Source organism: Cupressus sempervirens, chromosome 4 (genome assembly GCF_028749045.1).
Source record: "Cupressus sempervirens isolate cs-2001-9-10 chromosome 4, ASM2874904v1, whole genome shotgun sequence".
NCBI classification, from domain to species: domain Eukaryota; kingdom Viridiplantae; phylum Streptophyta; class Pinopsida; order Cupressales; family Cupressaceae; genus Cupressus; species Cupressus sempervirens.
The window spans coordinates 168,661,900-168,806,078 of NC_143121.1; the positions used below are offsets into that span (position 1 = coordinate 168,661,900).

Genomic DNA, 144,179 nt, shown 5'->3' on the forward strand with positions numbered 1-144,179 from the left:
GATAAAAGAAAGATTAAACAAAAGTTAATTTTGAGTTAAGGGTTGTGAGCAAGGAGTTCTCTTGGGTAAACGCACAATTAGTGCTCTGATTTAAGGAGAGAATTCTTTATCACAATTGAAGGGTTCATTTTCAGGGGGGATAAATTTTGATGGGAATTTTGGAAGTGAATTTTGTAAGGGAATTTTTGGGGAAAGTTTTCAGAGATAAGGTTTTGGATAGAAGCGAATTCTCTCACAATTTTCAAGTGGTTGCACATTAGCATCAGGCTCAGGTAGGGTCTTGTGTTTTGACCACTAGATGAATTATTTAATTCAATATGTTCTATCTACTTCATGCTTGTAAGAAAATTGTGTTATCAAATCTTGTTGCATGAATCTCACCACCCTTCATGCTAAATCTTTTGCTATTCAATTTCATTTGTAAATCCAAATCGAAAAAAAAACTGTTCAGAAAACCTCGCTCTATAATTGAAAGAAATTAGAATTAAATCGAGATTTAGGTTTGAATTAAAAAGGAATTGAGAAATTTAAATTTGGAAAGGGTTTGATTTTGGAAATGAAAATCCTAGATTGAAATTCAAATAGTTAGTATTATTTTCTCTATCAAATTATAATTGTAAATGTTTATAAAATTTTTTAAAATAAATTAAAATTATTTATTTATTTAAAATATTATTATTGGAAATCTAAATAAAATAAATTACATGTTTCATGCATTTGGAAGGGGATTGGTTTTAAGGTTTTGTTTTAAAATCTTAAATAAATTATATATATATGGGGGGGCGGGGGTTTTTACTCCACCACACCCCACTTCCTTATTGGTGCCACGGCTTGCACGTGTGTAGGCATACTGTTGCATGTAGGCACTACCTGCGACAGCAATTAGCTTGCTGCACAACAGCTGTCGCTTTTAATGTGATCAGCAGGCCATAAACGCATAGGTATATGTAAATTTTTATTTTATTAAAGTTTTATTATAATTGTTAATTGTTGATTTATTAAAAATTAAATTATATTTAATATAAATTATTAAATATTAGTTTTATTAAATTTTAATTATGTTTAATTTAAATAATTAATTATTAATGTTATTAAATTTAAGTTATAATTAATTGAAATGATTAATTATTAATTTTGTTAATAAATTTTATTAATACTTATTAAATCAATGAATAATTAATGGATAATAATATAGTTTATATTTAAAATTATGAATTAATTTAATTTAATTAAGTTTATTTAATTAATGGGAGATATGTAACAAAGTTGTAAGATCTATCTAGTTCAAATTTTTTTATAAAATTATAAAATGTTTTATTTAAGATCAACAAGTTTATTTTTAAATAATTAATTCCCTTGGAGTATTTTAGAAAATGGACCTAAATCAAATGGATAATTGGACTTTACAATTGAGTATAAGAATGAGGTAAATTGTGGGGGTAAACTATGAATCTTATACACTTGAAATATAATTTGAAATGAAAACTGAAACCTCATATATAACTTAACCATGTGATTCAAAACAAACCGAAATATGTTTTGTATCTTGTTTTCTATGTACTATCTATGTTTTGGGGTGTTGGGGGTTGATTTAGTTTGACCAGTCTTAGGATGTTTACTAGAGGCTTGGGGGTTATGCGATTGTGATGTTGTGATGTCTTGTTTTCGATCTTTTAAACCCAACCATGGTAATGTGATGGTATGCTCTATGATATATTTGTATTTATTATTTGTTATTGCTTTCTAGTCTTCTTGTGTGAAGCTGAGGTGTATGTATATGAGATACTTGACTTAACCATTTTTGATTCATCGATCAGTTATATTTGATTTTCTTTTCAGTTGCTTTGAGTGGATTGAGGTGTTTTGAATGATTTGTTCTTGATGATGTCATGATGTGAGATGTTTGACTTGACCATTTTGGAATCTTCGATTAGTATTATTATTGGGATACTTTATGGTTGCTCATTGAGAACTGATGGATATTATGATTTATCATTTGATGCTTTTCAATTGCTCGTGGAGGACTATTGCGATTATTATGATTATCTTTTGGTGCTTTCCAGTTATTCATGGAGAACTGGTGTGATTATTGTGGATTATCTTTGGATGCTTTCTAGTCGCTTGTATATGACTGAGGTGATTTTTATGTGATTATTGATTTATGCATTTATGAGCCTAGGATAGGTTATCTGCTTGTAGTGTTGGGAAGTGGCTTGCAATGGGGGCCAGGGCCCTAAGTGGCTATTAGGGTAACTCATTGTAAGTTATTTTAATAAGTGAAAATATTACACTAAATGGGGATTAAAATGAACCTAATAAGATAATTGTATGTTCTCACCCATGCCTCGAGTGCTAGTACTAACTAGGATGGGAGTAGAGAGAATGCTTGTTTGCGACCTTGCATTCTGTAGTATGTCTTTTCAGTACAAGAGGATACTAGTGGCCTCATAGGGAACACTGGGGACCTTGGAGTCCTAAACAAACTGCCAAGGTAACTTCTACATGATTCATGCGATGACACTTGCTCGCTTACATAGTAGGTTTCCTACATGTCTTGTGTGCCTCTGGGAATTAGATTTCAATCTATCTTAGAACCTTTGAGTTAGAATACTTTTAGGATTTCCTAGACTTAGAGAGTACTTGTGTTATGTGATTTGATATCCTGTTTGGGACTTGAGACTATCTCCTCAGCACGGTTGGAGTAGGCCATTCAGATTCCACATGGTTAGGTGGTAGTACTTTTTCACTCTTACCATTGAGATTCATCCATAGTCACTGTGGTTGGAGCTTCTTGGGATGCTTGTTTATCATGTTTAGATGATGTTATTTACTAACAAATTCCCTTATATTGATGATTAGCATGTGACAGGTGATGTTATCTACTTTATAGGATCATCTTATGCTTATTCTAGTATGTTAGATTCCCTTATGCTTATGTTGCAGTATGTTTTGTAGTGACATCCCTATTACTATAGTACCAATGATCTGATTAGTGGCTTGGGATGTTATGCTCAGGGGATGGCTAGGACCCATGATGGTCTAATGATACTATTGATAGTTGGGAGGAACCGTGCTCTTAGTTAGTTGTGTTTTATGATGGATAGTTGTATTTCATGTTGGATGTTTATATCTTTTATGATGGATGGATGTATAATGTATGGTGGATGGTTTCATTTATTTTATTGTACTTTATATCATGGATTCAAGGAGGTTGATGTATCTTTATTTATACACATGTATATTCTTTTTAGCCTTTCATACCCTGTGACATGTACAATGGATGATTGAGCATTCCAAATTAATTTGCCAAGAGGCATTCAGAACAAATGTATATTGTGGACTTTGAAATTTTCATTATTCTTTCATATCGATGTGGTAGTTATTCGATTTAGTATTAATTAAATTTAAATGTAACTCAATGTCTTGGGATCCTTAAGGAATGTAACCTATTATGTATGCTTTTAGTTGGTTGTATGTTATTGCTTTTGCTACTGTGTGTTTGATGTGTATGTTATCTTTCTGGTTTTTAAAAAAAAATGTTTGGAAAACTTAGTAAAACTTTAGGTTAATTATTTTGGATCCCTTGGTGGGGCATTACATAGAATCTATAATAAGTGATAAAATAATGCAAGATCTACAGGAAGATAAGGAAGAAAAACAATATCAAATAGCTACAAAATGTGCGTACTAATGTAGACAATCTAGGTACTATAGCAAATATAGAAGGTATAGACCACCTAAAGTGTGGTAAAAAAACAAAAAAAATGTAGGAGGAAATCTCATGTGGAGCTCAAAGAAACCATAGGCATGGTTGGGAATCAAAAAAAGATTAATAATATTTTTCATGTAGGGACTTGGGAATTTGCTTCCCACAGAGCCATGAAATTACATCATGAAATGTTAGGAGCTTAAATAATCCTAGCAAGAAGCACTTACTAAAGTATATATTTTCATTATTTGAATAAAAAAATTATCATAATCGAGAAACAAAGATAAATAAAGAAGAGGGAGAGAAAATTAGCAAGAAAGTGGGAATTTGGAAAAAAATATGATAGAATCAGTTAGGGCCTCTAGAGGAATTTTAATCATTTGGAATTTGAGGAAGATTGATTACATGTCACTGGTAACTAATAATAAATGGATGGGGGAGAAATTAGAACTATCAAAAGTGAAATTCAAGTAAGACTTAAAACTATCTATGGACAAATACAAACAATAGAAATATATAATAATATGGATGAAATCAATATCTTTATGGAGGATAATTCAACATTTAATATCTTCATAGGAGGAGATTTCAATGTCATTTTAAACATAGAAGAAAAATATGGTGATGTTCAATACTAACATAGGTTATGATGGATTTTAGAGAATGGGTTTCAAAAGATAATCTAATTGACATCCTTGCCTCCAATAGGATATATACATGGAACAATGGAAGACTAGGTGTCTACCATATAGCAAAAAGACTAGACAAGTTTATTTATAAAAGGTGATCCAAGAAAATTCATCATATCTTTCAACACAACTATTCTCCCTAATGCAAGATCTGACCACTTCTTGGTTAGCTTAGAATTAGTAGAACAACATAAACCAGCTAGGAATCCCTCCAAATATGATAAAATTGGTTCTTAAATGATATTTTCCTGAAAAACATAGAACAATGGTAGCTGTAGGGTAAATTTGAAGGTTTTGAAATATTTTATTTTGTTGCAAAATTGAAGTTCATAAAAATAAAATAATAAAATGGAATAAAGAACATTTAACAATATTTTCAAAAAAATATTAGATAACAAAGAACTTTAAAAATTTTAATAAAGAAGTAATAAAAAATGGAATCGATAACGATAAATATAGAAGAGAAAAGAACTACTAGCAAACCAATAAAGTATATTAGCCAAAGAAGAAATATAATGGAGAAATAAATCATGTGAAACATGGTTAACAGAAATGGACAAAACATTTTTAAAAAAATCATAATTTAGAACCCTTAATAAAAGGATTATTAATATAATAGTGAAAATTAAGGACAATATTGGAAATGAAATAGATAACCCAATTCAAATAGCATATATTTTCGTTGATTGTTATACTAAAATTTTAAATAGTTATGATTCCTCTAATATAATAGCTCAAAATAATATGAAAATTGCTATTCCCAAATGACTAACCATAGAGGATAACAAATATTTAAATAAGACATTCTCCTTAGAAGAAATTAAAGAAGCATTGTTTAGTCTCAATCCAAACAAGTCTCCAAGACCAAATGGCTTCCATGCCTTTTCCTTTAAAAAATGTTGGGATATTATAGGAAATTATTTATTGGATGCCATTGAGGCAAACAAATATTTAGGAACTCACTTATCTAAAATCAATAATATATTTCTAGGATTAATATTAAAAAAAGAAGAACATGAGGAACTAGGGAATTTCAGGCCTATATCATTATGTAATACAATTTATAAAATTATTTCTAAAGCATTAATTAATAAGATGGAAATGAGCCTATCAAAATTGATCTCAGAAGAAAAAATTTGCTTCATCCCAAGTAGGTCAATCTTTGATTGTATAATAATAATCTAAGAACTAATTTGTTAGACTCAAAATAATTAGGAACATTGAATGTTAATGAAGTTAGACATTCAAAAAGCTTATGATAAGGTTGACTAGCATTTTTTATGCAATACTATGGTAGCCTTTTGTTTTTCTCATCAATGGATTAACTTGATATTCAATCGTATTTCAAATCCTAAAATATCCATTCTCATTAATAGCATGCCTAAAGGTTTCTTCAACATATCTAGAGGCATTAGACAAGGAGACCCAATCTCGCCTTTCCTATTTATCATAATGGCTAAAGCATTTGGAAAAGAAATTAAGAAGGCATGGAAAATTAAATATATAATAAAAACAGAGGAAGTTCCTAAAATAACTCATCAATAATTTGAAGATGATACAATCCTTATGGAAGAAAGAACAATGGAGGAGGATAAAAAATTCAAACAAATTATTAATACATATATGGTAGCATCAAGTCAAAAAGTAAATCTTGATAAGTCATAGATATTTTTTCTTAACACCTCTCCTAGATCAAAAAGAGATATATGTAATACAATGTGGTATAGGAAAGGAATTTTCCCTTGTAATATCTTAGTATCCAATTGGAAAAATATGTATGAGAAATTAAAACTTGGAAACTCATACTAGAAAAGATAGATTAAAAATTGGAAAGTTGGAAAGGTAAATGGCTAACTAAAGTTGGAAGAATGACTATGATTAAATTACTCTTACCACCCATCTGTACTTATCAAATGCCATGTCTACCACTCCCTAAAGGAGTAAAAAGGCACCTATGTAGAATATTAAGGCATTTCTTTGGCAAAGAATGAAAGTAAAAAAAAAGAAACAAGCCTTAATAAAATTGGATAGAATATGCTACCCTAACGAGTATGGAGGTCTTGGAATCAAGAATTGAAGTTGGAAAAATGAAGCTTTACAAGGAAAAACTAATTTGGAGAATGTTTCAAGAACACAAAAGAAAATGGGAATTTTTTTATACCATAAGTATATGAATAACACAAATCTATTATCATTATTTAGAATCAAAAACCTGCCAAAAGGATCTAGATCCTAGAACATCATGATGCAATGTTATCCCCTTATAACCAACAATCTCACTTGGGATATTGATCAAGGCCAGGAGGGCCTATTCTAGGAAAATTCATGGGATGAACTTTCATTTGATAGCTATAACCTCCTAGCTAATATTAACATAATTTAATTAACTTGTGGAGTCATCATGCAAGAGATTATAAATAAGAAATATTGACCAATATAGAGATTGAAAGTGGAAATCCATTGAAGAAACCAATTTGTCAAATTGGGATAAACAAATTTTTGAATTTTTTTCTAAAAAATAAATAATCTCTATTCAAAACAATTGATTAATTGTGTATTATCTTTGATTTTACATAAAATGTCATATCATTGCCAGTCAGTATATGCCAAGCTCACTCAGGCATTCAAAATAGTTTCTTATGTCTACCGAGCATTCCAAAGTTTTCCTAGTTCAAAGACATTGTCTACCGAGTTCACTTGGTGACAAAGGAAAGTTTATGCAAGTTTAGTGTTAACTGAGCTCACTTGATTAATGAAGGAAATGTTGGATGGAACCAGTGTTAAACAATCTCACTATATTACCAAAGGAACTTTGTAAATATGCAATTTTAACCGAGTTCACTTGTTTAACACAAGAAAATCACTCTGAGTTAGGATCTACTGAGTAGGTTCAGCTAGCAAAGGATTTTCTTGTTTCAACATATTGAGTTCAATTGAATTTTTTGCTGGTTCTAACCAATCGAGGAGATGAATATTAATTATTCCAAGTTGTATTCAAGCCAACTTGATAATGTGCAAGATATAAATATAAGGTCAATTTGAGGATTGGAAGAAGAAGCATAAGTGGAACATAATTGAAGATTTAATGATGCTTAGAGGAAGTGAACTAGAAGGATAAGCAGAATATCCTTGTTCAAATGCAAAGATACATTCAGTTAGGAAGGATCAAGTATACAAGCCAAAATTGAGATTTGTAATCAGCAATTTAGTTGCATTAGAAATCACATAATCTCATTGTTACTCTCTAACCATTGTACCAGTGATCTAAATCTCTTAATAGAGTTGGCTTAAAAGCTATTTGTAAATCCTCTAACAAGGTGGCATTTCTATTGAATTGTCTAAAGAACTCTAACAAGGCCATTCCTAATAGGGTGATTAAATCTTCTAATAGGGTCACACCTAACAATGTGTTTTGTAACCTTTAATAGGGTTGGCTCCTAACAGGGATCACTTTAGAAGAATAAAAATCAGTAGCTAGTTGCAATTGGTGGCTTTTCCCAAATTGGATTTCTATGTTAAAATCTTGGTGTTAACTATGTTCATGCTATTTCTTTTAAATGTTTTTAACTAAGTTAAATTAAGATCAATCACAAATAATATCTTAATATTTTTATGTTAAGAATTTACCAAGTTATTTCAATGATTACTGTTGGTGCTCAAAATTGTAGTCCGAATTTTGAGAACTATTGAAGTAGTTGAGCCCTATAAACGCTTTTTGATACCTATGTACCCGGCTGGTAGTCTAAGTCCCAAAAGGTGTTCAATTCTTCTAGCACCTTTCATTGAGTGCGTCTAAATGTTTCATAAAGTTCAATCGTCATTTCGAGTCATTTGCTGAAGTCCTGTTTTGAGAAGTCAAATATGCATTTTCATCTAAACTGTCAAACAACAATAGGAGGCTGTGTTTGAACTCAAATATCTTTTGCCCATAATTGTGTCATAGCTCGCCACTTTGAGAATACCTAGTATCCATATCGAAGAACCTATGTTTCAGATTTCAAGTCGTTTCAAATCCGTTTAACTAGGTTTTGAATCTGTCAAAGTTTGTCATTCACTGTTTTCATGCTTTTGCACTTTGTACAAATTCTAGGAAGCCCTGTTTGACAAGTTATAATTGTTGACCAGTTGATCAAAATGCTAAACTTCCTTTTGTGTTGCATTGTAGATGTCAGAGATTTATCATGTTTCAAGTTTCAGCTCTTGACGAATCTGTTTGATCAGTTTTCAAATGCAATTTGTAACCTTTTATTGGTATCTTAAAGTGCAGATTGATTGGAACCCCTGTTCGGGACGTCATATCTCCTGGTCTGTGACAAGTGAGATCAAATGGATTGTACCCCTATGTTGTCCTCTAAAAATAATTTAAGTGTGTAAATTTTTAGGTCTTGATGAATCCGTCTGCACACTTTTCCAAGTCAATTCCATTCACAAAAAATGATATTTTATTGATGTCCTATGTCCTGCAGATCCAGGTAGCCTACTTTGAACGTCCGCCATTTCTGCCCAGTTATTCATCATAAGCCTAAATCATAGATCTATAATGTCCTCATGATAGAGAATGAGTGTCCCAGTTTTCTTTTCCCCATGTGCTCATTTGCCTAGTTTTCCAAGTCGATTCCGGAGCCAATTTGTTGTTTTCTAACGTGTTTGCTTGCAGGTATTTCTGAGAAGGCAACTTTGACAGTCAATATCTTTTGACTGGGAATTTGTCATGAGACGAGATCCGACAAGGTAAAAGTGGGTGGAACAAAGAATCAGTAGATCAGATCTCAGAGCCCGGTCAGATGTTTTGATCAATTTTTAAGGTCGGTCAACAGACCTAGCGCAAAATTGACAAGCTGCAAATTAATGAAAAGTCTGCTTTTTTGATAAGGTGGAATCTCTATTCTTGGTTTGATGATGACAATGTGAATTTTTCCCACACCCAAGCCTTTACCACTATGCTCATTCATTAGTAATAGTGAAAATTCATCAAATGGAATCAAGAGAGGAATATTTCCAGAGTTGGCTTTCACGATAAAAAGTCACATTTTTGTGAGCCAAAATCATAGGGTTACTCCTTCAAGTGAGATTCCAAAAAGGTGTGTAATTAAAGCTCTACAAGATTCAAACAAGAAACCAGATTCTGATAGTCTTATCTCTGGAGATGCAAATGATGACTTTTTAGAGGCAAATAACGCAAATTGAAGAAAAAGAAGGGAAAACACCATCCTTTTCTGAAATCATATGAATCCATGTCCATGCCATCCAATGTTGATAATGAAACAAATGTGTCAGATTTGGAATTCTCTGACACACATGTTACTTTGGAAGAGAAAGTGAAAAACGATATAGTCCTAGACTTATCTTCAAAGGGACGCGTTAAGGATCCTAAGCATCTTTTGGTCCAAGTTCTTGATAAGTTAGAGGTAGTATGATTACATGCATTGGCCTTGGAGCAGTGGAATGTAGTGCCCCTAAAAGAATGTGACAGGTTTTATCGTATCAGTGCAACAAATCTCATACATTATGCTGCTTTGCGGTCCTATAATGCAGAACTACTTTTTGGACCATCTATTGAGGGAAGGAAGGCTCACATTATGGTTACAGTTGGGAATGAATCTGCAAATGATGAAAAAACTTATTTACACTAATGTTTGAGAAAGAGCCCCATGCAATAAGAATGTAGACTCAGCGTCTGAAAATAGAAGCTGCCATTCCAAATGCAACCCACACCAAGCTAAACAAGGGAGCTCTGCGTAGGTGTTTAAAGAAGGAAGCGCTAAAATGGAGGTGTCATTTTGAGATATAAGGTATAGTCAGTATTAGAAGGAGTCCATGCCAAAGGGGTAGTAGTTAGAGCTCGCAGTTAGGGCCAAAGCCAAATGACAAAGGCACAACAAGAACTAAGTAACTCACAATAAAAAAGACCCCAAGCTAACTCTAAATGTCAACAAAAGATATAAATAAGACCCACAACCAAGGCATGAAGGTCGCCAGTGGCTTGGAAAAGCTATACTATAGCACTCCACACAATCTACAGGCTAAGAGCAAGATTCACACCCAAACAAGAAGCTCCCACGCTTGATAAAAGGAAAGACAGCACTGCCAGAGTAGAAACAGACCCACATATCAAAAAGCATCAGGAAACTCACATAGTAAATAGGAAGGAGGGTGCTCTCATTTGAATATATGAGACTGGATCATTTAAGCTTGTAGATGGGAAGTTCTCTCCTGATGGCGCATCTATTATACTCTTAGATGAAGTAGGCCAGATATGCATCCTAGCCACAGGACAAGGAGAGTGGCAAAAAAATAAAAAATAAACTTGTAATCAATTCTTTTTGGGGATTATTGTCCTTTGATTCAAGATGTACATGGGAATGTGCTAGATCAGGAGACTCAACTTCCTCCATATTGACACAACATGCAAGATCTTCTTTGTGATATAAGTATGATTCCTTACCCTGAGCCATATCAAAGTATGTATCAGCAGCGACGATTGAGAGCTCTGAGCAGCTGGTGGGTGGATTTGAAGGCATCAATAAAAAGAGAATACACATAGCTACAGAAAGGACACACGATAGTTAGAGGCCATACCCTGTGTCTCAAGCAGATCTGCAGATGCAAAGAAGAGAAGGAAGGCACAGGAAAAAGCCATAAAGTGCCATTATCCCACATTCACCGTGGGAGACTCTTTCGATGTTTTTAAATCCAAATTTGCATAGATGAGTAGTTGTCTTAAAGATAGCGCTCTTTGGAAGGGCAGCACTCATGTGCGTGGGCCCTTGCCTCAGTGGATGCCACTTGGATGTGTGACATCAGCGGGGTCACATAACGCACAATTTTGAACCAAATTATACACATACTGATGTGGCAGCAAAATGTGAGATCCTGACACATGGACAATCCAACAATTGTCGCTATGTTGCCATGGAGAAGATGCAAGGAGGTTGCCATGGCAAGATAGCGACGCTGATGCAGCGGGCCCAATTGGAAATGATGTAGTGACAGTGAAGGAGATCGCGACACGTGTCGCGATCCTGTGGCCATCGCTACCTCACCAAGAGAAGATGCTCACGGGATAACCATAGCGAGGTAGCAATGCTAAGGTGGCAATGAGGGTGGTTATGGTGACGACATGTGGCAGGAAAGGATAGGGTCATCAACTAATCACGAAGCACCATGTGGCATGGGTCAACAGAGCTTTGACCTCGAAATTGAAGAGTTGGACAAAATAAAATAATTTTAAAATTTTGTTTTAAAATTATTTTCAAAATATGCACGTTTTCAAAAATTATTTTAAAAGAGATCCATTCTAATGTTCAAACATTAGATATTTTAAATTTTGAAATTTAAAAAATTAAATGTGCAGACATGAGTTTCTAAGCAGAGGAGTCATTTTCAAAATGACTTTCAAGAGCTTTCCGAGAGGCCAAATAAGTGATGTTATATATCGCTGAAATCAGGAGAAGACAAACTTTCTGATTCTGGAGTTGGTTTTTGCACAGGTATCAGTCAGTTTGAGCTACACAAGGTTTTCTATCAGGTACCTGAATTGCAACCATATTTAGACCAGGAAGTTCAATTTTGATTTTTGTCAAGATAATGACCTGAATATCAGTAGAAGGCAATGGAAATGTAAATAGGGTCAAATTTTTTCAGATTTACTCAGTAAAAAACTCATTTTCACTGGCATTTTCATGGGGCAATCAGATATTTTGGTGACTCAACAAGTTTTTATCATTTAGAAATAGGCATTTGCAAATCAGTTGCAAGAAATGATGAAACAGAAATCAGATCAATGGTAGAAAGAAGAAAGAGGTTACTCAGTTGCATAGGATTGAATTTCAAGTGGACACTTGTCATCTTTAGAATAGATCCGAAAATTCTTTCTCTTCTATATCTTTCTTTCTTTCTTCCATTGAAGAGGTTCCAGTCTTTGGAGAAAAAGCAGTCACCACTGAGATACCAAATTTTGGATCTAGTTTTGATATACTCCCATACTGAGAAACCATTCTTCAGCAAATTCTCTTCTGTATGAACAGAAAATTAAGTTTTATGCAGATAGTTATATTCTGTTAGGTGATCTATGAGTTATTTTCTGTACATTTCATGTATTTGATTTCAAGGAAAACAAATAAAGTGCAGCAAAGGTTTGAAGTTCAGTCTGAATCCTGTCTCCTGATTATGGCTCTGTTATTTCTTCTAATTTGTGATCAAAGAGCATGAGTTAGGTTGCATTTCATTTTGAAATGTATGTGGTTAAAATGTCTTGCTTATGGAACAAAAAACCATGTAATAATGAAGTTGCTGATCCAATATATTATCAAGAGGTGTCATATGAAGTTGATGATGAGAGTTATTACTCAAGTCAAGAAGAGGATATTGCTAGTGTGTGTCCATCTTCATGTGAATCAGATGCAGACTGGGAAGAAGAAAGTAATGATGAAAGTGAGTGCTCGTATGTTAGTAAAGGTATGAATTCTTTTCTTAAATCTGAAAGTGAGTGTCCATTTCAGAATTGTGTAAATTTGTTTGAGATTGAAAGTTATGAAGAAAATGTGTGTACACAATATGAAGACAAAGAGTTTATCCATAGAGACATATTACCTAATTGTGTAGAAGAGTGTCTTGAGGATGAGTGCAGTGATGATCAATACGTGATTGATCCTAAGATTAATGCATCAGCACCTATTGGTAAGATAAATGATGATTTGCTTGCAAGACATTGTAATCACCTATATGGAGATAATGAACGCAACTTTGATTTGTATTCTACATGCTTTGTTCACGGAGTGGATGTTGAGTCTTCATATGATTCTAATTTTTCTTCTTCATATGCTAAAAGTGCCCATGACAGTGATGTTAGAAATGGTTTTAAATTTTTCACTAATCTGCTATATGGTGAGGAGTTTGATGTTGATCAGCACATCACTTGTCCTAATGTCTACAAAGGCGCTTTGCATGGAATTATCAATCCTCTTTTTGAAGAGCACACGGGCAATTCAGATTTACTTGAAAGTGAGTTTGATGATGATACCTTGTCTTACTACTGTAAGAGATCAGAATTTTCTTCTTCCAAGTTTGACAGTGAAACTAATGATTATGTTGCATCTGAGGAGGTAAATGACAAGGTGTTTGATGAGACGGTTATTGAAAATCTACCTATACCTTGCTATGATTTTTACAATGAACTCTCTGATGTGAAGACTAATATGTTCGCTGATTGTGAAGAACCATTTGAAGGTTTTGGATTAGCTTCAGATTCTGACATTGATGATATATTTGAGTACAAGTCAGAATGTTCATTTGAATATCATCCGGTTATGCATAAGGAAACACAGTTTGAAGGTATGAGTGGTCTTTTTCCCCATGTTGAATATGATGCATTCATATTCAAAATTGATAGCATGCATGAGTCATTTGTTAGAGAAGGTTTTCAGTTTCACTTTGACATTTTTGAGCATGTTGATCAGAACTTTCATAATAAAAAAGTGGTTGAAGACGATCATAGTTTTTATTTGCATTGTGAAAGTCAAGGTTTAGATTCAGTTTTGCTAAATGAGTTGATCCAGAATGATAATCTGATTGGTGAGACTGATAGGAGCAGAATTTTTAGTTTACCTCATGAAAGTTCAGAAGAGAATCATGTTTATGATAGAGGTGAACAATTCTGTTGAAGTTCGGTGGCCCAGGGCCATCGTGTGTACATAGTCTTAATAGAAGTAGTTGTTTCCTTGCTTTCAATAAGCTGTTCGAGAGAAGTTTTGTTGTTTCAAGTTTGTGGTCTACTTCTCCCAAAGATTTGAATCCTTTCCATGCCCGCAAGGGGCATGCATCCCCAGACAGAGCCACTGTTGGAGCTCAAAATTGTAGTTCGAATTTTGAGCACTATTGAAGTAGTTGAGCCCTATAAACGCTTTTTGATACCTATGTACCCGGCTGGTAGTCTGAGTGCCAAAAGGTGTTCAATGCTTCTAGCACCTTTCATTGAGTGCATCTAAGTGTTTCATGAAGTTCAATCGTCATTTTGAGTCTTTTGCTAAAGTCTTGTTTTGAGAAGTCAAATCTGCATTTTCATCTAAACTGTCAAACAACGATAGGAGGCTGTGTTTGAACTCGAATATCTTTTTCCCAAAATTGTTTCATAGCTCGTCACTTTGAGAATACCTAATATCCATATCCAAGAACCTATGTTTTAGATTTCAAGTTGTTTCAAATCCGTTTGACTAGGTTTTGAATTTGTCAAACTTGGTCATTCACTGTTTTCATGCTTTTGAACTTTGTACAAATTCTAGGAAGCCCTGTTTGACGAGTTATAATTGTTGACCAGTTGATCAAAATGCTAAAATTCATTTTGTGTTGCATTGTAGATGTCAGATATTTTTCATGTTTCAAGTTTCAGCTCTTGACGAATCCGTTTGATCAGTTTTCAAATGCAATTTGTAACCTTTTGATGGTATCTTAAAGTGCAGATTGATTGGAACCCCTGTTCGGGACATCATATCTCTTGGTCTATGATAGGTGAGATCAAATGGATTGTACCCCTATGTTTTCCTCTAAAAATACTTTAAGTGTGTCAATTTTTAGGTCTTGATGAATCCGTCTGAACACTTTTCCAGGTCAATTCCATTCACAAAAAATGATATTTTACTAATGTCCTATGTCCTACAAATCCAGGTAGCCTACTTTGAACGTCCGCCATTTCTACCCAGTTATTCATCATAATCCTAAATCATAGATCCATAATTTCCTCATGATAGAGAATGAGTGTCCAAGTTTTCTTTTCTCCATGTGCTCATTTGCCTAGTTTTCCAAGCCGATTCCAGAGCCAATTTGTTGTTTTCTAACGTGTTTGCTTGCAGGTATTTCTGAGAAGGCAACTTTGACAGTCAATATCTTTTGACTGGGAATTTTTCATGAGACGAGATCCAACAAGGTAAAAGTGGGTGGAACAGAGAATCAGTACATCAGATCTCAGAGCTCGTCAGATGTTTTGATCAATTTTTAAGGCCGATCAACAGACCTCCTAGCGCAAAATTGACAAGTTGCAAATTAATGAAAAGTCTTCTTTTTTGATAAGGTGGAATCTCTATTCTTGGTTTGATGATGACAATGCGAATTTTTCCCACACCCAAGCCTTTACCACTATGCTCATTCATTAGTAATAGTGAAAATTCATCAAATGGAATCAAGAGAGGAATATTTCTAGAGTTGGCTTTCACGGTAAAAAGTGACATTTTTGTGAGCCAAAATCATAGGGTTGCTCCTTCAAGTGAGATTCCAAAAAAGTGCATAATTAAAGCTCTGCAAGATTCAAACAAGAAACCAGATTCTGATAGTCTTATCTCCGGAGATGCAAATGATGACTTTTTAGAGGCAAATAACGCAAAATTGAAGAAAAAGAAGGGAAAACACCGTCCTTTTCTGAAATCATATGAATCCATCTCCATGCCATCTAATGTTGATAATGAAACAAATGTGTCAGATTTGGAATTCTCTGACACACATGTTACTTTGGAAGAGAAAGCAGCAAATGATACAGTCCTAGACTTATCTTCAGAGGGATGTGTTAAGGATCCTAAGCATCTTGTGGTCCAAGTTCTTGATAAGTTAGAGGTAGTACGATTACATGCATTGGCCTTGGAGTAGTGGAATGCAGTGCACCTAAAAGAATGTGACAGGTTTTATCGTATCAATGCAACAAATCTCATACATTATGCTACTTTGCGGTCCCATAATGCAGAACTACTTTTTGGACCATCTATTGAGGGAAGGAAGGCTCGAATTATGGTTACAGTTGGAAATGAATCTGCAAATGATGAAAAAACTTATTTACACTAATGTTTGAGAAAGATCCCCACGCAATAAGAATGTAGGCTCAGTGTCTGAAAATAGAAGCTGCCATTCCAAATGCAACCCACACCAAGCTAAACAAGGGAGCTCCGCACAGGTGCTTAAAGAAGGAAGCGCTAAAATGGAGGTGCCATTTTGAGATATAAGGTATAGTCAGTATTAGAAGGAGCCCATGCCAAAGGGGTAGTAGTTAGAGCTCGCAGTCAGGGCCAAAGCCAAATGACAAAGGCACAACAAGAACTAAGTAACTCACAATAAAAAAGACCCCAAGCTAACTCTAGACGTCAACAAAAGATATAAATAAGACCCGCAGCCAAGGCATGAAGGTTGCCAATGGCTTGGAAAAGATATACTATAGCACTCCACACAATCTGCAGGCTAAGAGCAAGATTGACACCCAAACAAGAAGCTCCCACGCTTGATAAAAGGAAAGACAGTGTTGCCAGAGCAAAAACAGACCCACGTATCAAAAAGCATCAGGCAACTCACACAATAAATAGGAAGGAGGGTGCTCTCATTCTAATATATGAGACTGGATCATTTAAGCTTGTAGATGGGAAGTTCTCTCCTGATGGTGCATCTATTATACTCTTAGATGAAGTAGGCCAGATATGCATCCTAGCCACAGGACAAGGAGAGTCACAAAAAAATAAAAAATAAACTTGTAATCAGTTATTTTTAGGGATTATTGTCCTTTTATTCAAGATGTACATGGGAATGTGCTAGATCAGGAGACTCAACTTCCTCCATATTGATGCAACATGCAAGATCTTCTTTGTGATATAAGTATGATTCCTTACCCTGAGCCATATCAAAGTATGTATCAACAACAACAATTGAGAGCTCTGAGCAGCTGGCGGGCAGATTTGAAGGCATCAATAAAAAGAGAATACACATAGCTACAGAGAGGACACACAATAGTTAGAGGCCATAGCCTGTGTCTCAAGCAGATCTGTAGACTCAAAGAAGAGAAGGTAGGCACAGGAAAAAGCCATAAAGTGCCATTATCCCACATTCACCGTGGGAGGCTCTTTCAATGTTTTTAAATCCAAATTTGCACAGATGAGTAGTTGTCTTAAAGATAGAACTCTTTGGAAGGGCATCTCTCATGTGCATGGGCCCGTGCGTCAATGGATGCCACTTGGAGGTGTGACGTCAGCGGGGTCACATAATGCACAATTTTGAACCAGATTATACACATGTTGATGTGGCGGCAAAATGTGAGATCGTGACACATGGACAATCCGACGATCATCACTATATCACCATGGAGAAGATGCAAGGAGGTTACCATGGCGAGATAGCGATGCTGATGCGGTGGGCCCGACTGGAAATGATGTGTTTACAAATGAAGGAGATCGCGACACGTGTCGCAATCCTGCAGCCATCACTACCTCACCAAGAGAAGATGCTCACGGGATAACCCTAGCGAGGTAGCGATGCTAACTTGGCAACGAGGGTGGTTATGGTGATGACATGTGGCAGGAAAGGATAGGGTCATCAACTAATCACGGAGCGCCACGTGGCATGGGTCAACAGAGCTTTGACCTCGAAATTGAAGAGTTGGACAAAATAAAATAATTTTAAAATTTTGTTTTAAAATTATTTTAAAAGAGATCCATTCTAATGTTCAAACATTAGATATTTTAAATTTTGAAATTTAAAAAATTAAATGTGCAGACATGAGTTTCTAAGCAGAGGAGTCATTTTCAAAATGACTTTCAGGAGGTTTTCGAGAGGCCAAATAGGCAATGTTATATATCGTCGGAATTGGGAGAAGATGAACTTTTTGATTCTGGAGTTGGTTTTTGCACAGGTATCAATCAGTTTGAGCTACACGAGTTTTTGTATCAGGTACCTGAATTGCAACCATATTCAAACTAGGAAGTTCAATTTTGATTTTTGTCAAGATAATGACCTATATATCAGTAGAAGGCAATGGAAATGCAGTTAGGGTCAAATTTGTTCAGATTTACTCATTAAAAAACTCATTTTCATTGGCATTTTCATGGGGCAATCAGTTATTTTGGTGACTCGGCAAGTTTTCATCATTTAGAAACAGGCATTTGCAAATCAGTTGCAAGAAATGATGAAACAAAAATCAGATCAATGGTAGAAAGAAGAAAGAGGTTACTCAGTTACACAGGATTGAATTTCAAGTGGACACTTGTCGTCTTTAGAATAGATCCAAAAATTCTTTCTCTTCTATATCTTTCTTTCTTTCTTCTATTGAAGAGGTTCCAGTCTTTGGAGAAAAAGCAGTCACCACTGAGTTACCAGATTTTGGATCCAGTTTTGATATACTCCCATACTGAGAAACCATTCTTCAGCAATTCCTCTTCTGTATAAATAGAAAATTAAGTTTTATGCAGATAGTTCTATTCTATTAGGTGATCTATGAGTTATTTTCTGTACATTTCATGTATTTGATTTGAAGGAAAACAAATAAAGTGCAGCAAAGGTTTGAAGTTCAGTATGAATCCTGTCTCCTGATTATGGCTCTGTTATTTCTTTTAATTTGTGATCAAAGAGCATGAATTAGGTTGCATTTCATTTTGAAATGTATGTGGTTAAAATGTCTTGCTTATGGAACAAAAAACCATGTAATTTCTTGATATTTGTCACAGGGTTTGCAGATTTCATGATAGGATGTTCTGAGTATGAGATTCATTCTGTAGTAGATATCTATTCACAAGGTGAAAGATAGATCAGGGATCTTGGTGTAGAGATATGTCTGAGGTTTCCAGGAGATGTATGGTTATGATTCAATTAATTGCACAATAGATGAGGCACTGGTCAGAGATAGGATCATTAAGTTTTGTTGCTCATACTTGGGTCTTGCTGATATCAACATATTAAATCAATTTTCCCTTTTATGTTGAAAGGTATTCAAAGTATAACCCGCACTTAGCTTTTAGTTTCATGAGTCATTTCCTTAGCTATTTCATGCTTGTGATCTCCTGGTTAAGCATAGAAGAATTAGGGGTTTCATCTGCTTTTATAGATCCTGAATATGGTTATTGCACTGGTCACATAGTCAGATCTAAAGAGGTTCACCCGCCTAGGTTTTGTAGAGCCTGAAGAAGAAGAAGGGTCATGCCTTATAGTTGGCCTGGTGTCTGATTGGATGTGTTGATAATGTGAGTTAGTTGCCCCTAGATATTTTTTGTTCTCATCAGGGTAATTGGAAATGGGTAACATTTTCAAACACCAACAATTACCAAGTTACAAGATTTTTCTTTTAGATACATAATATTCATCATTCTAGAGTAATCATCTTATCTCCATTGTAACTCTCTATTCCAATAGGTCCACATAAGTTTGTATGTATAAGCTGTAAGACTTCTTCAGAATGACAATTCTTTCTTTTGAAACTAGTTTTTCCCATCTTACCAATTTGACAATTTTTGCATAGACTCACATCAGGTTTCCTCAAGCTAGGAATACCTCTTACTCTTCTATTTTTTCTTATCTTAATCAGATTATTAAATTTCACATGACATAATATTTTGTGCCATAACTAGCTTTCTTCTACTTGAGAAATAAAACATGAACTTTCACTAAGATCAAGATTTTAACGTGGAAATCCAATTTCAAAAAAATCACCAATAGATCCAAGAAAAGAAATATGGTATCTACATTACTCAATCTAAATATATCAAGGAGATACTAAAGAAATTTGTAATGGAAGATTCAAGAATAGTTGGTACTCCAATATCTATAGGACATAAGCTTTCCAAAAATGATGATCCCAAGGAGGTAGATCAGATCACATATAGATTAATGATTGGAAAATTGTAGTATGTAGTGCGTACAAGGCCTGATACTACATTAGCAGTTGGTATGGTGGAAAGATTCTCAGCGAATCCCAAAAAAAATCACATGATGGCAATCAAAAGAATCATGAGCTATCTGAAAGGTACTAAAGACTATGGTTTATGGTACAAGAAAGGAGGCAATTTGGATTTGAAAGCATTCATAGAAGTTGATTCGGTAGGAACTGTTCATTATAGAAAGAGCACAAATGGAGGAGCATTCTTTCTTGACAAAAGACTAGCGCCTTGGACAAGAAAGAAGCAGAATTGTATTTCTCAGTCCACAGTAGAGGCAAAATATGTGGTAACAGTAGTTAACTATTCTAATATTGTTTGGTTCAAGCAACTATTGGTAAGTATGAAGATAGAGATCAAGGATCCAATGGTTATATACTGTGATAACACCAGTGCAATTAATATATCAAAGAATCTAGTGATGCATACCAAAACAAAACACATTTCTATAAAATATCTTTCTTTAAGAGAATTGGTACAAGATAAAGAGGTAAAATTGGAATATGTGAATACTAACAAACAAATTGTAGACATATTCACTAAGCCATTACCTAAGGATGCATTTTTGTATTTAAGAGTAAGTCAAGGGTCATTCCCCTATCCGAAGCTCCCTAAATTAAGTTTAGTGATGCATCAACCGGAGCATGTTGAAGATTAGTTAGTTGATGCAGTATTAACAAGGGAATATTGCAAATGAATAAGTACATAAGGTACATTGATATTTACTGAACATTGTCTTTAGCATGAGATGTCAAAGAGGGATAATTTTATTGTCATATCTCATAGAAATTTTATAAAGATAAAGAGAAATAGATGTCAAAGAGGGATAATGAACTTGGGCTGATATCAAAGGTTGTGGTTTCTATCAGAAGAAATTGAAGGTAGAGGGAGTTCACACTAATAAAGGGAGTTGAGTTCTCATGGATAAGAATCAGAATTAAACTAAGGATATGTTTCTTATTTTATTCTTTCTCTAAAATTTCATTGCATTATGCCATGTTGTGTTGCCATCAATGCCAAAGAGAGAGATTGTTGGAAATAATTGATTAATTATGTATTGTCTTTGATGTTACACAAAATGTCATATCATTTCCAGCTAGTGTATGTTGAGCTCACTTGGGCATTGAAGACAGTTTCCTATATCTGTTGAGCATTCCAGAGTTTGCCTAGTTCATAAAATAGTGTCTACTAAGTTCACTAGGATGATAAAGGAAAGTTTGCAAAAGTTGAGTGTTAACTGAGCTCACTTAGTTAATAAAGGAAATGTTGGATGGAACCAGTGTTAATTGAACTCACTCAATTACCAAAGAAACTTTGTAAATATGGTGTTAACTAAGTTCACTTGGTTCTTTGAGTTGGTATCTACCGAGTAGAGTCAGCTAACAAAGGATTTTCTTGTTTCAACATATTGAGCTCAATTTAATTGTTTGTTGGTTCTAGCTGACTGAGGAGATGAATATTAATTATTCTAAGTTTCATTCAAGCCAACTTGATGACAGGAAAGATATAACTATAAGTTCAATTTGAGGATTAGAAATAGAAGCATAAGTGGAACATAATTGAAGATTTAATGATGCTTAGGGGAATCAAACTACAAGGATAAGCAGAATATTGTTGTTGAGATGAAAAGATACATTCAATCAGGAAGGATCAAATATACAAGCTAGAATTGAGATCTATAATTAACAATTCAATTGTATCAAAAATCAAGTCATCTCATCATTACTCTCTAACCATTGTAGTAGTGATCTAAATCTCTTAATAGAGTTAGCTTAACAACTATTTGTAAATCCTTTAACAAGGTGACATTTCTATTGAATTGTCTAAAGACCTCTGACAAGGCCACTCCTAACAAGGTGATTAAATCCTTTGACAAGGTCACACCTAACAATGTGTTTTGTAACATTTAATAGGGTTGTCTCCTAACATGGCTCACTTCAAAAGAGTGAAAATCAGTAACTAGTTACAGTTGGTGGTTTTTCCTAAATTGAGTTTCCATGTTAAAATCTTGGTGTCATATGTTTGAAACTAAGTTAAAGTAAGATCAATCACATATAATATCTTAATATTTTTATGTTAAGAATTTATTGAGTTATTTTAGTGATTACTGAGTAACAATATTTTTCTTTTAGATACATAATAGTAATCATTCTAGAATAATCATCAACCTAAAGAATGAAAAACTTATCTCCACTATAACTCTCTATTCCAATAGGTCCACATAAATATGTATGTACAAGCTCTAAGTCTACTTTAGAATGATAGTTCTTTCTTTTAAAACTATTTTTTCCCATCTTATCAATTTGACAATTTTTGCATTGACCCATATCTAGTTTTCTCAACCTAGGAATACCTGTTACTCTTCTATTTTTACTTATATTAATTAGATTATCAAAGTTCACATGACATAATCTTTTATGCCATAACCATCTTTCTTCTAATTGGGTAATAAAATGTGAACTTTCACTAAGATCAAGATTTTAACATGGAAGTCCAATTTGGGAAAAACTGCCAATAGATCCAGTAGAAGAAAGATGGTATCTACATTACTCAATCTAAATATATCAAGGAGATACTAAAGAAGTTTGGAATGGAAGATTCAAGACTATTTGTTACTCCTATGTCTACAAGACATGAGCTTTCTAAAAATGATGATTCTAAAGAGGTAGATCAAACCACATGCTTATCAATGATTGGAAAATTGCAGTATGTAGTGCATACAAGGCCTGATATTGAATTAGTAGTTGGTATGGTGGAAAGATTCTCAACAAATCCCAAAGAAAATCACATGATGGCAATCAAAAGAATCATGAGATATCTGAAAGGTACTATAGACTATGGTTTATGGTACAATAAATGAGGCAATTTGGTTTTGAAAGCATTCATAGATGTTGATTAGGCATGAAGTGTTGATGACAGAAAGAGCACTAGTGGAGGAGCATTCTTTTTTGGTAAAAGACTAGTGTCTTGGACAAGCAAGAAGTAGAATTGTATTTCTCAGTCCACAACAAAGGCAAAATATGTGGCAGTAGTAGTTAATTGTTCTAATATTGTTTGGTTCAAGCAATTGTTGGCAGGTATGAAGATAGAGATCAAGGATCTAGTGGTTATATACTATGATAACACTAGTGCAATTAATATATCAAATAATCCAGTGATGCATACCAAATCAAAACAAATTTCTATAAAATATCATTTTTTGAGAGAATTGGTACAAGATAGAGAGGTAAAATTGGAATATGTGAATACTAAAAAATAAATTGTGGACATATTCACTAAGCCATTACCTAAGGATGCATTTTTTTATCTAAGAGGCAAGTTAGGGGTCATTCTTCTATCTGAAGCTCACTAAATAAAGTTTAGTGATGCATCAACCAAAGCATGTTGAAGATTAGTCAGATGATGTCGTATTAACAAGGGCATATTGAAAATGAATTAGTACACGAGGTATATTGATATTTACTAAACATTGTCTTTGGCATGAGATGTCAAAGAGGGGGAAGTTTGTCATCATATCTCATAGAAATTTTATAAAGATAAAGAGAAAGACATGTCAAAGAGGGAGAATGATCTTGGCTTGATATAAAAGGTAGAGGTTTGCTATTAGAAGAAATTGAAGGTAGAGGGAATTTTTACTGATAGAGGGAGTTGAGTTCTCGTGGATGAGAATCAAAATGAAATTAAGGATATGTTCCTTACTTTATTCTTGCTCTAGAATTTCATTGCATTATGACATGTTGTGTTACCATCAATGCCAAAGAGGGAGATTATTGGAAAAAATTGATTAATTGTGTATTGTCTTTGACATTACACAAAATGTCATATTATTGCTAGTCAGTGTATGTCAAGCTCACTCAAGCATTAAAGATAGTTTCCTAAGTCTGACGAACATTCTAGAGTTTACCTGGTTCAAAAGATTGTGTCTACTAAGTTCACTCAGGAAACAAAAGAAAGTTTTTAGAAGTTGAGTGTTAACCAAGCTCACTCAGTTAATAAAAGAAATTTTGGATGGAACAAGTGTTAACCAAGTGCACTTGGTTATCAAAGGAACTTTGAAAATATGCAGTGTTAACCAAGTTCACTTGGTTAACATAGGAAAATCACTTTGAGTTAGTATCTACCAAGCAAGTTTGACTAACAAAGGATTTTCTTGTTTCAGCATATTGACTTCAATTGAATTGTTTGTTGGTTCTAGCCAACTAAGGAGATGAATATTAATTATTCTAAGTTGTATTCAAGCCAACTTGACAATGTGCAAGATATAAATATAAGGTAAAGTTGATGATTAGAAGATGAAGCATAAGTGGAACATAATTGAAGATTTAATGATGCTTAGAGGAAGAGAACTAGAAGGGAAAACAAAATATCCTTGTTGAGATGCAAAGATACATTCAATCAGGAAAGATCAAGCATACAAGCCAAAATTGAGATCTGTAATCAGCAATTTAGTTGTATCAAAAATTAGGTCATCTTATTGTTACTCTGTAACTATTGTAGTAATGATCTAAATTTCTTAACAGAGTTGGCTTAATAACTATTAAAAGTAAATCCTCTAACAAAATGGCATTTCTATTGAATTCTCTAAAGAGCTCTAACAAGGCCACTCCTAATAGTGTGATTAAATCCTCTAACAAGGTCACATCTAACAATGTGTTTTTTAACCCTTAATAGGGTTGGCTCCTAACAAGGCTCACTTTAGAAGAGTGAAAATTAGTAACTAGTTGCAATTGGTAGTTTTTTCCAAATTGGGTTTCCACATTAAAATCTTGTTGTCAAGTATGTTCATGCTATTTCTTTTATATGTTTGCAACTAAGTTAAAGTAAGATCAATCACAAATAATATCTTAGGATTTTCATATTAAGCATTTATTGAGTTATTTTAGTGATTACCGAGTTACTACATTTTTCTTGTGTGCTTACCAAATTACATCAAAGTTCGATTTTGATTGACATCTAAGGGATCTATGATTTATTTTTGTGGTAACTGATTTACCCCTCCCCTCTCAATTACTCCTCTTATATTTCCAAAAAATATCATCATAAAGATAGAAAGGATAAATTAATTTGAGGCACCTCAAAAAGTAGGAATTATAGTGTTAAAAGAGGTTGGAATGATTATTAACTCTCAATAATGGGAAAATATAGATATCCCTCTAAATCTTTGTTGGGATGCACATGTTTGTCGAAGGCTAGATTTTTTCTTTGGGTAGCTCTACAAGAGAGAATTCTAACATTAGACAAGTTTACCAAGATGAGCTTTAAGAATCCCTCAAGATGCTTCTTATGTGAAAGTGAATCTGAGATGATTGAACATTTTTTATTTCAATGTCCCTTTGCTAGGAAGTGTTGGAAATGGTTATGCCAAAAACTTAGTTGGTCAATTGCATTCCTAGACAATTTAAGAATTGTTTCTAAATAGTTGGCCTCAAAATAGACATTACAAGGTCTACAATAATTTATGGAAAATATTTTCATCCATACTTTTAAGGGAAATTCGAAAGGAAATAAATAGAAGAATAATTACAAATGAAAGTATAGATGTAACTTCATTTCTTAGTAAAGTAGAAGCATGCATTATAGAAGTAGAAAATAATAACTTGAGAGATTCTAATTAAGAAGAAGACTCTTTTTTTAGTGGGATGCATAACTGTGAAAAACTTGGTTTAAGCTCATTAACCCACCTATGACCTATTAAAAAAAATAAAAAAATAAAAAAAAAGTCATTGCTTTTATTTTAATTGTAATTTTTCTATATTATAATATTTCATAGATGTGTATTTCCTCTTCTAGGTTTAGATTGTGTAGGATTATTTGTGCCTCTTAGTACGAGAGATTGTTAATAGTAACTTTCCTAATAATTTAGTTTTTACTCTATCATAAAATGAATTCAAATTTCAAAAGTGGTTAAAGAATAAAGATACTTTCTCAATTTATAAGGAAAAAACTATTTACAAAAATATTTTTGATTTAGTGTGATTTTTATGATTCACTACTACCTACAAGGATCTTAGCCAAAAGAAACTATGCAAAAAAAAATCTCGTGACTTGAATTTTGAACTTTGGAACCTTGAGGACATAATGAAATAGGAAATTTAAAAAGCAATCATGCTTTAAAAAGAAGTTTCATAAGTCCAGAATACTAGTAAAATTCTAGTAATGTAAAATGGAGATAGGTCGAAGATGCAATAATGATGTGGTTTTTTCTTTCATGTAAGTGAAGGTATGTCTTCTCAAATCCCTTTGCTAAAAATTAGAGGCAATTGTATCATGAAATAGAGAGGATGTTCACATCTAGGGTGAGACTGGGGATTTTCTTCTCCATTATTTCCCCCCCAATCACTGCACTTCAAATCCAGATAAACATCAACGTAAAATTTAAATATCAGAAAAAGCCTTTTATCAATAAAATAAAAATAAAATTTGATGTGTCCAAGTTGTATTTTTAGAAACATAATCTCTTATTCTCATTAGAGTCAAACATTACAAAATTGGGGGAAAAAATTGGACATTTTTTGCAAAAAAAAATTGTCATTGATTAAATCAATTGTTTTAGTAAATTATTTGTACATTGAGGATTCAACGTTATCTATTATTAGTTTTTGATTATTCCAATGTTGGTGATGCTACTAAAAATAATCAATGCAAGATTTGTATTGAAAACTTTTAGTCTCTAAAATATATAATTAATTTAATATAGATGGTGAGGTTTTTCTCCTAGAAATAACCTCTACATAAATTGTTTTATCAACATGCAATTTTCTAAGTGCATTATTCTGTAATTGCAAAACCTTTTCCATTGGACCTTCCCTTCTATAGAACATTGAAATAAGTATTTTTTCGTCGTTTCTTTTTTTAAAATTTAATATTTTTTTATCTAGATTAAAATTAAATCAATTTCAATAGGTGATTAAACCATCATATCAAATAAATCTCCATCATAATGAATGCACAATTATCATGGTGAAAAAAAGTCATATGTCAATGATAATGATTTTTGACACAAGGTAATCTTTTTAATTTTACATATGCACATATGCTCGTGTGGTGCTTTGGAGGAGGATCCATGTAGCACCGTGCACATGATGTATTTTCTTCTTTGTGTATTAACACATCCATTTCAGACCATTCTCACTCAAGGTTCATTCTTCAACACTTTTTTTTCACCATGCTAAGGACCTAAGCTTTGCAATAAATGTTAGTTAGTTTACATAATAGAAAAAAAAATCAATTTATTGCATAGAGTTAATAATTAAAAACCCTAAAATTCACATTTCAATTTTAGTTTGGAAACATAGTTTTATTTTATTTCTTAATTTTGGAGGTAATAAGAGGGGTTTGGTTGAGTCTATGGGAGAACATTTGAGCTATTTGATTGCCTCAACTTCTACCAATTTATAACTTTAGGGATGTCCTAAAGGTTCTTTAATGAAAAATTATTTGTATGCATCATTTTTCTCACTATAATCTAGTTTGGAAGCCTTGACTTTGGCTCTAGTTACAGTTTATCTTTTGATCTTTGTAGAAATAATCTCTTTCACTTTGATATATCTGTATAACATATATATGCTTGGTTCTCCAATGGCTAGTATATTTTTGAGTAGGTGATTCTAACATTATTCAACTCATAAGTAAAACTAATGACGTGGAAACATTTTGATACTCTATAATTTTTTTTGAGCCCTTTTGAGCTATTGACATGTAAAATTTATATTATGTGCAAAAAGTATTGTGAAATAAAATTAAAAGGTTCTACTCAACAATGTTTTGAAAGATCACCATAGAAAATCTCAGTAGTGGTGAGGGTTTTATGAATTTAAGATTTGGCCATGAAAAATTGTTGAATTAGTTTTGAAAGCATGATTTTGGTAGTAAAAAGAAGAAAATATCCATTTCTTGCATATAATTTAGGCATAACTTCCTACATTATTAAAGGAATATGAAGATCTATTTTTCTTCGTGTTGTGTTATGCTTTTATTTATTTTAGGAAAGGAGAGACATTGAGTGAAAGTTTTGTTGAAATTGTAGATTTTGAAGTGTGAGTCATAGAAACATTTAAAATTCCTAAACTTTGTTGCAAAGGATAGTGGATCAAATTTTAGTTTTAATTTTCACAAGCCTTGTCACCAATTTCTAGGTCTTAAAATCAATGGCCTCAAAGCTATATCTTGCTTTGAACAAAGGGATTCATATCACTTGGGAAGAACCTAAAAATTGTCTTTTATAGGTAATTGACTAAAGTCTAGATTATTTATTATTATTGTTGAAATTAAATACTATTATGTGTTAATCTCGAGTATATTCGAACCCAAAGACCTCCCCAACAAGAGGGTCATAATTTATCAATACATTGTAGGATATTTCCTTGGAAAAACCTACGCATTATATCTTAAGGAAAATGCAAAATATGAGATAATTCTAAAGCAGGAAAGATATCAACTAGTCAATATTTGAGAATTGGCAAAAAGAGATATGGAGATAACCAATTTGAGGAATAGGATACAATCCCTTATTGTGAAAGAAAATAGACTAATGGTATAAACAATATCCCATTGGGATGTGTTTGTGAGAAGAAGAAAAACCCATTTTAGGGAACAAGAAGCCCCAAGGATAGTAGAAGAGGGACAAGAGCACTCTAACACTTGTTAAAACATATTTAAATGTAAAAAAGTGTAATTTCTTTTTTATATGCACCAAATTAAATGCTAAATATTTTTCATTCATTTATACCAAGTCAATCTTAATTGTGATTTATGTTGTTATGGTTATAATTAAAAGATTTGGAAAATTATATAATGATCTTAGTCACACATGTACAATGGCAAGACCTATTTGTCATCTACCATTCTCTAGTGAATCCCTTGGAAAAATGTTGGAGCCCCAAAATAATATTATGAAATGACCCATTAAAAATTTGGCTAGCATTGCTATATTTAATTCAATTATTTCATGAATAATGTGAATAATGTTGGAGACTTTTATTTCAAATGATGAATGTCAAAAAGTTTTATTATCTTTAATATAAGCAATTGCAGAAAACAATGCTAGAATTTAACTATGATTGTTTTCTTCGTGAGTGACATTGAGACATTGATTGATGAAAAAGATGATCCTACAAATCCTAATAGAGCATTCACAATCAATGATGTGATTCCCACTCACAATAGAGATGAAGATACCAGGAATCATTTTCTCTACTATAAATGTCATATATGAATACAACTTGTATAAGCTTTAGCTTCTTTTACTTATTATTTACATATGAGTATTGCAACACCTTTACTATTCTATGTACTTATTTTTCAGTTGTTAACTAACAAAATAATTGACGTATATATGCAAGTTGCAAACTACAAATTACATAGTGAAACCCTAACATATATTTGCACATACTTTTTCAAATTATTTATCTTCTAAAAAATTAATACAAGTTTTATAAAAGGTGAGCATAAATATTTGAATGACTAAAAACTTATTGTAAATATATAATATCCTCCAACATTGTTTAAGTTGTTTCTTTTAAGATTTGTTTACTAGGTCTATTATTTTTTATTTTAGATCAATTTCAAATAGAAAGATAAACCTTCTTCCCTTTTTCTTAATTGAACACTTTCATTTATCTTTTTAAATATTAAAAATGAAATTACCAAGCTTATAATAAATGAATTAAAAATCAATGTAATAAGTAAATAACAAAAAATTGTAAAAACAATCCGTCATCTCCTTTAAGTATTAATAGATTTCAATCAATTTTTTAAACTTTCTTCTCTAATATCTTTATCATAGGTGTCAATTTATCTTTACTTATGGTCAAAATTAAAAGATAGGTAAGATATATATCAAAAACATTTTTTCACTCTAATGATGACATTGATTTCCCACCAAATAATTTTTTCCCCTGTTTAAATTATTTTTACAAGATTGGAAATTTTAACTTTTGTTGAAATTTTTTTTTTTAAGTTTTCAATTAAAGAGTAAAACTGAATTTTAGAAGGACTCAAAACCTCATATATTCTTTACAAAAGATAGGTACAATGTTTATTGATATGTTTTGAATATGAGGATAATGTTTTAAATAAGTTTAATATAAGGAAAATATTTATTGATACATTTTGAATCTATTTATTGCATATAGCTTCAGTACAAGGTGTTCCTTCTCATTACACTTATACCACACACTTTAGTCATCAAATAACAAATAATAATTTTGCACTCAATCTCTATGAAAAATGTTTATTAATAAAGTCTATAAAAAAAGATTCTAAATATTGAATGAATTAACATTATTTAAAAGAGGATAAATAATCAAACTAAATATATATATAATCAATCCTAAGTGTTTGGAGCCTTAGCTTTCCATCAAATATTAGAGTAATTTGAACATTTTTAGATATTTTAATATAGATTTTAATTTAATCATATTATTGCTATAATGTAACAAGGTAAATATTTGACTCTACAATAACTATAACTATAGTACATTAATCAACATATTGAATAACAAAACATTAAAACATACAACCTACTTATGTCTAGTGAACTCCCCGCCCTTAGATCCCTTTGCCTTGCATAACTCAAAATTGAGTGGGAAAAATATTTGAATCCTAATAGACCATTCAATATAAATTAATGTAGTAACTTCAACATGATATAATTGATCTCTAAGAATTTTCATACATAATCATATTTTAGGTCTAATTATATATTTAGTGTTTTAAATATAAATTATTTCTACTATCTCCTAAATAATTCATTTAGCAAAATTGACAAAATAAAAATTCTCACTAATGATTTTTTATTGTAATTATAACTATTTGATTTGTATCTTAAGTTATAGGAAAATTAGCAAGAAAAAATCTTGTCTGAAGCTCAAGTTGTTTTGTAAATAGAATTGAATGTAAAGAAGAAACATGATTATGCAATCATTTTAAAGGAAATGCTTCCATGAATTCTCTTTGAGCAATACTAGTAGGGCCCTCAAATGAAAGTTGTTTTTGATCAATATTATGGACTCTCATTCATGAATAAATTGAACATATTTTAATTATTCTTCTCATTACACCTTTCACCAAATTTAGAATCGATGTTTATTGAGGCATCTAGGTATGATTGGTCATATATCACTAGGCCTTGACATTTGATTGTTGACTTTGGAGACTTAGTGTCTCAATGGAGAATATTGTATTAACCTACTAGTTCTTATGGTTTGCATAAATGCTTCTCCAAGTTTATTGTGGGAACTAGAAAACTAATTTAAATATGAGTGAATTTATTTATGGATTCAATTGTGTAAGTTTTTTTAAGTATCAATGTTTTGGATCACACTTCATGATGGATCACAAAGTGTGATCTAAAACATTGATGCTTAAAAAAACTTACACAATCGAATCCAGAAGTAAATTCACTAATTTCAAATGGATTGTGGAAATTTGATAATGATTTAAATATCTTGACAATACATATATTTGGAATCTTGTTCTTTTCCCTAACACAACACAAATATATTTCCATCCAAGAAACTTATTTTATGGCATTATTCAATGAGAGTTCATTGTAATTTTATTGCATTATTCAATGGGATTTCATTGTAATTTTATGGAAGCTATATGTAAAGTTTATATGCTTTGGGACATTTGCTAGAAAAGACATACATTGTTTTATCATCTTCTAAGTTATTTTGTTCAAATGCATGTTTAGGTTTCCTTGAATGCATTAATGTTTCCTTGAACCTTTTCTATTTCATTTTTTTGGACAAACATTAGTCTTGTACTAGATAGATAGAAGAAAATAGATCAAACATACTAAACAATTTTTTTCTCCAACTTAAATATGTTCAATCAACATAGTTCATGCAAGATGCCTTCAAAATTCCTTCATAAAAACTTAATTTCTTTTATTTATCCTTTCTAATAGAATCATATTAACTGCATATGAACTAAAGATTGATTGCTTGTTCACTAATTATTGATAACTATAATTGGAGGTTTCCTATGATCAAACGAAAATAGATTGTGGGCATGGGTTTCACATGTAAATTAGTCATTAACTAGGTTAGATCTAAATCTTAAGATAATGATTTGTCTATAGGTTTTAATAATGTTAGGTTTATAGGAATATGTGCACAATGGTTAGAACATAATATTACAACATACTCTGTTATTGATTATTTGATTACACTCAACTATGACATTTTTCCTCTCAAAATCTATCTCTAGTAGAAGCAAGAAGTTGGGTCTCAATTCCACGGAAGTTTGTGGATTAAGATCATGCTCTTTCAAAAATGTGTAGCCATTTTTTTAAAATGGGTAACTGTTTTAGGCTCGTGTGCCCAATCCAAAATTTAAAAAATGGGCACCCATTTTTAAAAAAATTGGGTCCCCATTTTTGAAAACATAAAAAATTTGGTACCCATTTCTAAAAATTCATTGTTTTTTGGGGGTGGGGTGGGGTTGTGGATTTTATGTGTCGATTTGACTTTTTCAAAATGGGTACCCGTTTTTCGAATTTCAAATAACAGCTACTTGTTTCTTACAACATGGGGCAGGATTTTTTCCTCCTACCTCAAATTTTGGTTTTAGATAGGCTTGGTGAGACCAAGCCTATGCCTTGACCTCTTAAGATTTGGCTAAGGCATTGAACTAACAAATTCACACCTTACCATAATTTTTAGAGGGTCTTCTAGATCAAATTTTTTTATGAAAAAAAAACTCATTAGAACTCTCACCATCCTAATTTCAGAAATATAAATTTTATAGTGCTATGATTTTATTTACTATTTTTACATTTATTTTTAATGAAAGGTGGTACCTAAATGTAAAATAGTGAAGTTCACAAAAACATTAATAACTTTTTTATTTTATAATTTTTCCTAAACTAATTTATATATCATTAATCTACATACAATTCTTTTGAGGTTAAAAAATAATTTTTGAAAAAAGTGAAATTTTGATCAAATTATGGTGTCCGTACATGAGAGATTTTAAAATTTACCTTTATAGCCAATTAATAATTAATGATAAAAGAATTATTCAATAAAGAATTAAGGAAAAATATTGCCATCAATCTTAGGTGTATTAGGTAACTCCCTTTAAAAGGATTTATAAAAATTCATTTATTTATGACAAATTATGGTGTTCGTACACGAGTGTGGTATGGTCTTGAAATAGGCATTTTGAAAAAGTTGTTTTTAAAGATCCATACCAAAAACAAAATCTATCATATGGATACACAAATAAAGTACATATTCAAAAAGTAGATTCCAAACAATAAAAATTTTATTTCTAAAGTTTTTTATATTCAATCTCTAAATGCATCAAATTTTGACATCAATTGACAAGAATTTTCAAAAATAGGAAAAACACTTCCACTTTTTGCTCAAAAGTGAGACCCAACTTCTTGCACTTACAAGACTCGCTTAAACACATAGGCATGGATTATAGTTGCATCTATGTAGCTCTTGTTAGTTAGTCATTTTTCCTAAAGATGGCCCCTCTATGTAAACTTATCTTACATTCACAGTGTCTTCTCTATGTCATTTTTATTTTATATTTTAATTAATATCATTTGAATTAAAGAGATCAAATTTCCACAATCCATTGCATTACATTGATTTATTTTTGGATTTGATTATGTTCAAATTTTTAACATCAACATTTTGAATCACACTATGTAATCCATCATCCTTTGAATTCTCTATCTTGTTCTACCTTCCTTAACTAAGATTTAACATAATTGATAACAAACAAACATGAAGAATATTCTCCACATCAGCAAATCAAATGGTATCAAAATAATCGCATTGCTTTTGTTAAGTTGTTTGTTGAAATATTTTCCTAGTTTATGCCATTGTGCATATGATCATGTGTAAAAAATATTTTATTTTTACATAGATACCAAATCTCATTGGTGGAGGGATTTGAGAAACTTAAGATCTGAAGAAGAATTTGATGTCAAAAAAACATTCCTTAATTTGAGTGGCATTGTTGCAAGGCCAACTTGAATAATTGAGGTCATTAAAAGCTTGATGTAGAAACTTATGAATAGATCAAAAATATAAAAATTATAATAGAGTCTTCAAAAATATTTTCATGCTAGAATCAATTCATTAAACTATGGGTACAATTGAGTACAAATCAAGAAATTTGTATTTGGTAATTGTTTGGGAGGACTCTTTAACTTGTTACATATCAATAAAAGTTAATAGGATATCTAGATTAGATCTGCTTCCTATATTGCATAATTCCAAAAAAGCATTGTAGTCTTTGGAACAAAGCCCAAATTTGAGATCTTCTACCATTAAGTAAATTGGATAAATAATTGTACTTTATAGATTAAAACTAAACTTTCACCTTATTAGTCTAGCCTATATAGGCAGAGACTTATGTTTTTGCCTCATTTTGTACTATTAGTTTGCCTCTATTGTAAATTACATTTGTAATGTTTTACATTTCTCGTATTTTTATATTTTATTTTTTAAAGGCTATTCTTTTTTTCTCATTGGTTACTCCTATTTTTGTTAGTGGTTTTTTTATTTTTCTTTTGAAAAATTCAAAAGATTTCTCTCTACTATTGATTTGCCTCCATTTTAGAAATGTTAATTACATTTGTAATGTTTCACAATTATCTTATTTTTATTTTTATTTTTTAAGATCTTTTTCTTTTTCTTAATTCATTCTTCATTTTTTTGGTTGCTATTTTTTAATATTTCTTTTTAAAAAAATCAAAATGTTTCTTATACCACCAATAAAAAATAAGAAAATGAAATATTTTTTACATTTCTTTAAAAAATTCCAAAATGAATATTTCTATAATTCTTAAAAAAGAAGTCTTATACATATTTTAGTTTTTTTACAATTAATATAACTCCATAAACCTAGAAACACTAGTACATTATTTTTATCTAAAGTCAATAAAAAATGAAAAAAAATCTTATATACTTTAATTTTTTTTACATTATATGGCTGCCCTAAAAAAACCATTGATAAACCAAGTTATATGACTATTGTATATCTATTAAACTATTGGTAAAACTTGTATACACTACATATTTTCTTAAAGTTATACCACAATTTCTCAAAGTTATAAAGCACATTTCATTTTTCTCTTTTTACATTAGGCGATTCAAGTTGTATCACAACTCTTGTTAAACTCATTGTTATCAGATTAATAACAACATTTTTATATTTCTCTTTTTAATGACCTTTTCTCACTAAGTGATGCCTAGATTAGGTCTACTACCTATATTACATAAGTCTAAAAGAACAAAGCCTAAAATTGAAATCTTGTCATTAGCTAATAGGCTATTATGGGTGGGAATTTCACTTCAAACATATCCAATGCTAAGAATACAGGTGGTAAGTTGGTTAGTGGTTTTCAGTTGCCCACAAATGTTTTACTGGTCAAAAAAATTATTGAATTAATCAAACCAAGTCCTATTTATATCAAATGCAAATAAGATTAAACCTTTAATGGACACAAACATGGCAAAATATGAAACTTTCAGCACAGAGGCACATTTCTTTTTCATGTGATTTACATAGGAGGAAATTGATGGCCATAGAGGATTTTGACCAAATTTATCATCGTGGTTGTGGGTATTTTCTACCTACACGGTGGAATATCTTTATCACTATGGAAGAGCTAGAATAATGAAATTAGCTAGGCAAAACTAAAATTTTCATGCCAAATGAGATGAAGATTGAGAACAAGAGTTGTGATAAGGAGATGGCAATTGTGGTATTGCAAAAGAAGGTTCTCGTGTTGTACCAGACTTTTCTTCACTTACAAAGGGGTACATATTCAATTTTAAGACTAGTCAAGAAAATCCTCTATGACCAAATAATTAAAAATTAGGGCATCTTCAAATATTTGCAGCTTTTAATTTAAACCCATGTCATAGTAGAAGAAATCAATCATGAATTGGGGCATCAACTTCCACAAGTCCAATAGAAGAACATAATTTGCAATCTATGATGATCTAACAACTAGTTACTACCTTCTCAATAGACTATAAAGCATTTAGCTTATTGTTGATTTTCTATCAAACTCATGTATTGGGTGCTTGGTATGCTATGAATTGCATAATTAATACTAAATATTAACATCAAGTGGTGCAATGGTTAGTTCAGAAAGGGGTAGAGCATCTATCACTTTGACAACTTTTTCCATTAAATGTCCAAAATCATTATAATCAAAATACATATTATTTATAACCAGTGAAGTTTGTTACAGTGCACTCCATACTTCTTCTTTATATATACTTATTTTATATTCTATCCTCCTCCAATGTTAGTCCTAATCTCTATTGTTTTCATTTCTACAAATTCTTCACCTTCTAAGATTTGTCTACCATTGCTAAATATGTAGAGATCTCATTGTTACTGTTGGTGATAATGGCATGGTTTATGGATGCAAATGCCTCTTTCAAGACATGGGATAGTTACCCTCTATTATTACCATGTTCTGGGGCATGATTTCAGTAGTTGTAAGCTAAGGAGGAGCGCTTTTTCCATTTCCTTATTGTTGTTTGCCCCAGGGGAAAGCTTTTTAGAGGTAGCTTTGATTAAATCATTAAAATAGTTATGAACAAGAGCTCTCTCAAGCTAAAGTCCCGCCTTATGCTTTAGATTGGAGTAAAAACAATCAAACATGATCTAGTATAAAATTTTGTGGAAAAGGTGAAAAGCCTAGCATGATCTAGTATGTAAATGCTCATTAAGATCATTTTAAAGATACATTTTTCCAATTCTTTGAGAATTAATTTTCTGCAAATGCAAGTTGTAAGATAAAGGGAATTAGATCAATGTGAGGGATTGGGCAAAAGCTCAAAGTGCCACATAGAAGCCAACTCAAATATTTCAATAATGCAATTAGTAGGAGGAGAGTATAGTGAACTTATGTTAAAGTAAATTAAGCTAATCTGAACTAAACTATTAAAAGAATTATATAGAATCAAATAATTTTAAGAAGTGTATTTTCATTTTTTTTAATAATATAAACATAATAATAAATAAAACAAGGTTTACAAAGTTAATGAAAAATAATAATTAAATTTGCTAATATAAAAATCCATAAAATATAATTTAAAATAAGTAATAATCATTTTAACTTTTTAAAATTTTAATTTTTTATTTTTTTAATTTTTTTTTGTGTTGTTGAGAGAGGTGCTTACTAAAAATGGGTTCAGGAATTACATTAAAATCTTAAATTGCTTTAGAATTGTAGATTTCCATTAAACTAAAAGACTATTCATTAGAATCGATAAAAGAAGAAAATATTATTAAAAATGTGCATATGATTTTCCAAATGTAATTTGTGTGCATATCCAATAGCTATATTTGATTCAAGTCTTTTTCCAATCAATCCATTTTCATTTAAAATATACAAACAAAGTGACATTATAGGTTTCAAAAAAAATTTGGCATCACACACATTTATTGCATTGCAAGCAATCCATGTGCTCAGTTTACACCAATATATTCCCTTCCTCTGATATTCACCAAAACAAAAAGAGGAACAAAGAAAAGCTGAAAGCAACATACACAATGTGCTATGTACAAAACATAAATCTTGTACTTGGGTTGCCTTTGTTGGAATGTGATTTTACACGTAATCATCTACATCCTAGGACACATAAATTGAGAACACTAGAAGGCAAAAAAGTGTTTCCCATGACAAAATCCATATCCAACCATTATAATCATAATGTAATTGAGCTTCAAAGTTTTAAATTGCTCAAATGCTTGCCACTACATTTTTAGATGCTCAAAATTTAAATTTCAGCCTAGAATAGTTGGTTTGCGAACAAAATATTGACCATTTAGCATTCATATTTCTAAAATATGGATTGTTCAATTTGAGAACTATATCCTAGGAGATTCCCCACTCCTACAACAAATTCATCCCAATATCAACAGACATGACTATCCTCCCTACAAACTATACAATTGGCTAATTTTCAAAAAACCAAAAACATCATGTATTTTTCCAAAAATTTCAGCATTTGATCTTCATGATTTGCATAGTTTGTAGTAAAAAAAAATTAAAAAATTGGAAAAAATTCACTACATTTTCATGAATCTAGAAAAAAAACAAGTTTGACAAGTTGTTTTGTCTTTAGTGCATTTTGTTTGAAGATTAGTCTATCCCAATATCAACCACTCTTTTAGCTTCCCCAAATCTCTCCATTAACAAATAAATATAACCCAACACCAAAGAAGGCTCCCCAATAAATGGATTAAAAACACACACTTTCAACAGAAGATATTTGGTGGATTCATCACACCTCTTCCTGCACACAACTTCCCAATATGAATCTCTATCTTTAACCTTATCCAATTCACTCAAAACAACACTACAATTGTTGAAAATAGGAGGACTAAATAGATTTGAATCTCTCAAGTCCTCTCCTAAGTCTCCCACAATTTCCTTTTTCCCTAATTCATTATCCTCTACTACCATGAAATTCTAAATGGATCTCATTTGAGAAACAAAATTCATCCACAATCTTGGTTTTCCATTCATTTTCCCCAAATCCATCCTCCCAATGTAACTATCTTATAAAGTTTCATGATAACCATAAAGCTACCCTAAGAAATCAACCATGGTTCAATTTGCAATAGGAGGAATCTATAGTTTGATGCTACCTACAAAAGATGGGAGGTTTGTAACATCCTACCTAAAATTTGAATGATTCAAAATCTTGTCATCAAAAATCAAAAAATGAAAATGGAGAATGAAAGTTTTAACAAAATACCTAAATATTTCTTTGAATAGATCAGAATTAGTTCATTTTTGGAAGGCTAAAAATCTCTATGCAAACCTAAAGTAGTGGAATTTTTAAGCCCTATGTAATTGCTATTATAATAGCACAAAGACTATTTGTATTAACATGATTATCAATGCTTTCTTGAACCATGATGGTTGTTGAATTTCACAATAATTATGGCCAGGAATGACATATGTGGAACAATGCCACTTCTTCCCTTCAACATTTTATGGGCTCTAGACTAGCATTGTTGGCCAGATCCAAATAGAAGAAACTCCACCCAAGTGCACCAAAAAAACTAGTTGATCACCACATACAATCATGTAATTCCATAATATGCATTGTGCAATGGAACAAAGCTTACAAAAAGCATGTTAATTGTGGAAGCTCCATGCAATAGGCCAAGTTTTTACATCCCTTCTTCTTGACCAAGCATGCACACAACCACCTAATCTTTCACAAAATTTATTGCAATATTGCCATATGCTAATGTTAATTTTTTTTGAATTTTTTAAGTGATAAATTGAAAAGACTACTATTAAAATTAACCATGACCAATCATAAAATAACAATAAAAGCATAAAAATGTATTTTAATTGAATCATTTGAGAAAACCATAGCTTAAATCCATATTTAATATTTTCAAAGCATAAATTAATTAGAGATGAAACAGGTAAAAACTATATAGTCTCCACCTATATAGGCAGGAATAATAATACACTAGACACCTGAGGGGTCAGGATTATATGTCAAAATTAAGTTTTGAGATTCCAGCTTAGGGTTGGTCCATCTGATCCTTGGATCGACCAATAGGATTAAAAGTTGATACAAACAACCCATGCACACGAACTTCTTGATCTAACATTAATATGAGAGTAAAAAGATAGTTTTAGTCCCTTCAACACTCATAAGCATTTTTTATCACAAATGTATCATTTAGATGAGACCAAAAGTTAATTTAATTCTTTTAATTAAGTATTGATATTTGGAATCCCCTTCAAAATTATCATCTTTTTGAAATCTATTTCAAATTTTTCCAAATAATAGTTTGGAAGTTCTCCATTATATATGGGCTTGTAAACAAAGCTACAAGTTATGTTGCCTTGGCCTACCAAGTGTTATTCTAGGATAATAGATGATTTTTCTTTTTTTTGGTTGTGCTTTCAAGATATCTGTTGTCACCTAGGTTTTCACCCTTTTCCAAAGCCTATGCATGAGGACAACCTAGTGAAACATGTAAACAATCTCCAAGCTATGGGACTTGAACTGTGAGGTTGAGTCTCTAGAGAAGGCCGACTTTCTCTTACTATCAGGATGCACCTAACTACTCTTGGAGAGGAAAAGGGAGAAGGAGAGCATGAAAGGAAATCTACCTAATCTAATCTAAAAGGTGATGCACCAAAAATAGAGTGTTCGGACCAAAATCTACCCATATATGCACTATTGAACCAAAATGAAACTAAGGATATACACCTTCAGACTTTCTTTAACCTAATAATCACATGCAGATCAAAGAACCAAGATGAAAGACACAAGGAAGGAGAGATTCACTTATATTATCATTCATGGGCATATGCACCGAGTTGTGGTGCCAAAAAGGTGACAAGGAGTTTTTTTTTTCCTATTTTAAATAGCGCGTAAGCGCTATATCACTTACGCACTATAGCCCGCATGCGCTATGGCTTGGGCAACCCAAGCCATAGCGCGTGCGTGCTATAGTGCGTATGCACTATTTAAAAAATAAAAAGCTTATATGATGGGCTGTAGACTCACAGCCCATCATTTTTATCAGTATTTTCTTCTACTCCTACAGCGAGCAGCACGTACGTGAGTTGAAGACTTAAGATTTTCACCACCATTTCCAAAATGCCTCCTTGTCGACGAAATCCAAGACCACAAGTGCATCCACAATGAAACCGTAAGTGATATAAACCTAACTTTACATTGTTTGATATATTTTTCATATTGTTTTGTAAGTTTTTTATATTCTTGTGTAGGGTTTTTACAAATTTCATTTAGATTTGTTTATTTATTTGGATTTCAATTAATTTTTTATTAGGAAATGTTCATAATCAACCAAGAAATCCACAAGAACATCAAAACCCTTAAGAACCTCAAAACCAAATTCCTCCTCAAGAAGAACAACAAATTCCACAACTCGAACCAATTGCAAGACCTCCACCAGGCACACAAGAAAATATAATAAATGAAATAGTGAGAGGCAAAATTGAATTAGAAAGACTCATTGCTCAGTTGAAAGAATCCAAACAAACCAATCCAATGAGGGCTCAATTGGCATCATCCCTCGAATCGATTAACACCCAGATAGTCTCAGTTAGTGGTCAGTTAGATATTTGGCGGGTTAAAAGGGATGAACAAAAAATATTTTATGCAAATAAATTGTCATATGAAGATGTTAAAAAAAAAAGAAATACCAAAAGTTAGTATATGTGCATTATTTAGAAAACCTAGTGAGAAAAATACTATTAGAGAGGGTACTAAACGATTCCCCATCCATTGGTGCATACACGATGCTATTAGAAATAATTTTTGGGATAGATGGTGGATGGTTTTTGATGCCCCTCCTTGCAACATTCACGAGGTCCCCATGTATTTTTTGAAGAAATTATATTGTGAGTTTGTCCTTGGGGAGATCCCTAATTATTTTGATATAGTAGACTCCCAGGGTAGAAGTCGGGGGTCATCATTTGAGAGGCTGGAAGCACGTCGTAACCCTAATGTAGTTAGGGCACTTGTGGTCAAGCCATAGTGCAAGCATGTGACTATTCCTTCAGTTGTGAAGGAAAATGTAGAGGCCAACACTCTAGGGACCATTAATGCTTTGACGCAGAACCTCATCCATTCCATGAGCCCATTAGTTAAGGGGGAGCCTTCTGTGCATCGTGGTCACATGTGCACTTCATGCAGATCCCCATGCACATTTGGCACTCATGCTAGAGATGGTGCAAATGATGGGCTTGTCACCGATCAGTTCCTAAACAAGACATTTGGCATTGACACAAAAGTAAATTACAATTATAAATTACTAATTTGATCACATTTCATATGTATAGTGAATGATTAATTAATTAGCATCTATTGACATTGTTCAAAATTCAGGGTCAAAGTGTTGTTGGGCCTAGCAGCGATCCTCCAGGCCCATTTTTTGTCCCTTCCACAAGTCCTGAGGTATGTATCGATTTAATCATTTTTATTAATACATATATTTATTATGTAATCATATTAAGGATTGACAAAAAAAAATTATGCATGTGCATCAGTTCTCCATAGGACCCTCAACCTTTACCATAGATTCAGAGCATAGACATCATACGAGCTTCACACAGGTACAATTGTTTCATGGTAATTTAATTCATTTGATTATATTTATTTTATGTTTCATGTTAGATGTAACGTGTATTGTATGACATGCAGCTCATGATGTTGGACACACCTCCTCATCTGCGACAGTCTATTGATAGTGGAGTGGCCACAGCTGTGGCTAGCTCATAGCCACTGACAGAGGTATGAAAGAATTTTCTTCATTTTAGTTGTTGTTTATAATAGTTAATCTCAAAATTTCTAATGTTAACCTTTGTTTATATATTACTATAGCTTTTATGTGTTTTTACACAAGCAATATATATGTTAGGCCTACTGATACTCTTTTAATTATGGATCGAAACCTTGTTTTTGTTTTACTAAGTGGTAAGGGGTAGTTTTTTTTAATGGTTATCTACTAATAGTAGGTTAGTTTGTTGTTAAAGGGTCAGCCCCCTAGTTTTGGCTACTTTTAATTCAAAAACTAGGAGTGAAGGTAGAAGTGGCAGTGAAAGAGTTAGATAAAGAAGAACTAGGAGCACATATTGAAGTTAGAAGTAGAGAAGAAGTAGGAAAATCAAATAAAGGTATGAGGACTAAGAGTAGGAGATAATGAAATTAAAAGTAAAGATAGGAATAGAAGATTAGTTGTATTTCAAGTTGATTACAACTAGGAGTAGGACCTACAAGATGGAAGTTATATGTTTTCTATAAATAATAGTCAAGTTTAAAGATATAAATTGTGATTAGATATACTCACCTTGGTCTAGTAGAGTCATAAGTGTAGGAGAATTTGTGTTTTAAGTTAATATTATTCATAGGCCAAAGTCAAATGTTCAACTTGATAATAGAACTAGACATATCCTTATGATTCAAAGAAACTATAGTTTTTGGAATCAACACCATTAACTCTCCTTCACTATTTCTTTGGGATGAATGGAACTAGCATAACAAAATTCTACATTCTTTCATTCATGGCCTCCTCCTCCTCTAATACAAAATAAACTTGGATAAGATAACTTACTAGACTTTTGGATTCATTGCCCTTCTCTCTTCTTTTCATACTCTTATAGCTATGCTAGTGGGATAAATCATTGAGTATTTTCTTATCTTTTATTTTTTCTCTTTCTTTTCTCAAGTGACCACTTGAGCTTTTGATATAGCTTTTACAACACGATGCTTGATATTGAGACATTTTCTTGAGTAAGGTCTCTTCAACTAGTTGACTTGGAATCTTAGTAAGCTTTAGGATTTTGTTGTTCTTTTATGTATCCTTGCAAATGAATGTAATAGTTAATATTCTTGGTTTGGGAGCTTTTCTCCTTCAGCTTGGTGATATTTAATCTCCTTGTAGTTTTCCCAAAATCTTTACCTCTTTCTCTTTTTTTCTTCTACTTTATTGTGTGCATGATGTGGACACATGCTTCCAATAAAGTGGGGACTACATGTATCATTTGAAAAAGTAAGAACACTTATTTGGTATTATTTTTAGCCCCATTTTAATATAAATTATGGGTTCCTACATTGATTTCACACTCTCCTTTAAACACTCATTGGACCTTCAAATTATTATTTAAGTCCTATATTGATTCATTTTCTTTAAAAACTCAAGGTTACCCTTATCTATAAGTGTGTTTCTCTATTTCAACTTCAATCAAATAATTCCTTTCATTTATTGGACCTTATCTTACCATTTATGACATGTATTTTCTCTCTAAACCCAAAAATAAGTTGTTAGATCAAATTTCACACGCTCTAAATATCTTGGACCCACAATCAAAAATTGGGTTGGAATTGGTGGGTATAAGATGACTTTGATGATATTTACTTGGGTACAATATTTTTGTTGGTGATATGTGTATTTATAAGTGATTATATTTATTGAATTGTTGTAGGGTCTCATCACGCCTGACCGTCCACGAGCATTTGAGGTGAACTTATAGAGTGACTATTTGTCGGCAGTAAGAAAATAATTGATTTTGTGTGTACATATATTTGATTTCAACGTATAATAAATATTGATTCATATCTACTTTCTTTGTATCAGTTGGAGCTGGAGAAGAACCTCAACAAGAGGTCGAGTGAGCATGTCAGGAGGGTCCCATCATCTCCACTATCTCCCTCCACACAATGGCAAAGGACATCGAGAGACTTGTTTCTTTCCCCTTGTGGGAAGGAAAAGATGTAGTTGATCTAGACATGTATATATATAGGCATCAGTGGACATATTCGATACACATTTGATGTATATGACATTCTATATTTATGTATGACATTTATTCGATGTATGGCATTATTCGACTTATGACATTATTGGTTAATATATGATATGTTTGTTCATATACGACATTTGATATGATATGTTTGTTCATGTATGACATTAAATTAGATATGTTCGTGTATGACATTAAATTAGATATGTTCGTGTATGACATTAAATTAGATATGTGCATACATATAAAATTAAATTCAATACCTAATCTATTCAAAAATTTGATAGAATATTGATTAACAATAAAATTTATCATTGCTTAAGCATAAGTTAAGCATTTGCAATATGTCATCATCATATGATTTATGATCTTGTTCATGTTTAAAGTTTTCCTTCTCTATCATTTGTTTATCAAGTTTAATTCAATACCTAATTAGTTTGAATTTTTGATACAATATTGATTGGCAATAGACTTTATTAGGCAATATTCATGGACCTCCTGGAAATTGGTCACCTAAATGAGAACCTTGAGATTTATTAGGAACTCCATTAAAGAAATCAGTAGTTTGAAATTACTCTATCCAACAAAATAGTGGTCTACAAATATTAGAGAGATAGACTTAATATTTACCAAGTGGCCATCCAATGCCAAGTGTTGTGGATGTATCTCCATTCAAAGTTCAATCACATGTTAAATAATAGACATTTTAGGAGTAAGAATAAGTTATCTAACCTTATTAATATTCTTTTGTATGAGTTCCAAGTAAGGTATCAAGAGTGCTTGAAATTCAAGACTTTGTCTTCTCATCTTGTCCATGTCTTTACTTAAATCAACTTGGATTAACTAAGGTACCTCAATTAACTTAAAAACAATATTCTTTAGATCCTCATCAATATTTTTCAACTTTCTTTAAAATATATTGTGTCAAATGTAGTACATCACATAACTATTGGAGTAGGTGGATTATCTCCTTAAGAATATTTTCTAACTCAGTTGTAATACCACCAACTTCAACTTGTTGAGCAGTAATGGACTCATTTAGTTTCTCCATAATCTTCTTCTCTATTCTTTTCTCTTCTAATTGTATCAAATTTTCATTAACATCAACATCAGGTGCATTTACCTATTTTACAAGTAAACTTAATTGATCAATCATTGGAGTTTTGTCATTGGCTGGTGCATCTAGAACAATTTTTAATAAGATGTCCTTCACATCTTATAGTACTTGTTTGTACTTCACTTCCTATCTTTCTCTTTTGCATCTTTCCCCTTCACAATTCTCCATAATTTATGATAGCATCAGAATCCAATTTTGTATGATCATAGATTGAAAGTTATGATAGCTTCATCTAATATTACCTTATCTCTTCTACTCTTTTTCATCTTTTTCTTGTCTTGTAATGTGATTGATCTTGTACTTGGTGATATAATTGGTTGCACTAAAGCCATCTCCTCCTTAGATTTCTTATTTTTCTCATCAATTAAAGGTTTGTCTTACTTTACCCACTTTTTGTTGTGAAAATATTAGGCTATTTAGCTAGTGTCCCTATAACAACATGTGAAACAACAATTTTGTTTAGTTTTGGCTATGTGTATACAACAGTGTTCATTATTATTTAAGGGAATAGTGATAGTTACTAATCCATGTAATCCCAATAATGTTTCCTTTTATTCATTACAGTCCTATAATAGTTGATAATTTCTATAAGGATTTAAGTAATTCTGACTTGGTTGTGCATAAGGTACCTATTAGTAAGTCATATTTTGCGAATAAGGACTCTAAGAAGAATTTTGATCCTTTGCAAAGCTATTCTCCACATCAAACTCCCATGCCTGATTCAATTCAAGTGTCTACTTGTAAGAGACAACAAAGAAAACCTAATGCTTAAAATATTAAGGAGAAAATTGACCTTGGTATTCAAGCTACTATGGAAAAAAAATTGATAGATAGAAAAAGGAAAAGGAGTGCAAAAGGCACTCCTTAGAAGAATGAGGGACCTTTCATGAAGTGTCAGACAAAAGATGTGCTCTCTAATATAACTTGATGCGGGTGGTGCTGATGTAATTTTGCTTCAAAAAAAAAATTGTCTCAATAATCATATTCTTCTATAATTGCAAAGTTGATTAAGTGGAACTAATTTCATGTTCATGTTGCAGGTGCTTCGGGTGGTTCATGTATTCTTTGGAACCATAAATCTTGCACTGCTATATATTCAGTCTTTTCCTAACTAGTGGCAAGTAGTTGTTCTAATTTTGGTATGTCATTCATAGTGCTCAATATATATGTCCCTACTTCTACATGTGATGATAAGACAGAACTTTTGGATTCCTATTCTTAGGCTATTTCCAACATTCAAGATGAGAAATTTATTGTGCCTGGGGATTTCAATGGCATTCTATCTTGGGATGAGAAAATTGAAGGTACATTCCCCCTCTTCATAAAATGATAAATTTTTTGATTTTTTGAATAATAACACCCTCTTTGATATCCCTCCTTCTAAAGGGGCATTTACATGGACCAATAAGGAACAAGAATTTCACCAAATTACTAGAGACTTGATAGGTTTCTTATTTCTCATGATTGATTCCTTTCAAATATTAATATTAATTCAAAAATCCTCACGTTGGTTGCTTCAAATCATTTTTCCATTTCTCTATGTATTGAATCTAAGGGGAGTCTCAGTGGTAGTAAACCATTTTTTAAGTTTAAGCATATGTGGTTTAGGCACTTGGATTTCTTGTCAGTACTCAACCAATGTTGTTTGCTCCTTTTGTCAAGGAATCTAGAATGTCTCAGCTTTACATAAAGCTTAGATAGGGTTTACCCAGCTACTTGGAGCTAACGGAGTAGATAGTTTGATCCCATGACAAAAGGTGAGAGAGATTTGGTAGTTGGCAACTTTGTACTAGCCAACATTGCAAGTTTTAGCATCACCCAAGATGGCATTGTAAAATGAAAATGGAACATGTGATCTCCAAAAAGTGAGATAGGTTATTGTAGGTCTCTACAACATGGTCCCACAGGAACTGGAATTGCATCCATACCTTGCACGAGCTCCGAGATATGCCCTGTCAAAGATCACAACCCTATAGGATTTAGTGACCCTTGGGGACATTTTGGTTCAGCGTGCATGAGAATGTTCAAGCACTGAAGGGGATAGGATGAGGTTGAGGATAGCATTTACCTAGCCACCTAGAGCTAACAAAGTAGACATTTCGATCCCACAATGAAAGGTGATAGAGATTTGGCAGTTGGCAACTTTGTACTAGCCAACACTGCAAGTTTCAGCATCACCCGAAATGGTGTTGTAAAATGAAAAGAGAATATGATATCCAAACAGAGAGAGAGGTTATTGTAGGTCTCTACAACACGGTCCTATAGGAATTAGAATTGCATCCATACCTCACACGAGCTTTGAGATATGCCCCGTCAAAGATCGCAACCCTATAAGATTTAGTGACCCTTGGGGACATTTTGGTTTGGCGTGCTCGAGAATGTTTGAGCACTGAAGGGGATAGGATGAGGTTGAGGCTAGGGTTTACCCAGCCACCCAAAGCTAACAAGGTAGACAGTTCGATCCCATGATGAAAGGTGATAGAGATTTGGCAATTGGCAACTTTGTACTAGCCAACACTACAAGTTTTAGCATCACCCGAGATGGCGTTGTAAAATGAAAACAAAATGTGATCTCCAAAAAGTGAGAGAGGTTATTGTAGGTCTCTAAAACACAGTCCTATAGGAACTAGAATTGCATCCATACCTTGCATGAGCTCTGAGATATGCCCTATCAAAGATCACAGCCCTATGGGATTTAGTGACCCTTGGGGACATTTTGGTTTGATGTGCCCAAGAATGTTCGAGTGCTAAAGGGGATAGGACGAGGTTGAGGCTAGGATTTACCTGACCACCTGGAGCTAACAGAGTAGATAGTTCAATCCCACAACGAAAGGTGATAGAGATTTGGCAGTTGGCAACTTTGTACTAGCCAACACTGCAAGTTTCAGCATCATCTGAGATGGCGTTGTAAAATGAAAATGAAATGTGATCTCCAAAAAGTGGGAGAGGTTATTGTAAGTCTATACAACATGGTCCTATAGGAACTAGAATTGTATCCATACCTCACACGAGCTTCAAGATATGCCCTATCAAAGATCATAGCCCTATGGGATTTAGCGACCCTTGGGGAGATTTTGGTTCGGCATGCCCGAGAATGTTCGAGCGCTGAAGGGGATAGGACAAGGTTGAGGCTAGGGTTTACCCAGCCACTTAGAGCTAATGGAGCAAACAATTCAATCCCACAACAAAAGGTGAGAGAGATTTGGCAGTTAGCAACTTTGTACTAGCCAACACTGCAAGTTTCAGTATCACTCGAGATGGCATTGTAAAATGAAAATAGAATGTGATCTCCAAAAAGTGAGAGAGGCTATTGTAGGTATCTACAACATGGTCCTGTAGGAACTAGAATTGAATCCATACCTCACACGACCTCCAAGATATGCCCCGTCAAAGATCGCAGCCCTCTAGCATTTAATGACCCTTGGGGACATTCCGGTTTGGCGTGCCCGAGAACATTCAAGCGCTGAAGTGGATATGATGAGGTTGAGGATAGGGTTTACCTAGCCACCTAGAGCTAACAAAGCAAACAGTTCAATCCCATGACCTTTTTTCCACTAAGTTGCAAATTTGAGCAACTTTTACAACTTTCAACAATGCAACTTTGCACAAAAAGTGCAATTTTTACATTTTTCACTTGATTCCAACTCTATGACTTAAAAAAGGTTCAGCAACAGTAAAATCTCAAAGGAATATAGGAATATAGATAGTTTTATGGTTATTTCCTAAAAGTTGCTAAATTGTTGCAAAAGTTGCTAATGCAACTTTGCAATTTTTGCATTGACAACATTTGGGTGAATTATGCATTTTGGCTTGGAGGGTATGAAAACTGAAAGGTGTTTATGGGAACATGCTAGATAGGGTAGAAAAAACTTATTAAAGCCTAAAAACATCTTAGAGTTGACTGTTTGTAGGATTTGCCCATCAGGAACTAGAAGGGTCACTTGGCACATTGTTACAAATTTGCTCATTTTGGGTTGTTACTTGGGTCCATCACCCTATCCTCTACATCAAGATTGATCCTAGGTTAGGGGTGGATAGAAAAGACCTATAAAGGTATTAAATAATGTAATAAGGCTATCGAAGCCTCTAAAAGATGTAAAAGGTACTAAAAGTGCAATATTTTGTAAAATTGCCAACATTGGCAATATAAGCCAAAATGGGCTTAATCAAGTCATGTAAAGGATCCAAAGGGAGGTTTCATCTGGTTTTGAGAGTCTAAATGAGTTTAAAACCTCATTCCCACATGTGGGAGACAAGTTTGGGTAGTCGAAATTGATTGCTCCAAAGGTGGATTTAGTGTTTTCTCTAAACAAGAGTTTCATTTTACACAGGAAGTCATCTAATATAACCAAAGTGAAGGTGTTTGAACCATTTTGGGATTCTATAAATGTTGCAAAGTAAGATTTATAGAAAGCCCTAGGGTAAAGGAGCTAGAAAGGAGGGTATGCAAACTCGCCTAGGGTTAGATTTATATGCTCCTTTCCAACACTTATTTGCTAATTTCATTGCCTAGCTGGCTATGCAAACTCGCCTAGGGCCTCTTGGGAAAAAGAAAAAAAAATTGAAAAACAAGACCAAAATACATATTTACATTTTGTTTACAATCTATTACTTTATTCCAAAAGGCCATCATTGTTCCATCATTGGAATTCAAGTTATAGAGGTTTCTTTGCTGATTGCTTTGTACAGACCAGCGAACTGGCAACTTTAAAAAGATTTTTCAAACTAGTAAAGAAACTGATCAAAAAAACTCCTAATCTTTACCAAAGCATCTACATTCCATACACTATCAAACCACATGAAAACAGAAACCCTATCAATCCATTAAAGGTGTGGATGAAGGGTGAAATCATAAAATTGTCATCAAAATGCTTAGTTTGCTCTTCATTCCAATGCCAAAATTCGTACAAAAGCATGTGCCAACCCTCAAACTGACTTGGATTGGTCTTAAATACCTCTTACCCACATGAATCAACAGATCTCATAGGTTTCCAACTTATTCTTGAAGCCCTTATAAAGTTTTAGCACTTTTTGTTAATGTTGTCAAGCAACTTTGCAAACTTGCAAAGTTGCCAAGTGCAACTTTTGCACTATTGTGCATTTAATGGCTCCATGACCTCAAAAATGGTTAAATGAACCTATTTCCATGTAATTACAACTTTTAAAAATTTTTCCATCTTTCCCATCCTCCTGGGGTCTTGGTCAATGTTTGACCATTCTAGGCTCTAACAAACAATTTAAGCAATTTCGCCAACATAGAAGCAACTTGGGAACTCAAACACAAAAAAAACCTATTTACAAACACAACTCACACACTTGGGGCTTTATCACATAGCCCTTATTCATGTGGTCTGGCCAAGCCCACTACAAGCCAAAAATGATTTAGGAAACTTGGCATATTTCCTAGGTGCTCCTGCACCAACAAAGCTCAAAGCCAATGGGTAGAAGTCAATAGTAGGAAGAAGAATTTGTTGACTACTAGCCCCTTTTTTAACATGGTTACTAAGAGAAAGTACAAACCTAATGTGGAAGGTAAGAATTATTGTTTGGGTAGGAAGAATAATAAAGAAATAAGATAATTGGCAAGTAAAGTTGATATAGTAAATGGGAGACAATTCACCATCTAGGAGAGTTGTAACAAAAGTTATAAAAGAATATCATATCATAGAATATTAGAGGATTGAATGCTCCTCATAAGAAGGATATTTTGTGGAATGTGGTTTGGTAACCCAATTTGAACATTCGGAGGGACCCTTGTGGAGAAGGGTAGGTATTTAGTTTAATGGTTTGAATCTATTCTTGAAACAAGTCATTTGTTGAATGTTTATTACTTCTTGGGGATCTAGTTTGACTCCTGAAATCATTGGTATCAAATCTAGTAGATCTATTGAGGGGTGCAAAATTAGTTACTTGTGTTGTAGATTGTTATATTGAGAAGATGCCTCCAAAAAATATATATAGAAGGAGATACAAGAGCTGATATAAGCTACTAAAATAATGGATAGAGAGTTCAGGAAACAAAGAGACTAAGATGCAATAAGGTAAAGAGAAGTGAGACAAGTAAGCAAGTAAAATGCAACCATCTCGGAAATCTTGGAAGCTTTGGAAAGGATTCCTACAAGGGATGTGCATGAAGAGCAAGAAAGTAATGCTTAAGCACTTGAGAATCCTCATGGAGAGGATGGAGGGGACTTAGATCTTGAAGAAAGAAGGATGATAAGGTTGTTGAAGATATTTAAATGTGGTAGAAGAAAGACAATAACTAATTTCCATATCTATCATGGCAAGATAGATAGTGAAGAGGTTTTGCGGTTGATAGATTCCCAAGAGAACTATTATAATTATGGAGATATAAGTGAAGTAAAATAAGGTAAAGCTATACAAAACATAGCTAAGAGGGAAAACATTGACATGGTGGAGTAGTGTAATGGAAAAGAGGTTTTGTAAGGGTGGAACAAACATGACCAAATGGTGAAGGATGTGCCTCTTCCATCAAATAATACAATCCAAAAATAGAGGATAAGGAATAACTTGAAAGAAAAGGATATGGGTTTGATGACCTACATAGAGGAATTTCACAAGTTGAGCATAAGAGGTGGATTAGAGGATAAAGATGAAAATGTTGCAAGGTATCTTAATGGGCTCATATAAAACTTGCAAAATGGTATTACCTCAATTTTTCCTAAGACGCTTACAGATAGTTTCCAATTGGCTATAAGTGCATAAGATATGGTCAATAGGAAGAAAGAGAGACAAGAAGGCAGTAGAGGAAATGCAAATAGAGGAAGGGGAAGAAAAACCAATAATATGGGAAGAAATGATAGTTTAGTTTCATATGAAATGGTGAACAATTTATATTTTGAATGGTCACCACACAATAGGCCGTATAGAGCATCACATGTAAGTAGTGATGATTTTCTTAAAAGATAGATGACTATGAGCATCACATGTATAGAGCATCTCCATTAAAATATGTTTGTTGGTGTAAACCTGTGAGGAATAGTTGGTCCCAATTCAGTTGTGTGTCAATATTAGGAATGTGACCAATTAATGCGACAACCTCATCATATGTCACCATAGTCGAAGTATTGACAGCTCATAGGAACTCAACCTTTAAACATCCCATCTGTAAATGACCTCATAAAGAAATTCCAATAAACCCACATGAAACAGTGAAACAAAAGTTGCATACTTGTGAAGATGATCAGACTATAGGTGATCAATATGTCTCAAATCTATATTCAGTTCTTTTACTATACATATAAATGGTTTGTTATATAAAAGACTTATATCGACCAAATAAATAATCATTTTCTTACTATGCTATCCTTATCCTTGGCTGATCTCTGGTAGACCATTTCTTAACCATCCTCCTTCGATCTATAGGTCACTATATTAATCTAGTTCATCTTGTCTCTACTCGAATTAATAAGAATTGGCAATCTCAGGGATTGCCAAAAGAGGAATGGTTCCAAGTGGAAGATAAGATTTAGAAGTGAGTTTAATTAAAACATAATAAATAGTGTATTACAAAAAGGAGAATGGTATTTTCTTCGCAATCTACTCCCTTATACATTCTATCAATGTTCCACATTGAACCTGATAGAGAACATCACAACACATAACTAGCAACATAGAACATACCTCCTAGCCACCTCAAGAACATAAAATTTCAAAAACCAAAGTGCACAAGTTTAAATTCAAAGCCTCAAAGGTCAAGAGCACAACAAATAAAAATAAATAAATAAATATGAACAAAACCCACATTTGATGGAATCACAGAAAATCTGGTGGCTAGATAGTTACAAGCTGATTCAAGCTAATCATTCATCACCATTAAGGTTGAAAATAACATACCCAATTGAAAACCAATTTACATATACAAAGTGACTAACATTACTCACAAAGAGGGAGTAGAAGCTACACACTACCTTGTGTCCAAGGTGCGCTAAAGAACATAACCAAACTCTTGGAGATCATATAATCCTAAGTTTACATAATCTGGTAGTAACACATTTCATTAACTTATGAAACATTTACCAAGTTTCATGATTTGTCTTTCCAAAAATGACATGTTAGATACGCTTTCCAACAATATAATTAAGATCCTTCCATCACACAATGCAAGTTTTAGCATCACGCTAATGGAGCAGATAGTTTGATCCCACGATGAAAGATGAGAGAGATTTGGCAGTTGGCAACTTTGTACTGGCCAACAATGCAAGTTTCAACATCACCCGAGATGGTGTCGTAAAATGAAAATAGTGTGTGATCTCCAAAAAGTGAGAGAGGTTATTGTAGGTCTCTGCAACAGAGTTCTATAGGAGCTAGAATCGCATCCATACTTTGCACGAGCTCCAAGATATGCCCCATCAAAGATTGCAGCCCTATGGCATTTAGTGACCCTTAGGGACATTCTGGTTTGGCGTGTCAAATAACATTCGAGCATTGAAGGGGATAGGACGAGGTTGGGGATAGGGTTTACCCAGCCACCCAAAGCTAATGGAGTAGACAATTTGATCCCACAACAAAAGATGAGAGAGATTTGGTAGTTGGCAACTTTGTACTGGCCAACACTGCAAGTTTCAGCATCACCTGAGATGGCATTGTAAAATGAAAACGGAATGTGATCTCCAAAAAGCAAGCGAGGTTATTGTAGGTCTCTGCAACATGGTCTTGTAGGAACTAGAACCTCATCCATATCTTGCACAAGCTCCAAGATATGCCCTGTCAAAGATATTTGAATTCATAGTGTTTAATGAGAATATAGTTGAGGCTTTCTTATTTTCTATGTTAAGTTTGGCTTTCAATTTTGGAGGAATGAATCAACCTTGATGGTAGAGGTAAATGCTGAATAATATTTATTTAATCACATTGTTTGAAAAAACTTTAATGACCTTTAAATACAATTGAAAAAAATGGAATTGATCTCCCTTACTCATGTAGATGAATAAAATTGGAATTTAAAAAAGAGAGGGACACCCACCATAAAACCATGCAATCATTCACTTCTTGATGGGAGTATCATAAGTTCATTGTTAGATGGATATGCCAAATGTGGAAGAATTAAAAGGAAAATATGTTGATTGATTGAATATAAAACCAAACATGTGGAATATTTAAAAATATATCATGGGGCTATTAATAAAATCAAACTAATAGAATCAAACTCTACAAACATGGGTATTCAAACTATGAACAAAAAAAACATCATTATTGAGGTTTTAGCATGTTGGGCAAGATAGGGTCTTATTGAAGCTAACAAGAAGCATCATTGTATATAGTGTTTTATAGGCATAAAATTAAAGTGGCATAAAACCATTCACATGCAAAAACATCTAGAACATGTGATAAAATCACACGTTTAAACCATTCATGTAGCCATAGTCACAAATTTCAACAAAGAATTCAACCAACATAAAGGTGCTAAACTTTGTAAGCTATGGATAAAATATTTTCTTTTGTCTCCATATCAAATAAAATATTTTGGTACCTCTATGAATGTAGTATGACATCCTTCATTTTATAGTGTTGATCCCAAAGCTACAACACTTATTATTTATTACACATGTTTGTAAATCTATTAAGCATCAAATTCAACACCTTTGTGTGCAAAATAATGTACTATATGTTAGAGTAATAAATTCATTTTCTTATTAATTAAATTATATTGATATAATTACTAAGTTACTTATTATATTGATATAGTTTACTTATAATTCCTTTCGATTTACAACTAATTGAAATGATTTCCCTAAATTTCCATCTAGTCACTAGGAAATTGGATTTGTTGTCTCTTTCTCTTAAAGAACCGGATCTACTAGTTCCTTTGGTCTAGAAGCCTTCCATTGAGATTGGGGTTTTGAAAGGTTCAAGGGTTGAGGAAATTTTTATAGAATATCTTGAAGAAGGAGAGGTCATGTATAATGGTTTTGAGGAAGGCTAGAGTTCCATCCAGATGGTGTTGCAAAATGGCCAAGCAGAGGAGGAGGTAGAAGAATAAATAGAATAAATGCATGAGAAGGAGGGTCATGAGGGCAATGGAAAATTTGGGGAGGGAAGAAATTAGGAGAATGGGTCAAATATTCTTCTCAACTAGAAGGAGAGTATTGCATTGGACACTAATACTAGTCCCCCTCGTAGCAAGATCACCAATATTGGTGATGACCTTGTTAAGGAGATTACTACCAATCAGAATTTTACCTATAAGCCTACAAGACTTCATCCCTTGGTAGTGGTAATGGTGGTAATTATGGTTGAATGTGTTTGAAATAGAAAAAGAAATGAAGGGTGTTTTGTATGACACTATTTACTCATCATAGGTTGTATGGATTCAAACCCACAACCAAGCTTTTATAACATTATACAAATTACAAATTATAAGACTATGCCTTTCATGATAGTCACATTTTCATATTGGCAAATGAAGAATGACTTTTGGAACAAACATAATAAATACTTCCAAATACAAATGAAGCCAATGTATTGTATTATAAGCTCGAATGGTAAAGACCAAGCCCAAACATTTATTAAGGTGTAGCATTTATAATTGTCAGGTTCATGTGAAGAAGTCATCGTTCATATTCTCATTGTTGTGTAATTTGATGATAAGAAGAATACAATGATATAGAGGTTGATAGTGACTTAAAACTTTACAAAATGAAATCAATGAGAATTTTACATTGAGGGGGGAGTAATAATCAATGTTTCATTCTCATTGTTTGACAAACTCTTATATAAAGAGGGAGTAGACAGATGATATGGTTTAGTCTTCTTTCGAGAATCTTAGTCATATTGGTTCAGAATGATTCATGATACAACTACTATACTTAGCGTGACCAATTGATCCTAAAAGCCTTAGTATTGATGCTACAAACCTTAGTATTGACATAATTCAACCTCTACAATTCTAGGCATAAGATGATTAGCATACAGGGGTACTTGAACAAAGAACACTAATAACTATTGAGGATGTGAATTGATAATACCATTTCGCAGATGATTCTGGCATCTCACCCTTTATCACTTGTGCGTCAACTTTCTCTTCTTTGGTGACCTACAAATGAAGAATTAGCACTGTAAAAAATCTAAGATAAGATTAAAAAAATGGGTCCTATTAAAGAATCTAATGTAAATTCAAATAATGTATCTAGATTCTAAACAAATCAAAACTAAATCTCATCACTTACACATCATAACAATACGGTCCACCTTAGTCATGTGATAGTCTTGGGGAAGAGGTTGTAATATTGTATTTGGATCCAACTGATCACTTTTTCTCTCTCTCCCAATTCAATCTAATGAACCAACTGGATCTGCTCAACATTTTAATGTCTCAAGTATTGCCTCATTGTCTGACTCGCGAATTTTCCAAAGAATCTTATTATGTGGTTTTCCACCATATTTTATCAAGTGGACATTTGATGCGACAACAAGGTTTGAATAATGAAGAATCTTCCTCTCTGTTTGCCAATCCTCGAATAACCACAAGTTAGGATTCTTCATAGGATATCGTCTAAGCCATGTGCCTGTTACAACCACCGCACCAACGTGGTACTCTAAACCTTCACCATCTATAACCGAGTGATCCAATTTTTGTTTGGCTTCAACACAATGACACAAATAATAATCTATCCCTTCTTCATTGTCTTTAGGTGCAATAACAGCAAAAACATGGCCTACAGTGACAAATGTACAAAATGCGGTCATTAATTCAGAAAATACTTGGGTAAAAGTTATAAAGTTACATATTGAAATTACAAAGATATATAAATATATATATATATATATATATATATATATATATATATATATATATATATATATATATATATATATATATATATATATATATATATATATATATATATATATATATATATATATATATATATATATTACTAGGTTGCACTAGATCTGACAAGCGGTCAAAGTCAATAGATGAATTCATCTCTACCATTTCTAGTGCTTGTGGGGGACAATAGGTGTCAATTGGGTCCAAAACCTGTATATCCCATTTGTCCACCCATTTAGTTGACTCACAGTCATCCCAATTTTCCTCTGCACATGATGGACAATAGCATGCCATTTTTTTTGTGTGGATACTCCATGAACCTGCATTAGAGCTTCTAAAAGAGTGTAACTCACTAGATCCTATTAGTGTGCAACAATCTTGATATGGTGCAATGTTAATATTATCTATCAACCAAAAAAATCTACGAACTGTAAACTCACCTTCCTTACCTGGACCCATTGTAGTGTTACACCATTGGATGATGGATTTTGCATCTATCAATATTGCTCCATCTTTGTACTTTAGTTATTCACAAGCCAAGGCTCTTTTAATGCATGTGCTTGCACCATCGTGCTCTCCCTTACCATGACCAGCCTCTGTGAAATTCCACATATATTAAATTCTACACAACTTGTGCATCCTGCTCAACCAATAGAACATCCGCGCATTCTTGAATTGAGATGCACAATTGTCTAACCAAATAATGTGTTGACGATATGATATGCCCCTGTTAGCCAAATCTCCATAAAATAGTTGAAAACAATCATGTACAAACTCCGTAGAATATGATCGATGATTGCTGATGTAAAAATGGTACTTCCTCAAAATCTTCATGTCATCCTCTGTACTTGTAGGTGAATGCATGAATGTTATGTGAACAAAAATGGAAACCTGTTGAGATGTATAATACTTTGCTTGCACCTCATTTTGTGGTTGTAGTGTGTAGTTCTCTACAAAATCTACAACTGAAACAATGGTATCCAATGAAAATGTATCCTTGCACAACTTGAATTGCAAATCCAACCATCGAGCTCTATGGGTATGCCTTGTATACTCATAAATAATCTTTTCACGAAAAATCTTCATGAACTCATACACTGGAATCTTTTCAATAACTAGATCACATCTTTTACCATGTTTCCCATCTTTTAGAGCATATGTCACTATCTTGAATTTTCCATAATCTACTATTTCATTTCCAATTGCATGTGTACTATCCATATGTTGACAAGTTGATAAAAGTTACAAAGAACTACAAAATAAGCACGTACCATCCAAGCATGATGTCTTGTAAAATTGTTGGCCATCCCCTATTTCATATAAAATGTTGGATATGAATTCCCTTGAAGATCTTGGTGGCTCTTTTATGTCACAATCCTACAAAACAAACTGAGAATGCAAAACTACACATATGTGCCTAAAAACATCAAAATGGTTAAAAAATTTAATATTTATCCTACAACAACAAGTTGTGCATGTGTGATTTATTTTCACATAAAAAGGTTTGCCCATCTCAAAAAATCTTTGACTTATTCGAATTTGAGGATACATACCAATAAATTTTGCAAAAACTGTGTCTGAGTTGAGTCCAAAAAATGTTTCGCATGTGGCTCGCAATTTTGGCTACAAATCCTTCTTCTTACAACATCTCTTTGATTAGGAGAAACACGTGTGTTATTTTTTCAAAAATATTCTATCAATGATTTCAAGGCTTCACTAATTTCTTTATCCTTTCGTGGTAGTCTGCCACTAAATGTCCATAACTCATTTTTTGTTGGATCTTCTAATCTCTCACGCCTTAGCATGGCTCTCCTTAAGGTACCTCTACCAATTTTAAATTTTTTTTTGTCTTTCTCATGAGTCAAGATTTCTTCATTTGGCTACTTACTATTGTCGATGTGAGTACTCGTCTTGTGATATTACTATCTTTGGTGCGTGATTTAGAACCCACTTTGTCATAAGCACTCATTAGATTCTTTACAATATTTCTTTCGTTTGAATCATCAATCGTTCTTAGCCCAAGAATCTTCATGATAGGCCCAAATTTCAAATTCCTCATCATTTCAACAAATAATTGGCATTGACCTGTAATATTTAATTCTTCAAAAAATAATCTCCACATATGATTAACTTTTCTTTGACAAGTACGCTTGCTAATCTTGTCAGGCATTGATTTCAAAATGTTAGTATCAATATCAATCAAATATTTTGGTTTTTTAAAACGAATTCTAGAAGGTGTTCTAATCTCTTCAATTCTCTCAACATTTTGAACATTAATATAAAGTTGATTGTATTGCGTACCTTGAACCGAAGATGATGTGCCTTGGCAATAAGATGTAAAAGATGGAATATCACCTACTTGATGTGTTGATGTTGTGCTTTCAACATGACATGATGGAGTGTGTATATCGTTGAATCTATAAATCAGTGTCTCTTCAACATGAGAGGATGATATGACTTCAACATTGGAAAATGGTGTAGCGGAAGATATGACTCCAACATTCGAAGATGGTGTAGCGGACGATATGACTTCAACATTGGAGGATGGTTTAGCTTCACAATTCAATTGTCTTTTTGAGCGTAACAATCTCATTCGTTCTCTTTGTCTTTCTAATTCTTCCTCCTTGTTTCTTTGTACTAGTGGTTCTTGATCCTCTTCAAAAGTCGATTCTTCATCATTTCTTTGCAATTTTCTTTGTTCACATAGTAATTTCATTTTATTTCTTTTAATTGTCAAATATCTCTCCCTATTTGCATTTGTTTGAATCTTTGGTTTCTTCCTTGGCATGATGATGATTTCTACATGTCAAATTATTCAAACATCTGAATTACTTAAAATGTGTAAATTTCAAATTATTCAATTACACTTAAAAATTATAATTATTTGAACGAATACACAATATATATCAAATGACTTGTCAAATTTCTAACCATTTCGAAATAACATTTCATTCAAACATACAATTTTCAATGAATTCACTATATATTACATAACATATCAAATTATAATCAAATTTGTATCTATATATCGACAAAAAATATTTAAAATGGATTGCACTAACCTTTTCTATTAAAGGAATATTCAAAAATTCTTCAAATCACGTATCCAATGATTGAATTTGGTGCTTGCTAGCTTCCAAAAGTGTTGAAATAGTGTTTGCTATGTTGAAACCCGTGTTTTCTGTCGGAATAACAGAGAGCATAACAGACCAAAAGTTAAAAATGGATGAAATGGGCCCCAAGGTTGGGTTTTGACCATTCTTTGGTGATTTGAGATAGTGTGTATGCACTATAGCACGTACGCACTATAAAGCGCATACGAACTATAGTGCATACGCACTATCTCAAAACACGTCACTCCCCATCCTCCCTACTCTCTATCCTCCCTACTCTCTCTCCCATCTCCTCCCTCTCTCTCTTCCTACTCTCTCCCATCCTTTACTCTCTCTCACTCTCCCTCTCCCACCACCTACTCTCTCTACCTCTCTCACCCCCTCTCCTCTCCCATCCCTGGCTCTTTAGATCTCTCACACACACTCTTATCCCCCCTATCTCTCTCCCTCTCCCTCTCCTACCACCTAATTTCTCTCCCCCATCCCCTACTCTCTCTCTTCTCTCCCATCCCCTACTTTGTCTCTCTTACACACATTCCCATCCCCCCTCTCTCTCCCTCTCCCACCGCCTACTTTCTCTCCCCCATCGTTGTACTCTCTCTACCACCCCCTACTCTCTTGCATACTCACACTACTACTACCTACTATCTCTCGCTCTCAAGTTCTCTCTCTCTCTCTCTACTCTCTCTCTCTCCCATCTTGTACAAGCTCTCTCTGCCTCTCCCATTGCCTACTTTCTCTCCCCCATCCCCTGCTCTCTCTCTCTCATCTCCCATCCCCTACTCTCTCACACTCTCACACTCTCCCCCATCCCCTACTCTCTCTCTCCTCTCCCATCCCCTACTCTCTCACACTCTCACTCTCTCCCATCCCCTACTTTATCTCTCTTACACATACACCCCCATCCCCCCTCTCTCTTTCCCTCTCCCACCGCCTACTTTCTCTCCCCCATCGTCATACTCTCTCTCTCTCTGCCACCCCCTACTCTCACACTCTCACACTCTCTCCCATCCCCTACTCTGTCTCTCTTACACACACAATCCCATCCCCCCTCTCTCTTTTCCTCTCCCACTGCCTACTTTCTCTCCCCCATCGTTGTACTCTCTCTTTGCCACCCCCTACTTTCACACTTTCACACTCTCTCCCATCCCCTAGTCTCTAACTTTCATAGATACACACACTCTTATCCCCCCACTCTTCTTCTTCTCTCGCATCCCCTACTCTCTACATCTGTCACACACACTCCCATCCCCCCTATTTCTTTCCCTCTCCCTCTCCCTCTCCCTCTCCCACTTCCTCTCCTACCACCTACTATCTATCTCTCTCAAGTTCTCTTTCTTCCTCTCTACTCTCTCTCTCTCTCTCTCCCCCATCCCTTACTCTCACTCTCTCTCCCATCCCCTACTACTTTCTCTCAAACTCTCACACTCTCTCCCATCCTTTACTTTATCTCTCTTATAAATAAATACACATTCCCATTCCCCCCCTCTCTCTCTCTCTCGCAGTCCTTGTCCCACTGCCTACTCTCTCCCATCCCCTACTCTATCTCTCTTAAATGCTTCCATTCCACCTCTCTCTCCCTCCCACTCCCTTTCCCACCGCCTACTCTCTCTCTCTCTCTCTCTCTCTCTCTCTCTCTCTCTCTCTCTCTCCCCATCCCTCTACCATTTCCTACTCTCTCTATCTCTCTCTCCCCTCTCTCATTCTTGACTCTCTCTCTTTCACACACACACACCCATCCCCCCTCTCTCCTCTTCCATCCCCTACTTTTTCTCTCACTTGCTCTCCCTCTCCCACTGCCTACTCTCTCTCTCACTCTCACTCTCTCCCTCTCCACTCTCTCTCTCTCTCTCTCTCTGCTACCCTCTAGTCTCTTAAATTTTCACACTCTCTCCTATCCCCTACTCTCTCTCTCTCTCTCTCTCTCTCTCTCTCTCTCTCTCTCTCTCTCTCTCTCTCTCTCTCTTCTCTCTCTCTTCTCTCTCTCTCTCTCTCTCTCTCTCTCTCTCTCACACACACACACACACACACATTTCTATTCCCCCCTCTCTCCCCCTCTCCCACTCCCTCTTCCATTGCCTACTCTCTCTTCCATCCCCTACTCTCTCTTGAGCTACTTTGTCTTCCCCCTCTCCATTCCATACTCTCTCTCTTTCACACACATGCACTCCCATCCTCCTCTCTCTCAAGTTCTTTCTCTCCCATCACCTACTCTCTCTCTCCCCCATCCCCTACTCTTAATCTCTCTCTCCCAACCTATACTCTCTCTCACACTTCCTTTCAAAACACATCACTCCCAATCCTCCTTACTCTCTATCCTCCCTACTCTCTCTCCCATCCCCTCTCTCTCTTCCTACTCTCTCCCATCATTTACTCTCTCTCACTCTCCCTCTCCCACCACCTACTCTCTCTACCTCTCTCACCCCCTCTCCTCTCCCATCCCCGACTCTTTAGATCTCTCACACACACTCTTATCCCCCCTATCTCTCTCCCTCTCCCTCTCCCTCTCCTACCACCTAATTTCTCTCCCCCATCCCCTACTCTCTCTCTTCTCTCCCATCCCCTACTTTGTCTCTCTTACACACATTCCCATTCCCCCTCTCTCTCCCTCTCCCACCACCTACTTTCTCTCCCCCATCGCCGTACTCTCTCTACCACCCCCTACTCTCTCTCACACTCACACTACTACTACCTACTATCTCTCTCTCTCAAGTTCTCTCTCTCCCTCCCATCTTGTACAAGCTCTCTCTGCCTCTCCCACTCTCTCTCCCACCGCCTACTTTCTCTCCCCCATCCCTTGCTCTCTATCTCATCTCCCATCCCCTACTCTCTCACACTCTCACACTCTCCCCCATCCCCTACTCTCTCTCTCTCTCCTCCCCCATCCCCTACTCTCTCACACTCTCACTCTCTCCCATCCCCTACTCTATCTCTCTTACACATACACTCCCATCCCCCCTCTCTCTTTCCCTCTCCCACTACCTACTTTCTCTCCCCCATCGTCGTACTCTCTCTCTCTGCCACCCCTTACTCTCACACTCTCTCCCATCCCCTGCTCTATCTCTCTTACACACACACTCCCATCCCCCCTCTCTATTTTCCTCTCCCACTGCCTACTTTCTCGCCCCCATCGTTGTACTCTCTCTCTCTGCCACCCCTACTTTCACACTTTCACACTCTCTCCCATCCCCTACTCTCTCACTTTCATAGATAGACACACTCTTATCCCCCCCACTCTTCTTCTTCTCTCCCATCCCCTACTCTCTACATCTATCACACACACTCCCATCCCCCCTATTTCTCTCCCTCTCCCACTCCCTCTCCTACTACCTACTATCTATCTCTCTCAAGTTCTCTTTCTTCCTCTCTACTCTCTCTCTCTCTCTCTCTCTCTCTCTCTCTCTCTCTCTCTCTCCCTCCCATCCCTTACTCTCACTCTCTCTCCCATCCCCTACTACTTTCTCTCAAACTCTCACACTCTCTCCCATCCTTTACTCTATCTCTCTTATAAATAAATACACATTTCCATTCCCCCCTCTCTCTCTCTCACAGTCCTTGTCCCACTGCCTACTCTCTCCCATCCCCTACTCTATCTCTCTTAAATGCTTCCATTCCACCTCTCTCTCCCACCACCTACTCTCTCTCTCTCTCTCTCTCTCTCTCTCTCTCTCTCTCTCTCTCTCTCTCTCTCTCTCCCTCCCTCTCCCTCTCTCCCATCCCTCTACCATTGCCTACTCTCTCTATCTCTCTCTCCCCTCTCTCATTCTCGACTCTCTCTCTTTCACACACACACACCCATCCCCCCTCTCTCCTCATCCATCCCCTACTTTTTTCTCTCACTTGCTCTCCCTCTCCCACTGCCTACTCTCTCTCTCACTCTCACTCTCTCCCTCTCCACTCTCTCTCTCTCTGCTACCCGCTAGTCTCTCTTAAATTTTCACACTCTCTGCTATCCCCTACTCTCTCTCTCTCTCTCTCTCTCTCTCTCTCTCTCTCTCACACACACACACACACACACACACACACACACACACACACACACACACACACATGTCTATTCCCCCCTCTCCCCCTCTCCCACTCCCTCTCCCATCGCCTACTCTCTCTTCCATCCCCTACTCTCTCTTGAGCTACTTTGTCTTCCCCCTCTCCCATTCCATACTCTCTCTCTTTCACACACATGCACTCCCATCCTCCTCTCTCTCAAGTTCTTCCTCTCCCATCGCCTACTCTCTATCTCCCCGATCCCCTACTCTTAATCTCTCTCTCCCAACCTATACTCTCTCTCACACTTCCTTTCAAAACACATCACTCCCCATCCTCCCTACTCTCTCTCCCATCCCCTCCCTCTCTCTCTTCCTACTCTCTCCCATCCTTTACTCTCTCTCACTCTCCCTCTCACACCACCTACTCTCTCTACCTCTCTCAGCCCCTCTCCTCTCCCATCCCCGACTCTTTAGATCTCTCACACACTCTCTTATCCCCCTATCTCTCTCCCTCTCCCTCTCCTACCACCTAATTTCTCTCCCCCATCCCCTACTCTCTCTCTTCTCTCCCATTCCCTCCTTTGTCTCTCTTACACACATTCCCATTCCCCCTCTCTCTCCCTCTCCCATTGCCTACTTTCTCTCCCCCATCATCATACTCTCTCTACCACCCCCTACTCTCTCTTAGACTCACACTACTACTACCTACTATCTCTCTCTCTCTCTCTACTCTCTCTCTCTCCCATCTTGTACAAGCTCTCTCTGCCTCTCCCACTGCCTACTTTCTCTCCCCCATCCCCTTCTCTCTCTCATCTCCCATCCCCTACTCTCTCACACTCTCACACTCTCCCCCATCCCCTACTCTCTCTCTCTCCTCCCCCATCCCCTACTCTCTCACACTCTCACTCTCTCCCATCCCCTACTCTATCTCTCTTACACATACACCCCCATCCCCCCTCTCTCTTTCCCTCTCCCATCACTTACTTTCTCTTCCCCATCATCGTACTCTCTCTCTCTGCCACCCCCTACTCTCACACTCTCTCCCATCCCCTGCTCTGTCTCTCTTACACACACACTCCCATCCCCCCTCTCTCGTTTCCTCTCCCACTGCCTACTTTCTCTCCCCCATCGTTGTACTCTCTCTCTGCCACCTCCTACTTTCACACTTTCACACTCTCTCCCATCCCCTACTCTCTCACTTTCATAGATACACACACTCTTATCCCCCCCACTCTTCTTCTTCTCTCCCATCCCCTACTCTCTACATCTGTCACACACACTCCCATCCCCCCTATTTCTCTCCCTCTCCCTCTCCCTCTCCCACTCCCTCTCCTACTGCCTATTATCTATCTCTCTCAAGTTCTCTTTCTTCCTCTCTACTCTCTCTCTGTCTCTCTCTGCCATCCCTTACTCTCACTCTCTCTCCCATCCCCTACTACTTTCTCTCAAACTCTCACACTCTCTCCCATCCTTTACTCTATCTCTCTTATAAATAAATACACATTTCCATTCCCCCCTCTCTCTCTAGCAGTCCTTGTCCCACTGCCTACTCTCTCCCATCCCCTACTCTATCTCTCTTAAATGCTTCCATTCCACTTCTCTCTCCCACCGCCTACTCTCTCTCTCTCTCTCTCTCTCTCTCTCTCTCTCTCTCTCTCTCTCTCTCTCTCTCCCATCCCTCTACCATTACCTACTCTCTCTATCTCTCTCTCCCCTCTCTCATTCTTGACTCTCTCTCTTTCACACACACACACACACCCATCCCCCCTCTCTCCTCTTCCATCCCCTACTTTTTCTCTCACTTTCTCTCCCTGCCTACTCTCTCTCTCACTCTCACTTTTTCCCTCTCCACTCTCTCTTTGCTACCCTCTAGTCTCTCTTAAATTTTCACACTCTCTGCTATCCCCTACTCTCTCTCTCTCTCTCTCTCTCTCTCTCTCTCTCTCACACACACACACACACACACACACACACACACACACACACACACACACATTTCTATTCTCCCCTCTCTCCCCGTCTCCCACTCCCTCTCCCATTTCCTACTCTCTCTTCCATGCCCTACTCTCTCTTGAGCTACTTTGTCTTCCCCCTCTCCCATTCCATACTCTCTCTCTTTCACACACATGTACTCCCATCCTCCTCTCTCTCAAGTTCTTCCTCTCCCACTCCATCTCCCATCACCTACTCTCTCTCCCCCCCATCCCCTACTCTTAATCTCTCTCTCCCATCCCCTAATTTAAATCTCTTTCCCCCATCCTGCACTCTCTCTTTTCCACCCCTACTCTCTCTCACACTTCCTCTCTTTGCCACCCCTCCTCTCTCTCTCTCTCATCCTTTACTCTCTTTGCCACCCCTACTCTTTCTCACTTTCTCTCTCCCATCCTGTACTCTCTCCCTTCTCCTATCCCCTACTTTCTCTCTATCTCTTTCATGCACATACATAGTCATTCCCCTACCCCCCCCCCCCCCCCCCCCCCACCCCACGTAGTTCTCTTTTGCAACTTAGATCTTAATAGTGCATGTGCACTATAGTGCGTGCGCCCTATAGCGCACATGCACTATTTAGAACTGAGGTTTAAATAGGGTGCATGTGCTATTTAAACCTTAATCAAACCCAAGCCTACGGCTTGGTTTTGCCTTGGAGATCCAACCCAAAGGTTTGGATTTGATGAACAGGCCCGAGATGTGTTTTCCAACAAACATACAAAAAATGATTATTTTTTCTTCTGTGCTCCCCTTCAAGATTTTTCATGGTTGGGTATCGATAAGATCAGGTTGCATAGCATTATAGGTCTCTGTGTTAGCTATCTAACCATATAATTTATTTTTAATTTGAACTATTTCAATCCTTTCATCTATAATTTCTTTTGAATGTATGTTCATTTTTTGTCAAAAACCACCACGTACTAATTAGGTTATAGATTTTAGCTCGTTCATCGAATTTTGTAATAACTTAATTTTTTAGAAACTAGACTCCATTCTACACACTTTGAAAAAAAAAAGTTTTGATTTTTGATTAGTTTTCAATTATTTCTAGAGGGAGCACACAGATATTTCATGTTTTTGGGATGTGTCTAGTTAAAAAATTCATATAAAAAAATACACATTATAAAATTACCCGAAAAATCTAGGATAAACTACATAGTGTTAAGTAACTTTTGACCAGAGCGATTAAAGAATTTCAAAAAAAAAATTAAAATTTTAGGGGGGCCACACTTTGTATTGTGTTATGTTTTTTTGGAATAAACAGTACCACTTTTTGTGGCCCCCTTTTTTGAGGACCTAAAACTAAACCATTTTGAAAAAAAATTAGTAGTTTAGAAACTAGATTCAAAGGACTACGACTTTTGTTTTTGTCATATTTGAAAATTTTGAGCGTAACTATCTTCAAATTCTTGTTGAAGTTCAAAATTTGTAGATTTTAAGAAAAAGGTGTCCACTTATAACCCCCTTTTGGCACCACAACTTTGTGCACTTACCCTCATAGGCCATAAAAGATTCAGTCATGTAGATCATAGATCTTTACAAAACACTAGTAAGAGGCAAAGAGTTCTTGTACTTTTATACCAATGGCTGAAAGAGATAAGACAAAAAATCATGTAGTTCTAAGGCACAAGGGGGATTTACACTGAGAATTTGCAGAGCAGTCACAGAGAAAACAGAGAAAGAGGTCCGACCTTTATAAAATTCACAAAAAATGCCTTTATAGTTTAGGCATAACTGAGATGTCCTCTTCCTGCAATTACTTCGCAACTACTGCATTGAAGTCCTTTAGAGAATAATCATGGGGATCCAGAAGAAAATTCAATCTGAATATAGCTTTTTTGGTACCATGAAATCTAATTTTTTAACTAAAATAGGGCCTTCAAAAGATAGAAACGATGCCATTGATTATCCTGATTAGGTAGATGGATCAACTGGGGGGCGGTGGAGTGCTCATCTTCATTTCATATTTACTCCAGGGTGGTTGGAATTGATCATAAGATCGGATTCGTATAAAAATTCTTGACTCTTTTCATTCCTGAGCACCTGAATCAGCAAGGTCAGCAAGTCAACTAAACTCTAGCATCGGAATGAGCCACGTGGACCAATACTTTATCTCCTTTCTGTCACCTCGCAAGGAGTCTTACATGGTTGACCACCTCTTTTCATTACTAACTGTGCCAATTTGTAACCCTGACCACGACAGTCATATTAACTGCCAGCCGCTAACAGTTACTGCTTCCATCGAACCCACTGGGACACATGTCACTGGGGCGCTATGTCACTATGCATAATTTTTGGGCAACTTCCCATAGTGAGATAGACGATCGCAAAGACTTGCCATCTTATTGCGTCATCTCCATATAACTTCTAGGCCCACAAAACACTTGGCAACCACCTGTCACAACTTGGCATCACCTGGCATCATCTGGCCTCGCTGATCCATGTGACGAAAGGGCACTATGTCACTATGGGTAACATCCGGGCAACTTCCCATAGTGAGATAACACCTACCATCGATATAGACTGATCTGACGACGAGCAATAAATTTGTACAATTGCACACTGAGTTGGCTAAATGGACCAATGAAAAACTTCCATTGTACTGTGACCCATCTGACAACTGCCATCGAGGACAAGCCATATTACTGCTTTGGAGATAGGCAGGCCCATTACTTCGTCTGTGCCACGCGTCACCAAGGCGCTATGTCGCTATGGGTAACATCCTCGTAGCTTCCCATAGCGAGATAATGCCCACTGTTGATCTCCACGAGATTTGATGGTGATCAATGACATTCTGTCCTACCAGTATATCAACCAATGAGAACTGGGCACGTGCCAACCTGTTTGGTAAATCCTCGTTAGCGGCCTGCCAAGTGAAATAGGACCCATACTTCACGTGTCATACTTTGGCCAATGAAAAGATGTCCAACTACCAACGTGTCTGACTTATTTCACATTGATCTCTGACGGGGCATGCCTGGGACCCACCGTCCACTAATGTCGTCGCAGTATCATTTTTTGTCTGGGTGCTATGTCACTATCAGCGAGGAACATAGATTTTTTGATAGCGCCATAGCGCCCACTGTGGATCTACCAAAACCCGGTGCTGGCAAAAACAACAAAGAATAGGAGGACCCAGTGGCCACGTGGCCAAAAGGCGCTATGTCGCTATGGCAAAACATCATGCAACTTTCAATAGCGACATAGCGCCAACCATTGATTGATCTTGATCCAACGATGGGAACTTGCGGGCCCGCCAAGTGACATTAAAATGCATAGGGAAGAATATAGTAAGGTTATCATCATTTAATTTTTTTGATATTTTTGGGATGTTTAAAATAACGGGAAGTGACCGTTAGCGGGAGGATATTTAAAATTCAAATATTTGGCAAGGCACAACATGCAACAATATCTTTAGGAGTTATAGTTTTTGTTACATAAGTCATGAACAATCAATCCTAGTGTCACACAAGTCAAAATTATTTGAGAAAGCAAAGTAGTATGTAATTTAACACTCAGTTTGGAAGCATTTTTTTGGTGGCAAAAGGAATTGAAGTAGTTTCCATATTTATCTTAAATGCTTACTTAAAATCAAACTGCCAAATGTTTATGTTTTGTCTATAGTACCAATTAGGAAGTGTGAAGTCATTATCTTAAATATTTCTATCAATCATTACTTGTTCTATTGACCATGGAAGGGAATCTTGTTTGTCATGAGAAAAAGCTAATTGTAATTGTAATCTTTTGAATACAAACAACTGGCATTTGGAAGCTATGATGGTATCTCATTGAAGTACATAAAATGGTGAAACATGACAAGCATTTATAAAAATTGACAATTGTTGCCCGAGTTGTTATGTGGCAAAAAAGAAGACTAGGCATGGCATTGGACCATAGGCGTCATAAAAATCATAATAGTTGCATTGATTTGGATAACTACTAGCTTTGTAGTGCAATCTATTGTGGATGTGGGAGTGTCTCCTTTCCTCATTACATAAATTTGCAACTCCCTTTTTATCATTTATATTCCAATTGTTGAAATTGACCATTGCTTGAGATCAATTATATGCAAGTTTTGGTCCAACTATGCTGAAGAACAGAGAAAGGCCATTCAATTGAAGACAAGAGCTTCAGAACATATGAACCTTTTTTCGGATGGTGTTTTGAATAAAGGGGAGAATACTTGTTCCCCTAAATCTCGTTAAACAAAACCAACTATAATTGCATCTGAGGGTACCCCTAAATCGGAAGATGAGCTAGTTGAACAGAGTGGTTAATAAGATGTACATCTACATCCTCAAATGAAAACATAAATATGGATCCTTCTAATCCAAACATTCAAAGACACTCAACTAGGATAAAGACAACTAAAATTAGCTTATTAATTTGTCCATTTTGGTTTTTGGACCAATTGACATTCAATTGATCTCTCAAGTATATTACTGTTACAGTAAGTGTTATTTCAATCTTCACGTACATGCTTTCTACATACTTTACTAGATGAAATGTGTTAGCTATGTGGAGTGATGTTTTTTTTTGGTCTATGAAAAATCTTAATTAAATCAATGTAAGATATGCTTAAGAATATTAATAATTGGAAAGACTATTAAAAACATATTTTTCTCATTTAATTTGATAGTCAAACACAATATTAAGTACCACTTCTAGTCTTTTCACCTTCTTGGTGTCTTTGGTAATCTTCGATGAGAAATTTACACGGGTAAAGTTGTCAAGTGTGCTTTTGTGCGTGGCAAGAATAGGAGAAAGCAAAATTGCTAAATGACCACTTTTGGGTGATTTTCTCTATCTTGTCTCAGCTATCTTTTATGCATTTTATACTATTTTGATAGTAAGAAGATTCCAAATGATGAGAAGGGAGAAGGACATGTTAGCACTGCACATTTTCATGGATTCCTTGGTTTATTCAATGCTATCATATTTCTTCCCCCTGCACTTATTTTACATTTCAAAAAGGTGGAGCCTTTTCACAAACTATCTTTATTGTAGGTTGGCCTAATTATTGTAAAAAGGTTATTGGAATGATCTTATCCTATATGCCATTGTTCTGTCATTGTCTCCAAATTATTATTTTGTTAAACAAAACAAAAAATTTGGTTCTATTGGATATATGCAAAGAATTTTTTATTTTGTGTACATCTTTTATGTATAGAATTTGTCAAGAAAGTAAAAATTTCACAAAAAATAAATTGTAATAAAAGTTACACATGTTAGCCTTCCCTTAACATATATGTTTAATTAGGTTGTAATTAGTTTTAGATCCCCTTTGGTAAGAATGGTGAGATAAGGTTGACTGTAAAGACCCTTGTCAGGGTTTGGCCCAACTTTTTGCACCAACACAATATTTTAATTGACTAGACGATTTATTAAAGAAATTGCTATTCCTTTTTCAAAGTGTTTGCTAATTGGAAGTGGTTTTCTCATAAAATCAAATAGAGGTCACAATTCAGCACAAGATCCACCCTATGCCTGCCATACTTTATGCCAACCCTTGAAATGATATATGCCTAGAATTATGAGGAAATGTAGGATGATCAGATCTTTCCTAACCATCCTTTGACTAAGAGTAGGTCCCTGTGTGGTTACTAGGCTTATTTTGGCTAGCATGCTCCATAATTTAAACAAAAAATTATGAAGCTGGTGGCCTCATGGAAGCAATATTCTACTTATATTTAAGAAACTTCTTTTAAATGAAAATTTCAAATTAATATTTGTTGCAAATTAAGTTAAGGAGAGAAAACTTAAGCACATAAAAGAAGAAGAAAAACTATTATGAAGACATTTGTCATTTTTCTAATAAACAAATGCTTAATTTTAGCCCCTTCTTTTTTATAAGTTCTATTTTATGGAGTGGAAGGTCCCATGAAGTAAAAAAAAAAAGTGCTACAAGATTAATCAGAATCTTCTCCTAATAAATAGAAACTCCTACATTTTAGGGAACAAATTTGAGTGGGTGGAAAAGGTGGGGGGCTAGAATTTTCCCCACCAACTTGGACTTTTTGTCTTCCACATATCAATCATATATATTTTTTAATTCTTACAGTATTAATTTTTAATTATTTAGTCATGCAAATTGACAATACTCAATAAAATAATTCATGAGACCATCAACTTCTATAAATTATGGAGGTCAAACTTTTAAGCATAAACTCCACTTCAAAATTCATGGGATGTCCCACTTTAAAACAATCATAAAAAGTTTGAGTAACACCCACTGAATATTTTTAGGGAAGCCCCTCCATGTGACTGTACCCTTAACAACTGCTACTCCACCATAATAGAAAAATATTCTAAACTATCATTTCCTCTTAACTTAAAAATTACATGGGAACACAATGACTCCTTGAATTTTATGCAAAAATTGAAATTGTCAGATAAGTTAATATAAACTACTGGGGGACTTGCTTTCATCATGGAAACATTTTAGGGATAGTGATACAAAAATAAAATGTCCCCTCTTATTTTGTAAAATAGTAGGAAACTATAGGAAGTTCATCCTTTAACATTTGGGAATGTTGATCCATCCTTGAATAAAAAACTCCCCAAAATATTTTGTTCATGTTGTAGCTTTAGTAGGATTGAACTGATCCAGAGACAATCCCTTTACGGTTATTAATTAGAGATTATTACATTTAATTAATCATATATTATTAAGCTCTTACTAGAAATAGGTCTTTTTTTATGTACCATAGATATTTTTATTCTTGAATTGCTATCCTGAGATACCATTATTTTTCCAAAACCTTATAGTGAACAGTACAAATGCTTGACAATGTAATCATGGAGTTAAAGTTGTTATGTAGCTCCTCTTTGGCAAAAATGACCTTCTTCATTTTCCATAGTCTCCTACTGTGTTTTTAATCAGTTTAGTATTCATCTTATTAGCTTTGAGGATGATGGTATTTTAATTTGTTGAAACATGAGAATTTTCAAACTTTATAAAAGTGCAAACTTGGCTTGCTGAAAATTGTTCCACAGTTGAAATTGAAGAGACTTTAAAGACAAAATGTAAATTTGATAAATGGTTTAAGATCATTTAATATATATGAATTTGTGCTTTCTCTAACATTATCTCTACAAACTTTCAAATCTCTTAGAACGAGAACCAACAATAAACTTGAACCAAGCTAGCACATATCAACAAAATTTCATCTTACCTTCTTCCGTTCTAGTGCATGATTCCTACAAAGATCAAATATGGAAATTTGGACCTCTCATGTGAGCCTTCCTTCTACTCCTAACTTTAACATAAGCTAGAGATTTGTTCTTCATCCACCCTTCTGTTCACTTGTAGATTTATTAGAAACCTTCCCTTTGATAGAGATAATTGGTATTTAAAGGTTTCTAACTTGCCTTTAAATCTAATTTGGTTCTGATTGGATAAATTAATGTCATCTACTTAAAAAATGCAATAATGGGTATTCCTCACACAATTTTTGTGTTTTTGGTTGTCTAGAACTAATGTTCCATTGACTGGCTAAGAAATTTCTTTTGCATTCGTAAAGAGATATAAATACATATATGTAGTTTGCATCAACAAGGCAATCACTGGCCATGTGCATAATTTCATCAAGAGGGGTGAAAGAAAATTGATCCAATTCATGTTCTTTTGAAAAATAGTTGTAATGCTAATGTTTAGCTAGGACAATTTCAGCTCAATGGCCATTTCATCCAAACTTCTACCGCATGAAATCAAGCATTGGTCGCTCTTCTGATTTTGTGATTTTGCTTAAAAAATCACACCTTTTTTTTGTAGCTACATGCTATTGAAATCAATTTCTTCTTGTTCCAAAAGTAAACTACTTAATGCTTTGTAATACATATATTACACTAAACTTACAAATAAAAATACATGTAAATGATTCTATTATTTTACTTCTACAATATCTAATTGTGGGAAAAATACATACCAATTTACCTAGATCTTTATTTTTTATTTTCCTCTTCTACATTTCATTCTGTTTATTACTAAATTATTTTGAATTTAGGAAAAAACTATGTATGTAACTCAACCACTAATTATTTAACTATATATGTAGATAATCATCTTATATAGCCTTGCACCTTTTGTCATTATTGACATACCATTGCTTCTTTGGGTGCAAATGCTAGTTTACAAAAAAAAATTAAAACTGAAATTCCACTTTATTGAGTAAATTATTAGTCCCTGCCTTATAGGCAGGAGACTATAGTTTTTGCCCTGTTTATACTATTATTACTATTTTCAAAAATCTGAAAACATTACCAAATGTTAAATGTCTCTTAATATTATTATTAAAATACACATTTTGCACACTTAAATGCTATTTTTTAATTGGTTATTACTATTTTTGCTAGTGGTTTAAACATTTTTAAAAATCCATTCAAATTCTTTTATTGCTATGTGAAAGGAAAGTGGCTTAAATAAAGGACCTGCATTTAATTTGGCCTTAGTGGTTGCATTATATTCATTAAACTTCCACCATATATGCATTTTATTGAGCAACCATATATGCATTTTATTGTGCATCATGTCTAACTCGTGATTAAAACTTATTATTTTTACGAATTTTAATTTAGCATTTTCAAATTTAATTATAAAATGCATATAGTTAGATGCAAGTTTTTTAACTATATAATTTCTATTAAATATTTTTTGATGATTTGATTGGGTGAATCATTTTGAGTCTTATATACACAGGATTGAAGTTAAATATTTTCATTTATGAGTAATTTAGTTTAGATGTTTATATTTTCAATATTCTATTTTTAAGAATTAATTTTTTTCATTCAACTAAAATATTTAAAAAAATATTATCTACACTTATATTAAATAATATTTTAAGAAACACTATTATATATTATTATTAAAATATTTTTTATTTTTATATTATAATTTATTTATAATAGCATATATGTATATATGAATAGAATTTAACTATATAAGATTTGTGTTGATTAAAATATTTTATATACTATGATAAATTTATTATTTTATCATTACATTTATACTAAAAACTATTAAAACTAAGGCAAGTATTAAGCCATTATATTGCACTTGTTTTATATTTCATACTTGCTTTCTAGAATACTCACAAAGCTTTTGTGTTTTTTTGGGTTGGGTTGGAGATAAGTAAAACTAGTGTAGTTGTCTTTCTCCATTTTATCCATTATATTCTATGGCTCATTCTACCTTATAACTTTCTTGTCTTTTATATTATTTGGGTTTTTTTTTGTTCATATCACATCAATATTGGGTATGTATTGGATTGCAATAGCCTTGTATATTTTTATAAAGGGTTTGTATTTATTGTAGGGAGTTATGCAGAGTTCATATTCTTTAAGTAATGAAAACCCCAAGTTAGAGTGGTGTGTTATGTACTCGTTGGATAAAAATGGTGTTCAACATTATACTTTAGAGAGCATGTCTACTCTCATTATGAAATTAATAGTACATAGTTTTTGTCATTGTATGGAAGACTCCAGACATCTTCATTCTTCTTCTTTCCGTAATTTTCTACGTTCTAGGCATTTTTTATATTTGTAGTTACTAACTTTCAGTTTGTGCTACCATTCAATGTGAAGCTCTTCCTTGGCCATGCATTTATCCTCCTCCTTAGCCAAGTACATATTCTTTGACATCTCTTTTTTAATGGAAATATTTTTTAAAGATAGGGCTTTGTTTTCATGGTGAATATTCTAGTGTTTGGCCCATCTTGTAGTAATTTTCATAATTTCTTTTTGCTATTTGATTAATCTTTTTCTTGCCTTCAAATTTTTAGACTAATTGTTACATGTGATATTTTGAGGGACAAATTAGTGTATTCATATATCTTTTTTGTAAAACATCAACTATGAATGTATATTGAAATAAGTATATACAATTATTTTATTATTGTCTATCTTAAAATAAATTTATTTACAATAACTAATATTAATTTTGTTGTCATAAAATTGTTTGTAAGAAATGCATTGGATCTTTATCCATACTATATATTTGTACATCATGTTCTAATTACATACTCATAGATTAATATTTTAAAATATATATGATTAATACAAAATTTGACAAATCAATCACTAAAAAATCATCTATTTTTTCACCAAAAGACATAGACTCCAACTCTTGCAAACCCTTGTTACAAGATAAAAACGTTGTTTTTAATGTCTCTTTAGTTGACTTGTTTTTTCACTACCTCACCATTAGAAGGATGACCTATTTCGAGAGAACGATTTTTTTTAGTAGCTTATTTTTAAGAGAATGGCTATTTTACAAAAAAAATATGTTACCATTGGATGAAAAAGCACTAGCAATAAAGAGAGGGCTTTTATCAGCTTCGTCATGGCGGTGGCAATCGAGCCCGATTGCATGTTGTTATTGGAGTGAATGTGTTGCTTTTTCTCACCTGGGAGGAATGGCTATTTTTTCCCTCTATATTTAGAGAATGACTATTTTGTTCCAAAGAATGTTACCGTTAGATGAAATCGCAACTTTCACTTATTTATTTATTAGTTCCTACCGTGCTGGAAACTATTGCATCTGTTTGATGCCAATTAAATGTAATCTTTAAAAAAACTAACCAATGAAATTTAAGAATTATTCTGAACTATTTGTCTCTTGTAAAGTTGTTAAAATTTGAGCAATTTAAAAATCTAAAATAACAATATTTCCTTGCAATATTCTGAACTATTTGTCTCTTGTAAAGTTGTTAAAATTTGAGCAATTTAAAAATCTAAAATAATAATATTTCCTTGCAATATGATTGGCTCCTACTATTTTCGGTAAGGAGAAAAATAATTTTTCCCAACAGTTAAATTGCTTAAAAAATATAAGAAGTCTCCAGATACATCGGTGAAGCCTCCAGATTTTCGTGCAGGCTAGTGTAATGAACATTTATGAGTTTTGGCAAACTGTACACACATAAGGGTACTATGGTCGGTGAGCGGCAAATGCAAAACAGGCGCAATTGATGAAACAAAGCAATTGACTAAACAAAGGGAGGCATTTCCATGTTTTCTATTTTGCAGAAGACTCACATATCGATCTGAAGCGGAACCATTTTAGTTTGATATAAGATATTGCCATCCTATTCTCTGTGCGAAGTAGCAGAGAAATCATATCGGCATAAAAAAAAACAATGTAAGTCATTTTCTAACCTTAATATTCCTAATTCTCATGAATACTTTGATGGGTTTTGATGGGTAATCTTATTGGAATCAATATTTTATGGAAATAAAATTTGCTACGTATTATAATATTCTAAGCCTGAAGCTCAAAATTGTGAAGTTCAGAACTGCTAAAAATAGAATCGTTTCTTCAAAGCCTTTCTTACAATAAATACAAAACTTTCTTAACAAAATTCACAGAGATCGCAAAGACCCCAAATGGTGAGATTAGGTAAATGTTTCATATGTTGTATAGTACCATTTACTGTTAAGTGGAAACATTTGAGCTATAATGTTTTGTTTTATGTATTTCCAGAGCTTGGACATTACATCAATATTTAATCTTCTTCCTCTCCACAGAACAGTCCTGGTCGAGCTCCAAAAATCTAACTTTTACTGCTAGTCCTGAGCATGATGCCCACTAAAGCAGAATCAGCGTCGAATGTTTAACCCATTATAAACGTACTTTATAAATGGACTTTCATACAATGAATTTTAACTTTACAAATTCAAACATTGAATAAACCATCTGAAGAAATATAATTAATTCATAGCTATGAAAAATCTGAGCTAACACATGTTGAGATTGCCTTGCCCAAGGATTGGTATGAAAATCAACAAAATTTCTTTTTTTCCACCTTAAAGCGGATCTGAAAAGTTCCTTCCAGTCAGAATTAAACAAGTGCTTTGGATGCCGCCGGGGAGCCCGGGCAAGCTATGATATCTTCTCTGCCGCTGAAATTAGCTTTAGAGGGACGTACCTTTTTTCAATCGTTTTACCAACATAAAAAGAAAATCACATTTTTTTGGGCGGTCGACCTGTAACCTGACCTACTTTGAGCAGTGTTAGGTCGTCATTGTTTTTAATAACTATAACAAAGCCTGCAAGCAAGAGCAGTCATCAATATCATAGGAATAAAGAAAAAGAACATAAAATCGAGATTTTAAAGAAACAAGGCAGAAGAAAAGAAGGCTTCGAACTCCTTGGCTGAACAATGCAAGTAACAATAATAGAAGAGAGATGCCCAACTAAGAAGGAACAATGACGAAATAGGGTATCATGTAGAAACACAAAACTTCATTGCCCACATAACCTACAACTACTAAACTCGGCCTAAATATGCTTCATACTTGGTCTTAAAAAAACCCACATTAGCCATGTCGTTGCCAACATCTTTTCTTCCCTTTCACAAAATTCAACTTGTACCAGTCTTGCTTTAACACAGGAAACAATAATAGATAATAGATGGCATGATGTATTGGTTAATGCATCACATGCATGCCATGTGGTGAATAGGCTTCTGAGGCATGCTAGCTGTAAGTAAAAATAAAGGGCACAACTAGCGAAGTTATGCAAAAATTTCCAATGCCTGAAAATTACGACTGAAAATATTGAATTAGGCAAGAAAGGAATCCGGAGACACACCCACAATAAGGTTCAAGAATTGAAAAATTAAAATAGAGAGCTTAATATAATTGCAAAATAATAAAATATCTATATATCAAGTTAATAAACTTCAAATTATTTCTTTTTAATTATATTACAATTTAATAAATTTTAATATAAGATAACACTATAATGTCTCTAATATTATATTTTTAACTATTACTTAAATTATATATTTATTAAATTAAATAAATTGATTTCAATTTAAAAATTAATAAAAAATATACAATTAAATTTAATCTTTATATCTTAATTATAAGAAATAAATTTTAAAATGGGATAGATATATTTTCTTACACCTAATTCAAAATAATAAAAAATTAAAATTATTAATAATTTTACTTTTAGTTTTATTATTATTATATATCATACTATCTAAAATTATGAATAATCCACTTTGTGGTCATTTCGAACCACTTGTAGAAAGTAACATGAAGACTGGTACATTATAGAAAAAATGACCCTTCACAATTTTATTAACAATAACAGTTTAATAGACCTTTTAAAATTTCAAAACTGAATTCATGTTTTCCAGAATGATCTTTTTGTACTTGCTGTGAATGGGACTCTCAATGTTATGAGAATTTGAGTAGGAGCTAAATCTGTGAGACATGTAATTTTGACTTCATCAATTACAGCTTCTGCAATGAACGGAAGGGGCAATTTGTCCAAACATGTATTGCCGAAAAACCCCAAATTAGAGGTCTTTTCTGCAGCTCAAAGTAGGCTAGATTGGCGAATAACATTCGGCAAGGATGACTTCCTTTGCTCTGCCTGAAACCTAACCTGCTTTGAGCAGTAAAAGCCTTCAAGTATAAGACTTCAAAGACCAATACATGACAGCAACAGAGGCACGTGAAGCTGAGAATTCAACAATGTACTTCTTCAATTTCAGTTTCTGCTCGGTGACTACAATGTGCCCTCAATGTCTCCCACATAGGCACCAGGGCAAGCGAACTTGAAATGGTCTGTAAGAACTACCATAGGTCGACTCCCAAACCACACATAGGTGAGCGTAACATGCATTCCATGTGTACAACTTCTAAGGCATGCATGCCATGTGCAGAGTAAAGCTTTCCAGGCATGCTACGAGTAAGCAAAATCCGAGGACAAGACGATCAAAGTAAGGGAGATTGCCAGCTGTTCAACATTTTTATTAGTCAGTTTTATAAATTAATAAATTAAATAAATATTCTATTCTTCTGACTATCTATTTCAACAATAGTCTGAGAATTCTATTTCTTAAATCAAACTTAGTTCAATTTGGTTTAAGCTATCACAGAAAATGACACTTCATTCTCAATTTTCAATTGTACAAGAAAGTTCCTATTCAGGGAATTCCACTCCAGTAATATGGCAGCACAATTACTATAATGAAACTAGAGATTCAAACCTGTGAAACATTTTATGCATGGTAATGTAGTTGTCAAAGTTCCTTGCTAGCTTCATTTGCAAAAACTATTTTTCTTTTGTTTTTAATGATCAATTGCAAAAGTCAAGTTTCCTCAACAAAACATTGCTGCCAACAAAAACTGTTATCAAATGAAAGCTTCTCTCCTCCAAAGAAGACTCTTACAACAACATCATAGCTGTAAGAGGCAATAAACAACAACTAGGACAATTAAATTTAAATCCCACTCATTTTATGAGGACTGATGTAATGAAAGAGATAGCCTCCTCAATTGTAATCAATACTATATCAAAATAAAATAAAATCAATAGTTACAAAATCAATATTTAACTCTCATTTCTGTACTTGCCAAATTACACCTTACATAATGATAAAAGTATTTCTCCTAAATTCAATAACGAAATTTTTTACATGAAAAGACCCCTTAACAAAATTACACAATTTTTTCATATTAAAAGTCATCATCCACAAAATGCTTCTCAACCATCTACAATCAAATTCTGTTCAAAAACCAATGGCAGGAACTACGACTTTGCGTCCTTGTTTGAAGTATCTTACCGTTGGACAATCTACAAAAATGGCAGGAACTACGACTTTGCGTCCTTGTTTAAAGTATCTTACCGTTGGACAATCTACAAAAATGCCAGGGAACTGTTACCAAGAATGTTAAAATTGGAAGAGAACTTCATGGATGCAGGAAAGACCAACATGCCAAAAATAAATTGAAGTACCTGAAGCCGTGAAGCATAAAACCCATTTGTTATAATGGAAATATAATTCGCATTGGCGTGCGGGTTTCACATAACATGAACTCGAGAGGGCAGGCCGAACAAATTAGCAGGCAGATAAGCATTCAGAATGATCGCAACAAAATGTAGCAGAATGGAAGACACAGGCCAGGCGTTCGACATGCTTAGAACTATACTCAAGGAAATCAGTCGAGATGTGTGCCTTAATTCCAAACTGACCTTGTAATATGCAAGGTGTACGCCAAGTGTTTGTGAAAATGCTTAAATTGAAATACGCAACGTTGGACTACATGAGTAGTGGGTATGTGAAGCATGGGCAGGCGAAGGTATGTCTTGATCTTTATTTGGAAATTCGAAGGGCTGCCATCGACCCGGACAATTTTACTTTTCCTTGTGTGCTTATGGTGAGCAGGGGCCGAAGAAGAGGAGAACCCGACATCGAGTTCTTTGTAGCCATTGTTGCTGCAAATTTTGCTTGAGCGGTAAGGGTTTATGGTTATGGCAGTGGGTTGTTTTGCCTGTTTGCCTGTTACGTTTTAATATTTGAGGTTCATCCTGCCTAATACTGTTATTGTTTCTTCAAATCTAGTGGATCAATTTGATCGACGTGTTAACATTGGCTAGATATCAAAAAGGGCTTTCATCAGCTCGGTCATGGCGGCAGTGTTGAGCCCGATTGCTGTTGTGGGGGCGAATGCTCAACATGTTCAGAGCCTGCGCCTGTCCCTACCAGTGATTGTAATATAACCCAAATATGCCTACTCTGCTTTCTGATACTGTTGTGGTTAAACACTGTTAGAATAGTTAACTTTGGATTTTCCTGTGGTTTCAGCAAATACCCATCTCTATTTAAATGCACAATCATATGTTATGTGTTAAGATTATTTCTGAAATCAATCCTATATATTGAATCAATGATCACCTGCTATTAGTACACTGTTATATTAGTTCTCAGTGGATTTGTAGGATTACTTCTGTCGTAAATTTTGAATCAATTTGTTCGACGTGTTAGCTTTGGCTAGATATCAAAAAGGGCTTTCGTCAGCTCGGTCATGGCGGCAGTGTTGAGCACGATTGCTGTTGTGGGGGCGAATGCTCAACATGTTCAGAGCCTGCGCCTGCCCCTACCAGTGATTGTAATATAACCCAAATGCGCCTTCTCTACTTTCTGATATTGTTGTGGTTAAACACGGTTAGAATAGTTAACTTAGGATTTTCCTGTGGTTTCAGCAAATACCCATCTCTATTTAAATGCACAATCATATGTTATGTGTTAAGATTATTTCTGAAATCAATCCTATATATTGAATCAATGATCACCTGCTATTAGCACACTGTTATATTAGTTCTCAGTGGATTTCTAGGATTACTTCTGTGGTAAATTTTTCTTGTGGGGTAAAGTCAGGGTTATGGTAGAGGGTTGTTTCGCCGTGCTTGTTACGTTTTAAATTTTGTAGTTTATTCTGCCCGACCACTATTATTGTTCCTTCGTTGGCTAGGGATAGACTTATTTCAAACCCCGGACGTTGTTCCTTTTCTGTTTGGACTTGTGCTTCTTTGGCTGCTTGAGTGGGCAAGTGCCCGTACCGAGGTTTTTTTCAATTAAGGTTTCAACGACTTTTCTGTTGGAATTCAGGTCTGAACTTGTGGCTTATATTGGCTGTTCTGAACCTTGAGCCCTGTTCATTACAACACCAATAAGTCACAGTCTAGTTCCATGTTCTTTTTTACTGTGGCGGATTATAAACTGATTTTTTTGGCGTTCAGTCTATAATTCTTGAACTCAAGAAGTTTCTGTTAAAATTGTGTATAGTGATTCTAAAATCAAGGAGTACCGTGCTAGCGCTAATTTTATTTGGACACACCAATGTGCATTTTTATGGTCATCAGGGATTTGGAGCAGTCCGTTATTCTTATGAGGATTAAGAGGGATACTTGAAGGGTGATTCATCATGGAGGACAGAGGGAGGTGATAAAAGGCAAGAAGAGACTCTAAAAGCTATCGAGATCTTTGGGAAAGATGTCAATGCCTGCCACAGTATTTCAGAAGTTATGTACACCCTTTTCTCCCCGCCTAAATCAGTATTTAATTTAGAATTATACATTCAGGAGCTCTTGCATTTACATATCTTTGAGGTTTTTATCAAACAGTTTAGCTTTTCTACACATACCTTTATTTTTCATAAAGATATTTTGTCAAGCAATCCCGTTTCCGAGGATGATATGTATTTGGGTTAGCTTTAATTGCTTGAAATGTTAGCTTATTCTCTTTTTCTTTATGTATTCTTTTTGGCCCTATGAGATTTTGTGTGAGAATAATATTTGTCTTAGTTTAATTGCTCACTGCCCTCTTTCCTCTCCTAAATTAGTGTTTAATTCAGAATTATACATTCATGAGTGCTTGCTTTTACATTTCTTTGAGGTTTTTGTCAAACAGTCAAGCTTTCCTACACACCTCTATTTTTCATTAAGATGTTTTGTCAATAATCACTTTTCCTTTGGTATAATGTATTTGGGTTAGCTTTTATTGCTTGAATTGTTAGATTATTCTCTTTTAAGTTACGCTGATTCTTTTTGACCTTATGAGATTTTGTGTGGGAATAATATTTGTCTCAATTTAATTATCCACTACAGCTCAACTTTAATTTCTTTATGTTGGGAAAATCTTGATTATACTCACATAGAGTGGTTGACTGCAGTTGCAGCCAATGCTGGATTTGAGCACATTGAAGAATTTATCTGCCTTCTCTTCTTTTAAGAAAATGTGATATTGATTGTAGACTTTTACTTACTACAGAAAAGATCTTATGTATTCCAGTTTGTCACCAGATTCCTCTTTCTTTTTCTATACATTTTCTGAAACTCATTCTTTTCTAATTCATTCTTCTTCTTTTTCCTTGATTTCCATAATGACCTCTTTTTCTTTATTGCTTTGCTTTTCTGCTTCTCATGGCCTCTTTCTTTTCTAAAACCCAACATTCAAACATAGGTGTCAGTCTTGGGCACCTCTTCTTGCTTTTATTTTTTGTTGATGTTTCCTCGAACTTAAGATTCTGAAGCCATTCTTTAATCTCTTTGTGCTTAGCCAACATTCGTAATAGTTGATTGTGAAATGAGAATATTCTTAATCTGCACTATCATAGACTAGTGTGTACTGAAATCCTCTGTTATGAACAAATATTCATCTTCCATGCATCATCTGTACATATTATGATTTTGACACGCACCACACATCCATAATTTTCTTTACAACCAAAATTTGGGGCTAATTTATTACATGTTTTTGACAATAATGCCTTTTTCATGGATTAGCTTGTTTGTGCAAGTGGCCCATTGACAGAATTCGATAAACTAAGACTGTCCAGATTTATAGTTCTAGCATTGGTCAGTCCTATTCCACCATTCACAAAGATCAATTATATATATGTCTTATGTATTTTCCCACTTTCATAGTACTTGTCTTGAAGCTTGAAATTGCAAGATATTTAAGAAGCTTGCGCATTTGATAGTTGTGAAGTTGTAGATAGTTTTTTCCAAGTTCCCAATGACCAACATCTGTAACAAACTCATCCATAAGTCCAAGGTGGTATGCTCCTTGATTTATTATTGAATATACACATGATTCCACTAGTGAAGTTTCTTGTTATAGAGAGGAGGGCATTTGGAAACTGTGATAAATGGTTTTTTACACAAACTATAATTCCTTCAATTTTTAATATTCTCTTCTTGCTTCTACATTCTTATCATCTATTTGTGAGTATTAAGCGCTTCTGTTTGGCATTTCATTGTCAAATTGTTCCAGTTGAGCATTTGTGGGCCAAAGATACCAAAATTCAATTTGGGTTTACCATCCTGGTTATATTTATGGAAATATCCTGTAAAAGGGTATCCCACTATTAAAGTATCTAATTTGCTTCCTTCAATTCATTCATGGGAATCCTTCAATTCATTCTTACAGATTTAAGATATGTATTTTGCGTAAAATTATGGTATTTTGATTGATTTCTCTAACCCATTTGAGCAGCCCATGCCACTTCTGGTGGAGGTTTATCATCATTACTTTTGTGCTCCAAGCTTCATCTAAATCTTATAGATGCTTAATGCCCTTTTCCCTAATCTTATCCATAATTTTTTTCATTTTAGTTTTTAGTCCTTTAATGGATGAAATATCAACTATCTGTCTCTATGTTGTATTATTTCTGGGCTGATTGTGTGATAATTTTTGCATCAACGTTTTGGATCACACTCTGTGATCCATCATCAGAATGAAAGAGCTCAAGGAAAAATGTGGTAAGATTGCAGATCCATGGTGGATAAAAAGGGTGGGGGGGGTTGTTGAGGTGCACGGCATTCGAAGTTTGGCAGCAAGTTGAATCAAGGAAGGATCACAGGTATAGGGAGAAAAATAAAAATAAAAACAAAACAAGAGAAGGAACTAAGCAAGAGAAAGGAAACCAACTCATGAAAATATCAACTATCCATTTGTCTAGAAAACTAATCCTAGTTCATCAACATATGTGTGGAGCTGTGATGTTTGCTCCTTAAGTTGCAAATTTTGTACTGCTTTCAGATCTGATTAGTTGTCTTGAAAAGTGATTGTGTTTTTGTTGATCCAAACCAGGGGTTGGGATGTTTCACATGTTCCATTACATTCTATTTGCACAGGATAGCACAGATCAGGTCCAAGCTTTGGTAGTGTTCATAAATATTTAACTGCGAGACAATATTGACCTATTAGATGGTTATTTGCTTCTTAGTTGCTTATTGATGCATCTGGAAGAAGTTGGGGACTGTTTAATCTTATTGTGTAATGTTAAAATTTGATTGAAGACAACGATTAGGATAAATTTTGTCGTTAAACATTTTTTCAAATCCCATATTTCTTGCCATCTTCGATTGGATCATCTTCCATTATCATAACTATTGGCATTTTCTAACTATGAATTCCTTGATTTGACAACAAATCCTCTCTACCTAGAACCTTCATACAAGTGTATTCCACTTCTTCCCTCTGCAGGAATTCTAGGTATGCACGATGCTCCATATTCTTTTTGATATCTATATTATGTTCCCCTCTAGGTTCTGGATCTATTTCTGTATGCTGATCTGTCAAACCGCAAACCTCTTTTAAGTAGAATTTAACTGAGTTGCACGGTTCTGAATTAGGTGGACCTATAATTTAGTCATTTTTTTTTTCTCTCAAAGGAGAGTGTGTGGAGCCTAACAGTTTGTAATATACTACCCTAGTTTGTGTATTTTGATCTGATTTATATTAATGAGCAAATTGTTTTATTTTTGGGCTTTTAATTTTGGAATTTTACCATTTTTCTGGTTTTTGCCAGGATGATTGCAATGAAAGCAAACATAAAATATAATGGAACCAAATCAGTAAATATATGCAAATATTTCCAATGAACAATATTCTCTTTTTTTTTTAAATGATGAAAGCTGGAATATCAATTACATGCTAACCATACCAGGTTATTTTCTTTAGTTTAGTTAGTTTGTCTAGATTGGTACAAGCCAATCGCCCAACATTTTGCTGTTGCAGTCTGCCTGGTACTGATTTTTGGAGTTTCTTTTCCCCCTGTTTTAACACAAAATAATATTTTATTATTAATTTTAATCCCCTCCTAGACAACTTCATCAGGGAGAGGGGTCATTATTCATTAGATCCTTGGCCCCATTTTAAGTTATAACTTTAATGCCTAAGTACTTGGGTGACCTTTATAAAATTTGATTATATAATAAGTGTTATATCACTTTATTATTATATTATTTATCCTCAAAACATAATAATTATTAAATTATTCTGCAAAAATCTGTATCTCAGAATTCTGACCTCCATTTGAGTTTTAGATAAATAAGGTTGTCTGTTGATGCACTCTTGTGCTTGTGAGTTAAATGGATGTTTAACCCTAAAATAAGGAAATGTGCAAGAAACATTGAGGGTGATTTTGGAGACCTTCTAGTTTATCTTTGCTGACTCACATTTTATTGCTTAAAAATAGAATTTTTCCTAAAATCTTGGAGATTGTAAAAAATTAACCAAATTGGCTCCTCAAGCCCAAAAATGTCACTATAGTCCCTTGAGAGCGTTCCCCATCACATTGGCCTATAAGACCTTGTAATAGGCCAATCCTGTTAGCTCTTGTTGATATTAAAAGGGGTATAAAGATAGGAACCTTGCATTTCGTTAAATTAAAGGATGTAGCAATTCATAACTTGAGATTATTGTACCCTTTTCAAGTTATTGAACAATTTGATCATCTTGTACCCATACGTATATCTACCTTGTTAAGAATTTTGTCGGATGAATCTTATTAAGCTGAGAATAAAACTAAGAATAAAATTATAGATTACTACTTCCCCAAGTTGACGAGTCAATGATTCATAGGGATTTGACAGAACTTCGTCAAAAAGTGTTTTCCTTACTTCCCTAGATTGATGGCTCTTATACATGCAATCACTAAGGTTTGGGCTTTAAATGCCAAGTTAAACTTAGCAAACTTGTGAAACATGGGACTACTCGTAGTTTTTGGGTGACCAATGGTGAGAGAGACTTCCAAAGAGGGTTGGTCCTAAGCTACCGACTCTTGATAGGAAAAGGGACAAAGATTGCATGAAATGAAAAGACCACTAGCTTAGGAGGTAATTCATTGAGAGTTGAAATCTAATAATAGTAACCCGACTCACAATTTGATTTAGTTAAAAGGCTATGATCTTTGCAACTCAACAAGAAGTATCTAGCACATAAGTACTTCACATGGAGGTGTTGGTTTTAATGATTTCTATGAAGGCATGTATATTTCACAACCCCAAAACACTAATGTACTTGTCATACACAACATGCAACTTGTTCTATGTGTACATTTCCTTGCCATACATTGCTTAAAATGAGGTAACAAGGGATTGAAGAAGATCACAATAACTTGCATAAATTCACTCAAACATTATTACATTTCCTTGCCATACATTGCTTAAAATGAGCTAACAAGGGATTGAAGAAGATCACAATAACTTGCATAAATTCACTCAAACATAATAATGAACTAAGAAAATGATAAGGGTAACCCGCCACTTTTCATTAAAATAAAAAAGGAGAGACTATAAAACTCCATATGAGTTACAATGCAATTCCACCTTTGCATGGAAAAGTTAGAACAAAGAACTAAACTATTATAGAACCTCTTCTGTCCTTTTATGCAGAAAAGATAAAAAGCCAAGTTCGAGATTGTCTCCACCCAAAGATCTTGTCCTTTTCCTTGATTTTGGGGTAGGTAGGTATAGTTGGTCTTGAAACTTTGCTCTTGAACTGTGGAAAATTTGACTGAAGCATACTCTGTCCCCTAGAAATATGGGCAAATACATGCAAATTTCTTGAAATTCAAATTTATGCACTAACATATCTTCAAAATCTTCATACAATATCCCTTGCTTTGGTTTACAATGACCATGAATTAGACTAGAAAAGAGATGGGATTCATAATTTAAAGTTCAGAATCTATGGCAATCATGTCAACATGTGCTTTCAAGATTTGATAATCCTCTCTGCTATACTAACATAGGGCTATTGACCATTCATGGTATTGTCCTCATGATAGTTCTTTGTAATTCCATCTTCATGAAACTATTAATTTCCCCATGACCAAAGGCTCCTACTTTCTACATTTACTACATGACAAGATCTCTGTTCTAATGAGTGAAGACCCTATGTGTACAGTGTAATTCATAAGAGCATGAAAACTCATTGAAATCTGTTAAATCCTTTGATAGAGCATTCTTTACCACTAGTGATTCAACAAATAGGCTTGTTAAATCCTCTCTGTGCTAAGACCTTTGAATGTCACTTTAAAACAATCATTTTCTCATTGATTTAAAAGTGGATTTTCAAAACTAGTCAAAGTGCCTTCACAATGTTAGCGTATCTCTGCTCCAAGTAGGGGAGGATCACCCTATGGTGAACATAGATTCCAATCTTCCAACACATTTTTACTATATATTGTAATTAATTGATCTATTTGTAAATATAAAAAAAATCTAAATGTTGATAAAAAAATACACCAATTTTGGAACACATAAAAACTTATAAATGTTATAGAAAAAATAAATAAATGAATTCATTAATAAGTGAAATAACTTTTTATCTCAAACAAAATATCATAGCTATCTAATATATGTATGTCAGTCAAAACATAATATGCTCACTTAAATAAGCATCGATATCTTAGTGTACACATACTATTCTTATGTGTACCACTATTGGGGTAGCAATGTATATGCATACAGTAAAGCATATCAATAATATGTATCATCACAAATATAAAAGTTGAATACCAATAAATGCTTTGTATTTTCTCATGAAATGTGTGAGATTGTCAAAAAAAAAATTAGTGTCCAACTAATGGTCCCTATGTGTTGGATATAGGTTGTATTTTATATAACAATGTGTTATTTTTATAACAACAAATAATCTTTTTATGAAGTATTTGTCCTTTTGTGTTATATATAAAAGTTATATATAACAAATATTTATGATTAATAATAACTATTTGGTCCATTTCAGTTGCATATATGTTACATTTCATATGGATATACAATACTTTATTAACAACAAATGATAATTTTAAATTCAATTAGTAGAGATTTTTAAATTAACCTTGGTCGAATGTTCAAAAAATCATTTTTTAGACACACTTCACTAGGTGCACTATTTTAATGAGTTGCGTGATGAGTCACACCTTCAAACCTTAGTTGTAGGTAGGTCAATGTTCATTTTACATTTCAAAAAAAAAATGAAGGTCTTACGACATACCATGTAGCAGCTACATGTTGATGAAGTTAGCCCTCACCACTACAAGGTCCTCTCCCCTATGGGCATTCTCCTACTATTCACATGAGTCCAACTATATCTTAACTTTTAGTCTTTGTATATGGTTAGGATCATATGACTATCTCAAATTTCTTGTCTACTTGACTCTGTGTAATGCTGAGGACACGCCACGTAATGAGGATGCTGCCTTCATTACAGTCTTGAACTATTCTTAACATGTTATTCCTTTAAAAAGACTATTGCTAATGACCACTGTTGTTGATGTTACTCATCAATGCTATTGAGCGTCTTTAAAATCCTTGACTTGTTCTTGATAGTAGTGGCTTCTTTATTGTTACAAGACTTTAAGTTTTTTAAAACCACTATTTTACTATTTTTTGCATTACTATCTCTTCTCATTTAATTTTTTCTTTTGAAATCATTGCTCTAGAGTCCTTCATTAATTTATCATAGGAGTCATGACAATTATATGTCTTCTCTCTGTTCCAAGACAAAGACTTGCCATCTCTACTATTGTCGCATTGGTCTTGTCACAACAAGGTCTTCCTCTCATAAAACATTGTCACTATTCATTATTTACAATCATAGAACACCTCTTAATCGGATATTCTTATGCATAAGTAGTCAATGTGCCTGCTCAATGTTAGCATATATCAAGGCCCATAAATTCTTGTTTTGATTATTCTACGTCATTATTAATATTTATGTGAGAATGACTACGACATTGATGCCTCTTGATTGGATATTCTTACGCATAAAAAATTCTTTTACTTAAAGATATTCTGTAAATTGTACTGAAGTATATCTTAGCATCCTTAAACACATTCTTTTGTCTTTAGATACTTCGCTTTTTCCAAATGTCAATTATAAGATTGATAATATATTATATTCATACAGAAATTTGAAGGGTCTCATGAGAACTCACGTATGTTATATAGTGCAACAAAATATTCTTTGAAATGGATCCACTGCATCCATGCCTTCTATTGTCTCACCATTTACTTTTGGAATAGAAATATCATTGAGTCATTTTTTACCTGCATATATTTGAACTTACCCTTTCTCCACCTGAGTATATCTCTTTTCCACAGCTAAACAAAATGTGTCTATAATTGCATACCTACAGTTTACTCATAGCCACTTTTGCTATTCCATCCCACTCTAACACGGATTGCAGTGTAATAGAATGCTCAAAACCATAAAAACATTTATCTATTTATTAGTATCGTTAGTATTATGTTACCATATACATTCACCCAAGGAATTTTTAATTACTTATTATTTCATTAAACTTTGACCAAGTTGATTTCCTATCTCTAAACTGGTTGCCCTCAAAATTCTCGATTATTTGAAATTCATTTACTAAAACACATATCACACTTTTCGATTTTTAATTTTTCAACAGAGTTTGTGAGAGCTTGATCAAATAGAACACGTGTAGATCCTAATATTTATGATTATGAAAGTTAGAAACCACTACTTGCTAATTCCACATGAAAATTTCATTTTCTCATTCATAATTGATTCCTATTTCCTCAACCATAATGTTGATTTTTTATATAGGTGCACTCAAAATCATCATTTTTTATACTCTCGTTGGTCACTTGTTGGACATTAATAAATTTATCTTATCTTATCATATCATTGAAGCCCATAACACAACCTTAAAAACTTAATAGTCAACAAATATTAAGTTTATATCTATGACTATGAATTTAAACCACTACTTCTTGCTTATTTCACAAGGAACCATCTTTGTTTTTAAAATCTCAAGCTCACAACACTTCAAAAAGTCTATAGTTAATGTTAGTCATATATAGTTAGATTTGCAAATACACAAGGCATAAAAGAATGACAGATGTAATCTACCCATCTATTTATCACAAACCAGAATACTATTTTCTCTATGTCCACTAGAGGCCCATAACTAGCTGAGATCAATATTTTTTGAAAACTAAGATACATAATCTCAAAACTGTTTACTATGATAGTTATAACAAGCTTTATTCTAAATTGCTCCTTAATTATTTTTATGTTTTGTTTGTAATTTATATTCATTTGTTAATCCTAAATTCTCAAACGGTTAGAATGTATAATCCCTCGGGTGCTTCAAAATCTTGTACTTTTATATTTTGGATAATAGTTTGAATTGTATAAATCTAGCAACTATGTAGATAAAGGTATATTTTGATTTTACCTCTATCTACGACCAATTCTCTTTTGCCATTTCTCATCTCCTCCAATATTGGCAAGAAGTTTGATTCCTTGTATATGTAGTTTACTATAATAGACTTGAATTTTTTTTAACAATTGTCACTTTTGTGTTTTTCATGTTCTTAAAGCATTAATGATACAAGACAAAGTGCATCTCCTTCACTTTAGTTTTCTTATTTTCAAATTATTACTAAGCAAGCTTGATAATAATGCTATTATTTCCACTGTGTTAACTATTTCCTTCCCAATTAGCCTCACCAAGCTAGCCACCTCCATACCATCCTAGTATCATGCATCTAATTAATAATGTCATTGAATACCATGTATAATAAAATAGCATCAACGGATCATGTTTAAAGGAACAATGTAGAGCAACATGAGATACCACATAGGTACACATGGCATTCACAACATGAGAAGTGTGTCAATAAGAGTGTAGTGTCTGGCTATAGGTCGAAGAACATTCCACATACAATATAAAGAGCATCCAACATTTTATAACGGTAAAGAGCATCTTCATATATGTTGGATGAATAGGTCAAAGAGCTATGTGTTTCTACGAGGATAGTGTAAAACGGTAAAGAGCATCCAACATTTTATAACAGTAAAGAGCATCTTCATATATGTTGGATGAATAGGTCAAAGAGCTATGTGTTTCTACAAGGATAGTGTAAAACAGTAAAGATCATCTTCATATATGTTGGATGAATAGGTCAAAGAGCTATGTGTTTCTACGAGGATAGTGTAATTGGGCATACCTGGAGATGGCTTTTCAAATGGTACAATGTGAGGCCTTTGACACCCATCACCTTCATCACAGACTTTGGGGTGGGTTGTGCAACATCATGTATTAGAGAACATTCATAGAATAATAAAGAAATTGAGGGGAACGAAGGAAGAGAACATACTGTCAGGTCCTCCAATTTGAGTGACAACATCAACAAATCTATCGTGAAGTTCAGTAGCCTACTTGAGGTGGCACTTGGGATCTGCAGACAACACAATTCCCAACTCACGATTCTCATTGCATTTCGATGTTTTCTAGTTCTATTTCATTTAAACTATCATTTATGTTATGTTAAGATTGTTTATATTAATTAGAATGTATTTTAGGTAAAAATACATTATGTAAAAACACCCAAATCCCAAAATGAGGAGAGATTATTTATTATACAATGTAAAAAATATTATACACTTTGATTCTTAATTTTTCAGTAGACTTTGTGAGAGCTTGATCAAATAGAGCACATGCAGATTATGAAAATTAGAAACTACTACTTGCTAATTCCACATGAAAATTCATTTTCTCATTCATAATTAATTCCTATTTCCTCAAACATTCCTATTTCCTCAAACATTCACCATGTTGATTTTTTATATATGTGCACTCAAAATCATCATTTTTTTGAAATTTCTTCATTGAAGCCCATAACACAACCTTAAAAACTTAATAGTCAACAAAGATTAAGTTTATATCTATGACTATGAATGCAAACAACTACTTCTTGCTTATTTCTTATGGAACCATCTTTGTTTTTAAAACCTCAAGCTCACAACACTTCAAAATTTTTATAGTTTATATCAGTCATATATAGTTAGTCTTGCAAATACACAAGGCATTAAAGTATGGCAGATGTAACCTATCCATCTATTGATCACAAACCAAAATACTATTTTCTCTATGTCTACTAGAGGTCCATAACTAGCTGAGATCAATATCTTTTTGAAAACTAAGATACATAATCTCAAAACTGTTTACTATGATAGTTACAACAAGCTTAATTATTTTTATGTTTTGTTTGTAATTTACATTCATCTGTTAATCCTAAATTCTCAAACTGTTAGAATAAAGATGTATAATCCCTTGGATGCTTCAAAATTTTGTTCTTTTATATTTTGGATAATAGTTTGAATTGTATAAATCTAGCAACTATGCAAACATAAAGGTATATTTTGATTTTACCTCTATCTAGGACCAATTCTCTCTTGCCATTTCTCATTTGCTCCAATATTGGCAAGAAGTTTGATTCCTTGTATATGTAATTTACTATTATTGACTTGATTTTGTTTTAACAATTGTCACTTTCGTGTTTTTCATGTTCTTAGAGCATTAATGATATAGGGCAAAGTGCATCTCCTTCATTTTAGTTTTCTTATTATCAAATTATTACTAAGCAACCCTAATAATAATGCTATTATTTTTGTTGTGTTAATTATTTCCTTCCCAATTAGCCTCACCAAGCTAGCCACCTCCATACCATCATAGTATCATGCATCGAATTAATAATGTCATTGAACACCATGTATAATAACGCATCATGTTTAAAGGAACAATGAAGAGCAACATAAGATACCACATAGGTACACATGGCATTCACAACATGAGAAGTGTGTCAATAAGAGTGCAGTGTTTGGCTATAGGTCAAAGAACATTTCATATACAATATAAAGAGCATCCAACATTTTATAACGGTAAAGAGCTAAGTTGAGTTTGAGTGGTTGCAAAAGAATACATCGAAGAGACACAAATTTATAGATTGCATATATCATTGATAATAACCCTATTGATGAGCTTCACTGAGGAAGAAGACAAGGCATCTTGGGTGTAGTGAAAGGAAAAACATGCAAAATAAGAATGGAAAAACTCTTGGAAATCACAAATACATCCACACTAGTAGTATGAAATGGGCACAAGATATGTGGGAACAAGTTAGTGAGATCTAACAACTAATACAGTAAACATGTACATGTACATAATGCATGCAGACATAAGGCTTAGAATTAGAGTAGGAAACAATAAAAATATGTAACAACTAATACAATAAACATGTACATGTACATAATGCATGCAAACATAAGGCTTAGAATTAGAGTAGGAAACAATAAAAATATTATCAGGTTAAGCCTTGTTGACAACACATGCAAGATATAAGCTGACCTTTTTTTTTCTCTTGTTAAAGAAATAACCAGCTCTAAAGACAACCTAGAATTGGTCAAGACTATTAGGTGTGAACAGACAAGTATTTGGTTACAAGGTTAGGTCTTTGAGACAAGAGGACACTCCTAGATGTATGAACTAAGACAATGATCAGTATTAAGAATGATTGGATAGTATATTGAGTGCTAAATGTTTGATGGGGTTAAGTAAGATGAGAAGGTTCCTGTTAGAAAGTTGTGATGCAATCAAAGGTTAATATTGAGCTTCACTTTGTGTCAAGAATAGTTTAATATTTTTTACAAAATAGGGCCAACCATGTAACGGTGGAAGCTCAATTGTCCCCACTTACGTTATCACTCTAAATTTCTCATCAACATCTAACATTCATGCATTCTTCAACCATTAATAAAATGTAACTTTCATTCATTATCACATGACAACATTCATTACCACATTAGATCCATTAACACACAACATTCACTGACATTAACGCGTATAATAATTCATTAACATCCATTAGTACATAATTCAATTTATTGACACATATATTGATCTAGTCATTATCTATTAAGGTAAGTCGATTACAATCATTTCTTTTTTTTCTTCCATATGAAATCTCTAAGAAGAGAATTAGTGTCATCATCATGATTTCACCCCTCATCAGTTCTTTTCCCTGCTACTTCTGATCTCATTGCATGCCTAGTGTTATGCTGTTGCAACGGGGGGTCCTCTGCAATAACAAATAGAAGGGTTAATTGAAAACATTTTATTATAATTGTTACAAGTTTTTCATTACATTAAAGAACAAAACTGTGGCATACATTACCTAATCCGGTGACATAATTATTCCTAGCCTCAACCTCAACATGCTCATGAACACTGATCTCTCAATCCTTTGGAGTTGCAATACAAGATGTTACATTAATCTAGACACCAATTGCAATTAAATTTTTGTTACGACACCAATTTTAATTAAAGATTTTTACTTGTATTAATTATTACATATAAAAATTTGAATAGCAAATGTATACCTCCACCATTGGGATGCACATCCAGACCTTCATCATCGTGCACAGATTGTGTAGCATGATTCTCAGACTGCATTCCAATGTCGTGCATATTGTTATCATTTCTTTCATACTTCAAACAAATATACTTACTGAACATCAAATAAACTAATTGGTATGTATTCAATTTGAAATAGTTTTCATTTATCTTATTTACCTGTGTGGCCATGAATTGATCATTAGAACCTTGCACATTGATTTCATCTCGTAGCCATTCAACCATGACTCTATTTCCTTGTTGGTAGCCAATCCTCTTGTCCTCTTCTATGCGAGATCAATTGAACTTGAAACCTTAGATTTTTGGACACGTTCATATCTCAAATCTCACATTAGGAATAATATTTCATACTTCACAACATAGTCATTACGATCATTATACATCCTTGACTAATTAGCCATACAAATATATCTAGAAACCGTGAAATCTTGTAAATAAGATGGTTTCTCTAAATAGATTCCAATAATTAGGTATAATCAACAATTACCATGGAGTGGTATCGATTCCATAATAGAGGTATCAATAACACATGAAGATATTGGTACCAATCTAAGGAATTGACTATTAATAAATTGATTATCATTTGGAAAAGGATATGCCAATTAATAACAAGAGGTTATGAGATAATAGATAATAACTGAAGAGGTGCCATTAAATAATTATTTTACCGAATAGATGAGATACATCCCATTGTCCTATCATTTCATTCCTTAAATTCAAGTATATAAAGATAATCAACTTTTCTTCAAGGCATTGAATATTGTATCTTGTTTATTTATCCATACTGGATCTTCTAGTATTGAGTGTTGTCCAGTTTGGTTATTTTTGGTTGCAAGCATAAACCATACAAATCAGAGACAACCATTGTGCAAGTATAAAGCAAGGTTGCATGGGTACGGGAATGGGAACAGCTACGGGTACGTGTATTTTTCAAAACAGGGGACGGGGGTATGTGTGTATTTCTAATTTTAATATTTTATATATATATATATAATTATCTTATAGAAAACTTGAAAATCAAAATATCAGTCATGAGTCCTGACATTGAGCATCCAAAACAAGAAATCCAAAAATGTTTAAACTTATAAATTTATAATATATAGTACTGCTGAATGTTTAAAAGTTTAAAGTTTTAAACTTTATAGTCTAGATACTTAATAGAGAAGACAAACCTTAAATACAAACAATAACAGTAACAACTTCATAATGATAAAGATACTTAACAGAGAAGACAAACTTTAAATACGAACAATATCTTCATAATGATGAATCATATAGATAGGACATATTGATATTAGAAATAATAAACTTCTAGTTTAAACTTAAAAGTTTAAATAGTGAAAATCAGAAAAAGTTTATAGATTATAATCTATTGTTAATCAACATTGTACCAAAGTCTCAAACTGATTACATATCGAAATAAGCTTGATAAACAACAAGCTGATATGCAAACAAAAAACTAAAACAAAAATCAGACATCTTAATCTATTTTCTAGTCTTCTATGTCTTCATCACCCATATCAAGGTCCTCAGTAATGATGATGTCCAAATAGTCATCACTCTCGAGCTTAGGTTCCTCTGTTGGTAGAGTAATAATAGGCAAGTCAATAAGGCCATCTACTTCAACCTCTCCATCCACAAGGGCAACAAGTTCTCCATCAGGTGAGATTTGATCCCATTTTGATGAAGGACCATCATTGTATCTAGGATCTAGACAAGAGAGGTGACGAAGTGAGCTGTGAATGTACACCAATTTCTCTGCTTTCTTTGACCCCAAATGGTTTGTCAATAGTGAATGGATGAACCCATAAGTACTCCAATTGCTCTCACAAGATGAAGAGCTAGCTACTTGTGAGAGCAATCTTATTGCAAATGATAGCAATTCAGGAGCTTCACCTCCATGGTTCCACCACCACTCTATAGGGTCTATCTTTAATTTCATATCATATAAAGCTTGCACATAACCAAACTTACCTTTCCCACGTGAAAACTTATTCCATTGACTCCTTACAACTGCAGCCTCCTCACCTCCACCATAGATCTTTTTTATTGTAGCCCAAAATCCTTAAATTACCTCTCTATCTTGATGTGGAGCCCTCTTCCTAGTCACTTGTATATCATGCCATTTAGGATTAAGAGCGTATGCAACACAATGAAGAGGTGTGTTAAGTTTATTCCATCTTCCATGTAGCTTCTCCTCTATCAAAGGATATAGAGAAGGGTCTTTTATATCAGTTATTGTCTTCACTTTTTCACACATGGAATCTATTGCTTCATAAATTTCTCCCAAACATGCCTTATCTGAATCTGCATATTTGATCAGCTCACATATGGGCTTAATAAACTCCACAACAAATTTCACATCAGCCCAAAAATGCTCATCAAGAATCATACCTCACACCTCAACAGTAGTATCTGAAGTAGATTGTCTCCAAGTTGTCCATGCTTCACTAACAACTGTGGAACACAAAGCTCCGTTGACTTCACAAAGGCAGTCAAGAAGAATGAAGTAAGAAGCAAAATGTGTATCAATAGGTTTGAGTAGCTCCACCTTGGCAAATTTACGATAGATGGCTTGTGTGTGGTGGTGATTACATATAAACATTTGTATTTTTCTCCCCTTCTTTATGAGATCTGTAATCCGTTGAAACTTGCCAATGTCTTTGAGTGCATTATTCAATGAATGCACACAACAGGGTGTCCAAAATATATGCTTGTACTTTTTTTGCACCAACATACCTGCTGCTTTACAAACAGGGGTAGCATCAGTAACAACTTGGACCACATGTGTAGCCCCCACCTTCTCAATGCCCTCACATAGCTGGGTGTGTAGAAATTCTGCATTTTTTTTCTTGCCCTGAACAGTCTATTGCCTTCAAAAACTAAGGCCCTTTGCTGCATGTTACCATGATATTAAGTAATGGATGATTTCTAGCATCTGTCCACCCATCCATCACAATAATGCATCCCTCTGTAACTCGCACTCTTTTCAGTGGTGTAGTTTGTTCATCTAATCGACTTTTCTCTTTATCAAGTAAAGTAGTGCGAAGCTTTTCATATCCAAGTGGTTTATACCCTGTTGGTGCATGAAGGATAGCTTGGACCATCTCAGTGTAGAAAGGGAGTGAGAAACATTAAATGTAATTCCATTTGCATAAAAGAATTGTGCAATTGCTGCATCAATAACATCTCGATCATGCACATCAAACAATTCTTCGATGGGATTTGAGCTGCCAATGTGTTGTCTCTTGCGGGAATGTTCTGCTGCTACATCTGTAGTTGAGACATCTACTTCTGAATCTCCATTTTGACTCCGTACAAGCCCTGTTGTTGAAGCATGAGAGCTCTTCTTAGCAACTTTCCCTTCAACCCTTTCTTGCTCCCTTATAAGATCATATCATTCCACCTCATTTGTACAAGGATCAACACCTACCCTAGATATGTGAAGGAAGTGAGCATTCACTCTCGTGTAAGAACCTTTCCATTTCAAAGGGCAAAGCTTGCATGTGACCTCGGCTGATCCACCTGAACCCTTCGACCCTCGAACAAGATCAACATACTTCCATAAAAGATATAGCCCTTGCTTTCCTTCGCCTTACATTCTACTTGGATTTTTTTTTTAAAAATTCAATAATTAGTGTCGAACTGTCGAGAAGATATTGTATAGCAAATAAAAAAGAATTAAAGACTTAAGGTTGCTTTATATTGCTTTATATTTTAAATTTAATATCTAAAATAAATTTCACTTTAAAATTTAAATGATAATTTAAATTGTAAACATCTATTTAAAATTTTAAAATTTTATATTGATATTATAATTTAAAATTTTTAAAATTTGATATGATTGTGTATTGTTACAAGTCAAAATAGTAAACTACTAAACTATAAATTAATTTAATTAAATCAATAAAATAATATTTTAACTAAATTTTATCAATTTTAAATTATATAAAAAATTAAAAATTAAATAAAGACTAAAGTTAAACAATAACATTTAATTTCAATAAAGTTATAAACTGTATAAATATTGAAATTTAAAAATATTTATTAATTTAATAATTTATTTGGTTTAAGACTTTAAGTTTACTGTAGTTACGTAGTGTTTAAACTTTAACCTTAAAGTTTAAACTTATTATTTTAAATTTATAATATATCCTAAATAATAAAATATAATATGTTCAATCATATATAAAATTATTAAAATATTAAACTTTGTTAAAAGTTAAAAGTTAAAACTTTAAAACTCAAAATTTAAAAAAGTTGAAAAATAATACTATGTTTTCAATTCTAAAGGTGAGCAGCAGAGAAGTCATAATAGACTTCAACAGTAAAATAATAAATTAAAATAACTTGCCGGATTTTCTTGTGCGAGCGCTGAGTCTATCGCAAGTCTGAGAAAAATTGATGAAACCGTCTTTGCGTGGCGTCTGAACTTTGTCCTTCTATTTTTCAACTGTCTTCGACTTGCATTTAACCTCATCTTTGACCTGCATTTAACTGTTTAACCTCATCTTTGACTTGCATGCAGATGGGGAGTGTTTAATGCTGCGTTTTGGTCAATATAACACCACGTTTTAGGTTAGATTTTATTTTAACTTTCCAGCACGACAAATTGTGCCACCTCTACATTTTCAAAAGTTGACGTGGCATTCTAAAATTTAAGAAATGTGCCCTAGTCCATACTCGGTATGGGATACGCGTCCTAGTACTTGGTACGTGTACTAGGGGTTTGAGTGCGCATACCCGTGCAACCTTGGTATAAAGTATATATATCAGAAAAAGGCGATATACATACTACACGTGGAAAGATTGTAGGAAAAACAAATAATACATTGAAGGTAATCATCATATATATCATAGCATTCAATCACTATAAGTGATTGTAGAAATCATCTTGTAAGTTCAGATTGTTATATCAATTGCCACAGGGATGCTATTGAAAACATATCCATCATAATTTTATACTTGTACTATTGTATCAAACACAATTAGGAGTATGCTGTATATACATGTGGAAAGATTGTAGGAAAAACATAATTCAATCATTGAAGGTGGTCATCATATGTATCATAACATTCAATCACTATAAGTGATTGTAGATATCATCTTGTATGTTCATATTGTTATATCAGTTGCCATAGGGATGCTATTGGAAACACATCCATCGTAATTGTATACTTATACTATCATATCATACACAATAAGGAGTGTGTTGTATATACTTGATATTGTTACTTATTTAATCTACCATTTTAGATATAGCTAAGATCATCTTATAAATACTTGACATTATCATTGAACACCATAAAGATCATTCTCTGTGTATATAATTGTACAAATCAATCACAACTGTGTTGATATTGAAGTTTCATACATTATCAGTGATATTAGAAGTTACGATCATAAGATAAGATAACATAAGATAACATAAGATAAATTTATTAATGTCCAACAAAAGACCACAACGTGGGTTTATGGGACTGGAAGCTTACAACAAGGAAAAAACAGACAAATAGAGCACCAAACGGTGTCCAAAAAAAGAACAAGCACAACAAAAGAAGAAGAAAGCAGGAAACAACACAGAAAAGATTAGGTAACCGTCTTCACAGGGAAAAAGTCCAACAGTGACTGATCTGTGTGGCTACCAGAAGCCCTGTGATGAAGCTGAGTGCCACGAGAGGAGTGTCATAAATATTCCCATAATCACAAATAGCTAGAAAGGGACGATTAGAATTGGTATCAAAACAATGATTCTTGCCACCCTGATAATTGAATCAGCGAAAAAGAACTCAAGACTTATAGTTGAATCTGTCATCCTTCATATATTTTTCTATAAGCATTTCCTATATTTGAAAGATTGTTCCGACTTGCGCAAAACACAAGTCACAAAAATATTATTATTATTAGTCCCTGCCTTAGGGAACTAATGTTCCCATTTGCCCCCCAAAAGAAGAAGAAAGCAGGAAACAACACGGAAAAGATTAGGTAACCGTCTTCACAGGGAAAAAGTCCAACAGTGACTGATCTGTGTGGCTACCAGAAGCCCTGTGATGAAGCTGAGTGCCACGAGAGGAGTGTCATAAATATTCCCATAATCACAAATAGCTAGAAAGGGACGATTAGAATTGGTATCAAAACAATGATTCTTGCCACCTTGATAATTGAATCAGCGAAAAAGAACTCAAGACTTATAGTTGAATCTGTCATCCTTCATATATTTTTCTATAAGCATTTCCTATATTTGAAAGATTGTTCCGACTTGCGCAAAACACAAGTCACAAAAATATTATTATTATTAGTCCCTGCCTTAGGGAACTAATGTTCCCATTTGCCCCCCTTCCGTCAAAAAAATAAAGACATACTCCAAAGTTTTGTAAAGTTCTGTAAAGTTCGATTAAAAAAATCTATTTTCATATTAATTTATGTCAAAAAAATAAAGACATACTCCAAAGTTTTGCAAAGTTCTGTAAAGTTCGATTAAAAAAATCTATTTTCATATACTAATTGTTTTTTTTTCTGATTGGTCCCCTGAGAATTTCCTGGGGTTTACTCTAAATTTTAGTCAACAGAAAAATCTGAATATTTTAAGGCGGTGCTCTGAGGAAGTTTCGAGAGTGCCTTTCTCTCCACCGATCCGAGGAAGTTTCGAGAGTGCCTTTCTGTCCATCGACCTCAGGTGATCCTAGCATTTACCCATCTAATGTCTTTGCTATCACCAATGTCAAGCGCATGCTTAAGTAGGCTTGAAAGAAAATCCACCATCAATTACAGCCTAAGAACACTATATCCGTTCTCTTAGCATACCGCCCGCCCATTTTCTTCATCTGTGACCACTTCTTTTCCACCGCCACAGAGAGCTTCTGATCTGGGCCCAAGCTCTCATTATGTCCAATATTAAAAATGCTCTAATCTGCAATGGTTCATAGAAGTCATGGAAGTTATGTTGACAAATGCATTCACGACCATACAGCCAGGTGGGCTTACTGCAAATCCTGCAAACGTGGAGCATATTCTCAAGACCAAATTTGAAAATTACCCAAAGGGAGACCACCTCATCTTTCTTCTCCATGATTTCTTGGATCAACGTATTTTCAATGCCGACTGGGAGCTATGGAAGATGCAGAGGAAGACAACAAGCTACGAGTTTAACACCAAGTCCCTCAGAAGCTTCGTGGTGGAGACGGTACAGTGGGAGATTTAAGCTCTGATTTAATACTTAATCAGAACATCAAGTTTTGTAATAGAAAATCATCAGACACTAATAGGTTAACACTACAAAAATAGTTTGCATTTTAGTGATTGCATGATTAACAAGGAATTAACATTCAGTATACAACTTGAACTTTTCCCAACCTTTGTTTCTTGCTGTTAACTAATTCACATGGATATGCTTTCTCAAGCTATCATCATCTGCATCAAAGATACCAGTTCCTGAAGCTACAATTGTAGCTAGTCTCCATATTGTATACCACAACTAAATGTAACAGAATTTTCCTTCTCCGTCCACATCGAATTCACTTCAGCTGTAATGTCTGCCAAATAAATGACAAAAGATACATCAACTTTGTGCAAGAAAATAGACAAGCATAAGCAGTCCAGATTACAGATCGAGATTATTTTATTATGAAGAGGCCAGAAACGAGACCATCCAAAAATGCTAAAAAGAGGCTAGATCGGCCATATTTCACAAATGATTAGTCTAGCTCAAGGCAGTTTCATTAGCATACCTTCCAAAGGCCATCATTTAGGTAATGCATGTCCCAACTTTCAGGAAAACCCTCTTCATAGACATCATTGAAAATATGGTTTGTGATTGATCATGGAGGAGACACAACTTGCAAATTAGAATTACTAGGCTCAAAACGTGTCACAGTCACATTAAGTGTAACTACAGGCAATGGTAGCGGCTTCCACCTGTCCCCTGTCCCCTATATCATGTGAAACTTCCCGCACTTGCAAAACAATGAAATATTGACCTTTCAAAATCAAATGTTTTGAAACAAGATAGAAAAAATTGGACCTTTTAAATTTTGAAATTAACATAAAACTTTACTACAAATTGACAATTCAATCGAAAATTGAAAATTAACTAATAAATTGATATGTTAATTTATAATATAATATTATAAATTAATATGTCAAATATAATTTTGATTGATTTTTGAAATAGATTAAAAAAATTTAAAGTCAAAATTTCAATAATATTTATGTATAATAATAAAATAATCAATTGAAAATTAAAAATAAAATTTATGAATTAATTCTAATATAAAAAATTTAAATTTTCAATGCTTATAAAATCTAAATATATTTAACAATTATATAATAAATTTGAAGCTATTGTACAATATAAACTCAAACTAAAATGGAGTCTAACCATCTTTATAGTTTCTACTTTTTGATATTTATCCCTTCTCATTATTCCCACCTTCATAAGCTAGGGACTTCAACTCTACAAGAGCTCTTGTTGAGCTTGTGTCAATTTAATGTCATTTTGGCTTATTTTTGGTTGTGCTTGGATATTTATTATGTTTTATTTTGCACTTGGCACAAATATGGCTAGCAGTGAAGAGGTGGATTCTTGGAAAATCTTGCTAAGTGATGAAGGGTTTAATTGTCATCACTTCCATTTAGTTGCATGTCAAAACTATTGAAATATCTAGCATTTCATTCCATAGGAAAACTAACTTGAATCCAAACACAATTGATTTTGTACCTTATCCAAATATCAACAGACAAGGTTTTTTGTAATTAAGTTAAACTATGGTTTGAGTTTATGTTCCTTACATAAGCTATATGGTATTTTGGTAGCAATGTTACATGAGGGGAGGAATATTATTTTGGCATATGAATCTTAATAACTATTTGATAAAAGGAATCTTACAAATAAGGAAATCACTTTCTTGAGTTAGCTTGTAGAGATTATTTTATGGAGATCTAAGAAATTTTAATTAAGATGCAGGAGCATCCTGGGTTGCCTTGTAATCTTGCACTTTGGTTTCTTTCTAGTAGATGCTACCGAGTTTCAATTGTTGCCGAGTGTTAGTTCTCTATTGATGTCAAGTTGTTCCTTTGGTTGCCGAGTTATTTCTTTGGTTGCCGAGTTATTCCTTTGGTTGCCAAGTTCCTTTGGTTGCTAAGTGATTTCTTTGGTTGCCAAGTTCCTTTGGTTGTCGAGTGATTTTTTTTGGTTGCCGAGTTCCTTTGGATGCTAAGTAATTTCCTTCAGTTGTTGAGTATTGGAGGGTGCTGAGTTCATAGTTGCGACCAAGTGATTGCTTTGGATGTCAAGTTCGTGCAGATGCCAAGTGCCAATATTTGCGATGTCTTCTTTCACAATCTTTCCCAGAAATTCAATACAATATTCATGGATTGTGGAAATCTGATAGCTTTGAAGTCTTCTTTCACCATGTATTCTTTGTTTGGTTCCAATTTGGGCTGACTTTGTAGCATTTAATTTTGGTATAGGTAGTTAATATTGGATGTAAGCCCACTTGTGGCTTCTCATTGTTCTGGAATGTTCTGTAAGCCGTTTTGGCAAGTATAAATAAGATGTTTAGGCTTAGAGTTAGGGTAGAGAGATGGGAGAAGTAGAGGAGATAAAGTTGAGAGATGATTGGAGAATTGAACTAGAAAGTGTGAATTTGAAGCTGGTTCTTAGATCTAGAATGTATTTTGTATCTAACCGTAACCCAAAAGGCCTTACAGCTAGGCATGTATGTTGATATTTTCATGAATTGATAAGGAATATTTGTTCTCACCCTCCTTGGTGTTGTTCCTTGATGTTTTGTTTATGTTGTGTTAACTCTTGCAAGGTGGATTGGATTAGCTTGGCGTGCCTTTGGCCCTAGTCTTTTCCCCTCTTGCCTGTGTCAAATTATTAATACTCACAACTTGTGCTTGAAGTTTCAAAAAACCACCAGAGCCGAGCTTGTGTTGCCTATGCTTGACTTGTGTTGCCTATGCTTGACTAGTCTTTCTTTTGTTGTCTTTGATGTGTCAAGAAATCTATGAAAAGTTTGAAATGTGTTAGATAATTCACAAAGAGTAATTAGTATACATTTACATTGTTAATAGTTTCACATACCTTCTTCTATCCTCATCTAGTGTATTTCCTAAATCCTTATCAACATTCTCCTTCCCATCCAAAATCAAAGAATACCACTCAACGTTAGGAACATAGGGCAAACGATCATACTTGGGGTTAAGCTTTAATTTTTATCTATATTGATCCTTAATATACTACAAACATCCTCTCTACAAGGCCATCGTTTAAGTCTTTTTCTTGGAGATTCCACGTTTTAAGTAAAAACGAAACTTGTTAGATTCTTAAATGAAGTGATCCTATCTTTAATATAGTTCAAGAAATAGATGAAAAATAATAATATTGTAGTAATGATATGAGATCAAAATAGTGGATCGGGGTTTTTGTTTGGATATGATGTTTTACTATGTATGAAGGGTGGGCCCAAATATCCACAAAGATTCCTTACCAAGTTTTCTATAAAAATATCGTTCCTTGCAAAAAAAAATGGGATCATTAGTCAAAGAAGAGTGATCAATAATTAAATTACTATTACATTGTATAATAATAACTTCAAAGTACCTAAAACCTTGGCTACTTTTAAGGGAATGCCCTATTCATCGCTCACAATCAGCATGCAGTCCTTCATCATTCCCGTAGTAGGAGTAAGGGAAGGAATAGCTAGAAAATGAAACTATAATGTCATGTGTTGCATCTCCTATTGCATAAAATGAATCCATGATCAAATGCCTCCAAGAAATAATAATTCAAGGGAAATAAACTGGTGTAGAGCACACATCACACAAATACAATCAAGAGATCTATGTGATAAACACATAACAAAAGAAAGAGAAAAAGATGGATCTATATACCATGGGCTACTGCAGGAGCCGATGTTTGCAAGTAGTAGTTGACAATACATTTGTGGTTGTCCTCTTCGAAGGCGACATTATAGGATCATGGACAAGAGGTGAAAAATAATATTGCTAGAGCATAAAAAAATCATGGACTAACATGGACAAGATTGTTACAGAACTAAAAAAAAGATTGTTCAACCATGTATTTACAATGATTATGATCATTATTCAATGGAAAACACAAGTGGAGGATTTAATATGCGATATAACTAAACCACCAATGATACCCTCATCATGGCAATGGGGTTCATGATTACACAAATAATGTTGTAAAAAAAATGCATCCATATTTTAGTTAATGACATAAAAGATCATAACATAAAAGCCATTATTGAACTTTTGTTATGATTAAAAAATTCATTATTACTTACTTTGAAGTTTTGAGATTGATGTAAAAACTCATCTAACCTTGCTTCTATCTCCAAAATTTGAGGCTCTAAGTTTGATAAACGTAAAAGTTCTTTTCCAATATTCTTGACCAACCTTCTAAAAGAACCCATCGGGTCATCAGTCTTTGCTATATCAATAAATAGTGGGTCCTCAATTGCAGGTTCCTTTTGCCCTCTATGAGCATACATATGTGACAACACTATTATTAGCATTCTCAAAATTACTCCAAATTAACAGTGAAGAACAAAACATAAACAAAACAATATTTTACTTCTATATATTTTGTACAACTACAATGAGGTTTACTTGTTGATGGGTATAAGAGGTGGGAATGTCATCATTGTCTCTTCTGTGTGGTTGCTCCATGTGGCTCTGTAACAAAGGTCAAGTATAAAAACATTAGCCAAAACATAATAACTAAATGGTGTGGTTTTTTATTGATTTGAGCTTGGTTTAAATGGTTCATAGTACATAACCCCCATGATCGTAGTTTTGTTTGTATTAGTGGGCTTCAAATTGTAATCGATAAACAACTTTTTCTCTACATGTAATCAGTTTAGTGCAAATACAAATACACGATTTCCCTCGCGTGCCTCAAATATGCAATTGGGTTACTTAATAGTTGACCCAAGTCATATACTATTTATGAAACTTGCAATATTCTATGCTAGCTTTGGCCTTCCATCAATGTATATTGCCACACTTTTACATTGATTATTGTCTTTTTGTTGTATATAATTTGTTGAGAGTGCATATCTATGGATACTTTTTTATATTGAGCAATATGCTTCAACTTTTGTAATTGTAACAAGAACCAACATACTCCATCAATTCAAAAACTTTGTTGTAAGGGACCTTTATGTTGTGCATGGAAAATATGCCCAAACCATGTAATGATGATGGTGTTTTGCGATATACCCTCTCGTTAACACAATAATCAGTGCTTATTGGAGGAAGTTTCTTGGGTACCCAATGTTTTTGTAGATGTTGGGTACCTTGATGGCACCTCGATGTTGCCTTTTCTCTCATCATCATAAGAACATGACCCTTCTTGAGCAAGAAATTTTTTCTTGTGTTTATATATTTTCCTTCTAGTCATTTGACCTATAGACGATCTTGCTATTTTAGACGTACTACATGTCTCACTTTCCTTTTCTATTCCTATATTTCTCTCCTCGAGGAAGACACATCCTAAAAATACATGCATTGCATGCAATGAGAAAGATAGCAGGTAATGAGAGAGATGTTTTGCAAATGGAGGAGATATCTTACAAGACTTTAATCTTACTATTAATAAATATACTAAATAGACTATCTCTATAGGGTGTATTGACTTATACCTGTTGATCCATAAGACTGTGCATGATTCTACTTAAAGGTGTTCAATTTTTTGTTTATGTAATTAAATGATCTTATTATAGCTAAAAAAATTATGATACATATACTTAAAATGACATAGTAGACAACTTCATCCTCTTCTACTTCTTTGATATCTTCTTCCATTACATTATACTTTATCAACCTTCCTCTTGGATCATGTTTAACAACAAACAACCAACCTGATTTATGTAGAACATTTGAGTAAAATACTTGCTCACATTGGCTTGGAAGAATATAGGGCTCATCCCCCATTAACTCAAATGACCTTTTATTAATCATTGGAAATCTATTTTCATGCTCAATAATATTTCTACGAGGATCATTTTGATTAAGTCATAGCTTGTACCATTTGATGACCAACATAAATCATTTGAAAGATTTAAAGTCACACTCAAGTATATCATCCAAAATGCCACAGTATTGATTTTGAGACTCTTGAGAATGTAAGTCATTTCTAGATGAAAAATTAGTCACCTCAAAGACTACACTTATCCTAGATTCACAAGTTTTATTTGTGTCATCCAACTTTTTGATAAAAAATTATGATCATTTTAGAACATTGCCTTGTGGTATTTGACTTGCAATAATATGTTGAACATGTAAAAATTAATGTATCATGAGTTTGATAAACATATGGGTGATTAACAAATTTATACATACCTGGTAATCTCTTAAACCATATGCTAAATCTATTTTTCTTTTGCGTAACATTGGAATATCCATTATGATGAGCTTCTTTAACCAATGAAGACACACCTTCACACCTTGGGAAGATCCTAGAGAATTAGGCAATTGACATACAACTTGCTTTACATGCACTGGAGGAAGCTAGAGAGGAATTAAGAAAATCCTTAAAGAGAAGAAAGGAGATTTCCATAGCTGAGAATGACACACAATACAAGGAGATTGACACCTCAAATCTATTTTCAAATGGAGATTCCAAAGAGTTTGATGTAGCAATGGTAGACTTGATGGAAAGGAATAGAGCTCAAGAAGAAGCGATAAGATCTCTCAAAGTTGAGCAAGAATAACAAGCCATGATATTGGGTGAGATAACTAAATAGAAGAAAAGAGCCACTGAGGACAGGGCTATTATTAAGGATGATAAAATAAATCTTGCCAACAGACTGGAGGAGAAGTCAATAGAGCTAGCAAGAATTTCCAACATGCAACTAGATACCCTTAACGAAATGATGAATGCTCATCATGAGCTAAATGTCAAGGACATTGAGATCTGAACACTAAAAATGCAAAATGAACAATTGCAGAATGACTTGAGAAGAGAGGAGATAGCAGAAAGCTTCAACAAATCAAGTGAGGCCATCAAGCATTTTGAACAACTGCTGAAATCACCAAGATCCAGCAATGGCACTTCAGGATTAGGTTTCACCAGTAGTGAAGAAGGAGAGTCATCAAAGAGTGCAGAGGAAAGAAGCGACAAAGGTAAGAACACTAAACCCACTTGTCATTTATGTGGTAAAAAGGGGCATACTACTAAAGTATGCAAGAATAAGAAGGTCAATTACCAGAACAAACCCAAGAACAAGGGTCACTATCATAAATGCAATAAGAAGGGACACCAGACATAAGACTACAAAACCAAAACCATAAGGACAACAAGATTTGATGGTCACTGCTACAATTGCAAGAAGTATGGTCATAGAGCTTTTGAGTGGAGGTCAAAGCCTATGTGGACACCAAACCAACCAGCAAAGACTAAAATTCATGGACACCACTACAATTGGGACTACAATACTAGACAGAGCTATCATTACTATTAGGAATATGGACATGTTCTTGAAAACTGCATAAGAACACATTTCAGTGGAAACTATAATAGATGATCGAGTCAAACCACATGCTTTAGTTGTCTAAAGACAAGACACATAAGCAAGTTTTGCCCAACCAAGTCCAAGGCACCAAGTTTTGAGTTCAACAAAAGGAATGCAAAGGTTGATGTTGATACATCAGAGGAGAGATGAACAGAGCATGGAAAAGAAGAGATGGAGGCAACACATCCAATGAGGGATCACTTCAACCAAGAGGTCAAGTGGTCACACCTCATCCAACTAAGCAAGGGAAGGTGTATGGGACTAATATACTAAGCTATATCATACATCAGTCCCAAGACAAACAAGCACTGCAAAAGAGAAAACATCATGAGTAAAGATGAAAAGGTAAAACTTAAAGTTTCTTCAAGTATTGCAAAGTTGTCCTCAGATGCTGAGTAAAATCCCAGTGGATGCCGAGCTAAACTTCAGTTGATGCTGAGTAGCTAAAAATCAGTGGATGCAAAGTTATGCAGGAATGCTTAAGGAGCTGAGTGAACAACTGTCATCACACTAAGCATTAAATGCAACTAAAATAGGGTATATGATCGTGATTTCATTCATTTTTCTTCATTGTGATCAAAGAGAGAAGACGAAGAAGAGAGGAGTGATTTTTGAGCAATCAAACCAGTGATTGAACAAATTTCTATTCTGATTCAGCTTAATTTCTCTGATATAAAGGTATTTATTCAAGTGTTGAGTCACGTAGTCTTTGTTTTTCTTCAAAATTCAAACCCTAGATAGGCAAAATGGCATCCAATTCAAAGAAAACCCAAGACAAAGAGCTGTTTGAGGTCCAACTTGTATCTAACCAAGTCAAGCAACCGGATTTTCATCCTATCCCTAAGGTTGCATATAAAAACAACCCAGCCGGTGCCCTATCTATCATACCCCCTAAGGTAGTCATGGTTCAGAATGTCAAAAGATGCTACAATTGCAAAGTAGGAGCCATAGGTGATATGGAAAATAGGGAGGCATATGACAAACTATGTGTAGATGGAACCCTCAAGGATGAGTTCAAGATTGTTGAAAACAAGGGTTTGACCCATTGTCTTGAATTCCCCACAGTCTTCAAGACCAAATGGATTAGGTTTGTTCTCAGTAGGATTCATGATGGAAGTATTTGGTTAGAAGATGGCCTAGTGAAAATCACCAAGAAAATTGTAAATAGAGTTATAGGGTACCCAACTCTAGATTAGCCAAAAACTCTTAGGAGTGATTCCAAAGAGGTTATAGAGAAGAACACTAGAGCCAAGTGGAAAAAATGTGAAATGAACATTGACACCATCCAAGACCCCCTAATCAACTTTGCTGTCAGAGTCATTTCACACAAATTCTATCAGTCCAGTAGATTGAATAGTGTTCCATGCATTGCAATTGATGTTGGTTATAAACGTGTCAAGAAAGATCATACCTATGATCTTGTAGAGCTGCAATTGCAACAGATAAATGAGAATTTGGGAGCCATAAGAAGAAGCAAGGGTGCATAGTGCAAATTTGGTGCTATTTTAGTCTGTATTTTCTTCTATGTATAGAATAAATTTCCTTCATTTGGTAAAGTAGCATGGAAAGCTAACAAGTCAATAGTAGCTCAAGTTAATCAATATATTGAGTAGATGGGAGTTAACTTTGAAGCTCAAATGACCAGTTACTTTGAAGACTTCAAGAACACAATGAAACAGAGGTTAAGGATTCCAATATCATTAGTTAAGAAACATGTGAATGATGTATGCTTTCTTGTTGATATAGATTATACATACATTCAGGCAACAATTCCTAGAATAAGATGGTTGAGACCACTAGGATATGAAATCAACATTGATGAAGCCTCTATAGAAATAATAGCCCTATTAACAGAGGAAATTGATAAAATAGCTAAACCATTTGGAACCTATGATGTTGTCAGATCTAAGGTTGAAATGGAATAAAAGACGACTTCTATAATTAAAAAGAAAGACAAATTGGTGAAGAAGTTGAAGAAGAGATTTGGAGAAGGGATTGCAGGTGCTAAAGAAGAAGAAGAAGAAGTAACTGATGACAATGAAGATGAACAAGGGCAAGGCCCATTGCAAATAACACAAGGCTTGGGGGAGGATGCAGAAAAGGAAGAAGGTGCTGAGTAGGAAAGCACCTAAGGCATAACCTAAGAAGAGAAAAGCTCAAAAGCCACTTGCTCCTCAACCCAAACCCAAGAAGAAAGTAGTGAAGACAAGCCCAGCCAAGCCAACCACCAGGGTAGATAGATACTAGGGCAACTACTCAAGTTGCAAATGAGTAGAAGAAAAAGGCAATAGAACAAGGTGGGTCTACTAAGCCAAAAAGAAGAAGAAAGTATGTTGCTTCACTTGAATCAGATGATGAAAAGATAGAATCAGATAATGAACAATTTAGAGTGATAAGGCACCAAACCAAATCAAATCTTGAAATTATTTGTAATAATATTAGAGACAATGCAGATTTGAGTAGTTTGAAAACTATTGAGTTTAATAAGTTATCAAGAAAGGAACAAAACAAAGTGGAAGAAGCTATATACACTATGATGGAAAAATTCAAAACCACCCCTCTTGAACTGGATAACACAATGCCTAAGGAGCTATACACCTTAGTAGAAAAAAAATGGCATTATTGTTTAAAAATGGAAAGAGAAATTAGGGAGTCTACACTAGCTAGAGTTATGCTAGAATTAACAAAATGTCAAATTACAAAGGAAAACAAGAAACATGGAGCTAGATTCTCTTCTAAATATAGAGCATTCCAAATCTTGCAGAATCAAATTGAAGATGTTGTGCAAAAGTCCACTTCAATTTGGAAAGTTATCTATGGATTGAAAGCAAGAGAAGAAGGTCCTTCTAAAGGAAAGGATGATGAAGAGGAGGAAGAGAAAGAAGAGAAGGAAGAAAAACAAGATGAAGAAGAGGAGAAAGAAAAAGAAGAAGAAGAGAAGACATAAAAAGAGGAGGAAGGTGAGAAAGAGAAGGAAAAGGAAATAGTGAAAGGTGAAGAGGCAACAAATGATCAGCAACAAGAATAGATTGTACAAGATACACAATTGCCACCACCAAGTCCTCCACATGACACTTCTACACCTAGAGTAACAGTAATTGTAAAGGATGTTCCTGACATCACAGGTCAAAATATCAATCCTTTAATTGTAGAGCATCTCAAGCAGATCCTTCACCAAACAACCATGCAGTCATAGATATGTTTAAACCTTGTTTTGGTGAGTGTTGAAGAACTATAGAAGATAGTAGCTGAGATAACACAGGAGAAGGTGAACCCACAAGAACCACCTACACAAACTCCTTTAGCTACAACAAAACAACCAAAAGGACAAGTAGCACAGGACACAATTGATTTGGTTGATTCATTAATGATTGTCTCCACCATTGCTGAGGAGAAGGATAAAGATAGTATGGGACAATAGGATGTCACTGATACCACAACACAAACATAAGGTGCACCTCCTCAGATCTCTTTCATTGATCAAGGTAGCAAGGAAGAAGACAAGGAAGAGGATAAGTCACCAAAAGAAAAGGAGCAAGAAGTAATACAAACTTGCCTACCAGAAGAACTCCAACAAAACAAGTGAGCACTGATATGGTACCTCCAAAGATATCAACACTTGGCTCAAGCTCCACAATGGTGGCAAGGGTACTTCATTATGGAGACCCTGAATTAGATGAGGAAATAGTCATAGCAAGCTCTGACTCTAAAACAATGAACCTTGATCAAATCTATGAATTGCAAGAGGCACTAGAGAGGAGAAAGAAGCAGGAGATACTAAGAAATGAGTATAGGCAAAAGCAAGCACTTGTAGAAATAAGAGATATATTTCTAGATGCCTTTACCCTGCAAGTACCTGATGAAAATAAGCCCATCATGGAGCAATTGTCCAATATAGTGGACCAAGTACAAAATGAAGACCTAGATACTAATGTAAAACTATTAGAATGGTCTGAAAGGAAGTTCCAAATGAAAGTCAATGAGAAAATATCAAGTGAGGTAGCACTTACACAAGTAGAACTAGCCACTTGAAGATAGAAAAGGTCAAAATAGTACTTGGGGATATCTTCTCATTGTATTCCAAATTGTGTGACACATCACACATCACATAGGAAGTAGGCTAGAAGATATTGAACTTGTAAGGAGATTTGAAAGCATCTAGCTCATAGCTACCACTCAATTCATCTTAATGTGAGAAGCACTTTTCCACATTGCTTCATACACAAAAGGAATTAGCTGTATTGACAATAGAAGAGCCTAATATTAGAGCCAAACTTGTACAAATACAGTCTGACATCACTCCTCACATGGAGGTACTGCTCAAATAACATGCCTATGTAGAGAATGTGTTGCAGAAAGATCCCAATCTTTCAACCCTAGATAGCCTTGTTCACCTCGTAGTAGAGACAACCATCTAGTTGAAAGCTCTACAAATTGCACTAGACAATTGGGATGCAGCTCTCAAATTAATCTTAGAGGTAAATAAAACATTTTTGGCTAAGTATTCAATTCATCCCTAGGACCCTTTGACATAAGTGTCAAAAAGGGGGAGATATGAAATAAAGAGGGAGATTAATAACTAAGGGGGAGAATACTGAGTATTTACATTCTTTGAAATATTTCATTCTTTGGGAGAATAACAAAAAGGGAAGAGGGAAGAGTGTACATACTCTATGATAGCCAAAAGGTAAGACATGATGAAAGGGGGAGACATGATGAGAGTGCATAACAAGTGAAAACAGAGCAGATAGAACAGGTCAGCAAGCAGGCACAACAAGAAGCAGTGGTATATTAGCATGAGATAGATTCAACATAAAGTGTATCGAATTTTTGGATAAAGAAGTGGCACATTAGCTTAGGGGGAGTTACAAGATTTTGAGGTATATTTTCTTATACACAATTTTGAAATTTTTTGAAGTCTTGTACATATGACAAACATAATGAATATTGCACTCATAAGATCAGATAGAATGCTTAGTTAAGTTTTTTTGACACTCATGTCAAAGGGGGAGATTGTTGGTCTCAGATTGGTTTTGAAAATTGAGTGTCAACACACTTGACCAATTTTCATGAAGAAGCTAAGTACACTATACATGCTAAGCTACAGTATGTGCCAAGCTAGAATTCCTATAGGTGCCGAGTAACCTTCAGGTGCCAAGCAGGATACATGTGCCGAGTGACTTCAGGTGCCGAGTGATCCATATGTGCCAAGTCACAATTGATGCTAAGCAAGCCAGAATGCTATATGTGTCGAGCAAGTGAGAGTTACTATAGGAGCCGAGCAAGCTAGAATCCTACATGTGTCAAGCATCAATAATCTAGTATGTGCCGAGTAACACAGAATCAACATATGAGTTTGTGCCTTTACAAACTTAGATGTAAACCATTTTAGGATGAATCATGAAGGATCTAAAAGATAAGATCGAATCTTTTGCCTTACCTATGCAATCAACATGCAACCAATAAGAGAAATGGAGAATGCATGCAACCAATAGAAAAAGTATAAGGATTTGAGTGGGAAAATTAGTGCGTGAATTCATATCTAACCCTAAGTGTTTGAAGCCTTTATAAGAAGGTAAAGACCCCATGATTTGAAGTTGCTAAGTAGATGTCAAGTGGATGAAAGATTTGAAGTGAGTGAATTGCAGAAAAGAGCAAACAATAGGGGTGTTAAAGACTTAGAGATTTGTGCAGCATTGCAAATTATAGTTGTTTAGAACAGAGCAAGGGTTATTCACAAATATTAGATCTCAGAGGATCAGATCAGAATGAGAAGATCAAATGCCTGAAATCAACAATCAAAGATTGTAAGCTACTACGTTTATTAAGTCTAATACTTTCTAGCAATTGTATTAGAAGGAAAGTCTTATGTTGGTAGGTTAGCTTAACAGCTAGGTTGTAAAACCTTTCACAAGGTGATAAATCCTTTAACAGGGTAACACTTCAAGTATACTGTTTGTAAATCTTTTAAACATGTCACTATTGAAATAGTGTAAAGCCTTTAATAGGGCAGGCCTCTAATAGGGCAAACCATCCGAAGTGGTCAAACAATATTGCTGCAGTGATAATTTGTGGGTATCATCCCCACCCCAGTATTACCTTCTCATTTTGGAGGGTTTTTGGGTGATCAAATTTGGTGTTATGTGTTTTGATGCTTGTGTTTACTTTATGCTTATCTAATATGTTTACATGCATGCAATCTATTTTCAGTTAAAAGTTTTTAAGGATAAAATATATTACTTCTGATTCACCTCCCCTCTTAGAAGTATTCTTCCCATTTGTTAATTCCAACACTACTCCTATCTCTCTCAAAGAGCTTAATAATAACATCAAACAATTGATATATGATCCTGGATAATAAATGAGGTAAAAAGTGATACATGTTCAATTTATTGTATATATTTATTATATTTTGCAATTTATTATTTTGTTATGTAAGGTATTGTATATTATTTTGTAAAGTCCCATATTTATATATGAAATTCCTTTTAGGTGGTTGTCATCTAAAATAATTCATAAAAATAAAAGAAAATATTGGAAGAGATGAATTTGTCATCTAATGTATCAAATGCAAAAGTGTTTAACTTTTTCAATGCACATAAACACTACGTGATACACCAAGTTGAGGAGATTGAATTGTGTAGATCTATGCACACTACGCCAATGTAGATGGTTGAGAGACGCTTGAAATCTTTGAAGTCATTGGTTTGAAAAAAAAATCACATTCCTAGGATTCTGTGTCGGAGGGACATATGGTATATGTGACTGTGATGTACATTACTTATCTTCCTAAAATTGTAGCAAAGATCCATGTAGATTGCATTTGAGATCCTAACCACATTAACAAATTTGAAAGAGATTAATTAATGGGGAAAGGTAGATTCAAGAAAGTGAGAGGTAATAAATTAGAAGATGTTATTGTAGTTAATTAATTCTTAATTTTCAAAATAAATTGGTTGTAAGTCATCTTTTTATTTTTTGAATAGTTGCTCGAAAGTGGGATGCACTATATTCGTATATTGCAAACAATCAAAGATTGAGTGAGAATATGGATTATACGATGGCAACATTCTCGTCACACATTAACATGGAAAGGTGTGCCTTCATTGGTTAAAGAAGTTCATCGTAATTGAGATTTCAGTGTTACACAAATGTAAATAGATTTAGCATATGGTTTAAGAGATTTTTTGGTATGTATAAATTTGTTAATCACCCATATGTTTATAAGCTCATGATGCAATAATTTTTACATGTTTGACATACTATTGCAAGCCAAATACCATAAGGCTATGTTTTGCAATAGTCATAAATTTCGTATTAAAAAGTTGGATGAAAAGATTTTTTTTGTGATTTTGGGATAAGTATAGTCTTTTAGGTGACCAATATTTCATCTAAAAATGAGTTACATCCTTGAGAGTCTCAAAATTGATACTATGGCATTTTGGATGATATATTTCAGTAGGATTTTAATTCCTTCAAATTAGTTCTTTTCATCGTCAAAAGGTACATGCTATAACATAATTAAAATGATCCGCATAGGACTGTTATCGAACATGAAAATGTATTTTCAATGATTAAAACAAAGTCATTTGTGCCAGTTGGGGATGTGCCCTATGTTCTTGCAAGCCAATGTGAGAAGGTATTTTACTCAAAGGTTTCACATAAATTAGGTTGGTCATTTTTTGTTAGACATGACTTAAGTGGAAGGCAAATAAAGTATATGTAGGTGTATGCCAATAAAGTATATTGTTTACCAATTAAGTGCATAAGCAATCGCAAAGAACAACAAAAACATTCACACAATATTAACACAAATATTTATCTTGTGGAATCTTGATTTGGGTAAAAATCACAGTCTAAGAACAATGTGCCCAAATGTTGTACTATTTTAGAATATGATTTGTTAGGAGCTTGCCAATTAAGGATTACTAAACAATGTCATGTGTACTTTGCTAAATGATTTTCCCTTAGATCTGTTAGGATCTTTACACTGCTAGGAGCAACCTTCCTAAAGGATTTCAACATAGAAATCTAAGAATGCTACCTTGTTGAAGGTTTTACAACAGATTGATGAAGACCACCCTTTCAATGGATTTCACCTATTTTGATTAGAAGGGGATTTCAACTATAACAATGGTAAGAAGGTAACAAAAAAAAGATTTGTACTTTGTACTTTGCACTATGTTGGTATGTTAGATCATTTAAAATTCTTCAATACAATAACATACCATTAATTGTTCTCTTGCTAAGATCACAACCCTATTACTGATTTTGCATTTTGATAATTGTGGCTTTGCTCTCCTTCCTTTTTTTCAGCCACTCTTCCTCTAGTCATGATACCTTCTACTTCTTTCTCTTTTCTCTTAGGTATAACACAAACCCTAAACCTAGATCTGATGATCATAATAATATCCTTTTATCCTTGTATTAATTTCTCAAACATCTTCCTCTCCTTAACCTAATGCTGATGCAGGAGCATCCAGAGGTATAAGGGCAATCCTGTGTCACTCAAATTTTTTTTTTGCTTAGACTTAGTTTCTGTTTCATGTCTTTACATTTTTGGATACCCATTTGGCTCAAATAAAGGTTCCAACTCTCATAGTTCAACTATCAGTATGTTTGAAAATCTCAAAAAAATAGGAGCATGTATTTGGGCCATCATTTCGGTAAACTAGAAGGTGTGAATTGGCCAGATGAATGTAATCATGATTTAGAGCATTCCAGAAAAAGAATCAGGTCAATAGGCCCCACGGTTTGAAAGTTATTACAATTTTTCGAGTTTTGGAGACCTCCTAAGAATGCTTCAAAGTCAGGTTTGGGGCATTAAATGACCTCGAAAAGGGTCAAAAAATGGGGGATGAGCGAAGCTGGTCCATAGGGCTATAGAGCGCTTCGAGAGCTTTCCGAAAATGTAAACGGTTCGTCAATCGGAGCTACGGTTCAAAAGTTATGCCTCCCGGAAGTTCGGTTACCGTTTCTGGATTCTTCTAGATTTGCACCGACTTCTAACGCAGCTTCTGGAACCTTCTATTTCGTCGGTGGATGCCTACTAGAACTTTCTAGAATGTACTCCTAGTCCTTAACCCTCTGGGGTCTATTTAAGGAGATTTCTGGCATTGTAAAAGGCAGTTCAGAGTGGAGTTTGAGAGGAGGTGCTAAAAGGAGAAATATTCTCCAGATTTATGCTATTGTAAGCCCTTAGGGCATGTTCTGAGGATTATTTTCTCTGTACTGTTTGTACTAGCTTATTTTCTCAGTTAATATAATTTTCCTTTTCTATTGTTTCCGTTCTGTTCCTGGGTCGTGTCCCCATCAAGTGGTATCAGAGCGGGTTTTCTTGAGTGTGTAGACAGAGCACCGACTGTGAGGCAGTTTGCACCAGGACTGTGTGGTTGTGGGTTCGAGTTAGAAGATGCCTCCACAAAAAGAGCGTGGCAGAAGGGCCAGAGCTATTGATCCTGAGAAGGTTAGAGCCCTCCAGAGGCAGGTACAAGCATTGCAAGAGGAGCTTCGTAGAGGAGCAAATGTTGCCGTAGGTGACAATAGTGAGGATGACAATGAAGAGGAAGTAATGGGACCAGAAGAGGAAGTTGAGGGCGAAGTTCTGAATCCTATAGAGGAAAGGCTTTTTAGGGCCATTACTAAGTTTGGGAAAAGACCTACAATTGAAGTGGGTATATTTTCAAGAAATCTGAAACCAGATGAGTTGATCGATTGGATCAATGAACTGGAAGAATACTTTGAGTATGAGGATATAAGGGACCCAGATAGGGTTAAGTTTGCAAAGGCCAAACTGAAAGGCCATGCCAAAATCTAGTGGCAAGAGGTTCAACTGGAAAGACTTAGAAGAGGAAAGGAGAAGATCACAAGATGGGATCGCATGGTGGACAAATTGAAGAAGTAGTTCATTCCTGTGGACTATGAGCTTGATCTGTTTAAGAAGATGCATGGGTTAAAGCAAGCAGGAAGATCAGTCAAAGAATATACAGAGGAGTTTTACCGACTCTTGATTAGAGCGGGGCATGTAGAAGCTTTCTATATGAGGTCCCTTAAAGGTCTTCAATGTAGTAACATAGCATTAACAGTTCTTTGCCAAGATTGCAACCCACTTATTGATTTTGTGCTTTGATAACTTTGTCTTTATACTTATTGCTTTTTTTTTAGTAATTTCTAACTTTACAAACTTTTAGCACCTTTCTATATTGTTTACCAATAAGATTAAGTTTTTCCTATAACACTGTTATCGGTTAAGTATATAAGCAATAAAATAGAAGAATAAATTTTTTCACACAATAGTAACACAAATATTTATCTCATGGAAACCTGATTTGGGTGAAAACCATGGAGTGAGATTGTGCCCACAAATGTTGTACTCTTCTAGAATATGTTCTATAATGAGCTTACCCAATTAACAATTACAAAACACTGTCAAGTGTATTTCGTTAAATGAGTTTCCTCTAGATCTATTAGGATCTTTACTCTACTAGGAGTAACCTTGCTAAAAGATTTCAACACTCTACTCTAAGAATGCTACCTTGTTAAAGGTTTTACAATAGATTGATGAAGGCCACCCTTTCAAGAGATTTCAACTATTACAATGGTAAGAAGGTGACAAAAATAAAATGATATGTACTTTGCACTACCTTGCTATATTAGATCCTTTAAAGCTCTTCAATGCAATAACATACCATTATCTATTCTACGCTAAGCTCATAACCCACGTACTGATTCTACACTATGATATCTCTATCTTTACTCTTCTTCCCTTTCTCAAGCCACTCTTCCTCTAATCATGATACCTTCTATTTCTTTCTTTCTTTTCTCTTAAGTATATCACAAACCCTAAACCTAGATCCAATGATCACAATAACATCCTTTCATCCTTGTAGAAACTTCTCGAACAATCTTCCTCTCCTTTACCTAATGTCAACTTGACTTTTCTGCTACTCCAATAAGAGATTCACTTCTCCAATAAGTCTTCTTATGTGATAACTAGATAAGATATTTCATTAGAACTACTGCTTTCAGTGATTATTCCAACTGTTACCCAATAAGTTTTATTTTTAATATTCTTTCTTGATTTCTCGGTTTCTTAGTGCCCTTAATAATAGACTTGCTAAACATTTGGTAACAAGTTAAAATAATATGCCAAACATTTTGATATTAATGACAAATAATATAACTAATGAACATGAAATACATAAGTTTCTTTCTTCATCAAAAACTTGTAGATAAGTTATGCTAACAATATCCCCCTTTGGCATTGATGACAAACTATAATAAGCAATGAAACCATGTATTCACCAACTTTACAAACTTTTAACACCTTTATTTATTGTTTAAAGATAAGATTTGGTTCTACATATAACATTGTTATCAGTTAAGTGCATAATTTTGGGATAATGGGTGTTGCACACATTGCATAATACTGTTATATTGTATTATTTTATTTTATTATGTAATATTACACCTAGATGGACGTGCAACATATAGAGATTCCCATGGTATAGACTTGATGATTAGTATTGCAACTTTGTGATAATATTTGATGTAATTATTTAATATTGGGGAGAAAACTTAAATGTCCAATATTAAATGTGAGGTTAATGGATTAGGTGGCACATAGTTTTAGCACATGGTTTATGTAATCTCACTTGGTGGTTTTGTGAGACTTTCTATTATATAAACAACCACAAGGGTAGTTGTAGATATAAAAGTTGAGAAGGCAAAAATGGAAAGAGTCGAGTGGGACAAATCTTGATAGGTTAGCCAAAATAGTATTTATGAAGGTTGGAAGCATGACATGGGATTTGTAGATTCATGGTTGTTCACATGGATTGCTCGGTTGTGGCTATGACTTTGAAAGCTTCCATGAATGTATTGCAATGGTATTTTTGCTAAATAATACATGGTGATGAATGTTTTGGAGGCTGAATTTTTCCCTTAATGAGGGTTTCCCAGGGTATATCTTGTGTCACAATTTTGTGGGTATGATGTCTATTCTCTTGCATGTGGATTTTAATTACATATTTATTTCAGACCTATTATAGTTTATGTGGAAACAATTATATTTTTTTGTTGCAAGTTTCCTTAAAATTGGTATCAGAGCTATGGTTTTATTGTTATAACCCTAGATTGCATCCATGAGAATGCATGCTAGGATAAAAGAAAGAGAAAAATATATGAGTCGTTTATCACATATCTAAGGGTTTTGGGTTTGTTGTTGTGATGAGACATTGGTAGATTTTTGTACATGTGAAATTGTTGGACAAAAGAGTTTTTTGGATGTTTTATTTAAGTGAGGGTTTTAGGGGGAGCTTGCAGAAATGACCTCTTGCATAAAAAGAAACCTTGCCATTAGATTCGGGTCAATGTTTCTATAAATTTTGATATATAATATGCCCTAGTTTGACTATGTTCAGGGGAAATGAAAGAGTGTTTTAGTTTCAACCCATGATGGCCATCAAATTTAATCTTGTTAGAATTTCATCATAAAAAATAAAATAATTATAGTGAAAATGATAAAAAGATTGTCTTAGTAAAATGACCATAACTTTCTTTTAGGATTTCAAATTTTGAACTTCTTATAGGCGTTGGAAAGCTAATTTAGAGCACTACATATTGGTGTAGGTTTGGTTTTGTGATTTTCACATCTTTTAGGTTTTAAAAGACTGAAAGTTAGATGTTAATTATTTTGAGCACATATTAAAATATAAATTGGGCATATGGAGTCGAACTTTGGACTTTGAGTAGTCAACGAAAAGTTTTTAGAGAAATCTACACATTGGTTCAGATTTGGTTCATATTGGTCTCATTGTTATATGATTGTTAGTGTTTGATTTGGATATGTATGATGACTTGTTGGGTCTACAAGTTGTGTAGTGTTCTAAGTGGTCTATACTTACAAGTTGTATTTATAGCTTGATTATGAGTTGTCTTTCCCTATTGATGTTTTATTATTGATGCATATTTAGATTGGTAGCTTAGATTTGGGTTGTCTATGCCCCAAGTCACATGATTTGTTAATTTTTCTTCATATAGAAAGGATGAGATTTTGTTACTAGGTAAAGTTATGGTGAAGGATTGTTGTTGACTATTTTATGTTGACAGGTTGGACACATTGAGAGTTAGTTACCGGGTTCATGGATGTGATCATGGTGCCATGGATTTTGGCATGACATGATTGGATATACAAGTACATCCTTGATGTTCATTGGTTTGGATTCCTGATTTGGTTATGGTGGTATATCTTCTTGGTTGAGGATCATGTTTATTTGGTTTCTTTTGAGGAACTAATGATGTGTACTTTGAGTTCTTTGATAGTTTGATGCCTTGGTTGATTCTCATGGTTAGATGATGATTTTTTATCACAATATCATGGATAACTTGGATACACGATTTAATGAGAGCTTGTGATAGTGATTAGGTGGCAGTGCATGATTAGCTCATGGTTTGGTTTGTATCTTCTTGGTTTAGAGATCTTGGTTTCACTCAATTCTAACACTTTGGTTGTGTGTATAGACCTAGAGGATCTTCATGTAGGAGATAGATTTTATGATGCCATAGGTGATTCGTTATGATGATTAAATAAGAGTTTTTTGGCATTGATATATTTATTGAGTGTTTGTAGATGTTGGAGGTTTGTCTTAGATACCATTGCTACAGAAGTGTCTTTGACATTTGCATGGTGCACTTGTTATCTTCATGGTGTGTGCAGATGGTTCTTCATGGTATGTGGAGATGGTTTTTCTTCATGGTGTATGGAGATGGTTGCATCTTGAGGACTCATGGGGTTCTTGGTAAAGGTGTGGTTTATGCTTTCATTTTCTAACATGTTATCCTTGTTGTGGGGATGGTTTCATTATTATGTCATGGTATACTCTTGATATGCTTTTAGAGTTTTGACATGTTATAGTATGCTCATATGGAAAATGTTTTCTCTTTAGTTGAGATGGTTAGCTTGTGTTGTCATGTTTATGTTCCTGAGGCCATGGTTGGAACTTTGACATTGATCTTGGTTTAGTTTTTTGGTATTGAGTACATTGATCATTTGCTGGACACTTCATGATATATTGCTATGTTGCATTTGGAGTTGGCATGGATTGATTGGTTATATGTGCTCATGGATACTTAGAGACTGTGGTGATGTTGATTTCTCTTGGATTAGAGAAACAAGAAGTTTGAGGGGCATTCACCTAATATGGACTTAAGATGATATTGTTCTTAGATAAGTCTTGGTTGGAGACTTGGATATCTTGATGAGTGTTCTCATTCCCCACTCTTGGTCTACTCAACAGTTTACTATTTGAGAGGTATAGCCCATTATTTCTCTCGAGTGTGTTATATTTATGCTTGTCTTTCATGGATATGGATCTTGAGCTATGGTACATTAGTTAGTTTTGGATGGTTCATTTGAAAGGTGGATTAACATTGGTTATCTCCTTTTGCATATGTGGTTATGCTGGTTGAGTTTGGGAGATGGTTTTATAATGGGCATATTCCTTGGTTTAGGAATGGTTATGAGTTTGATCTTCTTGTGAGAGGTTTACATCCATGATTAGTTATATGGTATGGTTTGATTGTTATTGTGGCTTCTTGGTTATGGTTTTATGGAGGAGATTTTACTTGCACAGTTTACATGTAGAGGTGTGTGTAGAAGGACATGATACATATTATGATTTACATGGTTTCTCTTTGGTCTTGGTTATCTTCTTGGATGTTCAATTTTACTTAAATTAGATTCGAGTGTTGAAATTTGATTGAAAAGATCATTGTTAAGAAAAGGAGATTGTTGAAGAAGAATATTTTTAATCATTGTTTTGTCACTGTTTTAAAACCTACTATTTGCTGGAAAGACAATTGGTTATAAGATCCAAGTACTATCACTTAATTGATTAACACAGAGGATTTAATCAATAAGATGTAACAACAACACCTAGAGGAAAGGTTGAGTTATGGTTATGTAATGAAGTACAAGGATTAGCTAAGACAATGGTGAAATAATTTATTGATAATATACTTGAAGATACAAAGGTTGGCCACACTTAGAAACTTTAGAAGAATAGGTAAACTAAGATTGTCTGCAAAGCTTGATCAAAGTTGATAGTGGGTGCTGAGCAAAGTTAGTTCATGTCGAGCAGAATATCAGTTGGTGTCGAGTAAAAGCGAATTCTAGTGTGTGTTGAGTAACATAGTTGGTGCTGAAAAAAATGTAATAGGTGTTGAGCATTAGTAAAATGTAGCTGATGTCGAGTGAAAATGCAATAGGTGTTGAGCAACACTATATGTACCGAGCATCAAAAGGATAATAGTGCTAAGCTGCTGCATTATTTGAAAAGTCAAAGATTTTCCAAATTTGAGCCAACAAGTTTGTTATCTTGAATTTTGTGAACCAGGTGGAAGATAAGGATGGTGAGCTGGTAGTACAAAATTTTAGGTTAACCATTTTAGGCAGTTTCAAGTGGATTCTACATGAATTTTCTAGAAGAAACAAGATAAGGGGTAGATGCATTGTATCCTACCTAATCCATTCAAACCCTAATTTAGACAAGGGAAAATAGAGCAAGAAACGTATTCTAAATTCTTACTTAAGGAAGTATAGGTCATGAAGCAAAGTGGTTGGTTGGAGTGTGTGGTGTCAAGGAGAAGACATTGAGAAGGAAGAATAGAGTATAAAGAATCTGCTTCGTCAATTAACCATAGAAGTGACTACATTGGCACAACAAGAAAGAAGTCTTAAGGAGATAAAAGATTAAAGTGAGAACAAGTTGTCAGAGCTACGGAGTTTGAAAGCCAAGCAGAATTGAGAACAAAATTGAAATCTAAAATCTATAAGATATGTTGTAAGTTGCATCAGATCAAAAGCCCTTATTGTTATTCTCTAGCAATTATATCAGTTAGGGAAAAATACTTTGGACTAAGTTTGACTTAACAATCATTAGAAAATCCTTTAACAGGGTGGCGTTCCAAGTGAATGACCTAAAGTCCTTTAACCAGGCTCACTTCTAATAGGGTGATTGAAATCCCTTAATCGGGTCACACTTAACAGTGTGTGTTGTAACCTTTAACAGGGTTGGCCTTTTACAGGGCATCACTTTAGAAGAGTGAGAAAGTAGTAGCATGTTACTAGTGGTTTTATCCAAATTGGGTTTCCATGTAAATCACTGTGTTATGTGTGTTGATCTTTCATGTCTTATTACTGCATGTTGATTTATTAGTAACTTGCAAGTTTAAGTGATTAGCTTGGATGCATGAATGTTTAATGGGTTCACTAAGCTGAGTGAAAAGTATTATTGGGACATCTAGACCTTTAATAACTGATTCACCTCCCCTCTCAGTTATTCTAAAGAATATCTAACAATTGGTATCAGAGCCATTTGCTGATTGAACTAGTTTGAAGGTACTAGAAGCTCAACAGAGATAACTTCCCTACATGGCAAAGTCTAATGAAGCCGTACATGTGTCTAGTGACAGTGACACTGATGAAGAAAATGTCAATCAACTAGAAGCACTGCTGGAAAGAAGATTCCACAGAGGAAAGGGAAAATTTAAAGGTAAGCTACCTATCATTTATTTTAATTGCAATAAAGTTGGACATATTGCTGCTAGATGTCTAGAAAAGAGAAATCACAAAGGAAATGACAAATACAAAGGTAGAAGAAATGAAGACAACAAAGAGTACAAAGACAAAGGCAAAATGTGCTACATTGCAAAAGAAGATGATTCAAATGAAAATGATGATGAAGTCATTTATGTTGCAATAAAGGATGAGTCAGATGAATATGAAGCAACACCACTTGTAACTTGTGTCAACAAGAATGACAAATGGATCATTGAAAGTGGATGCTCACATCACATGATAGGAGACAAAAGTAAGTTTGTCACCTTAACTCATTATGATGGTAATAGTGTTAGATTTGGAAATAATGCCCCATGTCTAATAAAAGGAAGAGGTTCCATTAAGCTCACAAAGAAGATTTTATGTGATAATGCATATTATGTTGAAGGCAATTTGTTGAGTGTGTTACAATTAAGCAATATAGGTTGCAAAGTAGAGTTTGGAAATAAATCTGCCGAGATCTATGACACAAATGAAAATCTAATAGGAAAAGGAGACCAAACTAGAAGTAATGTGTTTTACCTAGATATAGAGGATGCTACCTATCTTATTGTTAGATTTGATGATGTGTGGTTATGACATAAAAGGCTTTGTCATGTCAATTTTGACAACTTGATTAGTATCAGCAATATGAAGAAAGTGAGAGGTTTGCCTAAACTAAAAATGCCTGACAATGTAATGTGCAAAAAATGCTAGCTAGGTAAGATTACTAAGTCAAGTTTTAAAAGTAAAACCTATACCTCTAAAGAAGTGTTAGAGATTGTTCATATTGATTTGTGTGGTATAGAAGTACAAAGTTACAAAGGAGACATATATATAATGTTGTTTGTAGATGATTACTCTAGGATGATAACTATCATGTTTTTAAAACAAAAATTTGATGCCTTTCAAATGTTTATGTGGTATTTGGAAAGGGTTGAAAAAGAAATAGGAAAGGGTCTAAAATGTTTAAGATCAGACAGAGGTGGATAGTTCACATCAAGAGAATTTGAGATGTTCTGTAATGATAAAGGAATCAAGAGACAGACTTCTGCACCAAGAACCCTTTCATATAAATGAATTGCTAAAAGAAGAAATAGATTAGTAATGGACTATGCCAGAACACTCATGATGGAGAAGAATGGAGCTCTAAATTACTGGAGAGAAGCTGTAAGTACAATTGTCTATACCCTAAACCGAATAAAAATCAAGAAAGGTACAAATGCAACACCTTTTGAATAATGGTATGGTTACTCACCTAATGTGAAATATTTCAAAGTATTTGGTAGAAAATGCTATATTCTTAAGGATACTAGAAATGGTAAATTTGATGCAAAAAGTGATGAAGGCATATTCCTTGGTTATTCCACAAGAAGTAAAGCATATAAGTGTTTAAATAATAACACTAACAAAATTGTGGAAAGTGCAAATGTAAATTTTGATGAATACACAAAAGTTCATGATGATGAACCTATCAAAAGACTAGAAGAATACAAATCATTTTTATACTTCTACGAGGGAATTTCTACTAAAGAAGAAGTTACCAAGTGGAGATCCAACAACAAGTTTTAGTAACAACCAAGTTACAACCAATGAATGCCGAACAAAACTCCGGAGTTGAGTTACATTTAGATGTCGAGTTGCTGAATGAGGAAAATGCACATTTTGATTTTGAAGTCAGTACACATGATAGAGATGCTGAGTTACATGAAAGAAGTATTCATTGTGACTCTAAAGTTGAAAGACCAAATGTGGAAACAAGGACATAACCAAGACTATTCAAATATGTCTGAGGACACCAACCTGCTAAACAAATAATTGAAAATAACAATGCTAGACCAATGACAAGGAACAAACTAAGAAATGAATCATGCTTGCTGAGCCAAACAAAACCCAAAATAGTGAGAGATGCACTAGAAGATGATGATTGGTATAAAGCTATGGAAGAAGAAATTGAGTAGATAGAGAAGAACAAAACTTAGATCTTAGTTCCAAGACCAACTGACAAAAAATATGATTGGTATCGAGTGGGTGTTTAGGAATGAGATAAATGAAAATGGTGAGATCACAAGAAACAAATGTAGACTAGTTTGTAAAGGATATGCCTAAGAAGAAGGAATAGATTATGGGGAAACATTTGCCCCAGTTGCAAGAATGGAAGGAGTAAGAAGATTACTTGCATATGGTGCCTACACAGGATTTAAAGTTTACTATATGAATGTTAAGTATGCATTTCTAAATGATATATTAGAAGAAGTCTACATAGAACAACTAGAAAGATTTGTAGATTAAAAAAAACAAAGATATGGTATGTAAACTACATAAAGCACTTTATAGCTTAAACCAAACACCAAGAGCATGGTATGAGAGACTTCACAAGTATCTTGTGAAAATTGGATTTGAGAAAATTGATGATAACAACAATTTGTACATCAAAACAGAAAAAAGTAAAGACATACCGCTATCTAAAATCTTTGTTGATAATATAATATTTGGAGGAAAAGATGCTCTATGCAAGGATTTTGCTAATCAGATGAAGCATGAATTTGAGATGTCAATGTTTGGTCAAATCAAGTTCTTTGTTGGCCTACAAGTTTATCAACTGAAGTATGACATATTTGTCACCCAGTCAAAGTACATCAAGGAGATACTAAAAACATTTGGACTGGAAGATTCTTAACCAGTGAGTACACCCATGACAACAAGACATAACTAATCAAAGAATGATGAATGAACTGAAGTGAATCAGACACTATATAGGTCAATGATTGGTAAGTTACAATATGTTGTACATAGCAGACTTGAAATTGCATTGTCTATTGGAGTAGTTGCAAGATTTTTTGCAAACCCAAGAGAAAATCATCTTATGGCAATAAAAAGAATAATTAGGTACTTGAAGGGAACATAGGACTTTGGTTTATACTATAAGAAGAATGAAAAGTTTGAGTTAAGAGCCTACACTAATGCTGGTTAGGGAGGAAATATAGATGACAAGAAAAGCACCAGTGTAAGACCACTCTTTTTAGGAAGGACACTAGTTACTTGGACTAGTAAAAAACAAAGCTATACCTCACAATCCATAGCTAAAGTTGAATATGTTACTACTGCTATAATATGTACTAACATTATATGGATTAAGTATCTACTAAAAGGTATAAAGGAAGAGATAACAGAACTTGTGATACTTTATTGTGATAATACCAATACTATCAACATATCAAAGAATCTTGTGATGCATGCCAAAACAAAGCACATTGCAATTAACTATCACTATGTAAGAGAGCTAGTAGAAGACAAAGAGTTGAAGATGGAATATGTCAACTCAAAAGAACAAATTGCTGACATCTTCACAAAACCATTACCTAAAGATGCATTTGAATATCTTAGAGGTAAGTTAGGAGTGATACCCCTATCTAAGGCTATTTGAACAACAATAGGACTACCCTACATCAAATAGGTTGATTGTTGAATGACATAAATTGATGTAGAGGTTCTTACTTTAGGTTTTTCTTGAAGTAATTAAAGTGCTGAAATTCCAAAACAATCACAAGCAAGGTGACAGAGGGAAAAATTGGAGCAACTGCAAATTCTATAACTGCATGATATGATGTTGAGATGATATTTCTTTAACATTTTGTCAAAGAGGGTGAAATAGCAGAAACTAATAAAATCAGAAAGAGGAAAATAGATAGAGGGAGAAATAGTAGAAAAGAAAGAGAAGGAGAAATAGCAACTAAGAGGGAGAAACAACACATGACAACATAAATCAATCAGGATGATAGATCAAAAGAGGGAGCAAAACAAAGAAGGAGAAAAGAGATAGTGTGTCAGCAAAGGACATGATTACCCTAATACTCTAAAAGAGGGAGATATTAGAAAAATAATTTAGAGGGAGTCATAAAAAGCTAAAAACTACTGACAAAAGAATGCTGACAGAAAGAACAAGAACACATTTTGAATACAAGATTTCTTTTTGGCATTTTCCTTACTGTCTTAACCTAGTCAGCTTTGATTACACAAAATACTTTAGGTGACTTGGTTGATCAGTTTGGTTTGCCATCAATGCCAAAGAGGGAGATTGTTAAAATTTGATTGAAAAGATCATTGTTGAGAAAGGGAGATTGTTGAAGAAGAATTTTTTCAATCATTATTTTGTCAATGATGTCAATCCTGCTATTTGTTGGAAAGACAATTGCTTATAAGATCCAAGTATTATCACTTAGTCGATTAATGAAGAGGATCTAATCAATAAGATGCAACAAAAGTACGTAGAAGAAAGGTTGAGTTATGATTATGTAATGAAGTACAAGGATTCGCTAAGACAATGGTGAAATAATATATTGATAATATACTTGAAGATACAAAGGTTGGCCACACTTAGAAACTTTAGAAGAACAAGTCAACTAAGATTGTCTACAAAGCTTGATCAAAGTTGATAGTGGGTACCAAGCAAAGTTAGTTCATGCCAATGCCGAGTAAAAGTGAATTCTAGTGTGTGACGAGTAACATAGTTGGTGCCAAGAAAAATGTAATAGGTGCCAAGCATCAATAAAATGTAGTTCATGCCGAGTGAAAATGCAATAGGTGCTAAGCAACACTATATGTGCCAAGCATCAGAAGGATAATAGTGATGAGTTACTGCATTATTTCAAAAGTCAAAGATTCACGAAATCTGAGCTAACAAGTTTGATATTTTGAAGTTTATGAACCAGATGGAAGATAATGTTGGTGAGCTAGTGGTACAAAATTTGAGGTTAATTGTTTTAGGCAATTTCAAGTGGATTCTACATGAAGTTTCTAGAAGAAACAAGATAAGGGGTAGATACATTGTATCCTACCTAATCTATTCAAACCCTAATTTAGATGAGGGAAAATAGAGTAGGAAAAGTATTATAAATTCCTACTTAAGGAATTATAGGTCATGAAGCAAAGTGGTTGGTTGGAGTGTGTGGTGTCAACGAGAAGACATTAAGAAGGAAGCATAGAGTACAGAGACTTTGCTTCATCAAGTGACCATAGAAGTGACTACATTGGCACAACAAGCAAGAAGGCTTAAGGAGATAAAAGCTTGAAGGGAGAACAAGCTATTAGAGCTATAGAGACTGAAGCCAAGTAGAATTGAGAACAAAATTGAAATCTAAAATCTGTAAGATATGTTGTAAGTTGCATAAGATCAAAAGCCCTTATTGTTACTCTATAGCAATTGTATCAGTTAGGGAAAAATCCTTTGGAATAAGGTTGACTTAACAATCATTAGAAAATCCTTTAATAGGGTGGCATTCCAAGTGAATGACCTAAAGTCCTTTAACCAGACTCACTTCTAATAGGGTGATTGAAATCCCTTAACTGGGTCACACTTAATAGTGTGTGTTGTAACCTTTAACATGGTTGGCCTCTCACATGGCATCACTTCAGAAGAGTGAGAAAGTAGTAGCATGTTACTGGTGGTTTTTTCTAAACTAGGTATCCACATAAATCACTATATTATGTGTGTTGATCTTTCATGTCTTATTGTTGCATATTGATTTATCAGTAACTTGCAAGTTTAAGTGATTAGCTTGGATGCATGAATGTTTAATGGGTTTAGTAAGTTGAGTGAAAAAGTATTATTGGGACATCTGGACCTTGAATAACTGATTCATCCCCCCCTCTCAATTATTCTAAAGAATATCTAACATTGAGATTGTGATCACTAGTTTGTTCTCATATATGTCATATGAGAGATGCCATTGTTATTCCTTTATCTTTTTCCTCTATTGGTTGTGGAGAACTTTGGAGACTGTTGGAGATTTTTTAAATGAGTTGTTCTTATAGGTTATTGGTTTATGTGTTGTGGATGTCCTTGAGACTACATATATTCACTTCTTTGAGATGATGTGAGTGAATTGGTTATAGATTTGACATTATCTTTTTTAGTGGGAGCTTCATGGCATATATGTGGTAGATATTACTCTCGAGGCATGAGATTTTAGGTTAAAGATTGGATATGTCGGTGATGTGAGATTCACTTGTTATGCCTTTGGAGGTATGGATAGTTGCATGGGTTTGACACTTACTGTGGGTGTTATTTCAGCTATGGATAATTAACAACTATAGATATGTGATTACTTTTGGATTAGATTTCTTGTGCTTGACATTTTAGTTGCTACAATATTTTATGATCTTCTAATGTGATAGGTTTGGTGACTTTCTCTTTGGATCGATTCTATGTATGTTCAGTGGAAATTACATAATAAGAGGTGGCTTCGTTCATGTTTGAGATGTTAGATACTTTGATTTTGTTGCAGGTACCAGGATTGAGCACTTGGTGTACTTTGATCCATTATGGTGGATTTGTTAGGATGGATTGTTCTCTTGTTCAATTATGTGGCTATGGATTAACCCTATTCAATGTATACAAGTGGAAGATTTTTGAGATAATGAGTGTTGCACATATTGCATAATATTGTTATATTGTATTATTTTATTTTATTATGTAATATTGTACCTAGATAGATGTGCAACATATAGAGATTCCCATGAGATATACTTGATGAGTTTTATTGTAACATTGTGATAATATTTGAGGTAGTTATTTAACATTAGAGAAAATAATTAAATTTTTTAATATTAAATGTGGGGTCAATGGGTTACGTAACACATTGTTTTAGCACATAGTTTATGTAATACCACTTGGTGGTTTTGTGGGACTTGCTACTATATAAGCAACCACAAGGGTAGTTGTGGATATAAGGTGAGAAGGCAAAAAGGGAAAGAGTTGAGTGGGACAAGGCTTGACACATTAGCCAAGGGACTATTTGTGAAGATTAGAAGCATGACATGAGATGTGTGGATTCATGCTTATTCACATGGATTGCTCAGTTGTGACTATGGTTTTGAAGGATTCTATGGTTGTATTGTAAGAGTATTTTTGCTAAATAATACATGCTGATGGATGCTTTTGGATGCTGAGTTTTTTTTCTCAATCAGGGTTTTCCATAGTATATCTTGTGTCACAATTTTGTGGGTATGTTGTCTATTCTCTTGTATGTGGATTTTAATTACATATTTATTTTAAATCTATTATGGGTTATGTGAAAACAATTATATTTTTTGTTGCAAGTTTGCTTACACATAAGCAATCACACAAAACAATAAAAACTTTCACACAGTAGTAACACAAATATTTATTTCATGGAAACCTAATTCGAGGAAAAACCATGGTGTAAGAATAGTGCCCACAATTGTTGAACTCTTCTAGAATATGCTCTATTAGGGGTTTGCCCAATTAATGATTACATAACACTATCAAGTGTACTTTAAAGGATTTTCCTCTAGATTCATTAGGATCTTTACTCTATTAAGAGTAACCTTGCTAAAGTATTTCAACACTCTAATCTAAGAATGTTGCCTTGTTAAGAGTAACCTTGCTAAAGTATTTCAATTGTTACAATGGTAAGAAGGTAACTGTGTGTTTTCTCTTCTATTTTTTTGAGAAACCATCAACTTTACAAAATTTTAACACCTTTGTATATTGTTTATCGATATGATTCAATTCTACCTATAACACTTCTATTGGTCAAGTAAATGAGAAATCACATAGAACAATTAAAATATTCACACAAATATTTATCTCGTGGAAACCTGATTTGGGTGAAAACTATGGTGTGAGATGGATGCCCACAAAAGTTGTTCTCTTCTAGAATATGCTTTGTTAGGAGCTTGCTCAATTAAGGATTACAAAACAATGTTAGGTGTACTTCATTAAAGGATTTTCCTTTATATTTGTTATGATCTTTACTTTTGTAGGCTTAACCTGTTAGAATACATAATCCACTAATATAATATAGAGGAGGGGGTGATCAGTTATCCAACTAATACCATAATTAAAAACTTGAAACAATCTTAACCATATGAGTAATATAAAATGAAACCACACCAAGATTCTCATACACAATAACACCAAATATGTTAATTAGGGAAACTCTTGATCATCGGGAAAACCCTGGTGTGGATGGTACCCACAAGATGATGTGCTAATATTAATATTCCTTGTTAGAGGATAGAATATGTTAGGATTCTATTACAACTTTAGTACATATGAGTCCCTAATAAGAAATTTTGAATCTTTGTTAGGAGATCCCAACCCTGTTAATTTAGAAGTTGTGGAAGATAGCTGGACCCACAGCCCAAATAGTTTCAAAGGCAAGACCAATGAACCCACTATCCAAATGATCTATGTTTTATTCCTTGTAGAATAATAGAATTGAAATGTAATTTGTTCCTCTGTCTCTATCCTTTCAACCAAACTTCTGCTCTTTCAAATCTTGTAACCAAATCTCAAATCCCACATCCAATAATCCCTTGGATTGTTTACACGCATTCAGTAAGCACTCTACTCCTTTTTGCACTTCACACTTCTCACAACAATAACAACACTCATCATACCCTTTAAAATCAAGGAAGACATCTTTCCTTTATACAATATCTTCATAATAATTCCTTGAGTCAGCCTTGATGCTTTCCTAATTAATTAAAATAAGATAATTAATTAAATACAATTACGATAGAACTATCAACTCACATTCTATACAAAAAATTACATGTGCAATGCTAAGGTGTACTCACTAATGTCATCATCTGACTATCCTCTATAACTGCCTGATTGCACATCTTGTCATTACATTAGAGGTGTAAGATAGCCAACAATCATCAGGAACTACTTCCACAATACTTTGTCTCTGAATTGCTATTTGTAAATTAGGTACAACTTCTGTATATCTATGACTTAGACTTTGCACACTTAACCACATCATCAAGATACTATGTTGTACATGTCCATAACTGTACATAATCAAACAATCTAACCATTCTTTGTACCATCAAGATCTTTGTCTGCTACTCAGCTAGTCATTATAGAAACAATGCTATGATGACATCAATTACCAATACAATCATGTATTATTCTGCAATGCTTACGATATTCCCCAAAGTAATATCATCATCATTTATGCTAATAGTCTCCGCCTTTGACATTGATAGCAATATAGATGAAAAACATCTAAGTTCCAAGAATACTAAGTAGTACTTTACTACTGCTTTTGTCCTCATCTCATGCATAATCTTCCTCCATGCTTTAGGAAATGTTTTTCATGCATATTCTCCCCCATTGACATCAATGTCAAAAACCTAAAACTCAATGTACCAATTATTAATCAGCTGCTCCAAGTCATCAACCAACTCGAGTATGCAAAGACATTCTTCAATACCAAATACCAAATACCAAGAGTCCTCAATGACTTAGTACATATTGGATACTTCCCCATATGGGAAGCATCATCGTTTAGTCTAGTCAAACAATAGTGCTTTGTACCACTGGACTAATGCATTTTCTACAGCATTTACTTAGTAGTAGGCAGGGGCATAACCCCAAGCATACTTTTCAAGTACTCAAATGTATCTTTAGGGAAAGGCTTCGTAAAGATATCCGCAATCTAATCCTTCGTACTTACATTCTCCAATCTGATCTTCTTTTTGACTGTTTTCTCTCTCAACACATGATACTTAATCCATTTATTCTTAGTCTTAGAATGCAATACATGATTCTCAGAAATAGCCACTATACTTGTGTTATCACAGTAAATTATAACAAGTTCTTCAATCTCAGTTCTGATATCTTCCAACATCTACTTTTGACACATAACTTGATTACAATTGTTTGTTGCTGCAACATACTCTTCCTCAACAATACACTGTAAAATAAAATCTTATTTCTTACTTAACGAAGAAATCAATTTTCTTCCAAGAAAGAATGCTCCACCACTGGTGCTCTTTCTATCATCCATACTATGTGCCCAATCAGCATCAGTATATGCACAAAGTGTGAAATCACTCAATCTATTATATAAAATACCATAGGAAGATTTCCCTCTTAGATATTTGAATATTCTCTTCACTGCTACAAAATGATATTTCTTATGATCATCTTGAAATCTAGCTACAATCCCAATTGCATTTTCTATATCTGGTCTAGTGTGAGTCAGATACTGTAAACCTTCAATCATGGATCTATACTTCTTTTGCTCAACTATAGGTGTTTCATCTTTGTTGGATAACTTGTGACTAGTTAACAAAGGTGTGCCAATAGTTTACAACTTTCCAAACCAAACCTTTTCAACAAATCTTTTAGGTACTTAGCTTGTGAAATAAATATACCATCATTATTATGCACAATCTGCAAACCTAGGAAAAACTTCATTTCCCTTATCGTGCTCATTTCAAATTCATTCTTCATCTCCTCAACAAATTTATCACTAACTTCATCATTACCTCAAAAAATGATGTCATCAACAAATATTACAATAATCAACAATCCATCTTCAATTTTTTTTAGATACAAGTTACTATCTGTCGTACCTTTAGCAAATCTAAGCTTTGCCAAGTAACTTTCTAACCTCACATACTAGGTTCTAGGTGCTTGCTTCAAAGCATAAAGAGCTCTCTTTAATATGCATAACATGTCTTTATCTTCTGATAATGGAAAACCTTCAAGCTACTCAATAAAAACCTCTTCTTCTAATTCTCCATTCAAAAAGGCTGATTTAACATCCATCTAGTAAACTTTGAATTTCTTGTTCACTGCATAAGCTAGGAACATCCTTACTGCTTCCATTCTTGCTATTGGTGCATATGTTTCCTAATAATCAATGCCTTCTTGCTACGAATAACCTTTATAAATGAGTTTGTCCTTGTTTCTCACAACTCCTTGCTCATTCATCTTAAACTTGAAAACACATTTTGTTCCTATCACATTCTTGTCTTTTAGTGTAGGAACTAACTCCCATGTATTTTTCTTTACTATCTAATCCAATTTTTCCTTCATTGCTTGGACCCAATGATTATCTTTGAATACTTCATCTACACACCTGTGTTCAACTTGAGATATCAAACATATCTCCTCATTTACTCTATTCCTTATCATTACACCTTTATCTTTACTTCCAATTATCTTCTTAGGTGGGTGATTCCTTGTCAAATTCCTATTAGGGGTAGGAGTTGACATCTCAACTCTTATCTCTTCTCTAGGTTTATAACTCTATTCTCCTCTATGCTCAAAAGTTAGCACATCATTCTGCAAGTCATTGTTAGTCTTAAACAAAACTTCAACATTATGTCTAACAATTCTAGAGTTATTATCTTCTTCATCTGAATTATAATCTATCATCTTTTCTTTAGTTCCAAACTCCTCATCAATCCTTACATTATTGCATTCAACTAATGTCTTAGTTCTATAGTTGAAACATTTGTTAGCCTTACTTTTTAATGAATAGCCAAGAAACATACCTTCATCACTTGGATCAAACTTACCAATGTCATCATCTCTCTTAATATAACATTTTCTTCCAAATATCTTGAAATATTTGACTGATGGTGAATGTCAAAACCATAGTTCATAAGGTGTCTTATCCATATCTTTTCTAATCTATACTTGCTCAAAGTATATATTGATGTATTAACTACTTCTCTCCAGAATGTCTTAGAAACATCATTCTCAAATAACATAGCTCTTGCTGCCTCTGCTATAGATTTATTTCTTCTTTCAACAATCCCATTTTGATTAGGTGTTCTAGGTGCAAATAATTGTCTTTTGATTCCATTTTCTTCCAAAATATGTTATATTCTCTAGAGATGGATTCTTGTCTATTAGATCTCAATCACTTAATCTTAACACTAGATTCATTCTCAACTAGATATTCTTAAATATTTTAAACTTCTCAAAAACTTTAGATTACTCTTTAAGGAATGCTATCTACATCATTCAAGTGAAATCATCAACAAAAATCATAAAATACCTTTCACCACATAATCCTTTTGTTCCAAAAGGACCACTTAGATATGTGTGAACAATCTCCAACTTCTCTATGTTAGAGAACTTCTTGCTAGGAAATGATACTTTCTTTTGCTTAGCCAAAATACATTCCTCACACACAACATTAGTAGGCTTAACAACCTTAGGCAAGTCTTTGACTACAAAAGTTCCACTAACCTTAACAATATTATCAAAGTTTATGTGACAAATTCTTCTATACCACAACAAACTGTTATCCCCTTTAGCTATCAAACATGTCATCTTAGTAGGATTCAACTCAAATACATTACCTCTGGATCTACTATCACTTCCAATCATCTTACCATCTTTGTCTTTGATAATGTATGTCTTTTCAGTAAACTGCAACAAATAACCTTTGTCCACCAACTGTCCAACACTCAACAAGTTATGCTTCAATCCATCAACAAAACATACATCATCAGTGCTAGTTTTACCATCAAGAGTAATGGATTCAATTCCTGTTATATTTCAGCCTACATTGTTACCAACTCTAAAAATACCTCCATCATGATTCTTGAACTTAACAAACTTATTCATATCACTAGTCATGTGATGTGAACAACTACTATCAATTATCCAATTTGACTTATTTTCCACTTCGGTAACTAGAGCTCTTTCTTCTCTAATTTATCTATCAAGATCATCCTCCTTGATAGCCACAAACCCTAATTCATGATCACTTTCACTTTGACCTTTCTCGTTAGATTCTTCATCTTGCTAGGGGATGAAACTTTCTTTTGCTTAGCCAAAATACATTCCTTACACACAACATTAGTAGGCTTAACAATCTTAGGAAAATCTTTGAATCCAAAAGTGCCACTAACCTTCATAATATTATCAAAGTTTATGTGAAAAAATCTTCTATACCACAACCAACTGCTAACCACTTTAGCTACCAAACATATCATCTTAGTAGGATTCAACTGAAATACATTACCTCTAGATCTAGTGCTAGTTCTAATAATCTTACTATCTTTGTCTTTGACAGTGCATGTCTTCTCATTAAACTACAAGAAATAACATCCTTTTTCCACCAACTATCCAACACTCAACAAGTTATGCTTCAATCCATTAACAAAATATACATCATCAGCATTGGTTTTACCATGAAGAGTAGTGGATCCAATTCTTGTTATATGTTAGGTTTCATTTTTACCAAATCTAATAGTACCTCCATCATGATTCTTGAACTTAACAAACTTATTCATATCACCAGTCATATGATTTGAACAACCACTGCCAATTATGTAATTATACTTCTTTTCCACTTGGGTAACTAGAGGTCTTTCTTCTCTAATTTCTCTATCAAGATCATCCTCCTTGATAGCAAAAAATCCTAATACATCATCACTTTCACTTTGACCTTTCTCATGAAATTCTTCATCTTCATTTGTAAACAAACAATTTCTATCTCTATCTCTTCTTTGGTTAAAATTTCCCTCATACTTTTTCTCTCCTTTAGGGCTTTTAGATGCATAATGACCAAATTTATTACAAGTCCAACATTTTAAGATTTTCTTACCATTTTTTTCTCTTCTCACTAAAAGGGCTATTCCTTCCTTAATCTTCTTGTCTTCATCAGCTCTGTTGCTGCTAGAAAAATCTTCACGAGTGCTTGCACTCCTTGTTAAATTAGGTCAAATGTTTAGGGAACCTAAAGCTATTTCAACTCTTGAAAGTTCTCCAGATTGTTTTAGATTTGCTTCTATTGATTATAATCATCCAAGTAATGTTTCTGTAGTGAAATCCTTAGTGCAAGGCATCACTAGCTGAATCATCTGAGCTATTGTCTTGAATGGTGGTGTCAAGCTTTTCAAGATCTTCCATATGACTTCAGCATCTTCCTTGATTCCACCATGAGAATGAATTCCTACAACCATTTCTGATATTATACCAATTTAACTTCTTATAGATTCATCTTTTGTCATTGTAGCATCTTGAAATGTACATATCCAATTTTATAATCTCATTCTTTTTGCATAATCATCAGTTTCAAAAGTAGATTCTAATGCTTTCTAACTTTCATGAGATGTTACAAGTGACTTTACCTAACTATATTCATTCTCTGGAAGTGCTATCAAAAGAGCTTCTCTTTATCTCATGTTACACATGAATAGATCTCTCTCTTCTTCACTACATCCTTCAAGATTTTCTTCAATGATTGTCTTTTGACTTTTTTTCAAGATCCAATATCTAGGACCCATCCACAATAGATGAGTATGGATTATCTGGCTCTCATTTTACACATGAATCGATCTCTTTCTCCCTCACTGCATTACTCTAGCTTGGTTTCTTCAACAATTTTCTTCTCAACTTTCATTAAAAGCCAATATCCTGGACCCATGCACAATAGATGAGTCTTCATCTTTTCCTTCCAACTATCATAGTTGGCCCCATAAAATCTTGGAATATCCTTCTTAAACATATTCACCATTGATCTCTTAAAGCTATTGAGCCTTATCTTCAAGGACTTAATGCTTTGATACCAATTGTTAGAATATATAGTCCACTAATATAACTGTGGGGGGGAGGGGGAGTGAATCACTTATCCAACTATAATCACAATAATTAACCTTAAAAAAACTTAACCATGTGAGTAATGTAAAATGAAACCACAACAAGATAGTCATACACAATTAACACCATATATGTTAACTAAGGAAACCCTTGATCAAAGGGAAAATTCTGGTGGGGATGATACCCAAAAGATGATATATTAATATAAATATTCCTTTTTAGAGGATAAACTCTATTAGGAGTCTGTTACAACATTTAGTACACATGAGTCCCTATTCAGAGACTTTGAATCCCTAGTAGGAGATTCCAACCCTGTTAGGAGTTGTGGAAGATAGATGGACCCATTGCCCAAATAGCTTCAAGGGCAAGACCAATGAACCCATTCTTCAAATGATCTCTATATTATTCCTTGCAGAATAATATAAATTAAATGTACTTTGTTCCCCTGTCTCTGTTCTATCGATCGGACTTCTGCTCCTTCAAATCTCATAACTAGATTTCAAATCTTGCATCCAATAATCCTTTGGATCACTTACACACATTCAGTAAGCAGTCTGCTCCTTTCGCACTTTGCACTTCTCACAATGATCAAAACACTCATCATACCCTTTAAAATAAAGGAAAAAATCTTTCCTTTATACTGCATCTTCATAATAATTCCTTGAGTTGGCCTTGAGGCTTTCCTAATGAATTAAAACAAGATAATTAATTAAATACAATTACAATAGTACTGTCGGCTCATAGTCTATACAAAACTTCACACGTGCAATACTAATACTTGCACACTCGCTGACATCATCATCTAACTGTCCTCTATCATTGCCTTCATCATCTGATTGTCCTCTATCACTACCTGATTGTGCATCTCTTCATTATGTCCCAGATGTAAGATAGCCAATAATCACCAGGAACTTCTTTCCCAATACTATTTCTTTTGAACTGCTCTCTGTAAATCAAGTACAATTTCCATACATCTTTGACTTAGACTTTGGGCACTTAACCACATCTTCAAGAGATTGTGTCATACATGTCCATAACTATGATGAACACACAATCAAACCATTGTCTGTACGATCAAGATCTTTGTCTGCTACTTAGCCAATCTTTATAGAAACAATACTATGTTGACATCAATGACAAACACAGTCATGAATGCAACATATCAATACTCTCCAATGCTCAGGACACTCCCTAAAGTTTGTTGACATCAATGACAAAAAAATTCATGAATGCAATATATCAATACTCTCCAATGCTTAGGACACTCCCCAAAGTAGTATCATCATCATTTATGCTAACATAACCTTGCTAAAGGATTTCAACACTTTATTATAAGGATTCTATCTTGTTTAAATGTCCTACAATAAACTGATTAAGACCACCCTTTAAAGGGATTTCAACTATTACAATGGTAGGAAGATAATAATTTTTTTTTTTTTTTTACTCTACACTATCTTTCTATATCAAATACTTTAAAGCTCTTCAATACAATAACATACCATTAACTATTGTATGCTAAGATCACAATCCACTCATTTTGCACTCTGATAACTTTGTATTAACTCTTTTTCCTTTTTCTCATCTGCTCTTCTTCCAGTCACAATACATTCTACTTCTTTTCTTTTCTCTAAAATATATCACAAAACCTACACCTAGATCCAATGGTCACAATAACACCATTTCATTCTTGTAGAAACTTTTTGAACAATCTTTCTCTGCTTATCTTAATGTTGACTTGACTTTTTTGCTACCTCGATAAGAGGTTCACTTCTACAATAACCTGATAAGATATTTCATCACAAATACTACTTCCATTGATTATTCCAATTGTTGTCCTATAAGTCTCCTTTTAAATATTCTTTTTGATTTCTTGATGTCCTTAATAATACACTTGCTAAATATATGGTAACAAGCTAAAATAACATGTGAAACATTTTGACATTAATGAAAAATAGTATAACTTATGAACATGCAATTAATAATTTCTTTTCTTCATCACCAACTTGTAGATAAGTTATGCCAACAATCTCCTCCTTTGACATTGATGAAAAACCATAATATGCAATGACATCATGTGCCAAAAAGTGGTCTCCTCCATAGAATATGATCTTTTGTATTTCTAACTCCTTCCTTGTCATATGACCTTCACTTTCTCCTTTTAATTTTGATCTATCACTTTCTCCTCCCTTTCTCTTTTGTTTTGTCACTATCTCCCCCTTTGATAATAATGGAAAAGACACCAAAATTGTATAAAAAATTGACTTCATATCTTGATTTTATTTCTTTGTCTGCTAGATTACTCCTCCCTTGAGCAACTTACACCTACTACTCCCTTGAGTGGTCCACACCTACATTAGTACATGTAAATTTTAATTGCTATAAAGTGTGCCTCCTTTGGTTGGGATGAGAATATTGCAACAATTTCTATGGCTTGAGCTATGTCATGTCTACTATGAACAACATACAATAG

At 34.0% G+C, this 144,179-nt stretch overlaps 1 long non-coding RNA gene and 1 pseudogene across 4 annotated transcripts; both read left to right on the forward strand.

Moving 5' to 3' along the window:
- The first annotated feature begins 16,569 nt into the window (after positions 1–16,569).
- On the forward strand, positions 16,570–71,406 carry LOC149560517 (putative vacuolar membrane protein YML018C; annotated as a pseudogene).
- A 9,395-nt stretch (positions 71,407–80,801) lies between these two features.
- On the forward strand, positions 80,802–83,412 carry LOC149560518 (uncharacterized). 4 transcript variants are annotated; one of them, XR_016363701.1, is made up of 4 exons: positions 80,808–81,459; positions 81,546–81,615; positions 81,723–81,871; positions 83,024–83,412. It is a non-coding gene; the product is annotated as an uncharacterized LOC149560518 (long non-coding RNA). The 4 variants fall into 4 exon arrangements; XR_016363702.1 differs by having other exon boundaries at positions 80,802–81,615; positions 81,723–82,269; XR_016363700.1 differs by lacking the exon at positions 83,024–83,412 and having other exon boundaries at positions 81,723–82,048.
- Positions 83,413–144,179: the final 60,767 nt, after the last annotated feature.